Source organism: Sturnus vulgaris, chromosome 1, assembly GCF_052056855.1.
Source record: "Sturnus vulgaris isolate bStuVul1 chromosome 1, bStuVul1.hap1, whole genome shotgun sequence".
Classification (NCBI taxonomy): Eukaryota; Metazoa; Chordata; class Aves; order Passeriformes; family Sturnidae; genus Sturnus; species Sturnus vulgaris.
The window spans coordinates 43,671,177-43,810,676 of NC_142243.1; the positions used below are offsets into that span (position 1 = coordinate 43,671,177).

The 139,500-nt window shown below is 37.8% G+C and overlaps 3 protein-coding genes and 1 long non-coding RNA gene across 6 annotated transcripts in view; 2 read left to right on the forward strand and 2 right to left on the reverse strand.

Annotated features, from left to right (window-relative positions):
• Positions 1-3,108: 3,108 nt before the first annotated feature.
• On the reverse strand, positions 3,109-31,867 carry CAPN7 (calpain 7). Of its 3 annotated transcripts, none has more exons than XM_014878378.2 (21): positions 31,662-31,864; positions 27,610-27,718; positions 26,789-26,946; positions 24,512-24,579; positions 23,239-23,439; positions 22,749-22,835; positions 21,961-22,087; positions 21,547-21,632; positions 19,784-19,877; positions 18,063-18,209; positions 16,320-16,426; positions 14,730-14,850; positions 14,330-14,474; positions 12,760-12,859; positions 11,025-11,160; positions 10,520-10,595; positions 8,179-8,324; positions 7,409-7,471; positions 4,970-5,100; positions 3,722-3,814; positions 3,109-3,640 (listed from the first exon to the last, which is right to left on the reverse strand). In XM_014878378.2, exons 1-21 carry the CDS (start codon positions 31,761-31,763, stop codon positions 3,496-3,498), a joined length of 2,442 nt encoding a protein of 813 aa, XP_014733864.1. In that variant the 5' UTR covers positions 31,764-31,864; the 3' UTR covers positions 3,109-3,495. The 3 variants fall into 3 exon arrangements, with proteins under 3 accessions (XP_014733864.1, XP_014733865.1, XP_088021004.1); XM_014878379.2 differs by having other exon boundaries at positions 26,748-26,946; positions 31,662-31,844; XM_088164878.1 differs by lacking the exons at positions 8,179-8,324; positions 11,025-11,160 and having other exon boundaries at positions 31,662-31,867.
• Positions 31,868-31,934: 67 nt separating this feature from the next.
• Positions 31,935-97,459, forward strand: COL6A6 (collagen type VI alpha 6 chain). The gene is made up of 30 exons (XM_088160693.1): positions 31,935-32,130; positions 54,903-54,995; positions 60,081-60,424; positions 63,309-63,387; positions 63,891-64,036; positions 64,126-64,218; positions 65,560-65,613; positions 66,101-66,172; positions 66,629-66,655; positions 69,094-69,138; positions 69,372-69,425; positions 69,656-69,718; positions 70,843-70,908; positions 71,997-72,050; positions 72,975-73,010; positions 77,400-77,462; positions 78,165-78,227; positions 78,903-78,965; positions 80,566-80,628; positions 81,070-81,120; positions 82,635-82,670; positions 82,798-82,860; positions 83,129-83,191; positions 86,357-86,393; positions 87,076-87,563; positions 89,458-89,548; positions 92,549-93,220; positions 94,037-94,130; positions 94,337-94,608; positions 96,193-97,459. Exons 1-30 carry the CDS (start codon positions 31,935-31,937, stop codon positions 96,363-96,365), a joined length of 3,714 nt encoding a protein of 1,237 aa, XP_088016819.1. The 3' UTR covers positions 96,366-97,459.
• An 11,423-nt stretch (positions 97,460-108,882) lies between these two features.
• On the forward strand, positions 108,883-116,227 carry LOC148225173 (uncharacterized). Its single transcript, XR_015804127.1, has 5 exons — positions 108,883-109,036; positions 109,676-109,794; positions 110,635-110,756; positions 113,829-113,898; positions 115,325-116,227. It is a non-coding gene; the product is annotated as an uncharacterized LOC148225173 (long non-coding RNA).
• A 7,813-nt stretch (positions 116,228-124,040) lies between these two features.
• PIK3R4 (phosphoinositide-3-kinase regulatory subunit 4) overlaps positions 124,041-139,500 on the reverse strand; it is a 21,739-nt gene continuing 6,279 nt past the window's right edge. The window contains exons 5-19 of the mRNA XM_014878437.2: positions 139,371-139,500; positions 137,842-138,015; positions 136,548-136,693; positions 135,243-135,446; positions 134,234-134,435; positions 132,530-132,729; positions 131,358-131,568; positions 130,847-131,012; positions 130,232-130,396; positions 128,983-129,194; positions 128,568-128,699; positions 127,278-127,378; positions 126,196-126,284; positions 125,633-125,741; positions 124,041-124,657 (exon numbers count right to left, since the gene is read on the reverse strand). The exon at positions 139,371-139,500 is cut by the window's right edge and continues 92 nt beyond it. Coding sequence (XP_014733923.1) covers positions 124,487-124,657; positions 125,633-125,741; positions 126,196-126,284; positions 127,278-127,378; positions 128,568-128,699; positions 128,983-129,194; positions 130,232-130,396; positions 130,847-131,012; positions 131,358-131,568; positions 132,530-132,729; positions 134,234-134,435; positions 135,243-135,446; positions 136,548-136,693; positions 137,842-138,015; positions 139,371-139,500 — 2,412 coding nt within the window. The 3' untranslated portion in view covers positions 124,041-124,486. The remainder of the gene's footprint in view (positions 124,658-125,632; positions 125,742-126,195; positions 126,285-127,277; positions 127,379-128,567; positions 128,700-128,982; positions 129,195-130,231; positions 130,397-130,846; positions 131,013-131,357; positions 131,569-132,529; positions 132,730-134,233; positions 134,436-135,242; positions 135,447-136,547; positions 136,694-137,841; positions 138,016-139,370) is intronic.

Here is a 139,500-nt window from a genome sequence, read left to right on the forward strand (position 1 = left end):
AATCGCCATTCAAATGTGCAAGCAAACAGGCAGAACTGTGTGTCTAATAAATTAATGGAAAACTCATTTTATTTTAAACTTCATAAAAGCCGTAATTATAAATATGACAGACTTTAATGAACATACAGTGCTGTGGAGTACAAGCAAATGAACAAGCTTTCTCCAGTTACATTTTACTTAAGCTCTTCATGGATTCCGAAGTGTAACATGATGGTAGCTGCCTTCATGGGTATAAAAATAAGCCTCTGGTGTATCAAAGTATACATGATTGCTTCAGCTGCCCTGATGTGAGAATGTATAAAGCAAATGTTAACCTAGGAGTTCTACTTCTCTTTGGTATTATCAAACAATTTCAGTAGCCTTTTAGATGAAGTGATGAAAACCTCTACTGTATGTACACAAACTCAGTTCTAAATAGTTGGCTGTTCAAAGGCTGCAGAGATAGTGTGGTTAAGTGCATAATTACTGTACAAAATAGTTACATGAAGCTTGCAGCAGGAGACTAGGACTGAACTCAGACTAACAGTCTGGGGCAGTTGGGATAGAAGCTGTTGATACCATTTATCCATGCTACTGTGTCTCACTGGATCTTTGAGAACTGAGGGATAGGATCAGCTTAGGGCTAACCTGTGTCTTCCTAACGAACCATGTTCTCTGTCATATGGCTCAAAAAATGCTAAACAGTACAGGGAAAAAAAAAGCTTAACTTAGTGGCCTGAGGTCATGTTAAAATCTAAGGATCAGTTCACTTTGCAATAATTTTTCCAGACTTAACTTGTGGAAAAAATATAAAAGTATGTATTTGACAGGAAATATTAAAGCAAATCCTAAGTGCTTACATCAATGTTTTTTCTTAAGAAAAAAGGGCAAGAAAACTTTGTTGTAAAATTAATCTGCCATAACCAGAATCCCTAGGCTACAATTTATATGGATATTTTGTAGTACCTCTTAAATACTTCACCTGAGTGTTCTGTCCTGTATCTGAAGGGAAATGCACAGTAATTGTAGTAGCCTATGCAGGTGCAATATTTGAATAGAATTTGCTTTATATATATAAGATTGACACTAAGCTTAAGTCCTGTGCATTAATGAGGCTCATCCTAATCCACTGACTGGACCGAATGTCTAAGAAATATTGGTGTATCCTGGTGGGGACAGGATCCTTTGGCCTTAATGCCTTTGCCTGGCATTAGGAAATTGAGCACATTTCTTACTTTTTAGTTCAGTTCAGTTTAAGTTCAGCACAGTACGGAAGCTGAGCCTTATGCTCGTTTCATGCAGCATAAGCTTTGGTGCTAACTTGTGCTCAGGGGGAAAGAGAAAGAAAACTTCCTGCTGAGTCGAAACCAACTACCAAAGAACAACAACAGATTTTCCTGTAGGCAAGTCTACCAGCTTGATCTCAAACAGCAGAGAATGTGCAAGAACTCGGTGCTGAAAGCTGGCACTTCTGGCATTTGCCTTTTGTACTGCCAAAAAGTGACTCAGTTGAGACTTCCTCACTACCTCCGACTTCAGAGGTGATAATATACGTGGAGGACTCCACTGCCACTCTGATTTAGCCTCAGCTAAAAACTTTACAGAAGCCTGTAGGGAAAATGGGAGTTGAATGAAATTTTCCTATTTTAGGGATGAAGCAGTCCTTGGCACATAGTCCAAAAGCCAAGCATAACCACAAAGAACCTAATTGTTTTTTTCTCAGCTTGCACCCATGCTGTTCCTTCTGCTGTTTTATGGCAATAATCATTAGAAACTTCCCTGCAAAAGAAGGTAAGTCACTCTGTGACAAACTTGTCGCGAATTCCCTAGCCCAGATTGTTTCTGAGAGAACTGCAGTCAGCAAGGCATGTTTTCCAAGGCAGGAGCTATTGGTGCCCTTTCAGTGCCAGACACTTGCTAAGCAGCTGTGTGATGAAGGAAATGAAACAAAAGGTTCTTCTACTTTCTGGAGAGGAGTAATAGCAGATTTCAGTGGGAATAATTTTAGCCCACCACCATTTCTGGTGCTGCTGTAGAACGTGTGTTCAGCTTCCCAATATGGCCAAATGACACCTGTGATCTAAAGCAAGATTTAAATGCTACCTTTTTGCTTGGAAAATTGCCAAACCAGTGTGATGGCAGCAAAATTCCCATGGCTCTCTTAAAAATACCCTCTCCTCCAACTGTGAAATATTGTAAATTTTGTAAAAATGACCAAATTTAATCCATTTCAGGACCTGTGAGGTAGTCAGTATTAAATAAAAACTTCTCATCTTGAATCCTCTTCAGCTACAATGTTTACAGATCTAGAAGAAGAGTGCATAAAGGAGGCTTCTAAAAAAGTAACTTGTTCTGCATTAATCCCACCTCCACTATTTTCTTAAGAACTCTGACCCTGCTTCTATTGATGACACTGGCCATGTACTCAATTCCTTCACTGGCTTCAACTTACAAAGAAGAAAAGTATCTTTTCAAAGATGTCTTGCATAATGGAATCAGCAAGTGCGTTCCTTGCAGCTGTGGTATATTGGGGGAGAGGTTTAAATGCTCCTTCCCTACATGATACATACTTATAAAAGTGATGAAAAGAAAACGTTTCTTTGCTGAGTTGCTGATGGTGGGCAGTTCCCCATCTCTCTGCACCAACAACTGAGACTACCCTCAGTAGATACAGTGAATCTTATAGGGGATCTTCAGATGAAAATCTTTCATAGTTCCTCGAGGAAGGCTGTGCTGCACTGCCTGGACACTACTGCTGGATAACCTCCTCTCCTTCCTGCTCATTGGGATCAGCCTAGGTCTGGCAGATGGCAGGAAGAGAGCCATAGAACCTCATGCTGTATTATGTACTAAAATCATACAGAGATGAAGTAACAGTTCTCAAAGCACATGTAACGTGAGCAAAGCCTTTGCTTTTAGAAACAGCTAAAGCTGGAACCTTCCTTTTCCTTTACTCCTATATACATATTCCAGATAAGATGATACATGGAATACTATTGGCTCAGCAATAGTACACTTACATTTAGACGCGAGAACCAGTTCAGTGCTGAAAACATTATAGATAGCAGCACAAATATGTAATAAAAGCTGTTTGATCCTGAGACTGAATAAGCAGAATACACAAGAATATTTTTTTCTTACATGTTTACTTTTAAGAATAGAATCTTCAGCCCATATACCCTATATGTTGAGAAGAGGGAATGTCAAGGTTAGTTTTTCTCATAACCCACTAGACTTTGATTCAAAGTGTGGAAAAACTGCAATAAATTGAGTTCTGCTGGTTCATTTGAATATATGCATTTTAGTCTATTCCCAAGCCTATTGAACAGTGTTCACTCCTTGACCATAGCAGCAAACCCACAGCTAACTGCCTGCCACAATTAACTGGCAATCTGTGATTCCATGCTTTTGGCTATAACTCAGGATGTAATTTTCTTTTGTGCATATGTAGTAAGGGTTCTTCACCTGTTTGTTGGACAGATCAAAACCATCTCAGTACTGCACAGTTCTGTCTCCTCACTGCAGCTGTGACACCTTAAGAGGAGTAGTACTGTTAAAATCTAAGAAAAAAGGGCCCTCTTGTTGAGGCAGGAATGTGGTGGGGATAATATTGTAAACTCCAGCAAATATGTTCTCCACCTCCAAGTAGCAAAATCCACACCTATGATAAAGAAAACTACCTGTTAGAAATGGGATCTAAAGTATATTTCAAACCTCTTACACAGACTTCATTAAGTGTTACCTGTAGTCACCACTGCTTTTCTTATGAAAGCCATAGGAACCAGGATCTCCCACTGTTGAGACAGTGACAAGTTCAAAACCAACGCTGTATTGCCTGCAAGTGACATGACAGACTTGCTTTAGATATTTGGCTCATCAGGATTCCCATGAAGAGGGCTAATTATCAGAAACTATACAGTATAAACTGAAAGGACATCTAAAAGTTTTGTCACATTTGTGACAAAAATATTAAGTCAAATTTACCATGACATGAATGCAGAATTTAGAAGAAGACAGAACTTAATTCCGGTTTAGAACTAGACTGTAGGGAAAATGCCTACTAGAAACCTGCCTATGCAGAATTCAAGCAGTTAAGCTTGTGACACACTCCTGTTCCACATGGCAGAGATCCTGGGGTGTGATCAGATTGCTATCAGAGGACTCGGTGTCAGTGATCTCAGCAGAATTTCTCATGTTGCAATACAACTTGGGACACTTTGTCTGCTCCTGTTAATGCATGTGACAGGCACCACTGCCCCTGTCCTTCAAACTACCCAAATTTGATGTACTAATGCAGGAAAAAATGCATACAAAGAACTGCTCAATTCACTGAACTGTGCAACCACACCTCTCCCTTCAATTAATGAGAGAAGGAGTGTCCTCCTCACAGAGGGGAGGAGAGAAGAAAGTTCTGCCATTTTGTGGGACCCACTGTACAGCTTTGCAAAGGATAAACACTTGACTGCAGGTCAGGAGAGGTTGCTGTTCCAAAGTTCTGAATGCTGGTATTTTGAGGTAATCATTAATTGTGTCAAAGGAATTTGGCCTGCATAAGTCTACTTATAGGACATCCAGCACTTCTCCTGGCCAGCTAGGGGCAAAGAAAATACACTTTCAGAGGTGTAAGGGTTTAATATCTTGCATATTAGCTCTACTACAAAATAAAAATAATTATGATCGTAATTAGTATTAAGAAGAAGTCCTTTATACCTTCTTCCCTAGCTCTGCTCAGACACCAAAACTAAAGAGAAAGGAAGGCTGCTGCTTTCCTCATAGGTCAAGGATTTCCCTCAGTAGTGGATGTGTAGATTTAAAACACTATTGATGGTAAAGATAGACACATAAATAGTACTAAATCTTAGTCAACTCCCACACCTTGTCTTCTGGATTTTCCATGAGTTTCCTACTCTCCCCAAGGGGATACTGACAAAGTTTTATCTTTGGCATGCAATGCCTTCACTATATTGATGCACAATTATTTTCTACAAACCTCGGCCCCCGTAGTTCAATTAGCAATGGTCCATTCTTGTCTAGCTGGAATTGATAAATGGGATTATTTTTGTAGGTGTCTCTGAAGTTTCCACATCCTCCAGCACTGTGACCTTTCCATTGTCCATTAACCTAAAAGAAGTCAAAAGTACAGAGGACTTGTATTGCTTATATATACACACAAACAAGACTAGAGTGTCCTCTCACTTTAAAGGTTACTGACTTTAGTGACCTCTCCTAATTCTTAAAGTGAAGTGAAAGATGGGGTTAAGCCTTCACAAAGTCTCATGCAGTTCCCCATCCCCCTGATACATGTACTGTATTTTTCCAGCTTACATTAAACAAGCACTGACTGTTTCTGACTGTGACAAACTGCAGCTAACAGAAGACCCACATTCCCATCTATCCCACACCTACAAGACTATACAGGTTATTTTTTTGTCCTCAGACACTCCTCTGTTGGGTTAAATGAGAAACAAGATCTCTTCCTCCAGCCCTGTCCATCACCTCTACGCACTCTGAGAACCAGCACTGCAGTGACAAGATAACTACAAGGACAGATTCTGCAAGGATAAAGACACATAAGAGGAAAAATGCTGCTCAGACTGTGAGAAGCAGGCCATCTGTTTCCAAGTTCCTCTTGCTAGTCATTAAACTGAAAGGTTAGACTTGTAAGACATGCCAGGCATTCCCAAAGATTTATAGCTGAGATCCATCTCTCCTGTTTCTTCTCTCCTGACTCTGTCAAATCAGCAAGGGGCAGCATTTTCCCATGTGATTTAATTTCTTCACTCAGTGCAGTGAACTCCTCAAACATGGTAAGTATGGAAGCAAGGGAAATTTCTCCCCCTACCATGCTGCCACCCAGGAACCTAAAACTGCTGTGTGCTGTGGAGCTTTCTAGCCCTGTTCCACTTCTGCTACACTTAATTCCAAGAATCACATCAGGGCTTGGTGAGCTCCAGAGGTGACCACTTGAGTTCAGTATAGGACATCTAGCAGAACTTTTTACTGCTGAACTGTGAATTAGTTCCCTGCTTGTTTTTGTGTGTGATGACTGCTAAGTAATCACCAAATAGGCATTAAATATAAATTGCTAACTTTTTGTATTCAATTCTAAAGACAGAACTGGCCTTAGATAGATAAAACTTACCTTTTTTGGGTTTTTTTGAATCCTAGACAGACATGTTCAAATAATCAACAGGAGTTTTCTATGTACTTAATTCTCTTTTCAAACATATTACAACATAAAATGGTCGTCCCTCCTCAAACAGGCTTTTCACCTTGAATGTGCTTTTGACCTCTTAAAGGACTTCCTCAAAGTAAGCCCAGTTTTTAATAGCTATATAGGACAACGGGTTCTGGAAGAACCAAACAAACCATCTTGCTGTTCCCAGGAATCTCTCTATTCACTCACCATTCTCTAGAACAGGCTTCAAGGGATTGTTCCAGAAATAATAGCTGGTATGGAACAATTGTCTGAACTCGAGAGCCAAGCTGTAAGCCAGCATGTTCCCCTGACCACACAAAGTAATGCAATCCTGGGCTTCAGGCATGAGTGTCCTAGAAAATGGACTGACCCACTGTGGCTCAAACTCCCTTGCTTCTCTCTTCCTGAACAAATTACTGTTTGGACAGAAGATTTCTGACTAGAATAGGATTTGCCAGGGTATGCATGGTAGGTACAGAGCTAAAGTTAACAGCTGCTGGTTTATTCTTTCCTGAGGATTAAACTGCTAAAACATGAAAATACATGCAAGTTACTTTATCCTGTGAGCTCTTGGCTATATTTATACTTCAGTTGAAGGTGTAACTGCAGCTCATGTTGACAGATGAAATACGAACAACAGCTGGCTCCAAAACAGCCTGAGCTTCTGCCTTAGTTTCAGCCAAGTTTTTCACTCTTCCCCCTGCTCCTATCATCTCAGGGAGCATTTCTACAGGAAATGTACAATGGATATACTTCTTGGTCCTATGTGGGAGTGCTTATTCCAATTGTTACAGACCCTTGATGTATCTTCGCAAAATTTAGGAACAGTAACGTGTTGCACTATTGCCATCCTACATTTGTTTCTTATGGTCTTGCTACTGGTGCCTTTGGTTTGGCATTGCTGATTTTGTCCCATCCTGCCAGGAATTCTTCCAAGAAAATCATTCTCCCAAGGGGAAATGAGCAACACTTCTGGGGGGGGGTTTCACTCTGCACCATTACTAGCACAACCTGATTTCTGCAGAGTGATGACTTATCAGGGTATAGGTTGTTGTTCCAAAGGCCAGTCTATTCTACAAAGACTTTGCAGCACGTCTGCAATGGCACAGCTGCAACAATACACTCTCTGGTGGAGGTGGGGCAGTAGTATCAAAATATATTTGAAAACCCTGTACATCTCTGATATGGAAAAGCCAAACCAGTGACCCATAAAAGAAAATATTTCTTTACCCGTTTGGAAATGGTGTAAGGTGTAGGAATCTTGGAAAAGGTGAACTTGCACAAGGAATATACCTGTGTTGTAAAAGAAGTAGCAGGTCACATCACACATCCATCTTGCACATTTCAAATGAAATTGTGACAATTTTAAAAAAAGCAGAATTGCCTACACAATATTTTTAGATATTTGTTCACCACATGCTTGTACTACCCATCAGATGACCTTGTGTTAAACTCAAAATTAAGAATAGTGCTGGGACTAAGACTTAGTTCTATTTAATTTTTCTTAACAACCTCACCCCCCCAAAAAAACAAAAACCCAACCAAACAAGACCCAACAAAAAAGCAAAATGGAAATAATCTGCATTTTACTCTTTTTTTAGTGAAAAAAAAATCTAGCATTGATCATTATGTGACTCAGCAGTTAAGAGAAAAATGCAAATCCCAAGTCAAGACCTAGAGAAGTCAAAAATCTTTAAATCTTAATCAGGATCTAAAATAGGTTTATTTTAGATACATAGAGAGCCTTTACACAGATACTTTTTTATTCTAGGAAATAAGAGTATTTTTCAGCTGATTTTGTTACTAAAACCATACTAATATCTTAACTGGAAGTGGAAAACATTATCAAACACTTCGTCCAGTGGTTCTGCTCCATCATTCATAGCTTCCCTCCCCAAAATAGCAGTATTGATTCAGAAATACCCTTTTCATCAAATTTTAAAACAAAGGACACTTTACAGTTTAATTGCTTACACTCATTATGAAAAAACAGCACATACCCTGATGGTGTAATGGATGGTGTTTTGCTTCTCATACTGAGAAACCACTAAGGTGAATGTATGGGAGCCTGGAGAGGTCAGCTTTATCTTGGTCAGATAATGAGGACTGTTGATCCGAATACCATCAATATAAGGAGGAGGATCAGCTGAAAAAGAAGATGAACATTTTTCCCTGACCAAAAATCCCCCAGCTTGGTAAACTTCTAAGATTAGACTAAACAGACCTAAGCGCTCTGAACAGATGACAGCCTCAAGATTTACCCACAAAAAGGAGTCTTAACATCAACTACTGTTTTCAGGAGAGGTACATCATACATGACAAGACACAAATTCTGTGCTTCAAAGTACAGCTTAAATCCCAAGACTTGCAAGGCCTGCTTATCCATCTCCCACCAATGTCACTACTCAAAGAAGACTACTGTAATTATGTTGAAATTTCAAGAGAAAGATAATGAATGTTTAAGCATTCTTTGAAAATCTCTGAAGTATCTGCTCTTTCTTCATTGGCTGGATGGTTCCAGAATGCCAGCTGCCAAAATCTTTGGCCACCTTGTAAACAATACTTCAAAACATGTTAATTCCTTTAACTAAATCACACATGCTTTCTCTCCCTCTCCCTTCAAATCCCTGTGATCACTACACAGATGTAGCTGCATCCCAATACCAATGCACATGTGGTACTTAAAAAGATCCCAAATGTTTGCTTTTACAATTAGACAGTGTAATTTGTTATTTGCCCTCTAATTGGTTCTTTGCAGGCTTCTTTTAATTTCAGTGAAGCAGGACCAACTCTAGCCAATTACTTCAATAGGCCCTGGATCAGGTTCTTTTGTTTTCTTCCACAAAGCAACATGAGAGGGGAAAGGATTAATATAAAACAATAGGAAGCTTAGGAATGGGAAATCTCGGCCTTGCTGCCAAAGGATTAAGGTGCTTTGTTCTCATCTCATTTTAACAGATGGTTAAAAATAATACTGCAGCTTGACCAATCTATTTCCATGGAAAAAGGTTTTAAACAAGTTTGGGCTCGTGAGATCAGAAGTTTTTAAAAGAGTTTGTGTAGCAAGACAAAACATATGAATCATTCAGTTTTTGCTACTGGTCTTGCTAGGCTGTCTCTTTCAAGCACAATTGAACAATTCTCTCTAGTATGCAATTGTGCTTGGGTTTGCTCACTTAAGAACCTTTTCACCAGGAACACCAGAAGCAACTTGGGCATTTGCTTCTCCTCATAGAGAAGCTCTTGCAAAAACAGATGATGATTTGGTCAGGTGTCAACAGATCTCTCCACAGAAAGACTTGGGTTCTAGGGGAAGCTTGGATTCTGGGGGAATTGGTCAGCAGAGTTAACTGAACAAGATCAGATGTAAACAATGCAATGCATATTAGCCATTCCAATAGAAAAAGTCCCACAAATTCCACTCTTTGGTGAAAAAAGCTTTAAAAACTACTAAGGGAGTTGTTGCATGAGCAGCTATCCAAATGCAAACCTGGTTCCTATCTGTAAAAGCAGCAGGCCACATCCCACTTGTTTTAGGATGCACCTTCACTGCATAGTTCCAAGGAATATTTTTAGCAATCTCTAACTTAATGGAAAGAATAAATAAAAACATGATCTTATTAGCTCTACCTTAAAGTTTCAGTCTATCCATTCAACCTGGGCATTACCTTTACACCCTCTGTCTCAGTCTGTGCTTCAGATCTGCTATTTCTCTTGAAATAAAGCATATTTGGCTACTTCACAGCTACAGCAAACCTCTTCTCCTCAAGATGAAAAGAATCTGACATATAATGACCAAGAGTGAGATCTTGATAAAATTTAAACATTTTAAACATCCCATACCTGATACTTGGAAATATGCTGCAGTGTTCACCTGTATTTCATAAGCTTTCTTAGGTACTTTACTAAGCCAAGTTCATGGGACAATTAACCCTGATTATTTTCATTTTGTGGAAGCTGTAGACCTTTAAATAATTTCACAAATGTAGGAAATAATTATGCTATCAGAGCAATTAACATACAACATTTGTTCCCTCTAAGCATTAACTACTGACACTGAAAAATAAACGGAAAAAATGAAGAAAACGTTGCATCAAAATAAGTGTCAGCAGGACTATGTAGACCTCTTAAGAGTGTCTACAGCATGTGCAGAATGGCCTATTCCTTCAATGTAGACTTTTAAGTAAGATCAAACAGAGCAAAACAATGATTTCAGAAGACTGACCTCTTAATGAGGCATCTAGTTTTAAAAACCAAAAAGTGCCTTTCCTCTCCACAAAATTCTGTGTGCTATTTCATTCATTTATAACATCAGCTACTTGACAATTAAGGTACACTAACCTGGATAGTAAACTTTTTTTCCATCAGTCTTGTATACAACCATTGTAATGAATTCCCGATTGTGTGCAAAGTCATCCTGTAAAAACAAAACCCACAAAAAACCACAAATCAGAGTTGTGCAATTCTGTGAAACATAATGAATGCTTAATCAGAGTCAAGTATACCTTCTACCATCCCTTTTGATCACCACACAATACGATCTGATATTTGTATTTATTGGGATACCCAACAGAATTATTTTTCAAATGCCTGAAGTAAACAAAAATCCACAGATTCAGCTTATTCAGGCCCCAGGATCCAAATTTACTTCAGAACCTTTACGGTGGAATAGAATCACTTAGCTCAAATTTTACTCTGTTTCAATTGGAGGTACCTGCTGAATTAAAAAATTCTACGTGTACACCGACATACACACCTGAACACAGACAGTAATATAGTAATAAGAGAAAGCCATACAGAACGATTTACGGAAGCTGAGGCAGAGCTCTCAGTGCAGAACCAGCACCTTGTCAGTGATGTGCCTGCTGAGCAGGACCCAGACGGCAGCACCACCCTGTGGACACTGCACCTCCAGCTTGTACTGAGGGTTGTTGGCCAGGCTGTAGGCATCCTTCACTGGGCCCTGCTTTGCATCCCACGTACTGAAAATGATAGACACGACTGATTAGAAACTAATTTTGCTCTGAAGCAAACTTCAGATCCTACACATATGCAGAGCGTCATATTATCAGTAACAAATTATCAAAGCCTCGTTTTCTACTGGAATCTATGGCAGTGGTTACATAACACAGTCACATCAGAAACATTATCTAAGAACCTTGTTTTATAAATGAGTTCATCATAATATAAGTATGATAATAAAAAAATGCTGAATACAAACAGCCTGGTTAGTGACTGCAACCACAGTAAAAAAAAAGCACAGAAAAAGCTGAACCATTTAAGCAGTCTGGGCTACATAACCATAGCCATGATTGCACACATCAATATTAAATAAAAAAAAAACACCTATACTTTTGTAACGGTAGAAATCTATCTATCTATCTGCTATGGTTGGTTTCAAAAGCTTGCCTAACTTCTTCCTTCTTTTTTTGCATGCTTGGAAGGGTGCCCTGCAGGAAGTGTTAAAGATCTTTGAGGTGCCCTACTGCAGAAACTGCCTGCTGCCTCGTGAAGTGTCTAGACAAGAAAAATACTGTGAGAAAAAACAGAAAGTGCTGATGACTGAACACAAAGTGTGGCACACTGGAAACAGAAGTGTATACAGCTATTCCTAAGTCTCCTTGCCCCTCTCACACTTGTAAAACTGAACAGCATGTGTGGAAGGTTGCATTAAAAAGCTTCAGATTATCACCGTCGTTACTCTGCATTTTATGGCAACTGCCACTGTGCTAAGGCTTTTCCCTACACAGAGGGAAGACAAATAAGGTAAGGACAGACAGACAGACCAGAAGGTGAGCTCTGATATTAGGATACACATTATCTCATCTTGCTACACCACCACAGTATATTTAGGAAATAACTGGTGCGCAACGATGGAAGGAGCCTGTACAGATGAACTCAGCAGTCACACTGTGGATGAAGGAGCTTGTGCAGAGCTAACACATGCAGTGTGCAAGCAGTGGCAAAGTGCAATCTAGTGGAGTGGAAAAGTATGGAAACCCTTGCTTTCCAAAACCAAGACACAGATACACATACTTATTCTCAAACTGGGAGACAAAACCCCTGAATGTAATGGATATCACATTCAGAAAAAAAAATGATCAAGCAAGGAAGATTATTTATGATAATTACAACTGCTAAAACACAGAACTGGTTAAACTACCCTGATGTCAGTGAACACACCCTATGAAGATAACACAAGTTGCACAGCTCACTTGCAAGTGGCCAGAAAAATTAATTCAAAATATTAACTAGGTTACTTAAGCACTGTCTGGGCACTGCTTAGAGATGGACTGCACCAAAATCTGATTTTTATTCTGATAGGGAGGTGTGGGACTGAGGTCAGAATCTGGTTACACAACCGTAGTTCCACAGCAACACCACATGGGTCACTGAGCTCCACTGATGTTACAGAAATAGTCAAAAACAGAGCCTGGGCTGAGAGAGTGTAAAGTGAGGCTCAAAAGTACAGGGCTGGAATTCAAGCCCCTAGCTGTAGTCTGGAAGAATGGAATGAAGGAAACGTCACATCAGAACACTAACTCAGATTTTGAAACAAAAAGTTTATCTTTTGGACCAACCTGTGAATACATGTAGATTCTTTAAAAAGACTTGGGTTCCAACTCAAATAAATAACATCATAGTACTGGCACAGGTCCTCCCAGGAAATCCAGAAAATGCCTGAAAAGGAAATGCTGTTTTTATTTTCTTACCAGATATCTTGATTTTACTTGATTCTCAAAAGTCTCTTTCTGAGCAAATGATACAGCTTATATAAGCCAACATTTCTGCAAAATGTAGTAGTAATGTCTGCACTGCCTAAATTGCTAAATTTAAACTTGCCCCCCAAACCAAGTTAAAGCAAGAAAAAACAAGTTAGTCTCTGCTTATTATCAGGGACTTTCTGAAGCTGTCAGAATGCTTTTCCATTCTCAAGCACTAAGCAGAAAGTCTGAGAAAATCTGCTATTTTGAAAGAGACATCATTAGGTGGTTCTGACTTGATTTCCCCTTTCCTACATTTCTAAAAACAAAAAAAATAAAATACACAGTCAAACAGGTTTCTGCAACTCAATAACCAACTTCACACAATTGAGTATTCAATCAACAAGTGAGTAAGTATGTTTAAATGTACTTCCAAGATACTTCATCCAACACCTATGTCACTTGTTTTTGCACCCTAAATTTGCTTTATCTTTGCAACATTCTCATGCATTTATTCGAGTTCTCCATAGCTCCCTTAATTGCAACTCCAGCCAACAACAGTGCCTGCAAGCCAACAAATTCCTAGTGGAATTAACTTTTAAAATGATAGCAGCCTTATAAATCATCTCTGACATAGGCAGTTGCAGATCTTGCAGCACTAAAAAACAGTTATAATAACTAACAAAAACAAGAAGACCAAAGTGTAAATCCAATTAGACGGAATAACTCCATTACTAATGTAATTTCATACAGAATTTTAACAAGGCACTACAAATCACCTACTAAATGAATTGATAAATAAAAAACAAGCTATTATCTCATTAACTGTCACATATCCAGGGCTGCTATTTTTATGTTTTAATCAAAAGTCTTCATCAGGCATTTGCACGAGGCTTATCAATAAATGCTATAATCTAAAGGATTGGAGGCATAGTGTTGTAAAAACAGTGGCACTGAACAAAAGAGATTTATAGACAGCAACTAGGACACATTAAAAAGCAGAAATATCTTCCTGAAAGTAAAATAGAGCTGATGCAGCAGAAAGACTGATTAAATACTGATTACAGTAAGCATGTTGATACATATTTGAAAATGTTGGAGAGGAAAAAACCCACAAAAAGTCCATTCACGTATTAAAAAGCAGAATTACACAGCTTATTATCAGAATGTTCTCTTAGCACTGAACTCCCACATACTGAGACAGCATACTTAACCAAGGAGGTACTGTCTTGTCAATGAATTTGAGATACATATTTAACAGTCTAGATTACTTAAACCCCAGACAAACCTGAAATGACAGATTTAAATACAAAACTTTTTGCCTATTTACTTTCTACTATTTGTTTTGCTCTCCTTGTGCTTAAATATTTCTTTCCACCTTCCTGCAGGGATACACCACAAAGATCTATACTATTTGAAAACATAATGACTTTTAAAACCTTATTACCATTGTCTATTTTCTGAGCTGTTCTGGGATCAAAGTTCAAGTATTTTTGTAAATCTGGGGTCCAGTTTCTTGTGTCATTTTCACTGTATCGTCCCTTCCAACGTAAGTGGCTCCAGGGATTTTTTAGCTGAAGAAATCGAAGTCCCTAAAAAAAACACAAATTAAAATTGCCTATTCATCTTGTCATGATAATTTTTACATATTGAAAGTAGCTTTTATACGGATCATGAAAACTCAGAATCATTAAGTTTTCTGAAACTTCCCAACGGAGTCCAAGACAAAATAAAATATATTAGCCATTAGAGCAAAAAAATTCAGTAGCAACCCATCTAGGGTAAACCTAGAAACACATGTAGGTTTCAAACAGGAGTTTGAAAACACCTTCAGTTTCACTTAATACCTTATATTCTCTTATATCCAAGACTGCATATGCATGGGTTGGAACTAAACCCCACTTTTCTCCTTCCTCTTCAGACATCACCCCTGTTGCTGTTGTGATAAGGACATCTCCCTTGTGAAATCTGTTCAAAAAGAGGTGAAAAAATAGCTTAATTAAATCTCACAAGTTGCAATCTAACACTTGCCAGACACTGCAACAGCATGTTTGTACACTGCTTTATAAAACTGGTACACAGGGGCTTTTGTCAGCAGAAATCACTCCAGAAAACATCTGGGAAAGTGGAACTATTTTTCTTTCAGAATTAAGTATACAGCTTAAATTAAAAATTACTATTTTAATATAATTTCATATTTTCATGAACAAAATTCAGCATTTATCAACTTCAAGCTCAGCCTGTGTCACTTTTAAGATACTTTTCACAGATCCACAGCTGAGCACAAATGTGGTTTCATCACCACTTAGTCAATGACTGCATATAGCAAATTGTCAAGTTTGTCACACCCCCAGGATTCTGAAGAATGAGTAGTTCATGCTTCTATATTTTTCAGGTGTTTATACTCAAGTTTAGTGTTCTGAATAGTAATTGTTAATTTTGGCATACTTAGAGTTGTGAAAACATATTAACATGCTTCCAGCCTATGCTAAAAATCCAAGTACATACTCAGTGTCCCTAGACAGATTACAGGATCACTGGACTATATGGATTAACACATTTTCACTCTAGGACAGTGAACAACAGCAATGTTCCAATGGCTAGATCCCATCCTAACTTCAGTCACACCTTCAGATTGCAACAGCAGAACATCTTAAGAACTGCTGAACAGCTCTGAGAGCTCCTAAGCAATTGAAAAAACACTCTTATGGATGCAGATGTTTCAATCAACAGAATGCACTGAAATACACAAGACTCTGGCTGCACAAAATCATTTTGAAAGAAATCAAAGTACTTAGTATAACTGGCATTTATAATTTACAGCTATATCTTTCAACAAAAGCAAAATAATAAAGCTCCAAAGTAAATGATTCTAAGACCATCAAATTCAACTGTTATGGTAGGTCAGAAAACCAGCACTGGACTTTTGACAGACTTTTGCTGCTCCTCCAGGAGATTTACTGATGAGGCATAATCTTGTGATATGATTAAGAATATTGTACTATATCTGCTTGCTAAGGACAGCAGATAAAATATAGTTCTGGGGTACACATATTCTTCTTCTTTTTAAACACTTAACTGGTGTATATATATATATATAACTGCTACCAGTTATAACTGGTATATTGGTTCCAAACTTCTCTGACTCTATATTCTGGGTCTTTTAATTAAGGAAACTGTTATTTTTTTTAAATTCATACATAAAGAAGAATTCCATCACACAAAAGTTCCCCAGTATTTTAATCTTCTGTTCTATCAAAGCCACCAATACCTCAATGTTTCTTCTTCCAGAAAGCACATGGAGGTTTTATAAAGTACAATTTGTAGCAGTACCAAAATGCTGTTGAAGTATCTGTGGTGATGTACTGCTTTTACAGTGGTAACACAGCTACTACACAGCAAGTATTTTAATTACTTAGGAAAGAACAAATGTATACCTCTGATAAAGCATTCTGAAAGTGCTATCTTTATTGAAGGCTTGATTGTCAGAGTGCATAGCAATTCTTTCAGGTATCCAACCTGTCAGTGCATGGAGATCAATATTCTGAAATGCAAGTATTCAAAAGAAATCAGAACAGATAAGCCATATGTAAACATATGATGTCTGTACACAACATAAAACACCTTGAAAGAAATCAAATATACATAATTTACAATACAGCTCTACGCATAAAAGGGTCAAGATTAAGACTAACAAACAAAAAATTCTTTGATTAGACAAGGACAATATTTCTGAGTACCTTAAAAAATAAAAAAAAACTGGAAAATGAACTGATGAAATAAACTGGAATTCTAGAGCAATGGAAGCATATCAGAATCATCAGTCATGCTCAATTGTGTGATGTGTTCTATTTATTTCATTGATTTACAGATTTTTAAAGCATTTCTCAGAAGCACTATTTGGTACCTTGCTATTAGATATGCATTTTAAATAATTTATGTTTTATTTCTAAAGCTCAGGGTTTGGGTTTTTTATTCTTTTTGGTAAAGCTGACACTGACATGCATTTCCATAAAAAGATGCTTTAATCTCCCAACTCCTTGAAATATTGCTTAATTCCTATTCTTTTGCTTTGTACTCCTCAAAGCAAAAGTAGAGACCATAAATGCTTGAAGTGTCAATAACAAGCACTGGGGGTGGGAACTTGAGGAATTACAAGTACAAGACTGACTGTAAGTAACCCTAACTACAGAAGGAAGCTGGAATATAGTGGCAAGTGGAGGGGGCAGGAAGGGTGGAGATTAAATGTCACCAGTCAAGCTGTTTTTCCAGATAGCAAGTTAGAGGATGACAATGGGAATAAAACACAGTTATTCTCAGCAGCTTTTGTCCTTCAAAACAAAGCCACCTGACACATAAAAATGTGTGCTGCATTTACCCCTTACACAAAGCCACATTTGTCTCCATAACAATTTTTCAAGAGGTGATGATTACCAAGTATACCCACCAAGAATGAGACTGTCAAGACATCAATTAGCACCAAGAATTAAAAAAAAAAAATTCTTTAAAATTTTAATAGTATGAAGTTAAAATCAGAAGGGCTTCCAAAGTAACATTATGTGGGCTACTCATTTCAGCAAACTGTCCCTCTTTAAAGAATAACTTGTATGTCATTTGTATGATGTAGGTTGACTGTTTCTTTAGTAACCACATCATAGAAACCCAATGCATATTTATGGAGATGAGTGGAACAATCTGATAAACAAACTTGCACAGATCAAAGAACTTGCTCCCTCTATATAGACCTTCTAAATGACTAGACTGTTCCTTTCCTAGCTGACTCCATTACCTAATAAGGGAGAACTGTCCTATTTATTGAAAGAGTTAGAAACCAAAATCAGCAGTATTGATATGGGCAAAGAGGATTTATGACTTCAACCAACATCTATATCTAGACTCTATATAAACACTTCCTTCCCACAAGCATCAATACTGAAGCCTGAGAACTAAGATTAACTTTAACCATCAAGATGTCTTGTTCATTCTATTTTGATGGAATAATTGTATTAAGTACAGCTAAAAATATTTGTGAAAGAAAGAAAAAGAAAAAAAATTAAGAAAATGTCAAACCAAATAGTTGTTTCCCCAAGCAGTTAACTTTGATTTCAATAGAAGGAAATTATTTTACACAGTGTTATTTAAGTGGAGTTTTTTCCTCTTAGAAATAATCTCACACTTACAGAATTTGATCCAGGAAAATCATATCCTCCCATGACCTTCATGTAAGCCTTTTCTATTAGTGACACCCACAATTCATTCTTATTGTTGGAATAAGAGCAGAGAAGTTCCCCACTATGATCAACAGGTAACTGGTCGTCTATGATTACCTGTGTGAAATGAATGAAAAATTATCATAAATCTAATAAAGTATTTTGAAAGTAATCAGAAAATAAAACAAAACCCTCATTAATAAAAAGCTTTTCAGACACGGCCAGACCTGACCATTATTCTCACATATGGACACCTCTATCACTCCTGCAGTGGCTTGCCCAAGTGAACAAGAAATTCTACTGCCAGCTCTTGATTGTACTGGTCTAACTGGGTGACGTGTGAGTGGCTGCCTTGACTGATGGTGACAGTACACTCTTACTGCAAAAAGGTACTTGCAGAAAGGTCCCGTGCAATTACAAGCATAAAAAGTAAAGAAAAGCCTAACACTATTCCTCATCTAATTAGGAATCAGAGCATGGACAGAGGTGGCTTGGTAACCAGCAGAGAAATAAATATTTATTTGTCTTTAAGGAAACAAATTGCGTACTATCACTTTCGCAGCTTCTAGTTCTAGATTTAAGTTTCTTCTCTCTGAAAAGGAAAAACACCTCAAAGCAGCAGCTCTGACAGTATTAATACTTCTTCTTTAAGTTAGGTACTATATATTCATCATCATTACAGATTCTTACTGCATATTTGCAGTAATCTGAAACAGTTTCCATGAATAGATGCTTCAGTTTCCTGTTGGCACTGGTCCATTACAACTACAGGCTACCAACGCAGCACATTCTCTGGTCAAATCCTATCTGTGCAGGAATGAATAGACCTTTTCATAGGTTAACAAATGGCCATTCATCCTCACAAAAGGCAGCCATTTGGAGATATTTTGGAAAGAATATTAAGAGCAAGGCAGACACAAAAATGATACTTTCGTGAAACACTCAGATTCCAGAATTTTGGAGCTCATGGTCTTCCTGATCCAGAGGTTATATCTTAACAATTAAGAACCTTTGAGGAGTTTCCCCCTACTTCCCCACCCCACGAATATGACCACTCAACTTCTGAACTCTCATAAACATTCATCAGTCACTATGACCTGTGCTACAGTTAAGTATTATATGGAGAAATACATTCTATTATGTTCTTATTTATTGCACTGAAAAGAAAATGAAGTTGTTTGTAAGCTTGTGAAGTTTTATCCTCAGCCATTTTCTCTTCTTACTAAAAATCTGTAGTCGAGCAAGGCCTTGCTTGAGTTATCAGTCAAGTTATTCCTCTATGGTCATTTCATATCTATACTGTTCCTGATATCCCCCTCCATATTTTTTAATTCTTTCTAAGGTGGAGTGGAAGACTGCACATCTAATTTATAAATAGGGGATAAATAGCTTTGTTCCTGTTTGTTTTTCACAATTCTGTTAAGTAATATAAAGGTTTTTTTTACATGAATTTAATGTAAGGCTATTTTTATGAATGTCTGTAGAAGTACAGAAGTACAGCTAGAAGAAGTATGTGGTTGCATACTTCAAAACCAAAAATGAATCTCAAAAAGGTTTAAAAATTAAAAACTACTTTCCAAAAACACCTGCCTGAAGTTTTTGCTATGCAAGCACTTCATAGTGAAGCTGATCAAGCCTTTAAAACACATGACTTATGCAGTAACAGTACTAAGTTCCCCAAAAACATTTACCTTCCTAGGAACACCATTGATATGAAGCTTCACCATGTATTTACCACATGGATTATATTCTGGTTCTCCTTTCTTATTCTGAGGGTAAATGATACTGTTAACAGAAAAAAATAAAAGAAAAAGAGGAAATTATGACATGGCTGTACCTACATTTATAATGATAAAAGTGGGATTAACACAGTCTGCTTATGGACTTTACACTGAACAGAAATACGGAATTTTTAATGAAGAGCAACTCAAATTCAGTAAAAAAATCAAGTTTAAATAGGTTTTATTTTTTCAGATCCTGCCTTTGCTGCAGCTTACTACTTAATATAGGAGCAAAAAGAACATAAATAACCTAATTGTTTCTCAAACAGAAGCAAGGCAAACAAATTTATCTTACAATTAAACAAGCAGTATTTACAAATCTATAATATACAGTATTTGCCTGAATGAAAAGGCAAACTTTTGAAGGAGAAGGCAGTGCAGATCTTGCTGCTCTTGAAAAGAATACAATTTCATTCTAAAATAATAGGTTAAAATAAAACAATCCAAAGACATTCACACACTGATCTGGCAAGAGCCTCCCAGCAAAGTCCAGAAAACCAATGGCAAATTTATCATAGGATGCCAATTGAGTGGAGTTGACATAGGGTTGTTAACATTAATTCTAGAATGAGTTGTAAAATGGACCACCTGTTGCACAGCAGCTAACAAAGTAGCAAAATGAAACTAGAGGGCATTATAAATAAATTTTATATTTAAAAAATCCCAAACAAATGCAAAATCCTTCCAAACTATTTTTCACTCCTCAAAGCACATCTGAATTTAGACCCCAGTGTCTGTATACATACGTACATTGACAGCAAGTTATATCTTAGTTAGCCAGGAGTTTTGTGATTTTAAAAAAATTTTGCAATGAACTATGCTTAATTAGTTAAGGAATGCTTGACTTTAGCTGCTTTGATTGAGATCTGTGTTGGCTGAGTGTCAGTAGAAAACCCTGAGAAATTATCTAACAGCACCTGCAGAAAGGAACTCCATGAACCCATACCCCTTAGAGAACTTAATCAACAGCTGAAGAACAAAACTCAATAAAGAATTGTTCAGTGGTTATCATATAACTAGAGATTAATAAGATGTCATAGAAAAAGAAAGCTATCTTGAGCAAGTTAAGGAGTCAAAGGCCTATACACCCCATAAAACCTGATTAATACACTGCAGGTACATCAAGGGAGCCACGTCACAGGCCTGTTACACCCCAGAAAACTTAATCAATGGCAATTGGCTAACCAGGACAGCAAATTTAATAAAGTGCTGCTTGGCTGGATAAAACTTGAGTTATCCATTATACAAAGATAGATGAGATGTTCTAGTAGTAATAAAAGAAACAGAACACCAATACCATGATGCAATAAATTGGGCAGACTTTTGGAAGTGTCTGTAAAACAATCTTGTATATTAGAGCATATATATAAATGTCTGAAAATTGTTGTTTCTTTGAACATGTCTATAGTGAATAAATTCATAATTTGTTCCCAATTTTGACTCAAAATTTTTATTAGTAATGTTTGCCTAACAGCTTCTTACTGTTAGACTTAAAACCCTTTGTTTCAATATAAAGTTGGCTTCCATCTTAGAAGTGCTGAAACCACACGAGTCCAAGGGAGATGAAGGTGAAACAAATGCTGCTTTTTATTGTGTACAGCTGTCACAGAACATACTGCAAAAGCTTGGCAGTATTAAGTCTGAAAAGATCGTACAAAACAACAGCTACTTACCTTGTGATCAATTTTTTGTTATATCTTCTTTCATATGCTGCACTGATAGCTAGTGATGCCACGAAAGAACAATCTGACACTATTGTCTATAAAGAAATGAAAGCCAGTGAGGATTATTTACTAATAACTTGGATACTGAGAGATGAATGCAGTGTGTGGAGGGAAGGAAAACAGTCAGTTAGTAATTCCCTTCAAAAGGGAAAGATTTAAACGAAAAGAAGCAAAGCCACTATTAAAGAGGCAGAAAATGTATGCTTGCTCAACCTGAGACCCCTATAGAGCAGAATTTTTCTATTTATTTAACCTTGTAAGAGCCAAGCAAAGCACTCTCATATTTGGGGATTCCTTTTTGAACAACAAAGTCCCCCATGATAAACCACTAGCAGCAGACATTTTTCCTTGGGAACAATTTACCTGCTTTATGCTGAAACTTGATACAGTATAGATCATCGTAGGGTTATTGGTTATGTCATCTGGTCGCACCCACTTGGCAAACATTGCTTTCTGTTTGGGGGATAATGGTAGCTTCCCACACTTATCACTAGATTTAAGAGAGAAAAAAAGTAGAAATAAATCAATAGCAGCTTAGAAGAGCTTTTTATGGTATATGCAATCTTAAATATGTCTGATAGATGGTGCAAAATATACACAGAACAATTACAAAGCTGTAAAACAATTTCAAGGAACGCTGCTTCTAAGTTTGTGATTTTTAAGGGGGAGAAAAGGCAAAAATGTTTTAAAAATTTGACCAAACCCAAATGTCTTTGTCTATTACGGCTGTGTAATCTTATTATTATTATTGCTTATGAATGAAAGTATAGCTTTTATATATCACTCTTGCTTGGAATAGTCCTTTACAGAGGAAACAGCTATCACTTGCATTTTACAGGCAACAGAGCTAAACTCATCAGCATGGAGCAGCATCAGAAAACAGACTTAAACTGCCAGCCTAGCCCAATAATCCAAAAACCCAAATATAATATTATCCTCATAGGCTTGAAGACATAAGACTGTAGGATCAGCTTACAATACAGTTTTAAATTCAGAGTGGAAGAAGGAAGTGGTGGTATTTGAATATCTCTGCCTGAATTATGCTTAAAAGCCTATGTCAACAATTTTAAACCCTGAAAAATAAATACCAAATATGGAAAAATTTTGAAAATAAAAACAAAAATGAAGTTCCGTAACTGAAGCATACTTACGAAAAAGGCATAGGGAAGGCAAAACGTTCCCTCAGATCAACACTCATGAAAGGTACATATTCAATGCCATTAATCTTTGAAGTCTTCCTGCAAGTCAGAAGAAAAACAACAAAAAAGCAGAGTTACAAACCTATCAATCATCTTCTGAAGATTAACTTGCAGAAGGCAACAATAAAATAACTTTTTAAAAATTAGTAATACACAGTGCTTCTGAAAACAAGACAATTACGTCTTGAAGATTATATATTTGATAGTTTTCAAAAGTCACAATTTAAGTTAATGTTTTTATTGATTATTTGTAGCTTATTTAATCTATAATAAAAATCAAAGGAAAAGATCTGGATGTAATAGAAGGCAGAGTCATATAAAATATTATGTTCCCTCGATTTCCAGTGAAGTAGAAGATGTATAATCTATAAAAACAACTTTGCACTTTGCCTTCTCAGAGGCAGACCTTTCCTGAACTCATTTTGGAAAATCTTAGACTTACCTGAGTACTTCAATCTCCTCTGCAGTATATCTCTGACCTTGAGATTCACTAGCTTGTACTGCTCTTATTGTCTGTGGTTTATCATTTAAAGAAAAATCAGGTCCCAATGGAAAGAATGTTCTGACTGGCTGATTTGGTTTGGCTGCAGTTGACTTTTCTTTCTGAGATGGCTTTGACATGGATTCCTTCAGTGCTTCTGCTCTAAAGCAAATAAAGAATGCATTTTCTTTACAACAGTGATGCAAATATTACAGTTCAATTATTAATTTTCTTGGTTCATGTTCCCACATATGTTAAATGGAACAAGTAAATGGCCAAGTTGACCAACACTACTTTTTCTAAAAAACAAAAATCGACTTCTGATGCTGATACTTCTTTATTTTTCTGTTCTTGAACCAATTAAAATATAGCATTTCCAACTCATACAAGCTACTTTTGACAGAACTCATTAGATTTTTATTGCCTCTAAATTATGCTAATAGGAGAATTTGTTTAAGTGTTCATTATGTGGAATCTCAGAACAAGATCAGTGGAACACAGAGAGAAAACTGATCCGCATCTTCTCATGCCTTCCAGATATATTTTGTCTAGCAGGTATGCAATAGTAGTAAAACCCAGACCTTCAATTGCTTGAACACTGTGTATGCAGGAGCCATATTTAGTAATTGCTGCCTTAAGCTGCTGGATAGTCATACACATGGAAAATATTGGGATTTTTTTCTGAACACAGACAAGAAGTGCTAAAACCCAGTTTATACTGAAACTTAGCCCAACACAGCCTGGGATTCACCATTATAGAGCTGATTTAAAAAGAGGTACAATGAAGATATACTTGTGTAAATTGTTTCAGACAGAGATTTCACTACACATATACCATGTAATTAGATTGCTATTGTAAAGAAAAGAGTTTCCCAGTTTCTAAGCTGTCTTCCTTATGGAAGGACACTGACACCTTGACTTCGTGCTAGCCTGAATTCAGCATCTTTTATAGAGGCCAATAATTATAGTACTCTGGATTATATCTCTGAAGTAGTGCATTTGTTCTAACAAACACCCAGCCCTTTCCTAATTCTGCATGTCTCAAGATTCCCAGAGGGTTGGCATAACAGCTGCTACATTCAGCAGTGAAGCAGCTGGCAACTAGCTCCAAGGTGAACTCTCTGGGAGCTTAGTCTACACAGAATCAACACACACGTGTTAGACTGAGAATCCAACACAGAGGCTGCATTTAGACCTGACAGCAAGTGTGTTTACTAACATTAGCAGTACTCACCTATCCAGTGCTTGTCGAGCCAGCTGTTTCAGTTTGGACTGGAGGCCTGCTTCTGAGGTTTCAGTTGCCTAAAGTGCAAAATAAAAGAAAAAGCTACACATCCAAAAACCACCAACATGTTTTATAAGCTCAGTTGTCATACTTCTAGGTTACAGCAAAGAGTAACTAGCTATTTATTCTAATTCGTTTTTTGAAATGAGAAAATATTTTTCTTTTTTGTTTGTTGTTTCTCTTTTAAACTCAGCATTAAACAATACTATGTAAGCAAACATAATTTTGCTCTTCTAGTGAAATTTTGATAGAATGGAAGTTATGTCTAAAATTCTTCAGCATGGAAAACAGTGCATACAGAAAAAAAATTACAAGAAGAATTAATTGTATTAAAACACTATTGGCAGAAAGAAGACAAAACAAAATGTTGCATATACTGCTGAGCTTGGATGTGTTCCAATTCTTTTCCCCACATGTGTTTAAATTATCATGGTAACTTAGAAAAAATATTTTAAATGTCTACTTTCATAAAATAAGTTTGTTTTCAAACAAACAAGATAGAGGGGCAAGAACAACATTTTAAACTTGCAATCAAAAGCATAAAATAACGTAGCACAGGGTGACCAAGATGTGAAGAGTGTTATCTTCTGTTCCCATTTGGGAGGTCATCTATGACAGTTTATACTTTTGTCTTCCTTACAGATGAAGCATGGCTTCTGCAGCCCAACAGTCTGCAGAATTGAGGCGTGTCTTCTCCTGTGGCATCCACGAGCAGGTTTCAGGTTCTAGCTTTGTGCCTTGACCAATTATTCCAGGTAAGGGACATCAAGTGAGGATACAAAAAGCAAGCTACTTCACCCCAAGAAACAAAACTAGAAACACTCTCTGTAAGCAAATAATTTAATTTGTAAATAAATAACACTCTGGTGTTCCTAGCTGGAAAAGACTTAAAGATTTATGAAGGTAAGTAGTGGAGATGGAACACCAGCACACTCATCAAGGAATCAGCCACAGAAGTGGAGTGATGGCTGCACTCTGAGTACTTCAAGGGTAAGGAAGAAACAAATCTCTCCCCCTGAATATACTGAAGAGAAGGACAGGAATAAAGCTTCAAGATAGCAGAGTTCCTTAAATCTCCTTTCATCTTGGGAAGAAGAAGGTACTTTTGGGTCACCCCGAGGGACAGACTTTACCATCATGTCAACAAAAGAATATGCTAGTCAAGATTAAAAGAAACTTCAGCAGTATCTTGCACCTAATGAAATACCCAAGAAATGCAGTTGTTAATATGAGATATTTTCAGACTAACTTCAGTAATATTTGTACGCACTGACATAACAGAAGGAGGAATACAGCAGAGGAAACGTAGCATGCTGCCTTAGTAAATGTTACATAATAGACTGAAAATGTTCTGCTCCAACAGCTCAAGTGGAAAAACTAGAGCAGCTCTACTAACTCTTGATCTGGTTACACTGTATCACCAGGGGTTTTAGCCTAGGTAAAACCTGTTAACATAATTCAGGGGAAAGGATTTACTCAAGCTTGTAGAACAGTAATATAACACCCTCAACAACCCATAAATATTTTTACATTATAATATTGAAAAGAAGAGAAAAAGAAAAACAGACTTGGTGGAGTTACAATATGATGGTGAGCTCTTCTTGTAATGAGTTAGTTAAGGCAACTGGACTTAAGGGAGAAAAGCAGTACCTGTAATTATATTCTGGATTGTTTATGTAATGGCCAATTCATCCTTATTAATTTCAGTGTGAACTGAATTCACTCACAAAAGCTTTAATGTTGAACACTTGAGCAATCAAGTAGTATTTTTAATAGTTTTGGCATCAGTAGACTTATGTCTTCAGAAAATGTTACACACACAAATTTCCTTTAATGTAGTCAGAAATTAATACAGCTGACACATTAGCAAGTTATCTTCATTTTTAACATGACTTTTAATTTCTGGTTTTGTCGTATTTGCTCCAGGGCAAAAATCAATATGAAAAATATTCCAGAATATTTCTAGCTTTTAGTATAATCCAGTTCAGAAAAAACCCACATAAATGACAAGTCCCCATAAATTTACAGTGTTGTTGTATAGCAACATAACAAAGACTGGAAGAAACACTTTAAAAAAAACAGTGAAACAAAAAAAATTAACAGGTAATTTTTACAAATACAGGTACTCCATTTTCAAGCCAGCTTTTAATGGTCAGTCATTTGTGAGAGTGGAAGAATTTCTTACCATCACATAATTCCACCAAGTTAACCTGTAGCTTAACATACTGTTTTCAAACAGAGTTCCACCGCTTCTGTGTACAACTCTATAGCTTCTTCTGCGTTGCCTTTATCATCTTCATCAAAAGCCTGTGTAACCAGGAAGTGAGCACGCTCCAAGTCCAACTGTTGCTTTGACTTCAGAGGATCTGTCTTCTGTGATTGAACTAAATAAAGAAAAGCACAAGTATTTAGCTTTCTACAGCAGTAGACATGTAAAAACGTCCTGAACATGTCACCAAAACACTAGCAGCTCTAATCAGATGGGTAACGTCTATTTCTTGTCTGGAAACAAAATCTTTCTAAAGTTTGCTATAAACATCTGCATAAACATATGCAAGGAAAAGGAAACACCATCACACTTCCCTGGAGCACAGGTTAGCTCTCTGGATATTTCAGATGTGAAATAATATAAATAAAATCTCTTCCATACTACGCTGAGAACAAGGATGTTTAATTACATAAATTATTGCATTATTTGTGAAAATACATCACCTATGACAATATACAAGTTCCTTAGGTGTCCGTGTCACCTAATACCTTTATTAATGAACTTTCTTGCATTTTCTCTGCAGATGTGGTTCCTCAGAATATTTAAAAGCAAAGAATACCCATACCCAAGTCCTTAGAAAGTCAGTCTCCACTTAATTTATGATGTATCAGAATTCAAAGCCCTGATGTGTTCATTGTATTTGTGGTTCTTCACAAAGGACAAGAAAATCAGAATAATAAAAACAGAGCAAACACCATTGATATGTATTTCACAGCAGCAAACAACTTTCCACTCAATTAATTTAAGCAGAGGTTTAATTAGAAAGCTCCTTACCCACCTGCTGAATGGAGAGCTTGAACTCTCTCCAAGTACTCATTTATTTTTTCTTGAATATTTTCCAAGTTGGACCCAGCCATCCCAGCATAAATCAAGGCTTGGGCAGCTTCCTGCAGGGAGAAGAATTGGAGACAAAGTTAATGTTTGCTGCCTAGAAAATTACTTACCATAAACAGAGGGCCTACAGCAGCCATGAGTTGCATGAAAGCAAGCCCTTACATCTGCAAAAAGACTCAGTGGCTGCAGGGAAATTCTGCTCAAAAAGAAAAAGTTTCAAGTTATAAGATAGATTATGTTTAATTTCTCACATCTGGGGCAACCTATAAGACTATAAAAACATTCAGAAATTCTGTAAGACCAGATCTTAGGTCTGCTTATAAAGTAATGTATGAAATTAGGAGATTTTAAGTAAAACTCTTTAAGCATGCACTGAAATCAGTTTGGTTTTAAAGGTGAGGATTTAAGGTTAGGAAAAAAAGTAGCTATTCCAGTTATTTGCATTTAATCTGGTAATACTGAAAGTAAACAAGTATAAAAGCTTTTTAAAATCAAATGCCAAGAATTTTTGTTTATTCATTATTATTACTCAGAAAAAACTATCCAATCTGAAACGTCTACAAATGTGAGGTTTCCTAGTTTCTCAGGCTTGTTTTTTTAAATGTTTGTATGTAAACAAAATACTGTATGGAAGTCTCCTTTCAGGAGGGAGCGTAGGCCTTTGGCTCAGAAGCACAGTACATTACCCACATGAAGGCTTGTTCCATACTGTACAAATCTATTAAGGAAAAATGCCTTCAGTTGCATAAGCTGTCTATCCCTTCACTGAATTAATGAAAAACACATAAGGTTTGGCAGGGTTGCAATAAATAGCCAGAGCTGACACAGTCTCTGAACCATATGGAGAATCAACATTTGTCACCCCACAAAAATGAAGACAAAAACCTTATTCTATCCTCATTATTGATATGGCAAAACCCCCCACTTTTGCTCGCCTTCCCACCAGCAGCAGAGGAGAGGAGGTGGCCGTGCAGCAGGCAGGCTGGGAAGGCAGAAAGCAGAAGAGTAACTAGAGAGCTGCTTCACAGAGATGGTGCTCAGAGAGGCTGCCCTGCATAGGGCAAGCACAGATCCACAGTCAGGGCTCCCTTGTGTGTTTTATGGCCATTATTTTGGACAACTTTAGCAGTTTGCTCCCATATCAATCTGTTTAGTTTGCCCACACTTAAAACTGATCCTGATAGAGCCTGCATTTGTTATCAGGATAAATTTTCACTGAGAAACATCAAAGAATCAAGTACTGCATGCTCCCTGCCAGCATCCATCTCCCTATTACATCACATAAAACATCCACAGGCACTGAAGGGTAAGCAGAAGTACCATCTATATGTAGCAATTAACTACCATTAAGCACACAACTATTTTTTGCAAGGGAAGAATGTGCACTACAACTACGTGCTCAAGGGATGGGTATATTTGTCTGTGACATACTAAAAGTACAGACTGACAAAACAGGTGCTGTATAACAAAGGTATGTGGTCTACATACGATGGAAAGAACAAATGTGGATTTTCAAACCAGTGCTATAAAACCAGCATATAACTGATGTTGCTTCTGTGATTTCAAGCAGAATTGGTTTGGCCTGGTTTTAAGATGTAAAAATAATGGAAACAAATATTTTATCAACCAAACCTGCTAAGGACTGAAGCAGTTGACAGAATGCTTGTGGAGACAGCCTGCCAGCTGTTTCCAGTGATCAGATGGATGTGCAATTCAGACTTTGCATTTATGATCTCTCCAATGTCACTACTGTTTGTTATGAGTCATGTGCCACAGTCACACTAAGCTAACAACTGATCATCAGTCTGCAAGATGCTAACGGCTGGTCAACAGCCAGACTTAGCAACAGCCTTCAGCAGTTTTGGCTGAAGTCATTGGTGTCCAAATATGATCCTGACATTTCTGCAGAGCACCACTAATTAGCAAGCTGCCCGAAGCTGGTTCACATGCAGCACTCCTCTAGGCATCTATCAAAGTTACACGGTAGCAGGAAGTCAAGCATACTTCCTAACTATAAGAATTCCATTCACACAGGTCTGTTTGGTCTATGGCAACAACTGTAGCATTTTCCATACTGCTTCCTTAAGGTTCCTGCAGAAGCCAGTTCAGTACCCAAGCTTTCTCACATGCTTAGTAATTGCACCAGTGGGCTCTGAAGTTTTTAGAGCAGTTGATAAGAACCTGGTGACAGGTCAGAATTTACTTCCACTGTGCTGGAATAAATAATAAAATAAATAAATAAATAAAGTATCCCTGAAATAACAAGTGACATTTTATAACTATTTTGTATAATTAAACATGGCAGTGATTCTTCAGAGAACATCAGGAAAGCTAAACATATCTAGGTTACACCCTTGTCTCATGTAGCTTCAAGTGCACCAAGACTGCCAGGGGTACATTTTTCCACTCAGCAAGAATATCACCTGTATACAGTATGTGAAAAAGATTTTCCACACACATATATGTTCAAAAGCATACAAGAGTGGCTATTTGCACAAAAAGATATTTTCATTCTGAATAGCACTGAGTAATTTTTTCCAGATAAAAGGAGAAATACACAGTACTAAAGCAGTACTGCACATGGTTATCAGACCGTGCACACACTGCTGCTGATGAACAGAGCTTACTGCTGTTATTATTGGCAACTATAACTTTTGCATATGTAAGGCTTACATGCATAAATTTAGCCCCCACAAAATTAACAACTGGGTTAAAAAAAAAAAAAAGAAAAAAAAGACTCTTCTTCCTATTATTTCACACTTACATGCATAGGCCAACATGATGTTAACACAATGCTTTTTAAACATTTCACAGACACCTTGTACTCATGAAATAAAAGGCCAACTACAGATCCTTTAACAATTTATTGGAAGAGGATGACTTTGTCAGGATAATGGAATTTATGGAATTATTACTGAGATAAGAATAAACAGAGGCTTCAAAGAGATCACTTCTTGCAGTCAATGGGATACAGAACTTTAATGTAACTTTATGACACATAAAACAACAAAATGACGCAATTTACATAGGTGAAAAATGCCTAATGATTGCACAAAAACTACTAAATACTAGCAAGAAGCCTACAGATATTAAGCAAGACACTGAATCAACCTCATTATATCCTTAGCTATGCCAACCTGAAATGGTATTGAAACAATAAAATCTAGTCCCTCGTAGAAAGAATATTCACACAAGGTTAAAAACCTGTCACTGACAGCTTGTGATCTGAACCTGTCTTACTGCTGAGAATCTTGTATTTCACCACAGACCTCTCTATTTACTTGATGACCGTACAACAGAGCTGCTCCCAGCTGCGCACGCAGGAGGGGCAGTATGCCCGCTTGTGGTTTCCAAAATGCCCAGTTTTTACATCGCCAGGATAAAACCGATCAGTCTTTCTGGCCTGGCAGGGCTTGGGGAGGGCCAGGAATGAAGTGTAGAACCAGCGGGGCAGAGACGTTTTTAGGTTACGATGAATCCTCCCAGAAGCACTCAAGGGGCTGTGTCTGCAGCAGCTGCAAGAAGCGCCCATTCCCGTTTTTTAAGCAGAGTACCTGCAGTGCTACCCCTAAGCCTGTCGGTAAACATCAGCGCACGGGCAGCGCTCGTTCCCACCTAAAAACAGGACGCAGGGAAAACGCGTTTCGCAACCCGCCCTGAAGGACGCGGCTCCTCCAGAGACTGACAAACTTTCGACGCTCACGCACGGCCTTCCACTCTCGTCTCGGCCGGCACCGCCTCGTCTTCCCCGGGCCGAGCAGCTCGTTCCCGGGGCACACCCGCCGGGGGAGGGCGGGGGCGGCGGCGCTGACCCGGCGCGTCTCTCTCCGCCTGCAGGGCCGTGCCGGGCCGCGGGAGTGCTGAACACTCCTCTCCGGCCCTCAGGGGGCCGAGGGGGGAGCGCGAACCCTTTGGCAGCTCAAGAGCATCGCGCGGCCCGCGGCGAGGGGAAGGAGACACCGGCACCCCGAGGGAACCGGCGCGTCCCCGCCGTACCTTGTAGTAGAAGACCGCTTCCTGGTAGCGCCCGCTCTGGTCCCGCTGCACCGCCAGCTGCGCGAACTTCACCGCGTCCAGCTCCAGCGTGGTGGCATCCATGGCCAACGCCTTCCGGGTGCCGGCGGCAGCAGCAGCGACAGCTCCTGTCGAAGCCCACTCTATCCCTGTCCCCACGCCCGCCCGGCCGCTTCCCCCTCCTCCCTGACCCCGCCGCGCCCGTAGGCCGCGCCCCCATGTCTGGTCACGCCCCCGAGCCCGTCCCCCGTGCCTATGGCCACGCCCACTGGCTCTGCAGCCGCCGGCCCTCACCGTTTAGCCACGCCCACCTCACGTCCATGCGCCCCGGCAGAGGCCGCCCCGCCCGGGGCTGCACTGCGCGTGCTCGGGCGCGAGGGGGCGGTGCGGTGGTGGGCGGGAACAGCGCGCGCCTGCCTGAGGCGCTTGAGGGGCGAGCGCGTGCGGGGAGGTTACGGAATTACAGAGTCACAGAATCACAGGTTCATTCAGGTTGGAAAAGACCTCGAGATTATCGAATGCAACCCATGACCGAACACCATCGTGTCAACCAGACTGTGACACTAAGTGCCACGTCCAGCCTTAAACATCTCTAGGGACGGTGGCTCCACCACCTCCCTGGGCAGCCCATTCCAGTGTCTAATCATTCCTTCGGTGAAGAAATCTCCTAATGTCCAACCTGAACTTCTCCTGGCACAGGTTGAGACTACGTTCTCTTGTCCTCTCACTGACAGACCCCGCCTGGATAGAGCCTCCTTTCAGGGAGCTGTAGAGAGCCCTAAGGTCTATCCTCGGAGGGAGGAGAGGCTCCCCTCCTTTTCACCAGCAGCTCCCTCAGCTGCTCCTCATAGGACTTGTGTTCCAGACCCTTCACCAGATCCATCGCTTCATTGTCTGTCTGGACTCACTCCAGCACCTCAGTGTCCGTCCTGAACTACGGGACCCAGCACTGGGCACAGCACTCAAGGTGTGGCCTCACCAGTGCTGAGTACAGGTGAAGTATAACTTCCCTGGATTCTCTTCCATCCCTTCTCTCCCATGGTTGTCAGTCGGGGTGAAGGAAGCAGGTGCAGCCCAGGGGTTGCAGAGTGGGGTTGTTCTTTATTTCCCATTTCTCAATTTTTAATAGAGGTAGACATGGTTAATCCCCTTGAGGCTGGGGTTTCTAGCCTTTAAAGGAGAGCATTTTCAGTGTGCACTTGATTGTCATATAGGTGTAAAGTGGAAAGCAAACAAAAAGCCTGAGTTTGCTGTACTGATTCTCATTAAAACAAAAAAATCAGACTAGCAATTTTGTAACCTGTATTACTTACCTAGGATGTTCAGGATTTTCTTTTGTGTTCTACCATAAGAGGCAGCTAGGGGAAATCTGAGGGGTGGGATTCCTGAGGAGTGGGGTCCCTCCAGAAGGAGCCATATGGCAAGGGGAAATGGGAACAGGTTGCACTGGGAGAGGTTTCATCTTGACATAAGAAAGAAAAATTTTAGAAAAGCATGGACCGTTCATTGGAACAGCCTCCCTGGGGACATTGCTGGAGGTTTTCAAGAGGGTATAGACAGGGTGCTAGTCTCATCTATGCTCCTCTTCCCACAGAAGGTTGGGGTTCCTTCTCACCTGGGCAATTCTGTGATCCTACAGGCTTTTATTTCTGCCGGAAAATACAGCTTATTGCACGGCATTGTTTTCATGAGATACAAAAATACTGTCTGGCAAGTTATTCTGCAGCTCTCCTTTATGTGTGTCTTTTCAGCCTGTTTTCTGATTATTAATTTAGTTAGCGGTGCAGCTAAATGCAGGAGTACTAGGTACTGAAATACTGAAATCTATTTTCCCTATAATTTTCTTAAGTACAGAGTTAAGTGTTCCCATTCCATCTTCTTCCCTTCCTTATCCCTTTTGTGCTTTACGATTGCATTTATATAAATACAGTAATGTTTAGTGCAAAAAGGAACTTGGTTTTTGTGATCTGCTATTTAGGGGAAGTTCTTGTATTCTTCATAGCTTTCCTTTTTGACTGTGCTCCTTATAAAGTTAGTTGGTTTGAGTTTTCTTTTTCTTTCATAAGTATATTTTATGGGTTTCATCTGAGCACAGGAAAAATTCACATTACACTAAGGGGTTTTTCTGAATAAAGCTCTATTTGTTCCATATTTCCCTAATGATACCATGAAAATGGAATTTCAGTCAGGGTCTGCTTCAAGTTGATGTTGAGACATAGTGGTGTAACTTGCATAGTCTAAAATTAATTTGTGTATCGTGGCTTCAGACTAAACCATTTATGGATCAAATGCAACTCTGAAGTATTCAGAGTGACATGCATGATGAAAAGGAGGCTGAAATGGGCAGAACCACAGATAATGCTGTTCCTTACTTAAATCTACATGCCAAAGCCACTTATGCTGCAACATAAACTCAGACCTCTTCCAGCTAATTTCGATTCAAAATTGTCACTTTGAAGAATTATTTTCCCACTATTTGATGGCCACTGTGATTGGCCCTTTTCAGATAATAAATGGCTTGTGTGTTTCTGTTTCTTACTAATCCTTTGTAAAATTCTACAGGAGGCTTTTAAATGTACAAAAAGTACAGTAAGTTATTAAGGTCATGACTGCAGCTAAGACTTCACACATACCATTTTTTTGCCTTTTGCTTGTAGTGGTATTTTAGTTTTGGAGCTAGATATTAGAATTTGCCTGTTTTCTTTTTAGATGAGGAAGAATAATTTCTTTCAATTGATGCTGATATATCACTAACATTTAAATTTTGTATGGTTAACTTTTGCCTCCCAAGATACCGTGCAGAAAACCCCTTCCACTAACTAAGATTGTTAAATCCCTTTTTCCACTGTCACAAATCCCAATTCTATATCCAGGTCCTCTGCCTCAGTTTTTCTTCCCTTTGGTGATATTTGCTCTGAGTATCCTTTACTTCCCACCTTTTACTTATCCTATGTGTCTTCCTTCCTAATCTCATCTAATGCTTGCTTGCTTTCCTTCCTGCCTGCCTTTTGCAGTCAATATTCTCTGGGAAGATCATACCTCTACCTGTTTTCTTAATATTATTCCCTCCAGCCCATGCTTTTTTTGAAGAGGCAGTATCAGATGAAGAAATTCAGGTCTGTGTTTCTGTGTCATAGTTTTTCATTGCTAACAAGACAGAATCAGTTCATTCTGATTAGCCCGTCCTCTGAAGATACTTTCATCCCTCTTTTCTTTTTGTCTCAAAAGGAATCTCATGTAATGCTACAATTTACTGTCTCCCAGCTCCTTTTCCTGCCTTTTGATTTTGATTCTTGCTTCTCTGCGTCTTCTTTTCCTCATTTTTTCAAACATATGTTGTAGGGATAGACGTTTGCATATTGGTGATGCTTCTTACCTAAATTTTGCTTATTGCCATACCTATTTTCATTTGACTGCAGCCGAAGCTTTTTAATGCTTTATAATGCTTTTAGTGCTTCCCCCACCACCTTCCCCTAGGCACTGAAAACCCCAAAGATACAAACCTTTGATATAATCTCGTTTATGAATTCCTCCACAGTTACTTTCACTCTGTTGAGGCAATACAGAGTCAGAACAGGAGTTGCTCTGGTCTTTTATTCCTCTGACTGGAGTGTGTACTTGATGCCTGTTGAAGGATTACAGGAATAGGATAAAGTCAAAGTAGTGTTTTGTCTCAGCTTCCTGTAGGCTGTGGGTTGAGCTCACATTATTGCCTCTGATACTACTTGCTGGGCTTATTTTCAATTAATTAGTCTAATTGTTGCTTTAGCACAATTTGATTTTGGTATTCAAAATGTTTTGTGGGAATATTTAAATTTGTTGTATAACATTCCATTAAAAAACAAAACAAAACCAAAACAAACTAATTGCCATGCTGTTTCTCAGTGCATTTTTTCACCCTTTCTCCTCTTATAAAAAATTATGATCCTATCACTCACATTTTTTATTTTGCCCATAAATTTGTATTCTTTACTATCTCTTTCTACCATTATTTCTTTTGTCACAGATGTTTCCTTTGACATGAAGTGACCAGAATGGTGTGCAGTATTAGAGCTGTCTTATTAATTTTGTATCCTTGTGCATCGTTTTCTTCTGTTTCATAATGATTCCTAACACTCTATTTGCACTTTTAACCACTGCTTAGCCTTGACCGAAGTTCTGAGCATTCTCCAGAATGACTCAGCTGTTCTGAGAAAGGATTGATGGTTTAGCATCTGTCATTATGTACCTAATGTGGTGTTTTTCCCCCTGTGATTTAACAGCATTTAGTTTCACAGGCTGTTTACTACATACACAGGAGAGATCCTTGCACAACTTTCTTTAGCAGGCTTTCACAAACCAGGCTATTTGTATCACTGTGGTTGCCAGGCTTGCTGCAGAGAATTGTCAAGGCTGGTTGAGCCAAAATGATCTGAGACGCTTGTCTTGCACCCGGCTAGAGCAAGGCTTCACTCAACGTGTGGGCTGAAGTAGAGGCCTCCCAGCCCAGTGTTGTCTCAGCGAAGCACAGAAGAGCACTGACACCTCTGTGCAGGGGTGTTGACCCTGAGATGTGAATCCCCCTTACCTAGATGTAAGAGGCCTTGTTGGAAGTGTGAATCCTGGTGCTTGGAGGAGACACTGATGGATGATTCTAACATGCTGATGGAAGCAGACTACTGGGCAGAAATCAGACAGCCTTTATTGCTGCTTTGACTTTTTTGGAGAGGGAGCAAGGCTGAGGTGTCACGGTTCTATTCTGCCTTTGATTCATCTGTGAGTCCTATAGCTCAGCTTGACCAAAGGTCAAAAAGCCCCTCATTATCCTTCCTTTGCATGTGAAAAAATACATCCATCAATATGAAAATGAGAAAGGGGCTGCCCCCCACCTATAACAGCAGCAACATTTGACCAATTGTATTTAACTACAGTCCCATCCCCATTTACCCAAAAATATAACACTGACATTTGGAATCCTCCATGTAGAAGGTGAAAATATGACACAAACAAGTTGCTGGGCTTGCTCTTCTCTCCCCCCCAAAACAGATAGGCCTTTTTTTGGTAAGATTTGTGATTCTGACTGTGCCAGGGCGTGCTCTGGTGAAACCAAGCTAATTAACAGTGAAGTTAAGCTTAGTGAAAAGCTGAATTTGTTACTTTAGCTTGAATTGTTAATTCAGCTTAATCAATCGCCAGCTAGCCTTGATATATTTATCACTAATGCAATAAGTGTATTTGTCAATGGCTATTGCAAATCTTTATTTCTGTTGCTCCAGTAACCTGCTCCAGTCATGAATTTGTGATTGTGAAAGTTCTTATTGAATGTGACTGGACTTACAGGGCCAAATTGGTTATAATCAGAAATTCAGTGTAGCTGCACCAGCCCCTCTGATCTCTGAGGACTAGCTATGTTCTCTCATTGCTTCCATGGCCTGTGCTGTTTCATGTCTAGTCAGACTAGAGGTAATCTCTTCCTTTTTTAGTTCCAAGTACAGCGAGAATACGGTAGTTGTCACTACTATAAAATAAATAAAGCTAATCACTCTCTTGGCCCCTTCCCTCTTAATGTAATTTGTCTTATTTTAGTCATTGAAGTATATTGAATAATCTCTTCATCCTATATTAGAAGATTGTAGGTTTGTGCTTTCCAGTTTGATTCAATACAGTAAATATCAGGTTAATTTATTTTAGACATGTTGTTTAATATTTTAAAGACTTGGGGAGATCTAGGACTTGGAGGCATGGAGTGAAGTGACAAGAAGCTAAGGAATGTAAAACAGCTCACTAAAGAATGGCTACTGTTTGTTCAGAACATCTTTAAATGTCAATACCTGTTTCATCAATAACTTGTTAAACATTTATACACAAGTGTTAAATGGATTCTGAAATAATTTAGGACAATGGTGCCCATATTTTTCAGCTAGGTAGGAGCAACTCCTTATATCTATATTTATGGGCCTGGTTTGCTTGGGTGTTCCAGAGCAAATCTGCATATATTCTCCAGTGCATAAAATGCTTCCCTAAACAGACTAACTGATCTTGGTTTATTTTTGTGCAAAGTAGCACAGGTTTATTGTTACATAGGCTATCTAAGTATTCTATATTCAGGACTGAACCCTGACCTATTGATTATATTAAAGTCTTTTTGCTACAAAATTGCGTTTTCCTTAATTGAAGGCTTCTGAATGTGAACCCAGACCTCTGATTGCTGTAGATGGTACTTTTATGAAAATAAGAAGGCAGGCAAAGCATAGGTGAAAATAAAGCCTTTAAGTTTGTATATGATATTTTAATTCTTAATATGCTAGAAATCCCTTCTATTCACAGGGCTTTGGATTTATGAAACTATTTGAATAAAGGAATCAATTATATTATACCACTAGGTGTCCATCTACGATTAGATGGAAGCTAGATTTTTTGCATGCTTGAAGGAACAGAAATTGAAAAAATACAGTTTTAGTTTGGCTCTGATTTACCTATGAGTATGGTTAAAGTTACTTGAGTTAATTTTGATTTTGAAATTTTCTTGACTCACTCACAGAGAATTAGATTTTTTTTTACAGTCAAACATCCAGTATTCAGACTGATCAGAAATTTTGGCTCCCCCTGTCCCCCAAACACTAGAGAAATAGCAGTATGAAATATCAAATCATGTTACTATAGATTCTGTAGATTTTGTTTTAGTAAGTAACAGTGTTTCAGCAGAGATTATTGCAGTCCTCCAAAATTTCTTAGTATATTGCAAAAAGTAATACAACTTTCTAAAAGGAAAATGTACCTCCTTACACTTTTAAAATACTGGTTTCTCAGCTTTCTGGGCTGTAATTTGTGGCATCTGTTTCAAAACAGTCATAGTGACGGGGGCTGTGATCCTTATTAGAGAAAGAGGGAAGAAAAGAGAGAAATATATCTTGATAACAATATATCAAAATATTTAACATGGCCCTAGTTAATTTTCTCAATTTCAACGACAGAAAAGTTATAAAATAGATGCTCAAATGTGTCTCTGTCATCTGTTGAAAAAAATGTCTGTAAAGAAAGCCTAATTCTTTATAGGATATCAAATTTTTACCAGAAGCGGATCCAAAAGGGTTAGTATTGGCTGATATTTTATTTCCTTCTTGAAGAAAAATTAAAATTCAGACTCTATGCATTGGGCTAGGTGGCCCTTTTTTAAAAGTGTTCCTTTGGTGCTATTTATTTTCTCATTTCCAATGAAAGCATTTTAATTATCATGAATAATGTTATTTGCAAGAAACTTGAATTTAATCATGTCCTTTACTGAAACAGCTTGTTATCCTGTCAAATTTGTACTCCCAGGTAATTAAAAATTTAAAACTCTAGACACATTCCTCATCGTGATGGGTTGGCTTCAGCTGGCAGCCAAGCTCTCCCACTTCTGCCTCCACAACAGGACAGGGCTTGGGGAGGAACAGAGAAAACAGAAGAACAGGAATGAGAAAACTCATGAGTCAAGATAAAGACAGGGAAATCATTCACCAGTTACTGTTGACAAAACAGACTCCAGCTGGGGATAAAATTAATTTGTTGCTTATTAACATAAACATTTATTGATTTGGCCGTTGGGAAAAAAAGATAACAAACATTTAAACACTTAGTGAAAACACTTTTCCTTCCCCTTTTCCGGGCTTAACTCCCCTCCCCTCTTGTTACTGGTGCAAGTTAAGAGGGTGATGTATGGTGTAGGAGTTAGGGGTGAGTATGTAAGTTTTTCTTTGCTCCTCCTTGTTTCTCTGTTCTTCTGCTGCTCTCTGTGTTTACTTGTTTGCTGTGCTCTGGTGAGGGTCCTCCATTGCCTGAAGTCCTATCAGGAGTGTATCTGCCCCAGCCTGGGCTTCTGTCCCTTTGGGGTTGTACCTGCTCCCGTATGGAGCGCCTCCTACTGTGACCCTGTTGCTCTGTTGGTACCATACACTGGTCCTCTTAGTCTTAGCTCTTTCTGCCCTTTCTTAAAATATTTTTCAGAGAGGTGTGACAAACTTTGGCTGGGTCAGCTGAATTTGACACAGGGCAGCACCTTACCTCTTTTCACTTAGGCCGCTTCTGCAACACCACCACCGCTACCAAAACCCTGTTAATATAAGTATATAAGTATTTATACTCATAAAGAAATCAACTTGAGGAGAAATGAGAGGCTGTTACAAATAAGGATTTTTCTTCCTCAGATTTGTTAACAGGCAACTTGTTAAAACTAAGGCAGTCAGTTGGACTGGATTAGTTACTACTTCATATTATATACGTACGGCACAACTGAAAACTTGTTGGAGGGTAACGAGACCCATATAGTGGATACATGCATTTTAAGTTCCCTTTCTAAGATTACCCTCTTCTATTTGTAGAGGGTGTACCCTGGAGTGCAGTTTATGAGCTGAACTAAATCCATAGGTGCAGAAGGAAACAACCTCTGCTGCCTGAATATTGCTGGATCTGGCAGGGAAAACCCTTGTTGAATATCCTTGTTGGTGATCAAGGGGACATAGGTCAGAAACCACTGATGCCTCCTGTAGGTTGTCCTTCATGTACAGGTTGTATGTTCCTGTAGCCACTGCTCTCATGAAGTTTTGGGTATTAAGACTGTTGTCTTCTCCTATTGAAAGGAGGTTCATGTAAGAACGCATTTTTGCCATTTTGCCAGCAAAATTAAGTTTCTGAACTTGATGTGTATCAGCTGTACTGTGCCAAGTACTGTGTGAGAGCAATACTAGTGAGATCAGTGAGAAGGTAAAGCTGCTTTGTGCATATTGTCTTTTAGAGGGTAAAGTACATGGGGCAACTGTTTGTCGAGTGTGCACTTGACCTTCCCAAATTGTAATTTTGTTTGCATATCATACTCTTAATAGAGGCTCTGTCTTTCAGGTGCGTGACTGGTCTGTCTTGACTACATTCTTCATACCCCTCCCACCCTCCCCAAGTCTCACGCTGTACTCAGGTTCTGATTGCTCTCTCTGATTTGTTAGCAAGTTTAACAGTTGTAATAAATACAGATATATCAAAATGGGTTAAATTTCAACTTTCATTAAGTATGGAAATGCCCTACAATGGGGAAAGTTTGAAGAACATTCACATCAGTTGGACTCGATTAAAAAGGTCAGCTCAGTGGACTGTGGGGAGGCTGATTTTTTGGGGATCACAGTAATTGTTTCTGTGGATTATAAGTAAGATGGTTTGATACAGGGCTGGGTAGTTTATCCTCCTGGCAATACTGCTAATGAAGTTGGTCTGTCAACATTCTGATTATTTTGCTTGATGTGCTTACTCTAATTAAAAACTAAAATTTTGCTTTAATTAAAATAACGCTTCTCCATTAAAGTACATTCTTGCAGGATTTGGTCAAATAACCATACTCTTTTTTCTTTAATGTCTTCCAGGGTGAGAAAGATATTGAATGCTTGAAGAACCTTTTCCTTCATGAATGAACTTCATTACAGAACTAATGACATCTGACTGAATTTTGGAGATAGCTTTGTGGTATAAAATCTAGGTAAAAAGAAAAAATGTGTATGAAGGAATGGGGAAATGTATATGAAGGAATGAGGAAAACTGCTCAGAATAATTGTAAGTACAATTGCTCCAAGATAGTTTTGACCCATCTCAGTAATTGTGACTTCTCTGAGAAAGTTTTTCCTCATGAATTGATGCAGAGAACTAATCTGATAGCATTTGGAGTAGATACTAAGTGTACATCTTCAGCTATCCCCAATCTTTCCCTGTATGCATAAATACACTTGTGCTCAGTCAAGCTGTTTTTTGCTACAGATTTTTTCTATTTTTAAGTCAAATGACATGATTTCATCAATCATCAAATTACACAATTTGTTTGAGTTTGTATTTTTGAAGGATGCCATACACATTGTTGTAAGCAGTAAGCAGGCAGGCAGCAGGCAAATTCTATGATGAGTGCTAAAATAATGCCATTTATATTGCATAGGAAGGCAGCAGAAAAAAATAATGACATTGAAATCCTGAGGACACCAATCTGTGTCCTCCCTTTGTCTACCGTGTGTAATGGTGGACCTCATTCAGTTATTGCATATCCTAAACTTTTACTTTACTCTTGAAAATTTCACTAGGATTAAGTTGTTCATGGGCATAAGTGTACAGCTGGAACAAGAGAAATTGTAGGTACACTACATTTAAATCCCTTTACCTAACCATAAATCTCCAGCTATTAATAAAAAATAGCATGCCAAAAATATCTAGTCTGTTTTTCAAAGAAAACCCAACTAATATTTTTTTCCTTCTGCAAATAACCAGTCTCCCTTTAGTCCTGTGGGACCATTATGCAGTATTTAACTGTGTGATAAAACAACAGTATAGTCTAGTATATAATGGGCTTTATAATCTGCATTGTTGCAGCATGTCTGCTCTGAGCTACCAAAATAAAATGGCCAAGTACAATCAGAAGGAATTAAGGACAGAAAATCATGACCTGGAAATGTCACTTCCGATCTGGATGTCATATCCTATAATCTTTCCACTTGGTAGTGCCTTTGCTTGTGACTGTCTCACTTTTATTATGTTTTTACTTACACATTGAATGTTTTAAAGTTAAACGGCAATAAGGTATTTGGTTTCCAACAAAATTGTGTCCGCCTCAGACAAGTGAACAGCATGATGATATGAAAATGCCCCTCAGAACTGAGACAATTCCTGTGCTTTGTTTATTTTTTAAAGTACTGCAGGCAAGGAAGTTGGCAGTGAACATGGTCTGGAAAACAGAACTGGGACCTCCAATGGTATTGGTGGATGAGCATTTCTTTGACTGTTTTGCTGCCTAGAAACAAAAAAGTAGTTTAGAACTGGAAGTGGAGCAGCCTGGATGTTATAACTGTTCTGGGCAAAAATCCCCAGTGTATCTTGCAGGAAATTGTCTTTCTGCTGTGTTTTACAAGTGATGTGTGCATATACTTTTTTCTAAGTGAATCCTGTTGTTAGAGCTTAAATTCAGATTCTTTACAATGATCTTTAACTTAAGTCCCAAGAGGAATCCTTGTGTTCTGTATGATGATAAATTTTTCAGATCCTTGGTTCATCAAAATTTTTTCAAATAATTTTTCCACCCTCCCTGGAAGTCTGTGTGAGAGAAGAGTAAAAGGACACAGCAGAAATGTAGTGATGCTCTAGGATCAGAGACTTCTAGACCTAAAAGGTGGATTTTTAATGACCTCAGATTTGTTTATTTTCAATTCATTGGTTCTTTATACTTATCTGATGTCTTAGCAATCCCAACGCCCTGCTGCAATACATTCCACACTTAAGCACCCAATACTTGAACCTCCATTTTGCTTGCTGTGGATCTGCCAGCATCTATCTTCAGTTGATATCCTGTCCTTTTGTTGAAGAGCCATTGTCTCCAAGTTGCTCATGGCTTTGTAAACATCTGCTGTATTTTTACTCAGTCAGCTGTTTTTTTCCACCGGTCTGAATAGTCACTTTATGCTTGGATGTCTTTCCATACTTTTCATTTATCCTTTTTACCCTGCTTTGTGCTTGGATGAGTCTGCAGAGTTATTGCTGATCTCTGAAATCACTGTTACTTTACTTTAATGGAGGCATGGGTATTTGATCACATGAGAGAAAAAAAGAGCAGGAAAAGGAATACATGGGCTTGAAGGGTCTGCATTGTCCAGTCAAATGCAAACATTGCTGCTTCTTTCTGTGTCTCATATGACACCCTGCAACGAAGTTAGGCTCTTCAATAAATCAAAATCTTCCAACAGTATGTCACAAGAACAGAAGTAAAACCCAAACAAAACCAATATTGAGAGTGATATGTATTATGAAGTAATAAAGGGAAATCAAGCAAAGTCGTAAAGGTGTGCAATTGTGTGCATTTTATCAACCTGATCTCATATCATCTTTATGTACCAGCCAAGTGGGAAGTATTCCAGTTTATAATAGAGGTCAATGAACTCTTAATTCTTAGGAACATAGCAGAGTTCACTTTGCCAGATGTTCTAATTTCCTTTCTTTTGTATGAAAACTGGTGATTGCCAGAGGAGGAAAACATATTTCCGTAGTAGGTGGGTATATCTTTGAGGGTTTTCTTCATGTGTCCTCTGGTTGAAATGCAAGTAATTTTCACTAAATACCAAAATTGCCACATTAAGGTTTGACTTCAGTAATGACCTGTGTCCAAAGCCAGGAGTGTAGAGATCATGCAGAATCTATGGCCTTAAAATTTCTACTATTTCTTTTGTCTATTAAAGCTTTAGAGGTTTTACTTTTTGCATTTCCTGTTTTGACATACTCAGACTTTTCAATATCTGTAGTAGGTCACAAAATTAATGAAATAGAAATAGAGCCAATTTAGAACTACTGTATGTTCTAGGCAGTGCACACTGTCTAGATCAAATAATTAGCATGTATTCAGATCAAGGCCCTGAAGACATGATGAAGATTTAAGCCCATTGGAGTAAAAAACTAATAATACAAGGGTGGCATGCTGGGACAGCGGAGTTTTCACCATAAGCCTGAGTCGGATCCCTTTAAAAATAATCACAGAAAAACTATACTCAAAAAATATTCTCAGCTACAATGAGGTAAGCCTGCCTATTGCTCTCCCTCCATCTCCCCAGTTTGCTTCCATTTATGAAGTACCTGAATATTCCCAGCAATGCAAAAAAAGAAAAATCCAAAAACAGGTTCCCAAGAGACCTAGTTAAAAGCTTTGCTATTCACCATGACAGAATAAATTATCTAGTAGTTTTCTTTTGACCTGGAAAATGATACTGTGCTTTGAATTTATTAAGGAATGAAGATTGATCTTGCATTAAATTCTGAAAAGGTATACAGATGCAGTGATTGGTTAAACTGGAATGGGTTTAGTCCTCAGTTTTGACTGAGTATTTTAATAACTTTTCTTTGTAAGAAAATTTCACCTATTTCAACTTCATTAATACATGGAACTAATTCACCTCTTGCTGGCTTCTGCAATGCAGGTATGCAGTGCAGCTCCCTGTAATGATATTCATGTGATGGCTCTAGGCTTCTTAAACTAAGAGACTGTCTTTTTTTTAATTTTTTTTTTCTTGCAACAGGTGGCTACCTAAGGCATTGACCTCTTGGCATGGTAGCTTGTCTGTTAGGGTAGGAATCAATTTTTCCAGCTACTGCTGCTCCTCTGACCCTGCTCCTTAACTTCACTCACCCCTGCCTACACAGGCATCCTCCACATCCATTCTATCCTTTTATTTAAAACTGGCATCCTTGACAAGGGATGCAAGCCTGACTACAAACAGACATAAGTACCCTGTAACAGGCAGCATTTTTTATTAGGTTTATTTGGGAGGATAAATGAGTCTGGTATTACCAAATAATAGGGTTAGATCATCCCATAGCAATGTCAGCTAGGTTGTAGATGTACATGTAGATATTTGTACATGTTCTGTAAATGTAGATATTTGTGTTCCTCAGTTTTGTCTGTGTTCTTTGACAGCATGCGTTTGCTGCTGGAACTATTATGGACCCATGAGATGTCACTGCAGGGTTGTAAACTGAGCCTGAAATATTTGTAAGAAGTTTTAAAAGTCAGGTTTTTAAAATGTATTTTTATGTAGAATTCTCACTTTCCTAGGGAGTGAGGATTTTATTACCGGTCCAGGATTAAGTACACTACCTGTGTGCTGTCATCATGTGAATGTGTTACAGGATCAGGAAGATCCAGAAACTTTTTCTGGTATTCTGCAAATAAGTTTAGTTTGAATGCTGGATCAGGCAAGCATTCAGCAGTGTCCACCTCATATTCTGACCAGTGGGCTCACTACCCCCAAATGCAGGAGAGACTAGCAAAATATTACAGTATTTAATGCCTGAAATCAGTTTTTCAGTAAAAGGTTCAACAAAGTAGAATTAAAGCCACTACATCCCTAAAAACACCCCAAATGGTGCAATTGCCCCATTAGCTGGGGTGATGTAGTCCATACTGTGTAGAGCTCCTTGTAATTGGAGCAGGGATAAATTTGCAGGAATCATTACTCACGTGATCTCTGTTCCAGCATTAGCCTTGCTTATTCGTGGCATTATAAGCTCATCCTTCTTTTAGCTTTTACACATTTCCCAGTTACTGTGTTCAGAAGGGATGGACTTTCCTACTAAATCTCTCTTTCACTGGAAATAAAGCAAAAGATCTCTCTCGTATCTTGAAGCAGTGTGAGCTGTAGAGTCACTCTTACAATAGCTGGTCATTGCCTGTGAGCTTTTCCTTCTAAGGAAAGACATTACTGGACAGGTTGGAATGAAAGCCCCATCTGTACACCAGATCCTTATCTACTGTAAACTGTGCTATTGAAGTCCATGGTTCTTTGCTGATCTGTATCCCAAGGGATATGTTGAATAGGAAATAAATGGGTAAAAAAAGCGAAGTTGCTGCCTGCCTTTCCTGAGACACCTGATTTCAATAAAACAGAACAAAAATTGTGTGGGTTTTGAGACTGTATGGTACATAGAAGATGTTTCCTAGGGAAACAACAACAACAAAAATGGATGACACAGCTGAAGCTAAAAGCTAATTGAAAATAAAATGAAATACTAAGAGAAAAAGTCAGGGTGCATGGAGGGATTCAGGGAAGCCAAGACTCATCTGAAACTGAACCTGGCTAGGGAAATAAAAAATAAGTTTTTCTTCAGGTACTTAGAACGGAAAAGGAAGAGAAGGAGACTGCACCCTGTCTGATCACTGGGAAACAGGGGACCTGCCTACAACTGACACATACAAAACTGAGATACTCAACAACTTTTTTAGCTTTGATCTTCACCAGCAAGTGTTCTAGTCATGTCACTCAATTACAGAGTCCAAAGGTAGAGACTGGGAAAATGCCCAGTTAAATGTCCCTTAAGAGAAGATCAGGTTTAAGACCAGCTAAGGAACCTGAATGTGGACAAATCCCATCTTTTCCAGGTGCCTTGGCTTCTGTACCCCCCCTTTCCAGATGCCTTTGCACAATAGGTGTGAGGCTCTACAAGTGGAAGCGAACAATTACAAAGATAATGATTCATCTTGCATAGGGGTGTCTTTGAGGTTAAGTTGCTCTCGTTCCTGCAGCGAAACTGTTTCCATAAAGAAAAAAAGATGTGTGAGACTCCCTTCTGAAGGGACAGAAAACCCAGTGTCTCTGATGTGGGCAATTGAGCTTTCAGCATTTTTTCCCCATTTAAGTTTGAGACATCTCAAACATTTCTGTAGCATGAAGAAGCATTTTTCTTACCTACAACGACTCCAGATAAATTTGGTAACATAGTGGTTGCTGTCTCCCTTTCATTGAAGGGAATTTTACTGTCTGTTGAGGCCAGTGTCTCTGGGTGGTATTTCAACCCACTGCCCCATTTTCAGAGGATCCCAAGAGCTGTGGTTGCAGTGTTTGGAAGTAATTAGCATGCTTTAAAAAAGGGACTGAACTGAAGTCAAATTATCTGTATGCCGCTATGTTTTGCAGAACAGTGTGCAAGATTCCACTTCTTTTTAGCTTTTCTGACACCAGACAAAGTAAAGGAACTTGTTTAATAGCTCTTTTACATCTGAACTGAACCTACAACCTACCAAAGCAAAATTAGAATGCAGAAATAGAAATAATGGCTCATGCAAGAATTCTAATCAGCAAATAATTAGAGGCATATGGTAGTCTTGAACTGAAACATTGTCCAGGAAATGTTAGTAGCGCTCAGGGAAAAAACATTGTTGCTATACTTGTTTTCTTTTGTGTGGTCCTAGGGAAACAGAGGGTTCTTTTTGTAGATGATGCTATAGAGGCCAATTTCCATGACTGTTATTAATTGTGTATTATCTCAAAATGCATTTTCCACATAGGTTATTCAGTGTGCATTAGTGAATTTCAGGTGTTGTCAATATAAAAAATGTGGTGAAAGAATTTATATGCACAATTCTTGCTGGATTGGAGCATCAGGGACAAGGCTTTGAAGGAAGAGAACCCAACACCTTCAGCAGTAGTCTGGAGATTCAAGCGATATTCTTTCATCTGCAAAGATAGTCCTATGTAGTACTGACTAATCATGTATGACAAACCCTCATTTGGCAAGTGTGATGTAGCTCCTTTCAGCATTTAAAAACTTAGTATTATAGCATTTTAAAAAAAATCAGAGAACAATGAGTTTTGAGTAGATGCAACACTTGAGAGGTGCCAAATTGTATTCAAATTAATTTAGCTTCAGGGGGAAATTGGAATTTTGGGCTTATTTTGGTTTTGTACGAAGCTACATTTTAAAGTTTATAAGCTCCTCACAAAACAGTTTTTCAAGATCTGCTATAATGAGATGCCATTTCTGAGGATTATTAATGAATGTTTGCATATGGATGAGCTTACATTTTATCTGGTACATTGTGACTTTAGTGCACAGTGAGTGTTGCAAAACACATTTTTCTAAGTTACCTGCATAGGCACACAGACACCTGAGAAAGTGTCAGATTTCCACACTTTCTTTCCAGAATTTATTATGGATTCTTCTCATGACATGGCAACATATAAAACATGCTGTTTAATTTTCACTGGTTTCACAACAGCTGCAGTTGTAAAGATGATTGCCACAAAGTTACTCAGCTCTAATTTGCCTGCATGCAATTATTTACATAATTCTTCCACACATTCAAATCCAAATACAGTATCATTCAGTCAAACAAATCTCCTTCATGTCAATGAATAAGAAAAAAGCCTTTGGATAAACAAAACTTATTCCAAATAATTCAAAGTAAAATTGCACCTAGTAATAATATCAGGATGCTTCAGAAATGCGTATGTCTCTTTGCTTTGTTCATTTTACAATGATGTTTCATTTGACAAGACAGCATATGCCTTGAGCTAATTATGGGTGATACAGTCTTGTGAAGATATTCACAAGCAAAAGTCTTGATTCTTCCTAGCTTCATATTTTCCTGCCATCAAAAGTGATAGATTTTGTGATAGTAAAAATGCATGATTTTCAGCACTAGAAGTTAGAGAATAATTAGGTAGGGTTTTTTAAGCAAGTATGTTGGCAGAAGTTTTCCTTCTATTGACTATTGCAAGGTAAGTTTTTTTAACATTAAGATTTTATGAAGCAAGAATCTGCATCTTGCCACCTCCAGTAAGCTCATATTTTTAGAATCCTATTTCAAAGGTACATCTAGCATATGTTAGTGAATAATTGATGGTTTAAAAATTGTGTAACGCTGCATACAAACTGTTGTCCTCAGTTTTAAATTCCGCACTTTGTGGTAGTTCAACATGAGGTGACTTACACTATTTTTATTCTAAAACAAGACTTCTTATAAAATTAATTTGTTCCAGATGAGTTTGAGTACTTACTCCTGTGGATAGGATGCTTACCCACTCAATATTCCTGGAAGTAGGAGAGTCACATCTGCTGATTTTCTTAAGAACTTTGGCTTTGAGAAGCTGCTTTCATGAATGAAATGTTTGTGTTTAGTTCACTTAATATCCTTTACTAAATGAGTCAGTGAAGCACATGTGGGTAAGGTTTAGCCTTTATGCTGTTGACATTTGTCTACTTTCCAGCCAAAGGGACTGGCAAGGATATGAAAAATTACTTGTATCATCCTCCAGGTTTAGCTGGCCCATTTTACAAGGTCTGTGAAATGGTTTTGGTTTCCTGATTTAATGCTTTTTATTGATAGCTTTTATACTCTTTTCTGTATGTAAACAAACTTGATCTGTGGCACTGCCATGATACTTCTTTGATACTGACATGATACTACAGCAAAATAAGTCTAAGGCCAGAACAGATAGGAAAGAGAGAGAGGAACAATAACAAATGCATCTCTAGTTCCATAAGAGTTTTCTGATGTGGAAAAACTACTCCTCCATATGAAGGAGCTCTTTTGGCCTCCTTTACTCCTTTTAACATGTCCCTTAGTAGGAGAAACATTCACCTTGCTGTGAAATACGCATATACAGGTTATTTGTTACAGTCCCAAATTGTCGTATGAGGTCCCCTTCTGCTCTTCTTTTCTTGAGGCCAAAGAACAGAGTGTTTAGGAGTTTGAAAGTGAACTAGTTCTGGGTCAAAATAAGTCATTGCTAGGTAAGAACTCATTCAACAAGGTTTAAAAACTCTTAAGTTTCACAGCTCCCTTTAGGATTTGGTTTTAAAATTCTTTACCCCATCTGTGATGAAAGGTGAAATGTAACCTTCAGTTTGACTTCTTTCTTGAGGAAGCTAAAACAAGAGTATAGTCTAAAGCCATAGTAATGTGCATAGTTATGTTCATATTTTAATGACAACCTGGGATAGTCTAGTTGAATTCATACACTTAGAGGCAAGCTTTAATTAATTTCAACTGAGTAGAGTGAGTTTAAATAAGGGTGTGATTAGTAAACAGCAAATTACCGAGTGTGCAAAGAAGAAGTGAAAGCTTATCAGGCTCTCAGAATAGCTAACTGTGGTCTTAGGTGGATGTTGTAAGTATTCTGGTTAGATTTAATTTTCATCTAACGAGATTTTCAGCCATTTGTTTTATTTTATTCTGTGTTAGCTTTATGAGGAAAAAACACAGGCTTTTTAGTGAGGATTTTTTTTTAGTGAAGATTTCCCTAAAGCAAAGTATTGGGAGTTGGGGCAGGCAACATAACAGTGTCAGAAAATTTGTTATGTGAGTCTTACAGAATTTTTACTTCTGACACCTGGCGGGCAGCAAGGACAGGTCTGCTTGTCTCACCGTCATGCATTATGGGAGTTGCGGATTGCTCATGCTGAGCTAAGGGAAGCTGTGTAAAATAGAGTTTTTTTAGAGGATGCTCAGGACTTCTGAGAGAATTGTCCTGATCCTAAGGGAATATACATATGTACTTGATACATTCAACACATTTGACTTCAGGGGACACTAAAAGAGTACTTCAGATATGGAGATGTCATAAATAGTTGGGCTCTCTGACATAAGATTTGTTTTTGAGGGATCTTCTGGACTGAAGAGAGAAACTGTAATTTTATTTTTAATTTCATGGTAGGTTAAGAACTGTTTGAGGCTGCCAGGTTACCAGGGTCTATTTACAAAATTTTATTAATGTGTACTTATTGCAATTTTTTCTGTTGAAACCATCAGGAAGATAGAAGTATGAATGATAAGGAGTGTTTACTAACAGGATCCTAACGTGCTAATTACTAAACTTTACGCAGAAATGGAAAATTAGGCAATAGGCTTATAAAAGGTGCACCAAATACGGGAAAGGAAAGCTATTATGTCTCTTCATTCTTTAAGTAAGCAAGTAAACATCTGTCCCATTTGCTCACAGAGAGGCGGACACTGATTTTAACAGTAAATTAAACTGATTTTTTGTGTCAGTCAGTTTTTCCTTTTAAGACTGGGTGTAGACTCCTCATGGGCTGGTTGTGTGCTTGTCTGTACTTACATCTGTCTGTGGGGGTGTTCCTATCCTGGTGGCCACGTCCTTTCCAGCTGTGTCTGCATGCCATTCTAAACAAAACCACCCCTCGAAACATATTGAGCCTCATGTTGTTCACACTGACTTCTTAAGTCGGGTAAGTCACTCAGGGTCTCCTTGCTTGAATCAGTGCCTGGCCCTGTGATTATACCTGGAATCATTAGAAAACTCCTTTTTCTCTGGGAAACCTGCAGTGAGTTAAAGAACAACTTTCTTCCTGAGATATTTCAGCTAACAAGGAGATAATATACTTGTAGGAAGAAAAAACGTGCCTGTAGAGAGGAGATAACTAAAAAAAATTTCTTCTTTTACATAAAGAGCTGACACCTAGAAAGTATTTTGCTTTATTTTTACAGCAACATTTATCTTTCTTCTGGTACTATGATTTCTCAGTGTTTAAAGTTCAATATGTGACTATATGAGGAGAGTGGTGAGGTGGGAGGGTGGGATGGATTCCTCCTGTTTTACTGTTTGGTGAAACTAGGAAATTCCACAGTTGAAAACCAGGCATTAAATTTGTTTTAGTGAGAGAAAAGGGGATGGTGGAGGAAAGGAATAACTAAGTGGGGCATGTAAGTTGAAGGTTTCTCTCTGCTGTATTCCAGGACTTGATCTCATCTCAAAGACTTCAGAGGGAATGAAATCAGCATGTAGAAGTTGAAGTAATCTAACTGGGAGTACTTCAGTAGGTAGGAGAAAACTACATGATCGCAATTATTTGCACTGGTAGAGATGGGGTTTTAAGTTGAGACAAGAAAGGTTGTGTTCCTTCTGTTAGTATATACCAACACAAGAAGGAAATTATCCCCAGTCAGGTGTGCAGGGAGATCCTGTATGCAGGATGCTTATAAGTCATAGGTAAAAAAGAGATGTTGCTTCAAGATCTCCATGCTTTTGATAGTGTGCTTAAGAAGTATATTATCATTTAAGAGTGCATTTTACTCTGGCAGCAAAAATCTACAGAATGGCTTTTTCACCTGCCTAAAACATTGAAGCAGCTGAAGATAAGATTGGGATGTTTGTTGCTTAAAAAGAAAAAGAAAATATATTGGTAAGCAATCTTTGCGAAGCATTTAAGGGATTCAGGAGTAGTGTTGATCTTTTTCTTCCTTTGAGATTTATATACATATTGGTGTATCTCTGGGAACAAATAAATAAAAATGCTGCAGTAAAATGAGCTTTAAAATACATATTATTTTATGCTGTTTTCTAAGGACTTTCAATAATTTTTCAACTCTTGTCTCCTAAAATAGAATTAAAGTGGAAAGATGTCTTAGATTTTGGAGAATTGCTGCCTTAGCATCTTGCATAATTATGCTTATATATATATTTATATAAGCAACTGCAGATATGCATATATAAGTACTTTATGCTAAGTATTGTATATACTATTTTACATTCAAATAAATTTCAGAATTAAGATATTGCTAGTGTAATCTTCTGTTGCACTGCGTGTTTCTGAGTGAGTTTATTTAGGCTTTAATCCATAGTATCTATGAGCAGTATGATGTGAATTTTCCATTAAATTACATATTTTGCATTAGTAAATAATGAAGAATACACATAGAAGGCCTAAAGCACTTCTATCTATGCAGCTTGTAGTGCATGACTGGAATTTTGCATGTGAAGATAGGGCAAAATAAATAGTATAAGTAGGAAAATTAGTCTGCACATGTTTCTAAATTGGAGTGCTTCTGTGTATTTAAAGAAGCTGCCTAATGTCAAGGGACTAATTAAAGGAAAACCAGAGCAAGTGGTAAATAGGTTCCCATCCGCACTCACTATTTAGGAAGAGTGGAAGAGATTTTTCAGGTCTAGCGTATCTGACTCAAAGAACAGAGAACATTCTTAGGGAACACTCTTGAGTCATGGGGCTGAAAGAAGCCAAAGGAGGCAAACAGAGACCACAGCTGTTAGGAGGCATGGAAACGGTTGCATAGCTAAATGGTCACAGATTATTTTGTATATTATAACAGTAAGAGCTTGATATGAAAGTAAGATTTTGGTATGAAATCAGAATATTTACATAATTGAGGAAAGTCTAGCCCCTTGCTAAAACACCAACTGTATTTTACTCGTCTGAATGTGAGCAGCCACATATACCTTGGAAGCTTGATGTTATTGGTGCTCTTGAATTTTTCATATACTCCTTGTCTTGGAAATTTCTAGAGAAAAACACTAATTGGAGGCTTTGGAAATACTGGCAGCACTTGACTGTCCTTGAATATGTAAATGTCTAGCTGGGTTTATAGATCTGTGTGCAATTGATTCAAACAAGAGAGTTTAAGATGTTCATGCTGCTCTGGCATAACTGTGCTGTCAAAGCAGGAACTGTGTAACACAGTAATGAAAATTAGTAATCATTATTATTTTGGGGGATACCATTAAAATATTTAATTGTCTCTCACTATAAAGTTCGAGCTTATTAACATCTGAAAAAGAGGCTCATATAATGAGGTGTAGTAGTGAAAATCAGTAACAGGATTAAATCTGTCAAAGTGATCAAGGGCAGCTCTTAAGAGATTCATTAACTCTCAAGAACATACGCAGAAAAATTAATTAAATCCAAGACAAAATTTGATTGTGAGGATGGCATGTAAAATGGTTGCAAAACAGTTACCTTTATGTTAGTAGTGCTTATTAAAGAAAATTGTGATGTGCAGAGGCATGTAGGAGGTTTCCTTAATGCACCAACCCCAGCATTGCTTTCTGTTCTTGTTGAGGACTACATAATACCTGGAACCTCTTTGGTTGCACAGGAATCTCAGTTGCATATGGAATTTCTGTGTTACTGCAGTTCTAATAAAAGTGGAAAGTGCCTGTATCTGATAAATGTCTTGAAATACAGGAAATGTGGTGCTTTTTCCCTCAAAGGTTCTAGAGAACTCTTCGAGAGCTTCAGTGCAGCTTGGTGTGGCAATACTTGGAAATGAAGTTTTGCTCTTGCCTGAGGTTAGAATATAGATTCAATCAGATAATTTCTATTCATTGCCTTTTGTTATTTACAAGAGCTAGGGTAATATTACATGCTGTTATCCTAAGAACCTGGACTGAACCCTGTGCTATAACGTTAGACCAGCTGTAACTTTTCTACCAAGTTGTCTTTGCAGATCCAAGATACAGAATAAAGTGTAATGAGTTGTTAAAGGTAGAATCAAGTGTGCTTGTGTCCTAGAATAGAAAGTTATTCAAAACTTTTTTGTTTGCATTTGTTTAGTGTGCTTAAGCTCAATTTGCCTTAATTTTGTACTTTCTGAGAGATTTTCTTTCCCCTTATCCAGAGTACTGAGTTTTGGCTTTGGGGAAAGTTTTATACTGTATTTCCATTTTTCTATGACAAATATCTTTATTAGTGGCCCACTGGTGTATTTCATTTGTAAATGAATGCTTGTTCTTATCTATGTGTATCATATATAGATAACACCACCAAGCTTTCCTTTAAATTGATGTGGGGGTGGGAAATTTCAAGGCTAAAAGGGAATCTTAAAGGCATAACTCCCATTAATCTTACACTGTGAATAGCTTGCTTTTAGTTGAATTTTAGATCATGATAAATATAGCTGTGTGAATCAGAACAAAGCATGACAGTGAGAGCAAAGCATTGAACAGTTCATTTGGTTATATGCTGTGTACATCAGTGTCAAGCTTTGTGTTCAAAGCCTATATGTTAAAAGCAAAGGAGAAAAATTATGAATTTAAAGTGCTACTTTAAATTGCATACAGCTAGAAAGCCTGCATGTTGTTAATAAAATGCACTTCATTCCTCCACAATTAAAAACATCTTTTTTAGGGAATTATGCTCTGTATGTCTTTTATCTTTGGCTTTGATTTTTTTTTTTCCCTAGGAAGGTTCTCAAAATGGATGCCTGGAAACCACTTCTTCTTCTCTACATTTTCACCTTTTCTACAGAGGCAGAGGAGTCTGGTAATACACTAAAGAAATGGATCTTCAAGTTGATAGCAAAATTGTTTTTTTACATTTATACCAAATGTGAGAGAGAGATTAAGAATTGATGAAATTTTTTTCTAACTATGAATTATACTTAGGGATAATGTGGTCTGTTCTTATGAAACTTATAACTGCAATATGAGAGTTTTTCTTTAAAAATGCAAAAATTTATGAGCAACAGCTCATTAAATCTTGGGTTTGTTCATGCATGCTGAGGTTTCATATTTGCAAAAGCAACAAAAAGCTCTTACAATTGTAAGACTGCCAGATATGTCACAGTATTTAGCAGTTCCATTTTGGTAGTCAGGTCTTCTGGAAGATATGTTTGAGAAGTGTTCTGCCCAGTTGCAGGATATTTTCTGCATGGCTATCAAATTTGAGGAAATAATAACTGTTCCATCTATGGTCTGCTAGTGTTATATGCTTCTGGAATTTGTGGAAACACATGAGCTTAATACCTACTATAAAGAAATGTGCTTAGTACTCTTTAAGTTGGTGTGAACTAATTTTTTTTTCCATCAGAAAGTAAATATTAATTAGTAATATATGCATGCAGAGTGGAGCTCAAAGTGCATGACTAACTTTTCCTTTGCTCTCTTGAGAGCAGGCCAACACATTCCAGTGGCTGTGTTTCACATACAGAAGTGTTTAATATGCACTGCATTTACTACTATATTCTGAGCAGATTGTGAATGAAAACTGTGGTGTGGATTTCAGCATCTCTCCTTTTCCTATGAATGGTGTTGCAGAAGGATGTGTCTTCTGACCCTCCGAATGATAAACGGGAATCATTAGTGGGTGATGACAGTTTAGCAAATAGATGGAAGGGTTTTTTTGCAAAAGTCCAATAAGTCTTGGATTCTGAAAAGTAATTAGGATTCAAAATTACTTTTCTATTAGGTTATGCGACTTTTAGGGAAAGACGAAAGTTACAATATATTTCTTCAGTCAGTAGGAAAGCTTCCATGACAGACATATTTTTCCTGGTAGATGGATCCTGGAGTATAGGGACAAGGAACTTCAAGATCATGCACAATGATCAATGACAAGATAAAATCTGTGTTCGTGTGATTCAGCACAGTGATGTGACATACACTGAATTCTTGTTGAACACTTTTTATAATGATTCCTTATAGAAGATAAAAAAATTACATTACAAAGAAGGAGGCACCAAAACAGGGCAGAGCCTCCAGTTGCTAGAGAATCACTTCATAACAAGGGCTGGTAGCCAAAAGAGGCTTGTCCAGAGCCTTTTTCAGTGAGTACTCTGCTGACAGGGTAGTGGATGCAGTAATGGCTTTGAGGAGCAATGGGACCTAGGTGTCTGAGGCTGACATAGGGATGATAAAATCCCCCTTGAGAGTTGTTTATAATAGCTGGTGATGCAAGGAGAGTTCACAATGGAAAATCCTGATGCACTGAATGCCATCAAAAATAATGTCAATCAGGTCTGTTAATGCAAACATCTCCCTGGTCAGGGTAAGGAATAAGTCTTTCGTTGGGTGTATAATGACAAATATCTACATGGCTTTTTGCAGTCCCTGATAAAAGTGCCTGAGCTAGCTGCACAGCAATGCAATTGTTTTAACAAAAAATACTGCCCATGTTTGCAACTCACAACTTGTACTTTGCTTCAGTCAAGAACCACTACACTCCTTGCTATGGTAAATACTTATGAAGTAAGACAGTGCTTCACATTAAGCTTCATATTATGCTTCATGTTATGCTTCATATTCATAGTTCCTCAGTGTCTGAAAGGAGCCAGAGCAGGTACCCCTAGCAAGTATCTTATTAAAAAGAGGGAAACACAATTCAGTTATATTTTTAAAAGAACCTCCTAGAAATATAGTTTTGCCATTTCCAGCTGACCATACTGCTTCAGTGGGACTGTCAGCAGCCACTGTCTGTCAACAAAACTGAAGTCTCACAGAGGCAGAGAGTGTGCAGTGCAGAGGGGGTGTGAGAAAATCCATCCTTGGATCTGTGGGAGGTATTGGCAAGATGTGAACAGCAAATCCATGATAATTCTGAGGTGCTACCCAAAAGCTTTTCCTAGATGAGAAACAGAAAAATGGTATCTCTTACTACATCTTTTAGATGGCAACAGTGGCTTGGATGCCACACAGCCTGAGAGGTTGCCAACCCCAAAGAAAGTAAAGGTTCAGTAGTTCCTTTAGTTAACATAGTGACTTTTATCACATGTCACATGCTGGTTTTGGGTCTGACTTTATTCTTGCTTGGTGCTGTGTTACCAGTTGCCTTATCATGTGGGAAGACTGAAGTACAGAACATACAGTTGCTCTTTAACATCACATATTCATGCTAGCTATGTAGTTTGATAATACTGTAGATGTGTTTGTTAAATTGCAAAAAAAGAAAAATTAAGTGCAGGACATCAAAAAGCTGCTCTCTTCTGACTGCGGTCAAGTGCATGGCATTGATTTGGTATGACAAAAAGAGAGTTCTGGAGCATTTCTTCTCTCTTTGCTCATCTTTATAGGGACTGTGACAGTCCTTTAAAGCTCCTTGTTATCTTCCTGTGTGTTATGTTCACATAGAGGTGATATTTTACATGTGTTGGATGTATGCTTTTTGTTCTCATTGTTATACCATAAAATTGATCCAACCCAGTTCTCCAGGTTTCACTCCCTTTGTGATCAGAAACTTACTGAGAAAGGAACACTGGGATGACCACACTTCTTGTTTAAGGCATTTTGTAACAACAGCTGAGCCTCTCATGCATCCTAAGCTAGTGAGATCTTGAACACCCCAAAACTGGCTGGCGTTTGCCAGAGTGTTGGGGGCCAAAATGAAGAGCTCAACCTTTCTTCCTAAAGACAGAAGAAACTCTATGTGAATTATATCTGCTCAGGTGGTTTGCAGAGAGAACAGCTGGGCATGATTCAGTATAAGCTCTGCATTCCCACCCACTCTCTTTTCTATCAAGAGCTGAGCAGACTCCCAGATGAGAAAGCATTCCCTGGCTCTTGCAAGCAGAGAAGGAGGAATGCTGTGGAAGTGGAATGCACTGCCATGGAGCAGTGTGACCGTGGCTGACACAGTAGCACTTCCTGGTGTTTCATGGCAGGGAACAGGGAGATTTAATGGGAGATACAGCAGTAAACTTAATTTATATACAGGCCCATTTGTTTAGAGAGAGAAGTTAAGGAAAGCATATTGGGTTTCATCTCAGTGATACGTGTATTTATTGCTAAACTCTGCATAAATTTGTCTCATAAAACAAAGATCAACTTTCTGTGAATCCTCTTTTATCTTGTCCTATCATCTGTTTTAATATATTCACTGACCTTCTTTCTTGTAATAAATCAATTAATTCCCTTTTCTCCAGTCACCTTCTCTTAAACTGACAAATTTTTCAATTTAAAGAATTGCATTTCAGGGACAGCATGTTGACAGAAGAAAAAAGATTCCTTTTCAGCAGTAAGATAGGGCAGTTTAGCAATGTGGATGTTTGTAGGAGAACAGGTGGTGAGAAAAAGAGTTTGGCAACACAGAGGTGTTTACTCCTGCCAATAAATAGCGATTATCAACAAGGTATAGAATACCTACCAGCAGGTGTTTTTCACATTCTTATGCACAGCACAGTAGCACTAAAAATGAACTATTTACTGCTGTTTTGTTATTCTTGCTGGTACACTGAGGACTTGGCAGAGAACATTTTAAGAGAGGAGTGGATGACCAACTGTTAGGGCAAAAATGCTGAGTTCATGCTTACCCTTCACACTGCCTCCAAATTATGTGACTAAAAAGACCCAGGTCTTAGAAGAATTTCATTGTGAACACATATTCTGTGTGCTGTACAAGAACACATACTGGAAGAAATATCCATTAGATTTTGTGTTCATATGTATGTGTAGACATGTATGCATGTGTAGGCATATTTAGCTGATTGTTTTGTTGTGAGCTTAAAAGATAAGAGGCATCGATTTCTGATGTTGCCCGGAGGTCTGAATGTCAGATTTTTTTTAGCTATCAAATCTCGTTCAGTGTGACCTTTTACATTCAAAGATTTTCACACTGCTTTCTGGCAGATCATACCCTCTAGGGGGCAGTTTGTACCACAAGTGAAAATATTGAAACATAATGATGTAATTATTTCTAGAAGTATTTGGTTAAAGAACTGAACACATTTATCTCTTTCATGGGAGAAGGAAAACTCAGAAAACTTATGTGTAATAATAGGAACAAGCCCAAACTAGCAAACACAGAAAGCAATCTTGTGATTGCTAAGTGTTTCAGAGTTAATGAGTGAAAAGAGAATAAAATTAGGTAGAGTGCTGTTTTACAGCTAAAATGGCATGCCTCTGACTTCCTTGCAGAGATATAACAATGAACAATAATTCATCTAGGATCACAGAATGAAATTCAACATGAGAAATGAATAATCAAGGTAGAGAAGAAAAACCATGTGGTTTGCCTGAGGTTTAATGAGGGCAAGACGATTGGGGCAGGGAGAGGAATTAACCACATCACACTATTGATTGTTATTATAAGGAGCAAGGCACGCAATTCCATAACTGAGCCATCATCTTACAGCAGCTGTTTTTCACAATGGTTATGACATTTCATGTAGGCAATGCTGCCTCTCTCTCTCATGTTTGTTTCTTTGGCCTGTTGTTCTACATTTGCATGTATCACCTAGTCTTGTGACAAAATGACAGAGCACAGTCAGTCATCAAGGTTCCCTTCCCAGTTGGAATTTGTGTTGCATATTCTCAGTAGGTAGGGAAGCTCATGGAGACATTTTCAAGATTAGGCCCTTTGAGGACACTGGGCAGCTGTAGAACAGACATGTTTTGCAGTTTGGGTATGTGCAGGTGTCAAGTAATTTAGTTCCTAGTATTTGCAAGTTCACATGCCTACACTGAAACCTGTGGACTGGTGGTGTTTTATGTTTATGGAAAACCTATCTCACTGATTCTTACTTCTGGCTTTAAATCTACCGTGTTGAATTTTGTTCCATGATTCTGGCAGAAAACAAGATCACAAAGAGTGTATGTTTATAGTTCCCTGCTTCCTATATATATTTTTTTTTTTCAGAATGCAACATTGATCTTTCTATAGCAATTGATATTTCAAGGAGCATGCAGCCAGCACCCACAATGCTCGTGAAGCAGAGACTGCAAGCATTCCTCCCAAGACTTCTACTCCAGATGAAATCATTGCCAAATACCAGCTGTAATGCTCCAGTCAACGTTGGGTTCAAGTTCCAAGTATTGGCAAAGAACAAACAATTAATCTTTGACTCTGGTTTTGAAGACTATAATGAAGAGATCATCCAGAAGTTCTTAGATGCACAGACCACTGTGGACACCGACATTAATGCAGACTTTTTGCAGGCACTTGAGGAGAACTTCTTTAATGTGACCTCTGCTAAAGTTAAGGTAACTTAATGGTATGAACATACATCTTGGACAAATTAGGCATTTTGATATTTACTCTGATGCTGAATACTCCAGGAAGACAAAAAATAGTTCAGGAATAGATGACGCTAATATGCAGAATCCCAGAATGGTAGACATTAGAAGGAATCCCTGGAAGTCACCTTCTTCAATCTCTATGCTCAAGGAGGATCAACTAGAGTGGGCTGTCCAGGGCCATATCCTGATGGCTTTTGTGTATCTCCAAGAATGAAGATACTTAACATCTCCAGGCAACCTGTGACAATGCTCAGTCACCCTCATGTTTTCTTAAGTTTATATAGAACCTCTTGTTTTTTCATTGACCTGATATAACCTGATATATCAATTCCAATTTCCTAGACAGTCCTGTAGTGAGATGGTACCCAGAACATTTGGCTTAATACATGTGGTGATGAATATTTATACAGACAACCTTCTTATATCTACCATGGTTTTCTTTCAGGAGCTCTTATTCCTAAAAGGAAACTGTTTTCTTATTCCTGATTCTGTATCTTTGTCCAGAATAGTGACAGCTCGAAGCAGAAGTCACGAGAAAAGGTCATCTGAGAAATTTGTTTACTGAAGTTTATTCATGTCATTAACTTGTCAAATAATTTCAAATAACAAAGCTGGATTCTACTTACAGATAACTGATAATCAGGAAAATTTGCCTAGATGCTGCAGTTAATTCATCCGTCTTGAAGTCAGGTGAAGGGAGAAGCATAAAACTTCATCTAAACTCTTCTGAAATGAATGAGAATTCTTTCAACTTGGGTTCAAGAAATTCAGATCTCATTGGAGTCTTTCAGGGTCAATGCCTTTATTCTTGATAAGGCACTGACTCTGTGAAGCATTGAGCATGTCTTATAGTAGCTGTTTGAATATTAGCACTTCCTAAGTGCTTCCTCCATGCAGAAAGACCTTCCTACTAAGGAAGGACTGCTTAGTTCTTGCCAAGTACATAAGGGGTTTCCTCTTCCAACTTTATTTTTGCTTTTATGAAACACCACTTTTAATCTGACATGGAGTGAGGAAGCCATATTAAGAATTCCTCTGCTTTCAGATGAAAGTTGGCATTCTATTTTTACAGCATTTGCATAGGTGTTTGTGACTTACCAATTTAAGTTGTCACTTGGTGCATATTTAATGGTTTTTTTTCCCAAAAATTTCTTAAAATGTCTGAATGGGGAACATGACCACATAAGATTTTGCTTGTTTTGACTCTCAGAGAAAGAACTTGTTCAACATAAAAGTAAAAGCACTGCTTTTTTCTTCCTAATTGTCAGTTCTGGAGATCAGCATGAAACAAGGCTTCTTTCTGCTTAGGATTATTATTATTATAAATAAATATGCTGCATATCTCAGCACTTTATCAGTGGATTAATATTCTTCTCTGATACTGTTTATGTACAAATTGAAAGTACAAGATTTTAGAATGCACATGGAATCACAATTTAATCTGCCTAGGATCCTGAGAAATAACATGCTTGTTCTGTAAAGATTATTAGTTATAAAATTCATCAGGGACCATGATTCTCTGTTGGTTGAATTTCTTCTTTGTTATTTGTTTGCTTAGCAGTGAAAAATGTGGACCTAATTCCAGCATTTTCAAGAATGGATGTGTTCCAAAAGCGCTTTATATAAACAAATGCTTTTAAAACATATCAACATATCTTTACATATATTTACATACAATGCTCACAGCAACTACCTACATTCCCTGTTCCCTATCTTTTTAAAATTGAAAGATCGTAGAAAAAAACAGACCCGGGCCTACAGCATTGTCTTTAACAATCTGTGATGAGTTTACCCACCCACCACGCCTCCATGTTGTATGCTTTATAACTTATCAGTTAACTCTAGCTTAAACTGGTATGGCAGTCACTTCATTTGCTTCATCTGTGGAAAAATTTACCTTAACAGAAGTAACAGGGTTTACACTGGTCTAAGCTGTGCCTTGCATAGGGAATGTAAAATATGAAGGGTAGGAGGAAAGAAGCTCTAGCTGTGCTTGTACACTTATTGGTTAAAGAGTTTAGGAGTATTTGAAGTCATTACCACTGGGGATAAGACACAATTTACTTGTGCAGCTTCTTTCTGGGCAAACAAATGCACTCAGTGAGTGGAACCTGATCTTCTGTTGGTTTGAAGAGGTAATTGGAGGAGAAAAATGGGAAGAGACTGGTAGCTTGAGAGGAAGCTGTAAGAAACTGTGCTTTCCTCCATTCTGGAAGAGACTTGAACTATAGATCTTTGGCCTGCAAAGATGGAAATATTGCCAATACAAATTATTAGTATCCTGAGGTGAGCTAAACCTGATGTCATTAAGAAAGAAACATAGGGCAGAGAACAGAGCAGGGTGATGACCTGCCTGTGTGGAAAGGGCAAAAAGATACAAATATCTGCATGGAGGGAGGACTAGACCCAGAGAGGATGCACTTCCTGGTGTGACTTAGTTGACAGCCAACGGGATCTGCTCTTGCAGAAATGGGAAAATTTGTTTGCCCTAAATTCTTCTCCACATTCACATATAAGAGAACCCTTCAGACATTAGAGGAAGTTTTTCAGTGAGTAAGTTAAAAAATAATTTATCTTCTACCTCACATGCTAAGATGGCAGATATAACATCCATGGTATATTCAGCAAGAAAAATCCCTCAGATGGAAATGCTATCAGGGAAGAGAGGCTTTTGTGTCCTGTTCTCATTGTTCCTCACTACCATTTTCCAGCACACATTTCAGATCTACCGCAGTGTAGTGCAATTTGACCATCTCATAGCCATTTCTCAATATGAACTGTAACTCTTACGAAGACGGAACTTTCAGTTCCTTGGCAATTGACTTGTCATTACTTTCTTTTCTGACAGGTTCTATTAGTATTTTCAGATGGGCTGGATGATTCACTGGAAGACCTGAAGAAAGCAGCAGACTCACTTCGCTTTAAAGGTATTGCAGTACCACATTGATGCTCCAGCTTCCTACTACCACAGGCCCTGATGTGCAGCTCCCCCATTGCAACTTTTCCACTTAACACTGCCTCTCCATGCTCATGTGGCATAGCCCAGGAGTCCCTAGGAGAATATTTGCTTTGCCATGTGAAGCAGTGTACATGATGACTTGTCACTATACAGCCGATGATGCCAGAGATATGCCTAGGGGTGCAGAAGTTCTAGCTTCTGGAGTCCAGCTCCAACAGCTGGAGCAATTCAGGATGGACCCTTCTCACTGATGAGAACAGCACTAGAGGTTAGATACAGCTCTGACCTCTCTAGGAAATAGAGGGTTTGAACTTGTGTTTGAGCAATAAGTAGCAGTGATTTCTTTTAACATACTGTATTGAAGCCATGAAATGTAAGTCTTTCAGGGAGTTGCTGTTACTCAAGTTGATATTGTTGGCTAAATTGTATGTTTCAGATATTCACTAACTTATATCTGTGCTTATGTTGAAGGTCTTGATGCACTTCTATTAGTTGGTCTGGACAATACACAGAACTTGACTGAATTTTGGGAAATAGAGTTTGGCAGAGGGTTTGGATACAATGAGCCTCTGAGTGTTGGGTTTGCAGATATTGCAAATATCTTGCTGAGAAACCTTGTAAGTCCTCCTGTGATATAAACAAAAGCGGGGGGAATCAGTCTTTATGATAAGTAGATGTAAATTAAATGTTTCTTATAATTTTTCAGGATACTGTTGCAGAAAGAAAATGTTGTAAGGTTATTTGTAAGTGTCTTGGAGAAAATGGTGATCATGGTGTCCGGGGAAATCCTGGAAGGAAGGTAGGAGGTCTATGACAGACATTGCATAAGAACTGCTTCACTTTTCAAAGTGTTTCTGGTTTTTGTAGTATTTCAGAGCATGCATGCATGTCCCTATAACATTTAATGTTAGGACAGATGAAGGAGAAACATGCAATGTGATCCTTTCTCTGCTGCATGCTCCTATGCAAAAGTATTTTTGTAATGAAAATAATTTGTACATATAAAAATCATTAAGCACTCGATTGCACCAATTCAGCAGAAAATGGAGAGGAATTTAAAAGATTAAGTCTGATTAATCAAGAGGCTTATCTATTGGGAAAGAGAAACTTCCAAATGACAAGCAGAGTGTAGAAAATAATCATTTTTCACTAGGTATATGCCTTATCCTTTTGTCACTGGTTATTCCAAATGTCCTCTTCTATAAGTCTGTTTTGATCCAAAAGGATTACTTCTTTTAAGATTTTTAATTGTTTGTTTTAGGCCTTTTTGAATATTAAAGATATCATTACTTCTACAGCATACTAGTAGTATTAATTATTAAAGTTTTTAATATATGCAGTCTCCATTTGACTACTATTCATTCCATTATTTCTTCTTATTCCAGTAACATGGGAGATAAATTATATCTGCAGTTCAAATTCTTCAGTTATGTGATTGCAGTTAAATGAAGTTTTGGTTATCTCTTAACGGAAATATAGTCTTCTAATACTTCTTCATAAACGAATTTACTGTTTTTTTTCCATTTATCTTGGTGCTTTTCTTATACCTTTCTGTTTTGCTAAAAGGCTAGATTAAGGTGCTTAGACAGCGTTCAGAATGTAAACATAGTTGTTTTACAACTAGAAATTCCCTTTCTTCAGTTTCTCTCTCCTCAGATTTTGCCCTAAGGATATGATATTTGTATGACTTCCAATACAAAGTTGAAACATTCCAAAGTGTTTGCAAGGCATTGCAATAACTTTGTCCTAACAAGTTTCCAACTCCTTACATTTTTCATTTCACCTTACTATTTCATTACTGTGTAATGCTTCCTTTTCCAAATCACTAGAAAGATGTTTATTTTGACCAGGTATCCCAATGAACTTAGTTAAGCCATCAGAGAATTTCCTGAAATAATAACTGAAACTATATATTAACCATTGTTCTTTTCTTGGGTTTGTGTTTGGGGTTTTTTTTCCCAGCCATGTCAAATACATAGGACTGTACAGTGTCTGTGTAAATGCAGGGAGTCTGCCCTCCTCAGCATAACCAGATCTAATTTTTAGGGAATGTTTTCTATCTCTGTGTGCAAAATAATCTGATAGAGATGAGCTCAGTGCTCTTGGAGAACAGCATTACTTTTAAATTCTCTTTTTTCAGGGAAGTACTGGTTACAGAGGATCTCCTGGCCATCCTGGTGAGGAAGGTGGGATTGTAAGTAAACATTTATCTTCCTGCTACGATGTTGTTAGTTGATGCTTGAACCTGTCTGCACTTATTCACTGAGTACCTATCAATGTTAACCCAAAATGTGTCAAAAGAACAGGTAAATATGCAGATCTGTTCCTCTGTGCCTCTGCACCTCACCATAGATAGTTACTCACTTAAAAAAGCAACTCACCAAAAGTGGGTTAGTTATTCAGTTAAAAAAACCAACCCACCTTCAAGTACAGACATTTCAGTTGGAGACTGGTAATGCACTATAAACATGGTATGATAGTGAGAGCAAAGAAACTGATGCAACTCAAATTAGTAATTGAAGTTCTCTTATGGCTCATATGAAAATTTCCAGTTGACTTGCATTTGTGTCCTTAGTGCAATGAATGGTGATACAGCTCTGTCTTGCTTCAGTCTTATGTGATTGATTAAATGGTAATCACCATTGTATGGTTGAGATTGAACATTTTCTTTTGTTTCTTAGGGGGAGAGAGGCCCAGCTGGTTTCAGTGGGACACAAGGAGACAAGGGATGTCCAGGTGTCAGAGGCCATAAGGCAAGTATGTAACTTTGAAATATTTCCTAATCTTGTTTCCCACAAACCTGTTATCTGGGAACAAATACCTGTGCTGTCTTCCCAGAGCATGGATGAATGACAAGATCCAGCTGTGGAGACAGTGTTTGCTGTCTCATTTTGAGAGGTATTTTCTGTAACTCAAGCATGGTTGAATAGCTCAGGATTTTGCTGACTAAGCAGCTTGATGGTGACCACCAACTCCAGATAGGCCTTAGTTAAAGCTATAAAACTTTATGGAATGGGAATGAAAATGAAGCCTGCACTGTCTTCTCAGAGGAAAGGAGTAAATCCCATACGTGGCAGTAGAGGGTTTAACAGTAGGAACTTCCAATACTGAGTCCAACATACCTCTGTACATCAAGCTATTGTGCCCTGATTTTCAAGCTCAACAAAAATACTTAACAAAATTTCATCTATGTTTATGTTCAATTTCAGGGTGCCAGAGGCTATAGAGGAAGTCAGGTATGTGTTTTAGTGTGTGATCTATTTTCTTTAAGAACAATGTTCTGCTTTCTTTTAAGTTCAAGTTACCCTGTAAAATGAAATTATCAACAATGAGGGAAATTGTGTGAAAACATCACAGCATTCATTGTACTTTTCCTGTGGTTCTATAAGGATGGATTTAAGATACCCATCACATTAATCAAAATCAGCAATCATAATGTATTTTTATATGATTGCAGTCATAATTTATTTAGTCTAACTGAGAGGAAAAGGATTTCTTTACTGGCTAGTTTAATAATCTGTTAAGGTGGTAATTCTGTCAGCTGAGTCTCATTCTGATTGTTGAGGAAGAGGAGCAGAGGGAAAAAAAGGTTGTGACTGATATTTAATGGGGGTTTGGACAGCATTTTTACTAGATGATTATTGACATGCTTTCAATATCCAAACTTCTCTTCAAGCTGTGTTTCTCATCTGCTAATATTTAAAGTCTGCTTGTTTAACCTTTCAAACACACCTGTTCATCAAGGAGATATGGTCACTAATAGGATAATAAAATGTGAAGCCTGAAAGACAATGATCTATAACAGTAATGGTTTCCAAGCTACAGTGATTAAAATGAAATTAACTTGTATATAACTTTGATATAAAAACACTTCAAAAAAAGACTTGTGAGCCTCAAAGTTTCAGAAGATGTTTGCCTCCATAACTGAGCAACTGTGAGAAAGTTCAGAGAGTGTTTCTGAAACCTCAGCTCTATTTAAAGTAGTGCCCTGTACTAACTTTTTAATCTTCTCGCATGGTTCTCTTTCCTTTTCCATTTTCTGCTCTGTTCTCTGAAGTAATTTGTCCTCTTTTAAATAGCCAAAACATCTGATTATAGAAGAGGGACAGTACTTGCTGGTGGTTTCAATTTGTCAGAGTTAAATAATACTGTAGGACTTACCAGTTGCATGGACTCTACTGAAATCCAGTGAATATGTGAATATCTTCGTTATGTTGTGTCATTATATCCACAAATTTTATTTTAAAGAAAAATATTAAACTTTCAGCAGGTAAAAATGTGATTCAGTTGTGCCAGCTTAGTAAGGTTGAAGTTTTTGAAGTCTGCGAGGCATTTTATTGTAGCTATTTGAATAAAAGGAAATACTGAATGTTTAATAGTATGAAGTTTGGTTCAGGTTTTCTGAGGTAGGAAATGACTGATGGAAAAAATAATACTGTAATAAGTCATGATTACTTAGTGCAGATAATTTTTCTGGAATGCTTATTTAAGAAATTCTTGTTTGTGACATATTAATCTAATCAAAACGTACAACCAGCTGTTTTTTCTTGTAGTAGATACAGAACTGTTTTAAATGAAAGAAGTTCTTCCTCAGGAATTTTAACTAGGTAGTTTTGCAAAGTCAATTTAGCATCAAAACCTACGAAGCAATTGTATCTGTGGTCTCTATCAGAGTGAGACTGCTGATGGTTTTAACTTGTTCTTGTGCCACTTTCAGTGTTTGTTAAATATCATTTCAGCTTTCTGGTTAGTTGTCTCTGCTAAATTAATTTCTTACTACAAATTAAACCAGCATGGTTAATTCCTTCATTCTTATCCAAGTAAAGAAGGATGGAGAAGTTTCAAAATTGAGTGTGTTATTTGGTTGAGTTTCAAACATTGTGGAGCATACATACATGAAATAAGAGTCTCACAGTTATTACTTTATCTAGATGCCTCACACAAGTTAACAGTGCAAACTCCTTAAGTCTGGGATTGGTATTTTGTGGGAAAATGACTTCCATAAATGTTTGCATGTGGTGTATCATTTTTGCAGGCAAAGGGAAGAGAAAACCCGGGTGAATTTGAAAGGGAAGGTGACCGATATTTATGTAGCACTGGTATTTATGTACTCTTGCTGAAACAGTTATGAATTTTCTTTTAAAATCCTAAAGTCTAAGATCAGTCTTCTGTAATTATTTTTTAATCATGGTTATTCTTTCTGGTTTTTCAATCCACTGTTCATGTTATAAAACTATGTAAAAAAGCAAAAAAAAAGCACAGTACAAACACATATGATGGTTGAAATCAGAATTACAAGGTTATCATCATGATAGATCAAATACTAGTATTTATTTTGGAATATATTTGGATTTTGAAGATGCTGCAGCTGGGAAAAGATTTGAAAGCTAAAAGAAGGAAAAGCGGAATTTAAATCCTGATGGAAATCTGTAATTTAAATAGCTGTTTTTCTTATTAAGTGTCCTTAACAGTTAGTTGTTTTAGACATTGTTAATTCCTTAAAAATATGAATTAGTAACTAAAATTTATAGTTATTATTCTTAATTATTCTTGCTAACCATTAAAACCACAGGTCTTATTCAAGGATCCAAATGCAGGGCAAACACTTCTTTCTTTGCTTAAAGAGACAAGTGGACTAATGTTAATTGTCTTTTTTTTTTTCTTATTGCTACAGGGTGAACATGGCGAGAGTGGATTTGATGGCACTGATGGAGAGCAGGTAAGCATTACTTTAAATGTGCAGGGCTATTAAAGACACCAATCTCAGCGTTGAAAGGTACAGATTTTGTGCCTTGAAGGGCTTTAATGCTGAACAGAAGTTCTGTTGTTGGGTGTTTAGAATTGTATATCCGATTGAAGCTGGATTCTTCCAGAAAAATCTTGAGAACCTGATTTAGCAGAAAGAACAAACATTATTTTTTTTAATTCTTTCTCTCCCCTTTCTGACTCTAGGGAGAGCGTGGATTTCCTGGACCTTCTGGAGAGAAAGGCAGCAGAGGAAAATGGGTGAAGTACCCCTTACAGTAATGTTTAGATTTTATAGAACATCTTTCCAAAGTGTAATGCTGTCTGTAATGCCTGTGAGGTTTTTTTAATAGCTGCCTGTTCTCTAATATGCTGTCACTCCTGTTCTAAATCAGTGTAGCTCCACTGACTTCAACAGATCTGACCCTCTGCTGCCACAGATGCTATTTATACTTGTACCTGAATTGTTTGTATTCTTTTTATGAATTCAGGGCAGAAAAGGCCCCAGAGGAGAACCAGGTGAACGAGGAGAATCTGGTCTAAGAGGAGATCGTGTAAGTTCATTCTTTTATTGTATTTATATTTCACTGATTTGCACAGCAGTTTTGTGATGGAGATGTCTGAAATATATGTAATTTGAAGAGCTTTTCACAGTCCTAAAAATTGCAGTTCTCTGCAAGAAGAATGACATATTCTAGGAGTCCTGAACTCTTTAGATGTAGATGGAACTGATGTGCTTGGATATGTTGCTTGGAAGCAGGTGTAGAAGCCTCAGATCTGCTTGCTTATGATTTTGTTTGTTTGCTTTTCACCATATTAAGCATAACTCATTTTGGAGTTCTTATCATAGAATCATAGAGTGCCTTGGCTGACAGGGACCTTAAAGATCAACTAGTTAGTTCCACACCCCCTGCCATAGGCAGGGACACCTCACACCAGACTGGACTGGTCTGGTGGAAAGACCAGGTGGACTAGGTCAATCTTCCCTGTTGGTTCCCACCCTACAGAGGAATTCTGGATCACTTGAAAACCCTGTGCACTGACTCTTGGTTAGCAATTTATAATGTTGCAAAGGCAAGTTACTTCTTCATGTTCACATTTTTTCCTTTCATGCTCCAGAGACCTACATAAATGCACTCCCTTAGGCTAAAATTCCAGCGCAGACACCACAATTCTTGTCTTGAAAAGATACAACTTTGTCACATATATTACGAAGACTTTGTTCCAAACAGTCACATATTTTGCTGACTCCTGTCTTTAAAGCTTATATTAAAAAAAAAAGCTCAGATGTCATGGTAATTTGCCTCTTATAAAGATCAGGATTTCACCTGATCTAGCATTAAGTGGCAAAATGGAACTCCCCTCTAGTGTAACCCTCATGAGTTATGATCTTAACTCAATTAACTGTATCAAATCAACCAGAACAGTTTCACATTTTCAGTTTAATTTGTTGCCCATTAGTAATTTTGGCTTTAATCTCTGTGGAAAAGAACTTCCTGGACTTTTCAGAACTTCCTATATAGGGTTCTGACAAGTGTCTTAATTTAAAATAGTCTTTTTATTTCTTGCTGTCTGCAGTTACAAATCTAATTAATTCTGTTGCTGTATCCTGCCTCTGTAGTCAAAGTAATGAAAGTGTGTAACTGAAAATGCTGAGCTTTCCATTGATCTTTTTTAGGGAGATCCTGGGACTAACAATAATGTTACTGGTCCTAAGGGTGAAAAGGGAAACCTAGCACCACAGGTAAGCAAGCTGGTCTATTTTGTGGAGAGAGGATTTGTGTAATTGCTAACTCCCATTGGCCATCCAGTGACCAAGGGGGTTTTTGTTTGTTTGCATTTTGCCTTTAGTGTTTGTCTGCAATACTGAAAGCTTTAGGAAGTGCTTCATAAATTACAAAAAAAAAAAAAAAAAAAAAAAAAGGTTAAAATATGTTTACAAACACAATGGATAATAGAGAGCTAAGGGAAAATATGGATTTAGTATAAATACATTATTCTACCATAAATTTGCATCAGCAACCTGAGAGGCTTCTAGTAATGGGTTGTAAGGGTACTGTTAAAAATCATGCTGGGAAAAATTCACAGGGTATCAACAGGAGGTACTCATTTTGCTATGGAACTGCTATTGCCTTAGGGTGGTGGGTGAACTCCATTTTGATCTGTAAATAGAATATAAGAGTTGTGATATATGCTTATATAGTGATGTTTGAGTTTTAACAGGCATTTTAGCAGAACTGCAAGGCAAGAAGCATAACAGAAAAGCATGGTTTGCATTACAATTACATTTTGTTTGGAAAAAATAAACAAAGCTGAGAAGTATTTGGACAGTAGCATAAAAATGACGATGAATGAAAGCTTAAGAGGATGGCAAACGTGAGAAGTATCCACTGATTTGGAAGTCTGTTTCTCTCTGAACAAGCAGGATTGTATGCATACATGTATGTCTATGTAGAGTGTACTGAAAGCAGTAGAAAAACTCTGAAGGTTGCTTTTTGAAGAATACTTGGATTTTGATGACTCTTTGGTAGCAAATATCATCTTAAGTAGTCCAATTGAAAGGCTGAAGTCAACAAAAATGATTTCACAGAAACCTTGATTTAGTATTGGCTGTTAGTAATTGGAAATCTAAAGCAGACATGATCTGTCTGGTTTATAATTTTTGAGTATAAATGATTTGTAAAAAGCAAGAATCAATATTAGTATGACACAACTGATTGCAATGTAAATGCTTAGAAGAAGAAACAAAGAAGGAGTGTATAAAGAAGAATATGCATGTACAAGAAAAAGGAAAAAGTGTTTCAAGAGTTTGGTCATTACTTTGTTTTGCAGGGAGACTCAGGCCCACAAGGACTCCAAGGAGAGCAGGGTGATGCTGGCCTAGATGTAAGAATAGCAATCAGTATGGGGTGGGGTTCCCACCAAGAAAACCCATTTTTGTCTTCTTCCTTTTATCCCATCCTTCAAACTCCTGCAAGGAGAGGGAAGAAAAATCTTCTAAAACTTTCAAAGAGAAACATATTTGACTTCAAATTTAGTAGCTTATATATACTGCAATGTGTTTTCTTTTCTTTAAAATCAGGAATTTGCATTCCTCTTAATTCCAGGTCTGATTCATGTGGAGTCACAAGCCTTAAACTCAATTTCTTTTTCAATGAGGCTTAAATACTTCACAATTCCACCTTAGATGAATCTATCTCTTCTTTCTGCCCATGACTACAAGTTTTCTATGTCTGTTCAAGCATACAGATAAGCTCACTGGGAGCTGAGCTGCTCTATTTTAGTTCAGTGGAGACTGGAAATTGTGAAAGCCATCTTCTAATCTGTCAGAATGGTGCCTAATGCCAAAGTCTGGCATGAGCACTCCTCAGTCAGGCTGCAAAAACATCCTGAAGGCCTCCGGTGATGTGAGGTTTAGCAGTAACATTCACTAGAGCCCCTGAGCAGTGTGCAGCAGGAAGTGGTGCAAACCTCTGGGTCACAGGCAAAGAGGGCTTTTGTTCCCTTTATTTTAGCCAAAGGGCAGCTGACTGGGAAGATGTTTTCCAAAATTTTGTTGAAATGTCTTCTCTCTGCACTCATTGAGGATCTAAAATCAGTTTTCTTTTTGGAAAGGCTTACTTGTGTAAGAATTTCTGTCCTAAATCCACCTGTTTCTCTTTTTTACCTTAAATCTTTCTGTGGAAGTAATCTCTGCTTTCTTTAAGCTACAGTTGGTTTTATTGTATGTATAATGTGTTTTATGATGAACTGCTGTTTCACATATTGCTCTTTGTTCTGGATGTAATCTCTCATGCCACTCCTTCCTAGGGTGCAGCAGGCCGAAGAGGCCCTCCAGGTATAAAGGTGAGTAGCTGACACTGCTGCTACCTATGCAGGTACATGTCAAGCCTAAGTGTTTGCTCCTCTCAAGGGAAAAATTTCATTGTGAGCCAAGACACAAGTGTTTAACAATCAAAAGTCTATTTCAAGCCAAGGCAGCCTTTGAATCTCAGGTGCATGTAGTAGGGACCCTCCTGACTTGAAGGATTTAGATAGGAAGGGAATTTTCATCAAAATAAAAGAACTGTTACTTTTACTATTAGGGCAAGTATGGGAACGTAGCTAGAGAAAAGACTGTCACTAAAGATGACAGGAGTGAGTAGTCAGGCTGCAAAGTCTGACAGTTGTTTGCTTCATGCACACAGATATGTGTGACACACACATGTGGCAGAGATAAAATCAGGGCAGGTTCTACACGATGCTTTGCTCAAAATAAACAGTGTTAACTGCAGCTCTGACAATTGGCTCAAACATATAACATAATCAAGACTTTGGAAATAATTTCCCAAGTCAGAAGAATATAGGATGTACAGAATAAGTCAAACCCACTGAATGCTGACTGATCATTCCAGGAAGCTTGTCTGGTAGAAAAATCTCTCACGTTATTGAGAGATGACAAAATCTCTCTCATTGTTAGGTTGTAGCCCTGGTTTTCCTAGATTTATAGCCCCTAGAGTCACAATGAAAGAAAACTTTCCTGAGATGTACTTAGTAAAGACATCACTGCAATTCTCTTGAATGATGATTGAGATAATATTCTTGGAAAAAAACACTTGTTTGTCCCAGAATGTGAATTTCAAAATACAGTTATCAAAGCAAATCTAAAAGCAGCTGTATTCAAAGGTGGGTTTGAGCAAGTAAAAATTAAATTCTAGGTATTCTCAAGTATAGGTTACATGATCATTCTAGAAAATCTTGCTTTAGCACAAGTGGTTCACATTTGACCCAATCTCTCTGCCAAGTTGGTAACACAGGTAAGGAAGATGGTATATGCCATGATACAGCATTTCCCCCTTTTATCTAGTGCATATAAACCCAAGGAAAGATTACAATTTTGTGTACAACATTGTCAATACCAACAGGGTGGAATATATCTTGAAGTCCTGCTATGTATTGGAGTCTGGGGAATGGATAGAGTTGTAGCTTCTGAATAAAAGTGCCAACCAGCTTTTTGAGTAGGCCAAGTGTAAAATGTTAATAAATAATAGCAAGGATAACCATAGTGATGCAACATAGAACATAAATTTCAGTGAAGGAAAAAGACTGTCTTTTATGACAGTCTCATTTTTCTAATTTTTCTAATTTTCCTGATTTCTAGTATTTCTTCAGCAGCACAGTGTTTGATTTGTCTGATTTCTGGGCTTCCTATCTCTTCTATTGAGAGGTTTTGCTATACCTTTATTACTTTTTTCCTCTGTGTGGCAGCCAGGTAACACAGATTTTTTATATTTAGAATGATTCAAATTAATATTTCACTGGGAAATGTCAATCAGAAGTGAGAGTCCTGCAAGTTCCCTAAACGACAGTCTGGTCACTTCCCAGGTTTTTGCAATACACTTGCATGGCGTATGCCAAAACCCCAGTCCCCACCTGGTTTCTGAAAGCCCCAATTTGGATTTCACTTTGAGAATCCAAAATTTTCACTGAGGCATTGCAGGTAGGAATATACTGGAAGATTTTGATACTATCTGCCAGCAGGGAGAAAGCACCATGTTTTGGCTATTGCCAAGATCACCATAACTTGAAAGAATATGAGCATTTTGCAGTTGTTTCCTATTTCTATCTCAGAAATTCTTTATAGGGTTTATAAAAATATTTTAGATTAAAAATATTGGAGAATATTCATCAAGTCTGCCTCTTAATTATTCCAATCCTTGCTTGATCACTCAGAAATTCATTTCTTAGATAATTAGGAAACTTTGTGCTTTTTTTTTTTCTCTGTTGGATTGCAGCTGATATCTCATGGATGTTTGCATTATTCTCTCTCCAACAAAAAGAAATAATCCAACTAAACTGTGGTGGTTACAGGACCAAAACTGAAGCCAGTGGAAATGGATCTGTACCATGTCTTGGTTGTACTAACAAGCACAAGGACTCTCATCTGGTTAGAAAATAAGAATGCTCAACTTGTTTAGTAAATTCACTGAGTACAGAGTTAGTTGAACCTTTTCAACTAATTGAACAATTGAAAGTTGAAATTAGTTGAAATTAATTAGTTGAGACAACCCTCTTCATCTCCACAGAAGCCCCCTCACCCACTGATGAGGCCACCCTTTTGTAAAATGGCAGGGAATAAGAGAAATTCATGAAACTCACAGCAACAGATAACTTTCAAACTGTTTTCATTCAAGTACTGGATGATCAGCTTTGACTTCTAAAAGCATATAAAAAAACATTTGTCAGGGTCAGTGAGCATTGAAAGGTAGGTACCAATCAATGATCAAACATAGGTAATGTAGATATCCTTTACTGAAAAGGTGTAAAAAATGAATGGCAAAGAGAATTGCACGCTTCTGTCTTCCACATTCCCTGGAGAAGCAATATGGAGCACTAAACCCTGCAGTACAACAGTGGCATCCATTCTTGGGTGAGATTCTGGGTGTTGTGTCCTTCCACTGAGATCTCTTGCGTGACAGGATATTACAAAACTGCCACAGGGCATAGCTGTATCAGCAGAAGTTATGAGAGCTTCACTTTGAAGCTCTCCTGGTATCCCTGGGCCAGGAAGCAGATCTATTTAGTCTTGATGTTTGTGGGGTCTTCAAGGGCTCTCCTGCGGACCACAGTATCCTGCTTTGTAAGGAAGTAGGATATGGCCAGTCCCTCTGAAGGAAGAAGGTTTTGTGCTGAAATGAGGTAAAGAAGAATCCCTCTCTCAGGTAGATAAGAGAGATATTGGTGGTGACATACTCAGAGATGAAGAATCAAATTAGAGACAGCGAGCCAGAATTAACCCACCTAACACATAAGGACTTATTTTAGGTTTAGCTATTAATAAAAGGTACTGAAATAACAGCTTCATCAACAAAGTCATTAAATTCCCTTGCAGTCAGCATGAACACACTGCTATTCACCATATCCTAAAAAGGGCTCCTCCCAGGACTTGCAGTTCCAAGTGTTTGTGCCTTTCTATGATAAAAGGAGATTAATTTTTTCAAATAGTTAAAACAACATAAGAAGCACAGCTAGTCATTCTTAACAGGGGTAGTGGGCAGAAGGAATAGAAGGTGTGGTGTGGTATCAGAGAGATGTTTATCACAGACAGAACAATACTGCAATCTGTGAGCTGGAAATAAAGCAAAATAGTAAAGTGGGAAAGGAGATTAACTTAAAGGAAGGCAAGAGAGAGAGGAAAAGGCAGGGGAGAAAAAAGGACAACCACTTTTCTGGACTTTGGTTAAAAGTAAATTTAAGTAACTGAAAACTTTAAATTGGTTTTGGATTTTAGTAGATTGCACCTAAGAAATGTATCCATTTTTTGTGGAAATACATTTCTACTTGTTTTTTTTACATCTGGCAATATCATAAACTTACTGATGTTCCATTTTACAGTGTTCTTACTCTGGCTATAAATTAACATTATTTTTTGCTTTTGGCTTTTTTTTTCCTGTTATCTTTTGTTTCATTCATATGATGCAGAATGAAAGCTCAGTCTTTTAAATTAATTTTCCTTCAGAAGAATCTTTCCAGAACCATCTGTTTCCCAAGAATTTTCAGACGTATATTTATGATTTCTCCAATGAAAGAGGGTCTGCAAGGCCTGTAATATCTTGATGCTAATTGTTATCATTTTACTCAATCCAGAAGACAGTGAGTATTTCTTATGGACATCAGCTAAACTGACCCACCCTCAGATAGGTTTATGGAGTTGGGAGCTGGAAACTTTTTTTCCTATCATCAAGATCATCAAGATTCCTATCATCCTATCATCAAGATTTCATTTGCCTCACTGAATAACCAGAGTGAAAGATGGGGAGTAAAAAGGGGTCTAATTCTAGTGTGATTGTGAAGTCATTATTCTCCCTCAGAGCCATTACATATGGAAAAGGGGAAAGAGGATCTTCCCTTGCAGCCTGGCTTTATGACTTCTGGTCTTAGAAGTGGAAAAGGGTAATGCACAAGTATTGCTGAGACATGGTGTAAAAAGTATTCAGCAGAATAAAACTGACCTCTTCTGCAGCAGCTTTTAGATTCATCACACCCCCAAGAAAACCAAAGAAAATCTAATCTTCTTTTTATTTGAGTTTTCTTTAACAGGAATTTGAAGCTGTTTGAAAACTGTTTGAGTGCATTGAAAAGCATTCTATCAACTGATACTCTGTACAGATACAAAATTAATATATTTTGATGTACAAATAAGAGATACTAATTTGTCTGTGCTTGTTGTTATATTCTTGGGTTTTGTTCTGGCAGGGTGAGCAAGGAGATCTGGGAGAAACAGGTCACTCAGGAGAAACTGGTCTTCCAGGCCCACGGGTAACTAATAGAACTTCTGTTTCTGTTATGTTCTTGAGTTTATGTTATTTATGGTGAGCCTTGATGTTTTGTTTGTGTTTTGGAAAGCTTTGTTAACTTCAACTAATGAAGTTGGAAGACCTTTTCTGTAACCCTGAGGAATTAAATGTGACAAGTTACATGGGTGCAGCTTCTAGTGAAATTAAAAGAGGAACGTGAGTAGCAAAAATAAGTAATTTAGCCAACACACCTCCAACTTACATATTTTCAAGCTGCTATCTTCAAGATGATTTAATTATAAATTGCTAGCAATAAATATGTAAAATCTACTCCATTGACAAAACCAATGAGAAAAGTTTTGTGTTTAAAAAAAATTGCTGGGTGGAGTAATTTTGAAGAGTTTAAAGATGCACTTAGATACTCTAATGATGTTTTAACTTTACATTTTAGGGCAGAGGCAGCGTGCCTAGTTTATAGTAGGTGGCTTATGGCTCTCTTGGTATCTTAGACACCTCAGTGGCCTCCGAATCAGGCTGGCAGGCAGTGACCATGTCAGGTGCTTCACACAGGCAAATCCGTATAACAGAACAGACAGAAGGTTCACCTGTAAGATAAGGCTTGTGAAACAGGCGCTGGGATTCTGGTCATTGCAGCAACATGGTTGTCATTGAAAAGCCGTCAACATTGAACTGACTTTTTGTTTAAATGGTTTCTTTACATCAGGGCCCAAGAGGACCACAAGGGATCAGAGGACCTCCAGGAGCACAAGGCGTGCCAGGCCCTCTGGTTAGTGTTAAATAATTCCAGCAGAACCCATTAGGGCTTTTCATTCTGAATGTTGATGTTGTTCTTATTTAAAAAAGCTTTAAAAAGAAGAAATCGAGGGCTTTTTGGTGTAATACTTCAGAAAACTGATTTGCAGTCTTGTGTGATAAAATAGCAACCTTGAAAATAAATTTAGGTGCATGAATAACAAGTGCTAGGGTGTGATGAGATTGTAACTATTGAGCATTAACTGCTGAACTTCTCACTTTTCTGATGCTGTTGATTTTGGGGATTCTTGCTCTAGATTTACACCATTGTAACGCAGGACTGGAATGTCCTATGCTGTCAGCCTTGGTCACCTGTTTCAGTGAAGTAATCAGTGCTCATGCTTAGATAACCAATTATATGTGTACATTAATATTTTTGCGCACATATGCAAGTATTCACTAGATATCTATGTAGATAGAAAATAACATTTGTGTGATACTTGATAACATTTTGAGAATTCTATGGCAGTTGTACAGATGGCGGGAAATAAGTAGAATGATAGCTTGACCAGTAACTCTTACTTGTGGTCCTCAAAAGCCAAATATTTTTACTGATTCTGTAGTAATTTCAAGTGGCAATGAATCCTTGAGTGCAGTGAGCCCTTGATTTTTTCACTGTGCACCTTTTAACTGATACTTCTTATTACAGGGTAGTCTGGGGATGCCTGGTTCACCTGGCTCTGTTGGAAAGCTAGGTGCAAGAGGACCAAAGGTAAAGATTTTCGAAGTATCTAATTGCAGCAATCTGACGGTGTCATTCATTCAAGACTCTGACCAAAGAAGCATGGACTAACAGCTAGCTCCATGCTGTGAAACACGTGCAGAATGTTACGTTTTAAAGATATTTTTGGCTTGTATGGCAAGACAAGTTATGTGCTTAGGGTAATCTTACGTGTATCAGAACTATGCTATAAGAAGTTTTTAGTGTTGCCATGACCACTGTTGTAATTGCTCTTGTGATGATGGTTCTGAATAGGACCTTTTCTCACAAAATGGTGCAGAAATAAGGCAATGCTGACACTTGAGTTTGTTTTATGATTCCTAGAGTCTGTCCAGTACATTGAAAATACTCACCAGTGAATCATAGAATGTCTCATCTTGAAAGGGATCCACGAGGATCATCAAATCCAACTCTCTGCTTCTTTCAGCACTACCTAAAACTAAACCAAAATGAGTATCAATCAGATGCTGCTTGAAGTCTGACAGGCTTTCTGCTGTGTCCACTTTTCTGGGGAGCCTGTTCCAGTGACCAACACTGGATCAGGTGACTTCACCCCTAGGTGAAAAACTTTTTCCTAACGTCCAATGTGACCTTCTCAGTTCAAAGAAGCACAGCTGCTGATTTTAACCTTGTTTTTCTAAAGATGCCAAACCAGTCCAAGGAACCTTGACTGTTATGATGTCTATTTTGGAGGAATGCACATGCTGAGAAGAACTGAATAAACATGAAGTCAAACAGAAAGGCTTATGCTAAAAGGTTGTTCACATTAGAGTTCTCTTATTTATAATAAATTTTATCCTTACTTCCCTTTCATTTATGTGTGTTGATATGCGAGATTTTATTTAATAAAAATAACTTAATTTAGGTGCTGTTGCATCTTTGAATCTAAAAATGACAAATAATACCACCCAGCTAAGCCTTTCTGTGTCTTTGAACGGTTGTAACCTTTAGTGACAGAGAGGTATCAGAAGGTCAAAGTGCTGTCATGAAAAAAGTCACTGTGTGAAAACATGTATTAAAACTGTGACAAAGATTGGGAAAATATATGGGAATTTCCATCATATGTTCCATTTGGGCAGTCTGATTTTGTGCTGTTTAATATTAGGGGGATTTTTAAGAAGAATATTCAGTTAGAAAGTGAAAACAAAAATGGAACTAAAGAAAAGAAACACTGCAAGATGGCTAAGAGCACAGAGCAGACAGCCTGCATGAGAAATATAATTTGCTATCAATAGGTGCTTCAGGCTGGTAAAATTCCAGAATATGTTCTGCTACCATTAATATAATTTTTTCCAAACCCCACCTTCTTTTTTCACTTGTAATTCTTTATTACAGTGGGAGTTTTATTGAACAACACCTTTGGGGTTTAGCTGCATGAGTGCTCAGCGTATTCTGATTTGCTAAGTCCTTTCCAGTTCTACCACCAGGAACAGTCCATGAAACATGATCTGTAATGGAATGCTTTTGCCCAGCATCAAGTAGTCTATAAAATGTATAGTCAGACTTCAGTTTAGCAGACAGGTTTGCCTTTCAGAAAGAAGAATTCTCCTGAATGAGGCAAACTAATGGTTTTGTGTTTCAATTATAACAGGGGGAACCTGGTGACCCTGGAGAAAAGGGCTTAGCTGGACTACCTGGACAGAGAGGCATTCCTGTGAGTCTTTCTGCCCGAATTCTGGACCCCTATATTTTAGTACCTATCCATCTGAATGAGTAATTTCCATTCCCTTCTATTTTCTGTATTTGATACAATTAAAATTATTTCACCTTTGGTTCTCAGTTTCCTTATGGACACCAGATTTCTTGTGGGCTAGAGAGAATATCTTTCCCCTCAAATTCTCTAGAAGAGAGAAAGTATAATAAAGGTTGGGCACACAGTGGAAAGGAAATGTGACCTCTATCCTTGTTTTCCCTCTACAGTTTTTGCCATCGTTTGCTAGTGTTTTTAGATTGTATTTTGATAGCTTGTCCAAATTCATCAGTCTTAACAGCTTGGGCACTTCATTGTAATGGGACGTCTTTATGCCAAAATGAAATTGGGTATAAACCTAATCTTCTGTTAAAAGCTAAGTCATAGTTTATTTAACCTACACAGGGCACGGATGGCAGAGATGCCTATGGTCCTGAAGGAAGCAAAGGAGCAAAGGTATGTGCTTCAAGTCCGAGAGTGTCTCAGTCTCCATTATACTGTGTTATCAAACATGACCATCCATATTTGATTAAAAAGAAATGTAAGACAAGCAAAGTACATTTTCAGTGAGAGGCTCAGGATTACCACAATCCTTGTGAGATGTTCTTCCATAGGATATTCTTTTGAGGACCACTCACTCTTACTCTTTCCCTGATGTGTGTATATGTATGTGGAGGATTGTACTTCCAGTACACAGTGCTTTCTTGCCACTTCAGCCTGCCTGACTGAACATTGTTATTGGCAAGTATTGGTGAGACAGTCACTGTGGGCTCTTTTAATTTTTCTTGTTTCAGAGGAGGGATTCCTTAACTACCAAGGTGGGGGTGATACTCTCCAAACATCTTCACTATTTTCATGTGAAATGTTTTTCCTTGTGCTCCTACAGTCAGCAGTAAGATCTGAGGATTAACCTCTGGATTGCTAAGAAATTCTTATCATACCCTACACAGTGCTGAAAAAAAAAGTAATGAAATTACTTCTTCTCTAAAATTGTACAATAATTCAGCTAAAATAAAAAGTATACAGAAAGTATGAGGTCAAAATCATGGCACCAGTGGATCAGTCCATGAGCAAAGTGGTCAGGATGTTGGAAACAGCTGCAGTTCTCCTTTCAAAGAGTTTGTGCAGTTTTGCAACACCAGTCCTTTCTTGCTGCTTGTGAAACAGAAAGGATCCAGTGAATCTCACTGGTAGCCCCATCTGTTTCACTCTCCCTTTCTGTGGGAGAACCAGAGTGATGCAGAAAATATATTAAAGGCTTTCTAAGAGCCTCTCCAAATAGATGAACTCCTTTTTCTTAAATGGCTTTTTGGTAAAATGGCTCTTGATACTTCTTTTCCAATCTTTTTCTTACCTTCTTAGCTCTAACCAATTTTTTTGATGGCAGGGTTTCATAGGTTACTCATATGTTATATGGAAAAGGACAAGGACATATATATGAGTGATGTGAATTCTGTTGTTCAGGGAAGATACACTTCACTTCTGATTGGATTTTGTGAGAGTTCTTGTATTTCTTATGAGTGAACAAAGAATACACTAGAAACTGAAGTAATTGAAAGCAGTTGATTAATTGACTTCTAGTAAGCCAAGAAAATATTGTTTAGTTTGGGTGGTATACAATTTTAAACTACACTCAAACACTGAGTTCTGAATCTGAATTCACATACTACATGGGAATTCCTCTGCATGTTATTAGGAGGCATGGATAAGTTTTGATAAAATACTTACTTGAGAAGTGGAATGTTCTTGAAAATTTAGAAACTGGTGGAAATTCTTAAAATGCTCTTCCTTTAGATGAGCAAGGTATTAATCTAAAATGGTGTCATTTGAGACCAGAGTAGTAGCCATTATTGCTCAGATGAGTTGTAAAGCTGAGAATAATTTTGGAATTGTTTTGGTTTAAATACATCAAACACTAAGCAGATTACAGTTCTAGATTCTTATGAAGTCTTTGTCCTTTCTTTTCATAGGGAGAATCTGGATTCACAGGATATCCTGGTCCAGAGGTATGAATAGATGGGCATGTTTGCTTTGTTTTTTTCTTGTTTTGCATTATTCTTATTTGGAAGAGGTTACCTGTGTTTCTGTCTGTCTTCTCCTTTCCAATAAATTCTGGGTTTCATTTATTTTCAGGGAGAAGAAGGAGATCAGGGCATTCCAGGAGCTGAAGGACCCAAAGGAATTAGGGGTAGAAGAGTAAGAATGATAAATCTGCTCTGTGAGAGTTCTAAAAGTAAAACCCTTACACCCAAAGTGTTTCTTATCAAAAGTTTAAAATAGGTTACCACTCACATCTTTTATAGCCATAATTTGGGCAAGAAATCTTAAGAAAGTGCAGGTATAAATCTTCAGAAGTGTTAGTTGGTAAGGATCCAGCTCAAAGTATCATTACAGTATTTTGTTTTTTTTCTTGATGAAATTTGCATGCAATTATAAAGAATAAAACTTGTATTTCTATTTTTAGGGTAATTCTGGCACACCAGGTTCCTTGGGAGATCCAGGTGACCAAGGGCCATCAGGACCTATGGTAATTTTTTTCTTTAAATAAAAATTTTATTTAAAAAAAATCTCCCTTACATTGCTCTTAAAATTACTGTTAGATTAGTGGAATATCTAATAGTGTTTCACATGGTAAACTATGCTTAATCAGTCTGGCAGCTGCACAGGATTATGTCTTGCCTATGTGTGTGATGTGTGTGCACAGGAGCAGCTGCTGCTGGAAATGGAACTGTAACAATACAATGCTGGCCAGAATGTCTTCCGCTATATTTGGTATTGTCTTTAGGCTGCATGCATATCTAATTAAAAGAACAGAGAATATTAAAATATAGAACTGAATAGATCTGCTGAAAGCCAATGCATTTTTTTTAATTTAAAAAGAAAAGCCATGTAAAATCAAACTTGCAGTTACAGGCACTTATTTAGAGCTTACATTGACTATAACCTGTTAATCCATAATACAAGTAGATGTCTTGATGTACTTTTCCAGTGTCTGTGCTCTGCATTTTATACAACAAAATGTTTTATTATCTAGCTAAGCAAGTGAAAGGATTGTGGATATCAATAGGATTTAGGACTAACCCTTAAGGTAGTTAGGAAAATCCCTGTATGTGTCTATCTTTATCCTGAGACAATTCTGAAAATCAGCTCCATAGTGACCAGAAACAATCCCTACTGTTAATGATTTTCTTGTTAAACTTTCTTAAGCTTACTCTTTCAGTTTAAATGTGGAACATTATTGGTAACATTATCTTTACCTGTATGACACGGCCCAGAGGATGTGTGCAACATCTAACATAAAAATGTTAGAAAACATTTTTTCTCCTTCTCGTTACACTGTGTTGGTTAATGAATGTACCTGTCCAATTTATTCTATGATGCTGGGCACAAGAATGGTTAAGAGTGCCAGCTGGAGTACATTGCCCTCTCTGCTGCTTGGCCACTCATGAAATTTGCAGATAGATCTTGTGAGTTGATGAACCAGAGCTGTAGGCCTTGCCATTCCATGGTCCAAGAAGTATTCAGAGATATTTCAAGTTCAAGATCTCCTCTTCAAGTGAGAGTAGAGTTTGGGATGTGTGGGCTTGGTGGGATTATTGCTGTAGCAGTGCATCAGTGAAATGAAGAAGTGGGAACCCTGTAAGAAGTAGAATAGACAGGAATAAAGGAAGAAGTACAGGTAGTAGGCAGGGCCAGCCAAACCAGGCTTGTTTTACCCATCCTTGGTGATTTGATTGTCTGTATGTGTCAAGTCTGCACTGCTCAGTCGCCACCACTGAGCTGCTGCAAGTAGCATTCTTTAGGACCCAAGCGATTCACAATTAACTCTTGCTGAACAGTCCAAAGAAGAACATGGACCTTCTGGGAAACATAAGAAGAAAAAGCATGGAATGGCAGTAATGGTGCTAGCAGCAAGACAGCAGAGGAGGTGAGGAAGGTAGCTCAGGCAGATGGAGAAATGGAAGCTTAATTGAAAGGGGAAAGAACTAAAATAACAGGGCTGTATTTTGGAGACATAAGGAAGTATATAATTTTGGTAAACTGTATTGTTATGGTAGACAGAGAGTGAGGAAAAGAAGTAGGATGTGGAGTTCAAATTTTTCTGGTGTATCTCACTGCAGCTCTCTGTGAGTAAGGGAAATTTTTCAGTAGTCTTCTTACGCATCTGAAATGCACACATGGTGAATACTAAAGTTCCCGTGAAAATTAGTTATTTTCCCTGTATTTTATTCCTGTTATGAAGATTAAACAATACTTTTATTTTGAGAAAAAATATGCTTGGAGTGCTGTCATTTTTCCACAGCTCCCAAGGAGAAAGTTGAAGAGTAGGCAAAGGTGTCATGATGTGTGTATGGTCTGCAGGATCTTTCAAGGTAGAATTGTGGGGATTGTACTGTGCAAGAGAGGGACAGCTTGTCACACACCAGATGTTGGAAAGTATGTGAAGTGCAAATAACAGAACAATAGCACAGAAACTGCTGTTTTTACAGGAGTCCAATTCTGAATTATACTGTTCCTCAAGGGAACAAGTATTGAACATTTAAAAACCATTAAGGAAAATGGACTGAGAAATAAATCTGACAAGTAGCCTGAAACTCTGAGCAGGTCCATAAAAATCTATTCTGTGAACTTCTGTCTCCTCACAAATTCAAAAATTATTGCTGGGAAACACCGTTTGCCTGCATTTTCTTTGGGCTACAGAGTAATACATGGAAATACATTATCAGGGTCTGATTTTTTGGACCTGTGTTTAATTTGTTTCAGGGTGCCAAGGGGCCAGTGGGCACCATTTTAATGGAAGTAAGTAATCACCTTACAGCTAACTGTACTGCATGGAATTATCTGGTTTTATTTCTATTGATAATCACTGACAGCAATGAGCACAATTAGCTGTTATAAAATAGTATCTTTTCCATGTGCTTGTTAGAGTGTGCAGTGGGTTCTTCCATTCTGCAAGCAAATAAGGAATGAGAAACATTTATGCATGTGGATTAGCACCATGTCCAAACTTTTACAAACTGTTGACAATTAATATTCATTTATCTGTTTCTTCACTCATATCAGTTTACATACCAGCTCATGTTAGGGTTACTTTTTCCACTCTTGTAAAGGAAGGCATTTCTTCAGCAACAGTTATTTTCACTGGGAATGGAAGTGAAGGATTTCTTCAGATTTTACTCCATGTAAAATTAACACTTCTGAGTAAAGGCTTCACTAATCCTTGCATGGATGACTGCCTGCAGGCAGTACTATTGCAGGTGTGTTCTGTGTCCAGAGGGCATCCTCTCCTCTTTCATGGACCTCTCTTTTCCTATGTGAGTCACTATCGGAATGCCCATTGTTTATGGATGTGCCATTGACTAGTGACATCTTAGATCAGTTTATTACACAGAATAAAGAATGGATAGCACTCATTCATAAAGAATGGAATGACTGTATTAATGCTTCAGAACATCATTAAATGTCAACAGAGCATGTCTAAAACAATGTGCCTAGTTTCTGCAGCAAGGGAGGAGAGTCCCTGTACTATCTGTTATAAAAAGGAGCTGGACTGTGTGATTCTGGAATTACTGTAATGAAAGTTATTTTAGGAGCTGGGATACAACCTTCAGCTCAAACCAACAGTAAGATTCCCAGTCTGGAGTGATCTGGGATTTGCCATTAATTCCTTTTTTTTATTTTGAACCTGCAGCCATGTGAACTTGTGAATTTTACCCGAAAAAACTGCCGTAAGTGGGGAACATCTTCTTTTACCTCTGATTTCACCTAGTAACTCTTCATAAATGGAATAGCCTTCACTGGAAACCCTATAAACTGGTAGTTTGTATCTGTGTTCAGTTTGACTGGTAGTTGTTAATTGTGAGGGGGTTTCAGCAGGTGTATGAAACAGACTTATGCTTTTTGCCTTTTTTTCCTATTTATTACAAAATGATAACAAATATCTCTTCCTCATTAAAGATTAAATGAATCTTTGGCATTGTGCCAACACACTTTGGGGCGTTCTCTGAGAAGAGACAGTATTTGTATGCCAGCTGTCCCCCAGATTAGGTATGTTCATTCTCAGATATGTGTGCTCAGCAGAATCCAGGACAATTTTTTAAATTCTTATCCAGTAAGATTGCACTGTTTTGAGTATTTGATTGTAAAAGGAAAATGTGGTCTTGCACTGACAGACTCTGTCAGCTGTCTGAACTTTGAGCTAGGCTCTTCACTGAGAGTGAATATGTCATTATTTTCATGCATATGAGTCCAAAATAATTTAATTGCTCTCCCTCTCTTCCTTCCAGCGTGCTCATCAGGTAAGCCCATTTGATCTCTGTACTTCCATTCTTTGATAGACTTGAAAGAAGAAACTAGCAATGTTTGAGTTGTGGAAAGGTTCTCACATAACTTTTCTGCTTCAATATACAGACACATGTCCAGCTTATCCAACTGAAGTGGTTTTTGCCTTGGATATGTCTGATGACGTTACACCAGCTGCATTTGAAAGAATGAGGAACATTGTTATGTTATTGCTGAAGACCATTAAGATCAGTGAAAGCAATTGCCCAACAGGCGCTCGTGTCTCTATTGTTTCTTTCAATACCAACATGCACTACCTCATTCGATTCTCTGAATTCCAAAAAACCAACTTGCTGCTACAAGCAGTCCAGAGAATTCCACTAGAGAGATCCAGTGGAAAACGAAATATTGGGGCGGCCATGAGATTTGTTGCAAGAAATGTCTTCAAACGTGTTCGTCAGGGTATCCTCACAAGAAAAGTTGCCCTGTTTTTTGCCAATGGTCCATCACAGGATGATGTTGCCATCAGCACAGCTGTGCTTGAGTTGAGTGCCTTGGATATCACTCCAGTGGTTATTGCCTTCAGTGAAGTGCCAAATGTCAGACGTGCCTTCTCTGTAAGTAGACAGCATATTAAAAACTGAGTCAGACACACACTTGATGAGTATCTGCTAGGATTTGAGTGAATCCTGTTCTCAAGCCTAAATTTTACAGGAACTGTCCAATCCCTTATTAGAAAGGGTACATTAAAGGGTACTATTTTAACAAAGTAGCTGTGATTCACTTGACCATAGTGATCACCACCTGACCTTTTTCTGAACATGAATTATTAATTATTTGTGCTTTTAGGGCAAAGCAGAGAATTTGCATAATATGCAATTTTACTTATTTACCTATGCCATTATACTTCTGAAGTTGTGACATATAATACCTATTTAAATAAGAGACTCTGGTCCTAGTTTCTAGAAAAATTAGTAGAAGCCTTCAAGCACATCAGTTTTTTCCAAAAGAAAATTAGATTAGCAAAGCCCCTTTTGAAATCTTTATTGCCATTTGTGCATGAGATAATTATGAAATTTTGGTTTAAAATATGACTTCATCTAAAAAGATAGTAAACAAAAATAAACAGTCCATTTTATAAGGTACAAAAGGAAAGCAATTCTATATTTATTTAAGGTTTCATTATATAGAATGCATGTTCCCTGTCTTTTCAATTTGTTTTAATATCATCTGTGCTCAGTTTTAAGTTTTTCAAAATAAAATTCTTTCCTTTGCTGTTTCCTCAAAATTGTCCTTTTAAAAGGAAATATGTTTACTTGTACATGATAAAAAGTGCAAAACTTGGAGTCTGAGTTCTGATCTAGCAACATCTAAGTCAATCCTTTATTATTTTTACTATATTTATTCTCATGCAGCCTCATATTTATTATTTGATTAATGTATTTTTCTGGCTGAATGATAATGTAGCAGAATAAAAAATTTCTGCTGACATATGAGAAGGAAACTTATGTTTTATTGCCTGGGTTGTTCCACAGGATGAGCAGGAGCAAGAATCAGTATATTCTTTACTTAGTATAAGCAGATTACAACTGTGACTGCATATGATGACATCTGATGACTTTGCATAAATCAGTCTTCAGAGTAGAAAAGTTTAAAAAAACTGCTTGTCAGGGGGAAACGCAAAAAATTCACTGCCCAGCACTCCTTCAAGTTTACAGTGATGGCAAGGCAACCAGCCTCACCACCACCTACAAGTAAATACAAATGCCCTTTCCCTTTCAGATGAACTTCTGCCCTTGCAGTTGAAAGATGGTGTAATCTTTATGATCCTTCAAGTCTGTAGCAACAGATACTTACTGGCTTTGCTTTAGGAGCTTCAGTTTAGAGACCACACACAGTCATTGCCAGTCTAATTCCTTTGAAGAGTTCTATCTGTAACATGCTTTACAGATGTTAATCAAAAATTAATTGTGTGGTGTATAACCCACAAAGCCAAAGTTTAATGCAAAGAAGTAATTATTTCTTTGCTTACCATTATAGCTTATTAATATATGTTCATTTCCTGTAATACTGGGATATTTTAGAGCCGTTTTTATTTATCCTAGTCCACAAGGAAATGCTCTTCTATTGGATCACATCTGGATGGGGTTGGGTGATGGTCAGTGAAATTGTAGAATGTTGGAGTATCTTCAGAGTCCCTCAAGCATTTCTGTGGTCAAATCTTCCAATGTGAAAGATAGTCTTTCTTCAGATGATCTCAGGAAACACATAGGTTGCTCTCATGCTAAAACTTTCTAATGTTAGAATTTTCCCTCCAAGAAATTATCTTCGCTCTTTGACCCAGAAAAAGCTGAGATATCCTACCCTTTTCTCTGTAGAAAAATATCACTCTATTAAGAAAAGAAAAAAGTGATACTCCTTTCCTTGCAGAAAAAAAAATAGAAAAGAGAATGTCTTTATATATTTTGCCTGTCTTCTTAATGTTGCTTTTGTATCTGCTTTAAAACACAGATTGATGACACAAGAAGATTTCAAGTATTTGTTTGGGAAACACAACAAGATGAAAATTTGGAGGCCATCACATATTGTACACTTTGCTTTGGTAAGACATTTTACAAATTGTCTGTTGTATTGGTCTATTTACCATTTCAATAACAAATTCTTATGGCTTTCTTTTTGCAATGTGGTGGTGGGGAATTTTTATGGTACCCTTTAAACACATCTGCTTAAATATAAAAAAAAATATTAATGAAAAATGCACTGGTCAGAATCCTACTGCCATAAATGGTACTAGAAGGAGTTAGCAGAGATGTGTTAAGAACTGTATGAGTGGTTGCACGGAGCAGCTCAGCCCAGCTCTGTGGCCCACAGGGATGTCTGTGTGTTCCCATTCCAGGATGGCTACAAGACAGTGCTGTGCCTCTTTCTTATCATCTCCACCAGAAACTTCACTCCTTTACAGTGGAAACTTTACTCCTTTTCCTGTGTCTAACATTCCAGCTAGTTGAACCCTTCTGCTACTGGGCCTTCTTGCCCTCTGTGACAGATCATTTTGTGGTTACAGAATACCACTGCTGAGGAGTTACAATTTTAACTTCCTCTTCAGTGGATGTTAAGAATTAGAATCTCAAAATCACAAAAGCTGTTTAATTAATTTCTGTCTCAGTCATGTGAAATGAGTTATTGTGTTTAGCATTTCCTTTTTAACAGAAATGCACCAAAATTAGCGATATGATTTTGGGAAACCAGGCTCATTTGCTGTAAGCTCTACACTGTGAGAGGAGGAGAAGCAACTAAATGATAATATGTCAAAATGTTGAACAATGATCTGAGATCAAAAAATAGAGTTTGATTCTGTGTCCTTTACAATGTTTAGATTTCAACAGAAGAAAATTTCTCCAGGGGACTGTTACCTATGAAATTTTACCTTATGAATGCTTTTCTGCTCTCATGCATGAATAATTTCCCATGGTATCTCAAAATCTTCTTCAGCAAGACGCATCTGTTGTTCCTTACTAGAACAAAAACATTTCAAGCTCCTGTTACAAATGGAAGTAGGGGTTTAGAAAAATCCATGCCTTTTGCCCAGGCCTCTGGCAACAGGCAGTAGCTTTATTGGCCAGCACCCCAAAACCCACTCTCATTCATGAGTTCTTTAATAATGGCTGACTTGGTCTATTATAGAATGAATTATATATTTAATAGACAGAAAACTAACAGACATAAGACTTAAACTAATACTACACAGGAATAAGGACAAAAAGAAACTACTAGTAGATATATACAGTGCGAGGTTAAAGGTACCTATTAATGTTAGAGCTAGTGAAGAAATAATATGACTTAGGACTCAATGTATCTTACAATCCAATTGTTGGTGGGACACACACATCGAAATCCTTTCCTTCAATCCCCAGAGAAGTAAACACAGAACCTGCATTCAGGCTCCAGGGAGAAGTCTCCCATACTTTCAGGTGTATGTGTAGAAGGCTTCTGCCTCTGTGATAACTTGTGTGTCTTTTATAGTTTGTAAAACAGTGTCTCTCAGTTAAGAATATTTCCTTTGTCTCTTCCCACATCTGCTCTCCAGACTAATATGTTGATTCTTAGCTGAGGCCTGAGCTTTTTTGGTGCCAGAGATAACCCCTTGCTGAGCCTTTCATCCCCTAGGTTATCTTTATGTACCAACTATCTGTGGTAGAGAGGAGGGGGAAGTAGACATCCTGCCACAGCTCCCAAATTGATTGCGTTTTTCTTTTTGTTTTTTGTTTGTTTGTTGGGTTTTTTGGTTTTTGTTTTGGGGGGGTTTTTGTTTGTTTTTTTGGGGGGGGTTGTTTTCTTTTGTTTTTTGTTGTTTGTGGGGTTTTTTTAGATCAACGTTTAGGAAAAATTTTAAAATATTTTGTAGTTGGTTGATCCTGTCTGGATGCTAGACACCCATCAAAGCCTCTCTATCACTCCCCTGCACTGTTAGACCGGGGATAGAAAATACAATGAAGGATTGATGAGTTGAGATAAGGACAGAGAAAGATCACTCATCAAATACTGCCATGGGCAAAACAAACTCGAATTAGAAATATTAATTGAATTTATTACTAACCAAATCAGAGCAGGATGACAAAAAGTAGAATTAGACCTTAAAACCACCTTCACCCCACCACTCTCTCCTTCTCAGCTCTAGCTTCCTACCAGTGGCACACAGAGGTGGGGAATGGAGGTTATGGTCATTTCATCACATCATTGTTTCTCCCACTGCTCAGGGAGAGCATGGGGTCCCTCCCATGGGAGATAGCTCTTCGTGAACTTCTCCAGTGGGAGTCCATCCCACAAGTAACAGTTCTCTGCAAACTGGTGCAATGTGAGTTCATCCCATGGGCAACAGTCCTCTCCAAAATGCTGCATCATGGGTCACTCTTCCATGGGGTATGGTCCTTCATTCACAGGGTCACAAGTCTTACCAGAAAACCTGCTCCAGCATGGGCTCCTCTCCCCATGGGTCTGTAGATCCCTGCCAGGAGCCTACTCCAGCATGGGCCTCCCACAGGTTCACAGCCTCCTCTCAGGTGTCCACCTGCTCTAGCACTGGGCTCATCCACAAGCTGCAAGTAGATCACTGCATCCCCATGGATCTCTAAGGGCTGCAGGGACACAGCTGCCTCACCATGGTCTTCACCACAGGCCACAGGGGTATCTCTGCTCCAGTACTTGGAGCACCTCCTCCCCTCCTTCTCCACTAACCTTAGTGTCTGCATAGCTGTTTCTCTCACATATTTTCACTCTGCTTTTCTCTGATCACAGCTAAATATGCACAATAACTTTTTTTTTCTTCTTCTTCTTAAATATGTTATCACAGAGGCATGTCCTCCATTTGTAAATGGCTTGGCCAGTGGCATGTCTCTCTTGGAGCCATCTGACATTGGCTCTGCTGGACATGGAGGAAGCTTCCATCAGCTTTTTACAAAAGCCACCCCTGTAGTGCTCCCTGCTACCAAAACCTGGCCATGCAAACCTAATACAGATCTACAGGACTATGTGAATTTTTTATAAATCATCGCTTTTGTTGTATTAATAAATAGTTCACTGCCTATTGGCTCTTCCCCTCTAGATAAATGCAATCCAAGAACCAACTGTGAAGTGCCTTCTTCTCCCCTGGTTCAGATGGATATGGATATAACTTACATCATGGAGAGCTCTCGCAGCATTAGTAGTGAAGAGTTCCAGAGAGCCAAAGACTTTGTGACCAACATGTTGGATCAGTTTGTCATTTCCTCACAGCCAAATGAATCATATGGAGGCATCAGAGTGGCACTGGTGCAGCAGGCTCCCAGGGGCTTCCTGCCTGACAGAAACCAGACACCTGTGGCCTTGGAGTTTGACCTAGTCACATACAGCAATAAAGATTTGATGAAGAAACACATCCAAGAGTCTGTTCACCAGCTGGAAGGGCCATCAGCCATTGCTTCTGCTCTACAGTGGACAGTCGAAAATGTATTCTTTAAAGCTCCCAGACAAAGAAAACACAGGGTCATATTTACAATACTCGGAAGCAAAACAAGCACGTGGGACAGAGAAAGGCTGAGAGAGATTTCACTCGGAGCCAAGTGCCAAGGATTCACCTTGTTCACTCTGGCACTTGGCAGCGATGTGAGTGACAATGAGCTGATGGAGCTTTCCAGCTCCCCCACAGACCAGCACTCACTGACACTGGGCAGGATTTCCACACCGGAGATGGAGTATGCTCAGAGGTTTAGCCGGGCATTCCTAAATCTTCTACAACGTAAGTATCACACAGCTGCATTTGTTTCAGTTATGGAAAGAAAAACAAAATGCTGTGTAGAAAAGCGTAATCAGTATATATGTGCTATCATTCAGTCCTGGTCATAACTTTGCTGCTAATCTTTCAGATGCAGGACATCAATAAAAGTGCCTGTAATGACAGAACAGCATTCTATTCTAAAGTAGTCTTTTTCCCTTAAGCTTTTATTTAATGTGTGGCTTTGTGTACTGCACTTTCACTAAAGATAGACCATTCTTCAGCTAAGAGAACACCATCATATTCCTGATTTAGGCCCACATTTCTCCTCAGATCGTTGGTAAGTCCAGATCTACTGATCAGCTGCTTATGCCTGTTTAGGCTTTGGGGCAGGTGCAAGATAAATATTTTGCACATTTGATCTTAACCTCTCTACAAAAAAGAGAGAGGACATACTTTTCAAGACACATTCATGCAGCCTAGCTGGTCTTAGATGTTTTGACATGGAAACAAGAGAATATCAAAAAGGAAATTGCCACTTATTTAAAATCCTCACCAGAAGCATATGCTTGGAGTGGTCAAAGTTTCTATAGGAGAAATAGTGTATTAAAGAGCAAGACAAAAGTATAAAAGATTGGTTCAGGAGTTAGTCTCATCTATCTGATCTCTATAATAGTTTTCAGTTTTCTGGGCATAGTGTCAGTCACTCTGGACATAGAATGTTACTTACTGAAAGATGCAAACTCCAGTTCACAAAAACAGCCATGTAGTGTTTTTAATTAACCATACTGGGGTTTCAAGGACTTTAAAACTCACCCTGCTACCTGTGCTTTCTCACAGAAGAAATGAACAATTATCCTTCACCTGAACTTCAAGAAGAGTGTGAAAACTTAGACAGGGGAGACATACAACAGGAAGCATCCATGACTGAAAGGTTGGATGTTGCCTATTTAACTTTTTGAATGCATACCTCTGAATGTAAGCTTTATCCCTTTGAGTTAGTTGTTACATTCAAAGTAGTTATAACAGAAACGGGATTGGGGTGAAAAGATCTTTTCATGTTTTTCAGAAGGAATGAAACAGATGCATTTTCTAAGGTCATATTGGTGCTTAAATATTTTTCCCCCCTCTCTCTGGAAGGATACCTTTTCCTGGAATGCCTAAAAGGGGTTCCCGTCAAGTTTTAGAAGACATGGAAAAAAATGAAAGTAGAGTCATGAAGAGTATGAAAGAGACTGCCAAAGAACCTGTCTACACAATGCCAGAAATGAGAGATGATTATGGGGAGAATGAGTATTTCACAGAGGAAAATGATAAAAGCGAAATGCCTCAAGAGTGTGGAAAAGCTCAGGAGAAGAACAAGAAAAACTTAGAGACAACAGCAGAAACTAGAGGTGCCTGTAATAATTATGGTATGATTCTAGAATATGAAAATCTTTTTTAATTCAGTAAAAAGACTAAACTGTGAAGGACTCAATCGAATATTTTTACAAGATGAAGAATTTCCATTTGCATTTTTCCAAAGCTTTTAGTCACCATATGTTAGTATTCAGTCCAAACCTATATAGTAAAGACTGAACTACAGGTGTCATTATAACTTCGCTTTTGATTTATAACTTATTGTAATAATATCATATAAAGTTCTAATCTTCTTTACTAAAATATTTGATCATTTTAAAATCCCCAAGTTGCACTCTAATTAGTGAGTTACTCCTGCTGCTAATTTAGCTCAACATGGAAGAACTAAATATATCTGCTACAGTCTGTTCCTGTAGGAAGAACAGGATCCATCAGCAGGGGCATCAAAAGATATATTCTTCATATATTCTTTTTAAGTGCTTCCTAATGATACATTTTGCACTGCAGATTTGCCACTAGATATAGGTATGAGAAGGTGATTATGAAATTATTTGTCACCAATGTTCTTGTAAACTACAAAGTATTTTTATTGGTTAAACTACAGTTAGAGAGAAAATATGTGAAAATAAATTTAAAAGTGTCTGCATAGTTTTGGGTGTGGTAGCTCATTTCTAGAGCTGTTATCCCTTTGTTTTTCATCCCTCTCCACTCAAGAATGGTTCTGGAAATATCTGGTAGCCTCATTCAGGATGAGAGAGTATCAGTAACAGCAAGATATGTTACTGTTTATACTTTATAAATAAAATCCTGTGCTGTAATTAGTGACCCATCAGTTTACCTCTAAAAACATGTAGCCCAGTTCCAGAGCTTGCCTTTTGAGAGATGTGTTTTGTGCTCATCTCTTGCTTGATATTTTTGCTTTTCAGTTGATAAGGAGAAGGTTATGTAATTTTAAATCTTTAAGCTGTATCATTATATTTCTTTATTTCTCAGGTCTTCCTCTTTAATATTGTACTGACACCAAAGTGTAGAGCTCCCTTTCTGTCTTCTTTTGAGTAACTCTGAAATTACATTGGTGAAAGATGGTTAGATCTGTTCTTACCAAATACCAGATTGCTACTAAGTATGCTTCTCTCACCTACTTTGCTAATTTATGCAATTTAAATCTGTAATACTCTTGGATTTGGCTAAAAGACTACCATGGATAGTTTAACAACCTATGTATATTAATTTATGAAACTTTGTTGATGGATACCAGTATAAGAAGTTGGAATAAAGAAGAGGGGAATTATTAGAAAGTTTATTCTCCTAATCCCTATGGACCAGGTATAGTTATTTTACAATCATTTTAATAAAAATTTAATCCTGGACAATTAAACAACTTTTAGCAGTCCTTCTGTTTAGGGCAGTGAAAATCTAGTTGTTTCAGACATTCTTTCTGGGTAAAGCAATCATAAAAAGAGGGTTTTCGCACTGGCACTGTGGGGTTTGAGATGAATACTTAGTGTAAGACCTTGAACACTGGCTACTCCTTTTGTCTGACAGTTTGCACTGAATGTTATTTTTCCCTGAATTTATCATTCTGAGAAGGGTGGATTTTTCTTTCATTAAATCTGTCTCTTATTTCCCTTTTCCAGATGCATGTGACCTTGTTCAAGATAGTGGAGAATGTCAGAATTACATTTTGAAGTGGTACTACGACAAAGAGCAGAAAATATGTGGTCAGTTCTGGTATGGGGGCTGTGGAGGCAATAAAAATAGATTTGAAACACAAGAAGAATGTGGATTCTTGTGTATAGAGTCCTCCTAGTGCAGAGACACTTAAATTGCTTTACCTCTTCAGTTAGACTATTGGGTTGATGTGGAAAAGCATTCAAAGAGGAAGCTTTACATACCCACTTGGCTCCCATATTTCAGTTGAAAGAAATATTTAATTATAAAGTTATTATCTGGTGATGTAATTGAAAAAATAAAATCTAGGTTATTTCTCCATTGATCTAACATGTTGAGTATTGAGAAACTCTCATTAGCTAACGGTGCATTGTTTAAAAGGCATAAAAGTATTGAAACTTGACTTCCTTCCATAGATACCAAAATGTGCACTTTCTGAATATACTGCATAAAACAAAGCAGTGTCTCAGAGATTTACATGAAATAATATCAGATGCAAGACACTGACATCAAAATGTTTTGATGTGTTTGCTTACATTTATCCCATTTATCCTGCTTATAGAAAATACCAGAAAGCATTTAGATCTCAAATGACAGAATTCCAATAACTTAATACACTTAAAGGATTTAAAAAAATTATTGCCATAGCATCATTCTTGGCTTCTTTTTTTTTTCCTGAATAATCCATCATGTGAATAAAATCAATCATTCTCAAATGTTTTACTTCTGCTGTTCATTCTTGAAACAGGTGGAAATGTATTCTCATGGTGTGGCTTCCCATTGGTAAATAAGCATTGGCCCCCCTTCCTTGCTACCAGATGTTAGGCAAGTGCTTTTATTTTAGAACATTAGATTTTCATGGTTGCTCTTGAGTGAAAGAAAAAATCCTGAGGACATCTGATTGAAGATAGTAAATGCAGTGCCCTGCAGAAGGGTAGGATTTACCTGAACTTTCATACTCTGATGACTTACCCAAATTCTGTTGTTGCCTATTTTATGGCTGTAGAAGTCACAGTGCATTTAACTTTGTCACCACAGGCCATTTTGCAGAGGTGGCTGTACTTACCTGGCCTTTTGTTCTTCTCTGGATTCACTTACAAGGTACAAGACTAGATCTAGCAGCATCTTTCTATATGCTCCCTTGGGAAAAAAAAAAAGAAAAAAGATTAAACTGGAAGAAAAGCTGTAAAAATTATGCAGAAAATGTTTCTTACTGAAGAAATAAAGTGAAATAATGACATATATTCTATGCATGAAGATGCATGCCACTGGATATGAAACAATATGTGCCAGCTTTCCTTAAATAAAATTTTAAATTTCCATTTGAAAATACAGGCTTTGCTCTGATTCAGAGGAATCACATGCACAACATTGAGGCCTTCCTAGCAGAATGGAAGGGCTGGTTAAAATACTGACTCTATGGTAAAAAGTTCTTGTCCACTTGTAGAAGAAATTAGCAAGGAATTCTATGAATGAAGTAATTCTGGTGCTACTGCTTAGTGCCGCTGGACCAGACATGCTGAACTTCCATATGAACTGCAGTCAAAAGCAGCCAAGTACTCTGCCACAATTGACCCTGCTATTGTTTTCTCTCAGTCCCTTTGGTGGCAGAGTGCAGGGCACACTTTGCTTCCATTTGGAGGGATGACTGTATACTTGAAATCAACTGCTCCAGGTGTGGAAACAAAGCCCTACTGCCATGGATCTATCCAGACTGCACTGGAATAGGGTGAAGCTCCAGAACACCTACAGTAGTACATAGATGATACCATTGTGTAGGGCAATACAGCAAAAAGAGTTTTTGAGAAAGGAAAGGAAATAGTCCAAATCCTTTTGAAAGCCAGTTTTGCCATAAAACAAAATAGAGTGAAGGGACCTGCACAGGAGATCCAGATTTTTAGGTTCTTCTCCTGGCATCCTGATTACCCATGTTGTATTGGATGTTCTAAGGGAGGCTTTCCTCTGCACATCATGCAACTAATGCTACATGGAGTAAGTGGGTCACACTGATCACATAATGAGTTCAAATAAGAAACCCCAGTCATCCAGGAATCTTGGAAGTCATCATGGGCTGGCCGGAAGGCAAAGATTTCGTAGCATCACCTGAGGAGGAATTAGCACATGCTGATAATGCCCCACTATATAATAAATTAGCAGAATGCAAGAAGCAATAGGCCTTGTTTACTGCTGGATCCTACCACCCTGTGGGAAGGCATCAGATATGGAAAGCCATTGTATGGAGTCCCCTACTACAAGCCACAGAAACTACTGAAGGAGATGGTGAATTGAGTCAATTTACAGAGCTCAAAGCCATCCAGCTGGCTTTAGATGCTTTTGAATAGGAAAAGTGCTCAATGCTTTATACTGATTTCTGGATGCTAGCAAGTGCCCTGTCGGCCTGGCTGCAGAAATGGAAGCAGAATAACTGGCACCATAGGGCCAAGCCCATCTGGGTTGCCACACTGTGGTAAAATATTGCAGCCTGTGGAGAATCTGATTATGCAGGTGCGTCATGTAGATGCTCATGTACCTAAAAGTCAGGCCAGTGAAGTATATAAGAATAACCAGCAGCTGCCAAGCTGAAATGGCTCAGGTGGATTTGGATTGACAACGTAAATGTGAATTATTACTATGTCAGTGGGTCCATGACACCTCAGGACACCAAGGAAAAGATGCAGCATATAGCTGGGCTCATGACTGAGGAGTGGACTTAACCATAGACATTATCCACGGATGTGAAAAATGCACTGCAATTAAGCAAGCCTGGCTTTTAAAACCTCTCTAGTACAGAGGACAATGACTGAAATAGAAGTATGAGGACATGTGGCAGATTGACTGTATTACACTCCTGCAAACCTGTGACAGCAAGAGTCATATCCTTAAAATGGTGGCAGCAACCATCAGATGGCTGGAAACACCCTGTGCCCTACACCACTGCCCCTCCTGGGCCTTGAAAAGCAAGTCTTATGGGACAGAGTACTCCAGAAAGAAATTAATCATTGGAACTCATTTCCTAAACAATCTTGTAGACATTTGAGCCAAAGAACATGGCATTTGAGTGGGTGTATCACATTCCCTATCATGCACCAGCCTCTGGAAAAATAAAACAATGTAATGGACTGTTAAAGACTGCACTGAGAGCAATGGGTGATGGGATCTTCAAATACTGGAATTTAGCATTTAGTGAAGGCCACCTGGCAAGAGAACATTAGGGAATCTGCCAACTAGACTGGCCCTGACCAGTCAAAAATTTACATACTGTAGAAGGGGATAGAATTCCTGTAGTGCAAATAAAAATGTGCTGAGGAAAACTGTCTGGGTTATTCTTATCTCAGGCAGAGACAAACCCATTCTACACTAGTCCCAGCAGCTAAAAAGGATTGCCATGGTTTAACCCCAGCCAGCAACTAAGCCCTACACAGCCAAGAAGAGAATTGGGAATGTAAAAGGGAGAAAACTCAAGGGTTGGGACAAAGATTAATAGATAAAGTAAAAGCCATGCATGTGAGGAAAGCAAAACAAGGAATTCATTCACCATTTCCCATGGGCAGACAGTTCAGCCATCCTAAGGAAGACAGAGCTACCTCATGTGTAATAGTTACTTGGGAAGATAAATGACATCATTGTGAACACCTCCCATTTTGTTCTTCCCCAGCTTTAGATGCTGAGCATATTGCCATGTGGTGTAGAATATCCCTTCAATCAGCAGGGGTTGGCTGTCGCAGCTGGGTCCCCTCCCAGCTTGTTGTGCATCTCCAGCTTTCTCGATGGCACGGCAGGGTGAGAGGCCTTGACTCTGTGCAAGCACTGCTCTGCAACACTATTTTCATCACAAACACCAAACTGCTATTGTGAAGAAACATCAAAGCAACAAATATCAGAACATTTTCCACCCCTAGAGGTGGTGGGTTGACCATATCTGGATACCAGGTGACCACCAAACCACTCTTCATACTCTTTCCCTGTTCTGGTATGGGGTCCTCCCACAGAGTGCAGTCCTTTGGGAAGAGGCTACGCCAGCATAGAACCCGAACAGAGTCACCAGTCCTGCCAGCAAATCTACTCCAACATCTTCTCTCCAAGGAACCAGCTTTATAGACATTCATATTTTTGGTCTATTTCTAGACCAAATAGATTCTCTGTGCCCTTCTGCCCCTCTGTGCCCTATATAAAACTGTACTTCTGTAGATAGATTATGTTATAGTTGTCATCAGCCATTCTTGCCTGTCTCACCTCTTCCTGTCAACTAGGACAAAGCTCTGAGCAAATCTTGAGTTATTGTGGAAATCTGGTAGCAGTCTTTGATAGAGTTTTGTAAAGGCTGATCATTTCATGCCTGGATAGTCACAGTCCAGATCTCTATCAGGTCTGTCAGGAAGGAATAGGTCTGAAGGAACTGTCCAAGTGCCTGAAAGGGTTTTTAATGTTGTATCAGGCTGTCCATCAATGACAAATCTGAGAGTTTTTGTGAGCTGAGAAACTGATTTGACAGAGTAACACTGCTCTGGGGTCCTTAGTCAAAGGAGGTTTCTCTGCAGATGCAAGTTCATCTAGGTGACACCTTCTGCTCACTGGTATCACCTTTGCTTTGTCAAGGTTAATGTTCCCTGACTGTTTTACCTTCACAGAGTACTCTTTGTGCTCTTTCCTGCATGGAATGTCTTCTGTTCTTGGGACCTTACCCTTCCCAGGAGATGAAAGAAGAGAGAAGAAAGTGTCCAAAAAGTCTCCAAACCTCTGGGGCAAGTTTTTTGCCAGCCTCATAGCAGTGCTGCTCCAACAATTCCATAGGACAGCCTGTTAGTAGGTGTACATCACTGTGTCTCTCACAGGAAGAAAAAAAAGATCCCAGTGATTTCAGAGGCAGCTGGCATAGTCCAGCTCACATCAAACCTGAATGCACCTTCTGGACAATAGACACCTTTGCCATGTACATCCACTGTTTTCTGAGTCAAGTAGTGTATTGAAGCATTTTGTACGATCCTTTTCTGCCTAGATTGCTTTCTTTCTGGGTGAGTGCATGTTTCATGTTCCAGGGATGTCTGTCAGCAGTTTTTAAGATCTTAGGGAACATCTTTTTACTTCCAAATCCCATTCCTACTTTTTGAAAAATAAAAAAAAAAATTAAAATAAAAAATAAAAAAGAAGTAAATTAATACGAAAAACAAAAGCCTTAGCTGTTAAGTGTGTCTAATGGAAGATTATATCAGTTTCATCTGAGAAATATGGTATTTGATTGTGAAAACCAGGGACTGCTTGATGCCTTCTTCAAATTAAAACACTTTTTAGAAGGAAGCTGTGTATTACACCTTTCCAGATATTTATTGCTAACCTGCAGAAATAGCTGAGAACACAGGAAAAACCAATTAACTACAATCTTCAGCAAGGGAGGTCAAGGGTTTACTGTAACAGACATGTGAAGGACAATGTTCTCTAGCAGGATCTAAGGGGGAAATACCATATAATTCCTCTTCTTTAATTAGTTTTCTTACCTAATTGAATCCACAGCTTTAAGTTCTGAGATTCTCTTATCTTTACACTTTCTTTGACAAGAAATCTCTGAGCTGCCAGAGAATTCCCAAGGCAAGGCAGTGCTAGCAGCCGCAGACCCAAGAAAGGACATGTCTAAAGTACCATCAAGAGCCAACTCTATAATTACTAAAATTGAAGTTGAAAGTCAACTGCCAGGACTGGGAAAAAAGAAGATATTCTTGTAGTTAAAGACCATGTTGCAATTGTCTTATGCCTGTTCTTATCCTGCCTCCCTCTCTCAGCTGAGCCTAGATTACCCAGTACCTGTAATGGAGTGCAGGAGACTTTTCCAGAGTCCTTAGGTCAGCAGAGTCTGAGCTCATGAGGAAGTTAGGTGCTTGGCTGTAGCCTTGCTGAAGTTTTAAAAGAGCTATCAGCTTTATGTCCAGAAATATTGCATTGCAGTAGTTTGCACTGACAATTGCTTCCTAATGACTTGAATACATGTATATGTGTTTTATTTACTTTAGTAAATAGTATACTAATAATCCTGCAAAATAAATGTTTTCTTGCAACAAGTGTTTTGTCATCAGTAAATTCATAGGGATGGATTCTTCTCAACTAAAATAAGTTCACATAAATCAAACATCAGAGCACGGACTTGCTTCCACCAAAATTGGAACTAAAATCACCACTCAATATTCCGTAAAAAGATTTTCATCACATATTACTTTAAAAAACAAGATTAAAAATTTTTTTGGAAAGTAGTGATATAGCAATATAAGATATCCAGCCTTCCTGAAATCACAAACATGCCATTTATTAAGGGTTAATAACTGTTCAAAACACATTTTTAAAAATAGCTCCCATTTGATTAATAGGTGGCTAGTTAAGTGTTTTCCACTTCCCTTCAAATTAGAAAAAAAAACCCAGAATGCATCTGAACTTCAATAGAGCTGGCTCTTCCTGGTACATATGCATGGTTAAAAAACCAGCTTCTTCAGCTTACTGACTGTAGCCATTCTTTTCACCTCCCTTAGGCAGGATGCACAGAGAGAGCCACCAGGGCCAAAAGGAAGACCAGGTAACATTGCATATTCAGATAAAGGAGGTCTAAAGATTAAACAAAAATTATGAAAATACTTTCTATTTGTGTTTTAGAATAATTCTTCAATGTTTTTACTACATGTTTTTCTAACTTTTGCCATAATTTTTCTTTTCATGGATGCAAGGATTTGTTTGGAAAAGGGTACAATATTACTCTAGACAATCTGAATATGTGAATGCAGTGTTCTTTAGGGTTCTCTCTTGCAATAATTGAATATTTTGAGAGTTTTGCAGAGATGTCAGTGAGTGTTAAATAAATGTTACTTTTTTTTTTTTAAAGCTGTGTGCAGATTGCTGCAGTGCCCAGTTTGTGGTTTTGCCTAGGAAAAATATGGGAAATCTAACTGCAAGCATTCATTCCTGTGTTTAGGATTTTTTTTTCCTTTTTTTTTCCTGTTTGGTTGATTGGCTATTTATGTGAAAAATTCATGCACATTTTTATTATTTCAGGAACAATGGGGAAGATGGGAGCGATGGAATTAGTAGAGAAGAGATACATTATTTCCTTTCTTTTGCCTTCTTGACCTCCAAGTTACCGAGTGGTAAAAATGAAATAATATACCATATTTTGTCTCTAAGAGATCTCTTGGGGTTCCTGGAAATAAAGGAGAAAAGGGTGACTTTGTGTATCAGTAACACTTAGTCATCTTTTATTGATCAGGGTTTGGATTTGAAAACAATAGTATAGCTATTTCATGAAACTGTCCCTGTGAAAAATATCTTTAATAAACTCCAAGCACAAGGCACAACTGTGTTCCACAAAGTTATCTGCATGTCTTTTTGTTTGAATTTCTATCGGAAGAGATACTATAGGACTTAAAATACTTTTTGCTTCTCTGAAAAAGAGCAAACTACTGATGAATAGCCAATGAGTAGTTTTGAAAACAGGGTATACATTCATTAGAAGAGGCCAGTGTAGGACAGGGAGAAAAGAGAGAAGATTGTTGTCATAGTCTTTATCAGAAGGTGGTTTTTAACACATGTGCAATGCTTTAAAATAACTGCTTGCTACCTCACTTCCAGATAAAACTTTCTTACCCTTTCTGTCCTTGTAGAGCTGCTGAAGGATATGCAGAGCTATATGTGCTCCAAATATTGCACAGATAAAACTGCAAGTTTTAGGTATTTATAGCTTGCTTGTATTGTTAGATATATAAAATTTCTTTTTCATTTAGTTGTGTCAGCTTCCAGCACCAGGCCTAGTGCTCAGCAAATCTTTCCTGGTAGCTGTAGTATTATATGATTTTTTTAATGTCAAGATTTTATTTCAAGAACATTACGACTGCATCATTTCAGGAGTCCTGTCTTTGAATTATTTTTGCCATGTGGATTGCTAGTTCTTTCTGTGTCTGCAGTGTTCAGTGCTGAAATGAGACTGAATAGATAGATCTTCTGGAATCTTCATTGACATCTGTAAATGCCAGGAAGTATGTTACACATAGGAGGAAGATGTAAAGAAAAAGTTAAACCTTTTCAATGCAATTAGTCCCAACATATTACTGTCTGTTAGGTCACAAAAAAAAAAGCCTTAACAAGACAAAGATGTGTTGTCATTTAGAAACAGATCAGTTGTCAGCAGCCTGGTTACAATGGCTTGCAATGAAAACAAGGATACAAAGAACCTCAGGTGAGCATTTTTAAAATTCACTAGTGGAAAAACCCCAGCATTAATGATTTGTGTGTGTTAGCTGAACTTTTTTGTACACGTTGATTTTTAGGGTCAAAAAGGACAGAAAAACCAGGAAGTAAGAGTCTTGCAGTAATGAATATACTGCAAGTATGCTATGTTGTTTCATTATAAGGTACTGGATATTTAACTAGCTGAGGATTGAAGGCAGAATATTTTTCATAACTAATTTTTCAAAATTCTTATAAGCACATGATTTTAACCAGAGATACATATTGCTAAGAGACAAAAGCAAATTTTAAAAATTTATAAAACTTCATTATTACCAAAAAAATATCAAATTTATAATAATGCCACCTTCCTAGAAATAATGCAGAAAAAAAGTGGTAGTGTAAGGCACTTCTCCTGCACCAGTACTTTTTTCAAGCTGTGATAAATTCTACAATTATACCTAATAAATTTCTGTAGTTATCTGTAACAAGCTGTTAACAGAACCTTGACAGTTTTATTACAGTAAGCTAGGACAGAAAACAAGACGAAAGGTCACAGATTTGGTCATGCAGAAACTATCAAGTATGAATTGATGCTATTAATCTAATAATTATCATAATTTTTGTTCCTAAGAATAGTGGTTATTTCATTAGTGAAAACCCTTCCTAAAAAGGTTTTCTACCTTTTCTCCTTGAACTCCTTTCTGTGTCTCTTGTTCCGAGTGCCGTGGCACAGGGGCTTTTGTAAGGACTTGCTTTCAAGAGCAGTTGGAATTTTTGTAGAGGTGTATTTACCTTTTTGTTGTTGCTCACACTTCCTACGACCTCCATGGCATTCTCAAATATTCTATATAATTGTGGTTTAGTGTTTAATTAAAAAACAGAGTAAATATACTAACTTTCACAATCCAATGGAATAATTTAGCCAGATAAAACCCTGAATTTTTTTTCAGGCTGAATATGAAGTATGAAACCCCAATCAGTTCTCAAAACAATGAAAATTGCATAAATAGGACTGATCTGTGAAATTGGTACTACACTTTAGGCTTCAAATAATAAGGCTGCTTAATATCTATACTCTCTGGATGCAGAGCTATCCCCACAGAAAAAGCAGGCTCGCTCACTGAACACCATGGTTTGGTGACATTGTAGAAAATCTGACAGAGGCTTGTTCTTGTTGGTATCACTGGACATTTTCAATGTTCTCTGCACAGAAATTGCCTGTTAATATTTTCTCCAATATTTGTGCTTACACAGCAATTAGGGAGCAATTAGAAGTTTTGTTAAATAAATTGAACTGACAGCTCTTCACTGTTCTCATGGGAAATCAGTGTGTGCTTCAGTAAACAAGTAGATAAATCACACTTTGGAAGCATCCTACTTCTGCCACAAACAGTATTATTTGGAGAAAACACACCAGTCAACAGGATAGTTGTGGGAGATTAAAAGGAGGAGTACTTTCAGTTCTGTGAAACAAGATGTTGCAAGTCTTTTGTTATCTTATGATACTGCAGTAAAGTAACAGCTGCATCTCATTTTCCTTTTCTCCAGTAAAAAATTGACCGGTCATTGCGCAAATTTGGTCTGAGTCTTTTACACGAATCTATTACTAATTTTTTTAATTCCATATCCTTGTGTTTCAGGGGGAAAATACTGTCATAATTTCTTGAGAAGCTTGCATTTTTATCAGAACTTCTTGTCTAATTTTAATTGCATTCTTTCCAACTAACTAAGGTAAAACTGGAGACAAGAGACTTGCAGAACATGGACTAAAAATATATAGAGACAGAATGACGAGTACATCATCATTGATGTTCTTTAATGGATTTTTTTAATAGGTTCCTCCTTTATGTATGCTGATTTCACACTTGTATTGATTTTTACATGTTTCTCATTTGCAAAAGCTGTTAATACTCTGTCCCTGTATAAGTCACACTAAACAGAAGCGATGACCATCGCTATGTGTGTTCTGCTCATCTTCTTTTTTTTTTTTTTTTGCCTTTTAGGTAAAAAACTGCTGTAGAAGAAATAAGCTGGTTTAAGAGCAGTGAGATGATCACTTTTATTCCCCATTACATTCTTTGTCCTGGCTTTCTTTTTTATTTTCTGGCTTCTTATGTGCTTCTTTCTCCGTTGTCTTCACAAGCTTTTCCATGGCTGAGTAGTAACTTCAGATGTTCTCTGCTATGACAGGGACTGACAAGGGCTGGCTGCTCCCTGCTGAAGCATGTGCTAATTTTATTTTAAGGACTGTATTTTTAAATGGACTTTGAACATATTGGATGAATAACTCAGTTTAAAAAATGAGCTGAACTACTAGAAGAAAATTGGTGCTGTGATGTTCTCCACCCAGGCTGTTCATCTCTTATAAGTGAAAATGGTGCCAGATCTGATGTTCTTCTTTCTTATTTCTCATTTACCATTATTTCAGTGGAATTTAAGCATGTAACAAATAAGGGAAGAAGGAGAGAAATCTGCTCATTTCCAATAGAAAATAAAAATTTTATATTGCCTCTGTATGTTGTTTGAATACCACAAATGTAAAATGCTACTATTCATAGAACTATTCAAGGACCTGCTGGTCTGGAAGACAGTTGAAGTAACAGACGATCTCCAGGGTGTAGGGTAAGACCTAGACTCCAAATATTTTGCCATTACTGGAAACTATGTTTGTTCTTTTTCATCTTTAAGGGCAAATAAGGAATAAAACAGAATATTTTCTTCCTCTTGTGGAGGTCTGGAGTAGCTATATGTTCAGTGTTCTGATTAATTCCATTGAAGTGTTGCCCATATGTTGTAAATTGCATGACTGTATTACTCTGTGAACTTCAATACTTTATTAAATAAAGAAGACAGGGAATCCATCTGTATGCAAGCACAAATCAGGTACTTCTGAATGCAAGTAGCTGATTGTATACCTATAAATGTAACTTCCAGAAGTCATCATCTAAATGCATGATTTGTGCATGTTTGAAAAGTGTACCTGACTCATACTTTAAACCTCTCCTTTTAACTAATGCAGAAGAGAATGATTACTGTAATTTTTGGTTGTCAGTAGCACTGTAAATTTTGCAATTATGTGTTTCTAACAAACTCTAGAAGTGCCATTGTGGGAATTCAGCAGTATGTATCGTTAGTCTCAAATGAAAGAGGCTCACTTAGAAATATTTATTTCCTGTTTGACTTTTGACTTTTTTGACTTTTTGACTTCCTGTTTGAGCTTTGCAAGTTCAACATGGTATAAAAAACGGATTGGGTTCATTTTCCCTCATTAATTGTTATCATTGCTAAGTCTGCAGCTCTTGCTAAGGTGGTATTTTCCCCGTGTCTTTCTACAGATGATATACTGTGAATTTTTTACAGCTTCAAAATAGGATTAAAGGTAAAATGAATTGCAACAGTCATGTTCAAATTCCGTAAGCACTAGAGGTCGGTCCTTGCAAACAAAAAACCCCATGTGTTCTCAACCTAAATGGAATAAAGATAATATATATACATACATATATGTACAGACATATAGACGTATATGTGTATATGTGTGTGTGTGTATATACTTATATATAAAAATATATAATTGAAATAACAGATCACAGGTAGTAAAACCTTCAGTTCTACTGTGGAATTTCAATATCCCCAAATCATAGCAGACATTATAAAAACATATAAAAACGTGTAATGCAAATAATCCTTGGCTTTGATTTCCTCCCCCATGACTAGTAAAATATTTGAGCAATAAAGTGAGATGAAGAGAACGTAACTTGAAATTTTTGCTTTTTCTTTTTTTATTAGGAGAGAAAATGACTGAAAGGACAAGCCTGATTTTCTGTACATATCTCAGGCAAAGTCTGTGTTACAAACACATGCAATGAACAACCTCACTGAGTACTCATGTACTCACGTATGGCTTTTTGTTCTTGTCCACAGCCATGTGAACTCATTACCTACATCTACTAAGACAGCTATAAGCATTCAATTGTATTTTGATATTGTAAAGCTAAGTAATCAATTTCTTCCCTCATTTATTAATATCACATTGGTTCTGTGTTCAGCCCTCCTGTGAATGTATGGTCTTGCAGGCAGGTGCTTGAAAAATGATGTTAGGGCTGAGAATGCAGAAGGTTTTTTTTCCTTGCTTAGATTACCTTATTTTACTGAAGTTACTATAGCATCATTTGTTGGAAATGTTAAGTGTCTTGGTATCCAGTGGTTCCAGTTACCATGAGGTAAGTTTGCATTGCTTTTCCTAGTCTATCTATCCTATTTCCTTAGGAGGTGACTGTGCCAAATAGTGTGAGTTTCTACAAGAAGTATACTTATGTCTGTAAACTCTCAGAGAGACCTCTCAATGAAAATGTTTGGTGTGGAGCAGGCCCAGGTCCTGCTTGTCCTTTTACTCTGTTCTCCAATAAAACCAAAAGGAGTTTAGCAAGCATACACAGCAGTGGAAGACAGCAATGCATCTTAAGTCACTCAGAGATTTAAAATCTGTAGAAATACAGAAAATAAATTCAGTGTGTGTTCCAACAGTGATTTCAGCTTTTGTTTCCAAAACGCTTCAGATGCAATGTTTTTCAACTAAACTTTCTTTTTGTTTTTCTTTAGCTTTCTGGGAAGGTGAGTACATCTTGCTCCTATGTTACTGATACTAATGATACTGTTTATTTGTCAAATTGACCTAGCAGAGATCTAATAAGCTGTGAACTACTTTGCCTATGTAATGGTAGGCTCCACTCAACCAAACATTCTGAGCTGTGTGTTTCCTTCACAGGGGTTAAATCCTTCATTGAATCAGGTGTTTACTTATTTGCAGCTTCAAATTTCTATTTACAATAGAGGTCACTGGTCTTCTTAAAGGCTTGCATCCTTTTGTTTCAGTGATATATTATTTAACATATTAGTAAGGGTATTGTTGGCAATAATGAAGTAGTCATTCTTCTTCCTTTGTCATTTCTCCTTTTTCTCTATGTCCCTGTGTGTCTTATTTTTTATTCTTTCTGCTTTTCCCTGGGAGATACAGCTTGCATTATCCTTCTCTGACCTTTCATAATTCTAATTGTCTTGCAGCTTCAGCACTGTGGATTGTCTCCCTTGTCCCTTTTCTGACCTTCTTTTCTGTTTAACTTCACTCCCACCAGTTCCTCCACTGCTTCACACTGAGCTGACAAAAAATTTTACTATACCCATTATTTAAAACTTTCTCCCCCTTATTTGTTCGGATTTCAATATTGTTCTCCTTTGTTTTGCTTTGTGCAGTTTTTTCCCCCCAGCTATACTCCGTTCTTGGTGTGTTCCATGTGCAAATGTGTCTGATACCAGTTATGTACAGGAAATTATAATGGAACCCCTGTCCTACACTGAATTTGGCTAGAATGGTGAGTCAGTAATCTCCTCCCTTCATGAGTGCTAGATAAATGATCTTATTGTTACTGTAGTTTTTCTGCCTGCTGTAGCCTGTGATTTTTTAAATTACTTTTTTCTTCATGATGCAGCAGATTATTTTCTTCAGCACAGCTCTGCTTTTAGATGTAATATAATGGCTGCAGTAATTACAAGGTGAAATGTGTTTTACTACAGAAATGTCACATACATTATAAAACCTGAACAGTTCTCTTAGTAATAATGCAGTAATAATAGCATCAAATCAGTATCTGAGCCCCACAGCAGTACTTGAATTAGTGTAGGCCCTCACTGTACCACAGAGAATCTTTAAAAGAGAAGATTGTGTGCTGTAATTACAGGATACAGCTATATACCCCAATGTTGACTGTTGCAGGCACATTCAGCAAGGGGGCTCAGGCTGCAGCAGATTTGCAGAGATTCAGACTGCAGGTGAATGTGGACCTGCCAGAACTTGGACAAAACCCAAGATAATTTCTGCCCCTGTTGTTGTCCTGTGTTTAGGTGGTGCTGGAAAAGCAACTTCTTTTGTCTGCTGCAGCTTATCCATCTGTAAATAGTGCTAATACAATTTAGCACTATTTGTCAAATAACTTTGTAAGACCTTTTCACAAAAACAAACAATCTGTACTCTTCTGTGCTTCACTTCACTATTCATTGAGCAGATTTTTGTCTAGCTCCCCATTTTTCTTTGAGCTTCAATCAAGTGTGGGATGCAGTTCATCATTGTGTTACATAGCTTTTAAGTGTATTACTCTCTGTGTCTGAGATGCAAGAGAACAAAATAATTTGGGGGTGTTTTTTGTTTCCTGCAGCTCTGTTACCACCACCTCATCTACTTCTCAGAGTTTCACAACAAGAATATGCTACTCAAATCACTAAAAAATATTTCTCACCAGAGATGCTCCAGTAAACAGGACACTGGATATGTGTTGAGGTTTGTTGCCATGAATGTTTCAGAAGAACTGTACAAATTGCTAAAAGTGAACAAAATAGCTCTAATTTACAGCCATGGACCAGCTTCTTCAATTAAACAAGCTGTTATGGAGATGAGTGCAATAGAAGTAATTCTAGTAGTTATTATGAAGTTTCTTGTTTTGAGGGACTGCATGAAGAACAAATGGGTGTGGAGCTTCTGCTTCATGAGAAAAACTGCAGAATGCCTCTACTTGTCTGTTTTGGTGCAGCACCATCTTCTCATATGTAGATGTGCCTGACCTACTTCTACCTATGAATAAATGTAAATTCACTGTACAAAATGAGTTCTCAGAAATGAGTAGCACTCTGCCACTTGTTGTGCTTTCCTCTTGTGATCTTATTTCTCATTGTCTGTCATTTATTTTAAAGAAAATTAATGAAAGGCTGATAACTGAGCTTTTTCCATCTTGCTTTATGAGCAGAGAGCAGGGAAGCTACACCTGGAAAAGGCACCCTATGAGGGAGTGAGACTGACACAGTTAATGCACCGTTTTCACAAAAGAGAAACAGTGAAACTGCATGAGTGTAGGAAGACATTGGAACTGGAAGACAAGGGCCAGCCTGGCTACTTAGTTGGATGTTGTTATCCAAACTGACAATCTCTCCTATTCATTGTTGCAAAAACACCATTTGTTACGTTGTCATGGTAGGCTTTCCTTATCAGTGATGACTTCAAGATCCTCAAACCAACGAACTGTTTCTCTTATAAAGGTTGAGGTGAAATCAACAGTGCCCATAGTGCAGCTAATGAAAACATAAAACCTCTTTTTGAGGTGTTTTCTACTTTTTTTTCTTATATTTTAAGTAATAAAGCTCAAAATTATTAGTAGTCACGTTCCTCATAATAAGATATTTTATAGAATTACTATAGGTACACTCTACTTCTAAAATAAATTGCTGCATGCTATAAGTTCACTAAAGTATGGATTATTTTTTATTATTTTGCTGTTTAGTTTCTGAAAGGATTTTATACTCTTGTCACATACTGTAAAAAAATGTTAGAAAGGAGTTCTTAACTGTAGTGGTTCATTTAGTACTGCCAAGTGGTCCTACAGGGAAATGTGATCTGTCCATAATAAATGTCCTAGGAAATAATGTAATTTCATTTTAGATGAAGAAGACCAAATACAATAACATATAGTTGGCATTAAAGAACATGATGTGAAATGAGGGTGCATTTCTATGAAAAAAAATGCAAAAAAGAATGTATAATAACTATAAGTTTGGTGTTGAGAGTATATTATTATTCTGTCTGATTAGGAATGAGTAAAAGGATATATGAAAAAGTAATTGTAAGAAGGACACAGAAGATTTTTACATTTAGAAAATTGAGTTATTGATTTAGATTCTGTTAATGTTCACCAAAAATACTATATGATCTTCCAGAAGTTATAATAATACCACTACATAGGAAGAATGTCATGAATTTTAAGTCTGTATTCTTCCTTTTGACCTATTTTATAAAGAAAAACCTCTTTTAAAAAGATTTATTAGGTGGTGTTTCTCTAGCATGTAGTTGAAACTCGTGGAGCAATGTCCAAGATTATTTTAAGCAATTAGTTTTTCATTCTGTCTGGCATAATTAAATAATGTTAACTGGAAAAAAGGCTTCCCTGTCACGCATAGTCTATGAAAAGACTGTATTAGGTACAGTGTAACTCATGTGAAAAACTCCCAAAGGGAACTGTGTTTCTCATTAAGACTGAATTATTTAGTCCCATTCTGGTGGTTTATATTGCAGATGAGTTATTTGAAATGGAAACCTCTTCCTTTTCCTCAAGTGTCATGCTTAGCTTAGAGGTTAACAGATGAGAGACTGAAGCTTACTGAAAATCTCTCTTCTTGTTCATATGCCTCAGGCCTCCTCATGAGACTGAGTCCAGCAGGATCTGACCTGCCACTTCTTTCACATTCAGTGGATTTAACTTATTTCCTAAAGCACTTTTTGTCTTCATCCAAAGAGGTGTGACTTTTTTCTAAAACCAATGAATTAAAAAAAAAAACTTTAAAATGTCACAATAGAAGATTATATAATTTGGTAAAGTTTTGTGTACTCTGGCATCTAGCACAATTCTAAACTTTGTTCACCTTGCAAAATCACCACAAGTTGCCAGTGATCTCTGCTGCTGCTTCCTCTGTGCCACATCGTGGGGAGATAGGGAGTTTACTGTCTTTCTTGTAAAATATGAGGAAGTTCATTTCAAGCTGCATCTGTTAGAGCAGAGTGGTGTGAGGGCAAACACAGGGCACTGCATAGCTAGTTTTGTTGTTTCAGATCTTCTATAAGGATAAACAGTTGTCTGGAGACAAAGTTCATATGCAAGAACATAAGTGATCCAAAAAGCTACCACTGAATGACCTGGAAGCCTCACAGGGGTTCTGCCCCTCAGAGATGATATTCTGATCATTACATTCCCTGAATATGCAATAGTGAACTCAAAAACGTTGCCTTTGTTTATTCTGAAGAGTTGTTGGAGTAACTCCTGAAAGTTGTTATGTCAAATATTGGGCATCATATATTGTAGATTCGTCCTATAGCTAGAGAGGGGATTCAGCCATCATCGTTGCTGTTTAAATACAGAGAATACAAATGGGACTGAGTTCAGAATTCATTCTAACACCTGATTTTCTTGCTACTGTCAAAATAATCTCTGCCTGTCAAATGGGAGTGAGAACAGTCGTGATTGTCTGTATCCTGTGTGTGTTAAATTGTGAATATAAACCATATAAAAAGATATTGAGTGAAAAGTCAGAACACCTTACTAAGAAAATAAATAAGGTATAAATATAATCCTCACATTCATTGAAATTTAAGTTTATTTAGGTCCTTCATTTTTTTCGTTCAAATTTTCCTATTCATAAATGCAGAATCAGACCACCACAGCATTCATATACATATAGTGTTTGCTATAAGTGTATAAAATCAGTGAAGTCACTTAATTTGCAGCTATTTTTGGATAAAGGGCAAAACTTTGCCAAAATCTTCTAAATTCCATAAAACTAATGAATTTTATTACTGTTTTCTGAACAGGAGAGGACAACTACACACCAGAAGAGCCCAAGGAAACGTGCAGACTCCACTTTCAGAATAAATGAACTGTGTAAGTCCATTAATAATTATTCGGACATTAGAGGTTTTCAGAGCACTGTCCTTCATGGGTATTTTCAACAGTTTTTTGTTTTATTGGTAAAATTCTGCTTGATTTGCATTTGCATTGATTTTGCAAAAGAAAGAGCGGAACTGGACTGTAAAAGACACATTAGAAATTGACATCGTACCATGCTGGAAAAAGTTTAAAATTGTTGTGCTTAATTAATGACATCCTTTGTGTTACTTCCGTGTTTTAAATACACCTTTACAGTCACATGAAACTAGTAATTGGGTCCTTCTGAAAATTTCTCTGTGCCCTATCATGTTAATATTACCATGCTATTTTGTTGTTGTTGTTACACGAAGGCATAAACACAATGGAAAAAGAGAAGTCAAAACTCGGGAAAACAGCCACTGGTGGCAGCCAGTTTTGTGATTTCCCCTGCCAAAGACATTGGTTAATTCTGAAACGGAATCAAAGTGCAAAGGGCTCACTTTGAATGCAGAGATTCACTAGAGAACTGCCCGCTAGGACACACACTGGGAACTGCAGCTAAAGGACTCCAGAGACAGTTCTGAACAGCAAGAAAAAGATTAAGACATTATGAAACATTAAGTTTTCGAGTCATTGTCTTCGGGATTATTTCCCTGAAGCAAAACTAAGAAGTGTGTGAAAGTTCCTAACATTTTCCTGGTTCCCATTACTACTGTATAGAAGGATCTCTGTTATGTAGGCAGGCACATTGTCTTCTAACAGCTACTTATTAAGGCAGCTTGAGCATGAACCTGGAGAAGAATTCGAATTCTTGCATTAGAAAAAGTGGTGATAATAATGTGCAAAACCAAAGATTTTGAAAGCCTACTCTTGGAGGAAAAAAACAGAGCAGCTTGTTGAGAGTTCTTGTTCCGATTTTCTTATGTTTAGAAACACCATCTCTTATTTGCAGTTACCCTGTTTTAAGTTTTCTCTAGCAGCAGTTCTCGTATCATGGCTGATAATAGCACTATTATTGACTTGTAACAATCAACTTGGGTTTTGCCCCTGCTTCAAGCTGTTCTTTTCATTACTTTCTCCTTCTCTATTTGCAAGTGAATGATTCACATAAGCTTCCATCCACTTTCTGAGTGAATCCTCTCTAAGTGGGACACGAAGCCTGATGCTTTTACATTCACCTGCTGAGAGCCACCCTTTTAAAGTACAAGGTTGTGTTTTGGTTTCTCTCAGCTCCATGCTGTTTCCACCAAGATTTAGGTGAATAAAAACTGAACTGCAGAGTAGGTATCAGAATAGTCAATAGCTGCTTAGCTAAAAGGAATAGATCTTCAAGAAGAAGTCCTACAAATAATTTTTAGCCTTTTCCTGAATTGCATTTCCCGAGAATGGGTTTTGGGGTTTGCAGTCAAATGTTAAAACTTTTATTCTAAATTCTTTCCAGCTTTCATGCCTTTCCCAAGATGTGAATTCCAACCACTGATACGATGTTATAGGAAGAAAATTGCCTGCACCATAAAGAGATGAAATATCTTTTCCTTGCAATTTTCTGCTATTTGTTGTCCCTTCCCAATGCATCAGCAATGCTTGCTGAAATCATGATCTGATGACGCTCTTTTAAAAACTTGCAGATGAGAAGTAATTTTCAGCAGTTCTCTATGAAAAAGGAGACCAGAAGGCAGGGATTTCAGTTCCTTCAGATAGAGTTAGAGTCTATCAAATTAATTGCAAGTGGAGTACATGGATTCTCCAGTTTCCATATCTTCATATCTTTAGCTTTCCATTTTCTCATCTCTCTTCTCATTAAACTTTAAGAGGAGAAAGGGGGTTATGTTTTGCTGTTAGAGTCTGCAGTCCTCCACAGTGATGAGAAATGTTTAATTTCCATCTATTTCCATCACAAGCTCCTACAGAAGCACTGTTTGTATCTACAAGCTCATTCAAGCACATGAATTGGGAAGAGATTCCCTCAACAAAATATTCGGTATTTTGAAAACAAAAAGGATGCAGAAGACGGGGGGAAATAACCAAAGAAATAAATTTCTGTCTTCATAAGCAGATGTTTGTGTTTGTTTTGTCAGATGTCTGGGAAGGGGAGAAGGAATGCACTTAAAATGCACACAGTAACCTGAAGACAGGCAGAAGCTGTTCATTATTTTACTCTGAAAGTACACTGCATTCCAGAGAGATATCTGCTTCTTTTCAAGGTTTCCAAGAGTTACAAAGACCAAGGTCACTAGAAAGATACTTTACGTACAGTGCAGTTTTGAAATTACAGTACCTATTCCTCATGCCTCAGAGAAATAAAATATCTCCATTGCTTTCAGAAACCTGAAAGTATACTTGAGCTCCGATGTTAATATGTAGCCTCTGTACTGCACAGGTAAGACTATTGAGAAGCTGCATCCTACTACAGTGTTTATCTATTTGGGTTCTTTACTGAGTTAGTTGATTTGCAAAGTGCTGTGAAATTTGCTTTTTACTTTATGTTTAGTTGTCATTGTTGTTAATAAACGACATTACAGGATTGCCATTTATCCTGATGGCTCTGCTATAACAAGTATATCCTTCCTTATTAAAATCTTCTGCACAAAAATCATCCATAGGACAATTGCTTTCAGATGAAAGACAATTGTGAAATAAAAATTAAATTTGGCATATTTGTGAGACAGCATGTGTGTATCCCCTTTGCAATTTACAGCCTCATCTATATTCACAGTATGGAATTGTCCCCCACAGGTATAGGAATCTAGGAAATGTGAGGATAGAGTGCAAGGAAAAAAGAGTTTTCTTTATCTTCCAAGAAACTTTGTGAAGAGCTGGGCTGCAATGGAGTTCTGATACAGAAAAACAGAAGAGATTTGTAGGAGACAACTGTAATTTCATTTCAGTTATGTAATTTCAAGTCATCATAAAATTGGAAAACATATTGACTGCTCAAAGGTTGCACTTTTCATGAAGCTTCAAATAATTATTTTAATAAATTAACAGCAAGAAATGAGCATGTACTATAACTCTTTAGAGCCTATTAATTATAACACATTCAACACAGAATATCAGCTTCTTTTTACGGGTTAGTCAGTTCTGATATCATTAAAATTACCAACCACTTCACATATTAATTATGATTCAACTTTTTAATGTGCAACTTTATTGTACCCAATATGACACGGAAGAATTATACTACAAAACAAAAACATATTGTAACTATCAGAATTGCCAGTAAAAATACTTCAGATATGTCATATATACTGGGTTTCTTGCTGATCTAAATTTCTCTTAAATACAAGCTAGTGAACCTATTTTACAGAAGGAGACTAGCATTAACTTTATAAAAGAGATTAATTTTCATATAATTACTGTAAAAGAAGAATTGCATCTGGATATTCATAAAAGACTGGCTACTGTTTCCTTCATTAAGCTATGAGTATGAGGGAATAAGGAAACTGCATATTCTAGAGTTCAATAGGTATTTTCTAAAGCATTTTTTTATTTGTTATTCAAACGGGGGAAAAAAGGTTAATACTCTTATTGGAACAGTTGTGTCCTTAGCCATGCTGGGCAAGTAAGGAGGAAAAAGATTGAAAGTGGGGCTCACTCACTCTGTTCTCTGCCATCACCCCAGCTGTCCTGATTCTGTTTATAATTATATTCTCAGCATCCTTCCCTCTTGTCTCTCCTTGCTCTTTCACAGCACAGTTAAACATTGAAATCCATTCAGTTCTATCAGTTCTTATTCTTTCAAACCCTTCTCTTTTCTTTTCCAGTCAAAGTATTAAAAAAAGAGATAATTTATAGTAAGAAATTTACATCTATTTTAACCATTTCACAAAATTTAATACCAAATAAAAAAATCATTAACCTACTTGGAGACATCTTAATTCTGTGACACAGGTGAATTTGTTTGATCCCTCTGCCCTTTTCTTTGTGAAGTTTACCTTTGATTTTTCACATCTTAGCATGTCTAGCACAGAAGTACTTGGGCTTTCTTGGTAATGATTGTACTATAAAATATAAGGAAGCTCAAAAAAGGCATGGATGCATAGAATTATCCATTGTCATGGCTGGGTATATGTGATGTGTCTCCTGGACAGCACAGGTTGTATCTGAGCTCACACCCTGCTTTTTCTCTTCATAGACCATTAAATTTGTCTCTAAGCTCTGTACTGCTGTCATCTCTCTAAAGACTGCAAGAACTTCAAAACTTTGGGACCTCTACCTTTCTGCCACATTTAGTTGAAATTGGCCAGCATGTTCACAATTCTACTGTGGCAAGAATAAACAGATATCAATACAATATCAAGCTCATTTTCATTGGAAAGAAGGCTAGAAAAGAACTGTAGAAAAACAGGATTGGTACACTCCACCCTTCCTCCTCAAAATGGCCAGATTTTCATTGTGCACATGGAGAATTGCTTTTAAAACCTTTCTTCTTAAAACTAGCCCTGGTTATGAAATTGTGAAGAATTTTACAGGATGCTGTATTTTTAAACTGAAAATGAACCAAGAAGTAGATTTCCAGCTAATCTTCTCTGACTAAACTGTTGAATAAAAGCTGTCCCAGAAATTAATTTCATAATTTATGCTATACATGATTAAACTTGTGGTTCTGGATCCTGAGCCCTTTGTGAGCTTGCTGTGAAGGTAACCACAGTGCTACTTGTGACTGTACATTCCCTGTGGCTGGTCAGTACCCTCTGGTACTGACTAACTCTGGCTTTTTGATTCTTTTTTTTCCTCTTTTGAGCAGACATTCGCAAAACACAATACAGCATAAAATGCTAATTTTCTCCAAGCAAATAAAAAAACCCAATAGGTGTTCCAACATAGTCTGTCTTGTAGTATGATACACTGAGAGGCATGGACTTCCAAAGCACGTGTTACTTTTCAGTACGAGGAATGAACTGGGCTTGTGTATGATGGAAAAGTGTCATTGAATGCCAGGGGCTTTTTCTTTCACTCAGACTTTTTATGGCCTAGAATATAATGGCCTTTTCCTGCCTCAGTCTGAGATTAAAATTTTGGCTTGTGCTAGTTAATACAAAGCTATACGTTTATGCATGTTACATTTTTATTGCAAGATGAGGATTTATGAATTTTAAAAGTCAAGTGTTCTGTCTCCCTTGGCAATATCTTTTTCATTCTGCCCTGCATAGTTAACTCAGCTGGCATTTAGAAATAGATTATTTTCAAAATTTTCTTTGCATTCAGGAGAATTTCCTGACTTTACACATTATTTCTGTTTTCACTTTTGCTACTCTTTTTCTTGTTTTTTTTTTCCCTTTTCAGATGCTAAGGCACTCTTGCAATTTTTGTTTGAGAAGTCATTCTTTTAAAACCATGCATAAGTGAGATATAAAAAAAAAAAAGAATTTAAAATGTTGTTTGAAATAGCTGCCTTTACTCACACACGCCAAAATTGCAAGAAGTGATAATAAAAATGGGAATGTCCAAAACTGATTAGTAATATACTCAGGAGATGAAGAAGAGAAGAATAAACTGTATTCTGGTGGCTGCTGCTGGCAGATGGTTATGGCTCAATTTTCATTTCCAACCTTTTCGTAAGCATTCTGCCTTCTTTGGCTCAAGCACAGATTCCGTTAAAATCATGTAAAACTGTGCCAGAAATGGACCCTCTAAACTGCATCTCACAGGCAGATGTGATATTTCCACAGAACTGCCAAGGTAAATCTCATCGTGCAGAGATTACTGGGAAGCCCAAGCTCCTATGTTTTGATGAAAGTTTTGACATTCTGAAAACAATAGAAGATGATTTTGTCCTTGCCATCACCACTCCTGAATATTTACTGTAACTCATGTTGATTCATGTATTTATTAATTAATTTCAGATTCACTGGTGATTATTTTAATGAGATAAATAACAAAAAGGTTTTTTCTTCTTGCAATGTCACCTTTTTGTACAGCCTGTACATGGATGAAGTCAATTTTATTTGCAGATTAGCCCATTTGACCCAGTTATCTTCAAAGATGTAATATTCTCCTTCTGATCACCTGCAACAGTAACATCTACCATCCTTGATTTGGGATTTGAGAGCAAGTTGTTCCTGTTACTCAGCTTGCTTGCATAATTCTCAGGTCTTTGTCTCCCTTGTGATTTTGAGACAAACTCTTCTTGTCCTTGCTTTCCATTAATCCTTGAGAGATGACTTTCTTTGGCAGTGCCTTTCTTTTCTGTGTATCTAAGAATATTAACTTCTTTCTCCTTAATTATGCTTGCAAGGTCTCTTGTGATATAGTCTCTTCTCAAGAGACTGTACTTGGTATCTCTTATCCAATCACTTCTATGTAATACCAATGTAATGTACTGTAATAATATTCTACTTCAGTTTTTTCCAGTCTCTGATTCACTCGTTCAAAACCCAGTTTTTACAGATGTATGTAGATGATGATTTAATGTGTAATTATCTCCTTTGAAGCTAACACTTTGAAGAAATCAATGAGCTATGGAAATAATAAGGTGAGAAAACAGGATTCATTTCAGTCGTTATCCCTACTGCACACCAGAGGATGCCTGCCAGAGTGGTGTCAGCTGGAATAGCAGAGTCTCTTGGAGGCTCCAACCAGCACAGCACAAACTCATTACAGTGCAGGATGAAAACCAGTGATTTTTAACACTTTGCTTTTCCCTCTCCTTGTTGAAAAAGAAAATCTGGACTGTTATCTTCACAGGTAAAAATAGAACTTTTCTTTCTGCTTTCAGAGCTGTTGCCACCTTTACTGGTAGTGCTAATGGTTTTCTGCCACCCAGAATCCATGGCACTTTTATGCCAGCTTGTCTAATTTTGACAAGAAGTAAATTATCTGAGTAAAGCTAAGTTTTTGCTTTTCCTGTAGTCAGGATATACTACTCCATGAGTGTTTAAATTTGGAAGAAAATAGGATTTGTGATTCGGCTGGAATTTTAAAATCTCAGAATAGTCAGGTAATTCATAACAGTCTTGCTAACATCAAGCCATTTCTGTTTTCATGGAAACTGAATTCCATTCAGGAAGTTATTTTAATAAAAATACAATTTCCTCTCCCATTTTACAGTAACCTGTGTGCACACAAATAAAATTTTATTATTGTTTTACAGGCCACTCCAGTCAGAAAATTCATGCCAGAGCTATTGCAAAATCACAACTTTAATTTTCAATATGGTATTTTTGTATATAGCAGTTTTGTTATCAGTAGCCCTTAATGGATTCTTTTTTGCTCTGACTGTACTTAAGTATTATTTGAACACAGGCAAACATTGGTGTTCACAACAGCCCTAAACAATGAGTTTCATGACTTAAGTACATGCTTTATGAAATAGTACCTTCTTTTGTACATGTTTATCTCATCTTTTGTGTGATACTTCTTGAATTAAATGCATGAGCAAACAGTTACTGCCCATTCAGTGTTTCATACCATTGCTTATTTACAGATCTGTTATCTCTTTCTTCAGGCTTCTGTTTTCCAGATGCTGATTCCGAGTCTGGTTAATGGTTCTTTATGTGGAAACCATTCTTCACCCACGATAGGCCTCTCTGTGCCTCCCACAGTTGTATTATATATATCTTCATTATTAAGGGGAAGTGCTACACACATTATTCACAGTAAGAGGGCACCATGGATTGTATTATCACATTCTTTCCCTTGTAGTGTCTAACATTTGTTTTAACTTCTGCATCAATACCTAGTACTGAGTTAATCTTTTTATATGACTGTCTGTTATAATTCCAACTTTTTTTCCCTGAATAGGACTATTTATTCAGGATTCATTCAGAACTCTTCATTATAAACACAAAGTTCAGGGTGGGCTCTGTTTACCATGTACACCATTTTTACCTACAAATAATTTAATTTTACATGGGATTGTTCAGCGATCCACCATAATGAAATCCTTATGTAAAATTTTTGCAGCCACCTTTTTGTCCCTATTGCCCCAAGTAACTTACTATCTTTAGCCACTTTGGGCATATTGTTGTTCCTTTCTCTTTTTAACTCATTGATAAACATTATGCAAACAGAGACCATCTATCTCTACTGATAGCTTTACTCCACTGTGAAAACAGATCTATTTGTGGTATCACATATCGTGTCTTAACTAGTATTAAATATTATTTAATTTGACAACCATTTTTAACAGTATTAATGTGTGGGAATATTTTGTATCAGATGATATTAATTATTTTTGGAAGGCTTTCATTGGGGAATTTGTCCAAAGCCTTCTTGAAAATCAAGACAATCAGCCAGACATGTACTGTTCACATGGTAGCAATTCTTTCAAAGATGAGCTTATGATAAGACTCCATCGTATATATTGCCTCTCCCTTGATAGAGGACATTTATTGATATCTTCACCAACTCTGCTTTTTTTTATCATTCATAATAGTTTGCCTACTACATACACTATGCTGGCCTCAAAACTCCGCAGCATTTTTCTAAAAGATCTGGTGTGAATTCTGCCAGTTTCAACCTTTTTAATACTAGAGCAGTTTTAAGCAAGAGGCTCCAAACCATAGTTAGCAGTTTGGCTGTTTCATTCCTGATGCCCTTTAAAATATATCATCTTTTAGATGAGAATTTTCTGCTCTTGGCAATTTACTACTGATTGAAATCTCTCCTACCAACCCGGCAGATGTTCCAGGCAAAGAGATCCTGGGGCACATCACATATATGTGCAGAAAAGGGACAGGATTCCAGCATAGGAACCCTATCGAATTCCTTCATGGTGAACACAGAGGCAAAGTACCCAATCTAATTATCGGCCATGGCCTTGTTTTGTTTGAAATCTTCTGTTACACCTTCCTCAATGATTGGCCAAACAGAAACTGTCAGATTCTCGTTCCCTATATATTTGGAGAGGAGTTTATTACTTGTTTTTATGTCTTGCAGAATGTTTTCCTGAGAATGTATTTTGCCTTTCTCTATTGTATTTTACATATGGTTTCCAAAGTTTATGTGTTTTCCATTGTAGTGTAACTTATGACTTTTGAAAGGTTTCCTTTACCTCATACTAGTCTTCAACATGTTACTGTGAATATTTTATCTGAAAACATTATCCTTGCCTAAATGTCACACAGCAGTAGGATGTCATCATCATCATGGGAGTTAAATGGAGTCTTTGATGATTGTGCTCTCCATCTTTGCAGCCTCGGTAATTTCCTTAAGCACAGATGGAATTGCCTTTCGGGAAGAAAATTCATGCCTTCTTTTGATGGGATTCTGCTGCTTCCGCCTCCCTTTAAAGTTTTGCCAGGCTCTGCTTCAGGCCTAATCTGAGGATATAAAGCTTCTATTGACACAAACCCAGATGAAACATCATTGCAAATATCATGCCCTTTCACATTGATTCTCCATCCCCCTCGTCTTTCCTTTAAATATTTCACCAAAACTTGTCTAATTGTAACTGTCAGCAATGCAGTATAATTTTACTTTAAGACCACCTTTCCTGAAGGAACTACAAATGATTCCCCTGTACTCACTGAATCTCAGTTCTGCCTCTGTATACAATGTCCTGTATCTTTGCACTTCAGGCTTTGGGACAGATTTAGGCAGCTGCTTGAAATGTGTTTTGAATTGTGGGTGAAACACCAAGCTCCTGAGTTCTAAGATGTTTTTCATTAAATATTGATGAAATCACTGAGTTTTATCTGCCATTTCTCTAGGTTTGTGAGGGAGAACAGGGATTGAACCAATATTGCTACACTGAGAAATATTAAAATAAAGACATGTCCCGAATTATTGGGTAAATCAGTACTTCCACTTAGCCAGAAGCTTTCCTTGTTAAAGGGAACAGTAAGTTTGTAGTTGAAAAATCCATGCTACTAATAGAATAGTATTCTATAAGATATAAGAGTTTTGATAAATATTATTGAATATAATTTTGTTTTCTTTCCCCTTTTGCATGTCTACAGTGCAGCGGTGCAGCTGCCCTTAGGTTCCCAGGACAGCAGAGCTTAGCCTTAGACTTAGCTTAGCCAAATTTAAAGCAAGCTGGATGCAAACCACAGTTGGGGATCAAGGACAAAACTGTCAAAGGACAGCTGAGGATTGACAAAACACTAAGCTGATCTCAAATGACAATGAACAGCCCAATGGCTCTGGCAGCTGAGACTGTGGAATCACTGCAGTGGAACCATGGATGTAAAGAAACCCAAGTACCAAACAGGGAAGCTCAAGTGGACTTTATTATAGTTATTAGAATGTACAGGGACATCAGTGCACTGGTTCTTATTTAATTTCTCAGATTCAACACAGGAGCAGTTAGACACCAGCTCTTTGCTTTGTGCACATTTAGAATGTGTCATGTGGGACATCCTTAAATAATTTTCTGAAAGATTCTTGAAGAACAATGTAGTCAAAACCAAGCTAAGTGACTTCACAGATTTCCTGATATTTCAAGAAAATGCTATGGATACCAAAAAAAAGCTTTAATATAAGAAGTGATTAGAAAGTGTGTCAACAGGGTGGTAGGATACAGGTAACTGATTTTATCATCACTTTTGTAATTTTTAAAGTCCATTCCATTCCATTAACTGGAAACAGTCCTTGAAAACTTCATTATAACACTATTTCTTTATTACAAATATTTACATACTATATATTAGTACAATTTTTATTTCCACACTTTAACAATCCCGTCTCTTGACGCAGTTACTATAAACCCTTGGGTGGTCTGGAAAGTCGCAATATCTGTGATAATATCATGATGCCCAACTGGGAGAGACTCTGGACCCTTCCGTGGGGTCTCATCAGTGGGCCCCAGCTTTTGCTTGTTCTGAATTTCCTGTATAAAAACAAAGTGAGAAATATTATTTAGAGAAGGGTGAGCATTTGCAAAGAGAGACTCTCATCTGTATTAGGTTGTCAGCGTAAGAAGACTACAAAACCTCTTCCACCAAAAAAACAATGAAACAAAAATGCCAACCATAAAACCTCACACCATTTGACAGTTTTCTCAGGATTACTCCTTGGTTCATTTCTTTCCATCACACACAGCCTAAGTCTTAATCTGAACTGACATTAGAGCTCTTTGATTAGGTAAATAATGGGGGTTTTTCTCATATTTATTTCAATGACACTAAGATTTGATATTCCAATAGGGGGAAAAGAGTTATAGGAACACATACATCTTGGATTCCCAAAGCTTTTATGACAACTGCTTCAATAGCATAAATGTAAATTACTAGTTTGAGAAGAAACACTAAAAAAATCAGTGCATTGGGTAGACCCCTATTGACTTGTTTCAGTCACCTTTGAAGTAGCACTCAATTTGTTGGACTGAAACAAAACGTTGTGCTATTTAACAACTAGCAACACTGCCAGTTTCCAAAGTCACTCTGAAGGACGTAACAAAAACCTCAGAATGCAGCTACTGAATTATCCTGGTGCCAGTACATCTCACATTGCCTTGCTAAGATCCTACTCAAAAGACATTCCAAACACTGATCAAAGCTAAAGTGTTACAAGTCTAAATTTCAATATCCCAAAAGAAACTCTGACTAAGTCTAAATTTCAATATCCCAAAAGAAAATATGACTCTGGGTTCTGCATGTAAGTAGTATTTGGTGAGTCTAATTCTGTCAAAAACAAATTATGTTTTTCTTTTAAAGTAACTTCTCCCCAACTGCCCAAAAATGCAGTGCTGACACCATCCACAAAGAATGAGCGAGTTGTAATTAAAGATACCATGCAATGAATAAAATTCATAGGGCCATCCAATGGCAAGCAGAATAGGTGTCTATCAAACAAAACAAAATACCTGAACCACCTCTGTGCCCTCAATTATCTTCCTGTAGTAGGAAACAGATGGGCAATTAGAACTTCCAGCAACAACATATGATCTCTCAGGATAGGCCAGATCCCAAAACCTAAGCATGAAGAAACAAAATCAAGGTGAGATGTTAAATTTTATTAGTTTAAAACAGCTGCTTAAAAGTGGTCTTGCTCTTATGATGAAAATGACTGGGCACAAATGCTATCTTGCTTTCTACAGTTAGTGGAAGGGAGTGATGCAGAGAAATCTACACTCATATCAAGCTCACACGAGTTATTTTTTGGTTTCTGTCATGAAGCCCGTGAAGAATTTTACAGAAGGATATACACTGTTTCAGAGTGCACATTGTGTTTCAGAGAAGCACCAGGTTCTGCAGTCCTTTTGCTGAGAACAATTTCCTCAGCTCACTGATGTTTACTAATGAACACATGCTCGGTACTATTGTTTTGGCTTCTTAGAGATTACTTAGGCAACACTTGGCAACATTTAGTACACCAGCAGGGGTGGAGGGGAGGGTGACAAACAAGAAAGTTGTTTAGTCTGATTACCTTATTTTCATGTCTGAGCCTGCTGTCAGTAATATGGGATTACCAGAAGCTGGACTACAGTATATTCCGTGGATGCTGTGAGGAGAAGGCTAGCAGAAAAAAGGGAATATAAAAATAACTTATCAGCAATAGCTCTCACCATGTTTCAGAAAGAGAATGCATTCCTTGCCACATTCATCCACCCAGTTTCCAAATCTTTCTGGGAAATGCCAAGTTACTTTATTGGGCCACATCTTAATATATGAATGTAAGTTGCTCCCTTACACTTTACAGAGCAATGCAACAGAGTTAACGCTCTGTAATACTCTTTTTTTTTTTTAATCTTGGAAATTATATTCTCAATGGCTAGAGATTATTTTTAAAATAATCAGGCAGGCAAATCCTACTGAAAAGTACATGGATGCTTACATTTTTAGGCTATGAAGGCATTACAGGACAGATATACAACAGAAAACTATCTTAGATCATGGAGCTCCCTGTGGACTGAAATGAACTCAACCTGCAATCTTTGTAGCACGTACAAACTTAGTTTTAAGTAGATTCCAGATATGTATTTACAACATTTATAGAAGCAGCTGTGGTAATTTTTGTCTATGCGTTTGTGAATGATATTCCAGATTGCTCCTTTCCCAATTAAGTCCTTGAAGAAGAGCAACTTCATGCTTTAAACAAGCAGTTCAGTGTAGTAGTGGTATTATAATACAGAAAGAATGTGTAAAAGAGCAGATGCTTACAGAAGAATGCACAGCCCCAGGAACAGCAAGTAAAAATAAGTACAAGATGCCACACCATGAATTTTGCCTCTCATAATCTTTATAAACTTGACCAGCTCACTGGTTTTCTAAGAACATGAGTGCGTGTAACAAGTGAGTGTTACAAGTACCTTCCATGGACAGTGGAAGGAACCAATGAAGATTCAGGTGACACTGCTGTTTTACAAAGGGGATTTAACTCTGACAAGTAAAACAGTTATGCTGCCAAAATGAATCTCAGGTCAAGTTCTGTACTGATGCACAGCATGGAGTGTAAGGTTCTTCTAACCCTGGCTACACAACAGAACCTGGAAAAGAAAGAGACCAGACCTGCAGTTCTGAAAGAGGTGGTGCACTGCTGGCCCACAGAGTGAAGCGTCGATCACCAGTTTCCATATCCCACATGGAGACTTCATTGTTGCCTTGAACAGCTATAGGAAAGATAAAGCCCGTGCAAAAAGTACAAAACAGGTTGGTTGGCTCTTGTTGTTTGCTCTACTGACATCACATAGAGGGTATGACATAGCGACATTCTCTGTTTGCTCCCTGCAGCGTTTGTGTTAGTCTTGCTTTAGTATTTTAATTTTACTGCTTGAAAGCAGCTTCATTATAATTAAAAGTGTCTGATCTAAGTTTAAAGGAAACCTGATTTAATTCCCAACCTTTTTAAAAATGTATAAAACCCTCAGTTTCCTCCCTTGATAATTTCTCAGCCTTCTTTGAGAAGGATAGACGGTTTGTTCAGCATAGTCATCAGGGACTTGGGAGAATATTCCTATGCAGGTAAGAAAACAATCCAAAGTTAGAGTGTTTAGTAGCTACAATGAAGCTCCAAGCTCACATGGATAGGTAAAGAATTCTGTTCAAGGGATTGCTTACAAGCCTGGCAGCAACCTAGCAGGCAAGGACTTCTTAATAATAATCCAAATTGTCCTTCACATGGAGGAAACAAAGTAGAAAGCACAGTGAAACTTGCTTTATTTGTATGTTTTTTCAAGTAATGTGTTTTATCTCCCAGGGTAATTAATAACTCAAAATAGGAAGTGAAGCCTAAGAAGCAAATAAAATATGAAACTCAAATTACTCTCATTTTACAGCAAGTTGATAAATTTTGTTATTGTAGGATTAGTTTAAGGTATTTGTCCATTTCAGAATGTCTCCCTGGCACAAGCATATAAAAGTCTATGACAGTGCCACATGCAGTGAGGATGAAGCAGCTGTATGCATATTGGATGAGGAATCTTGGAGATTTCCAAAAGTTCTAACCCATGACACAGCTGGCTTAGATTGAAGGGGGAATTGGAATTCAGTCTCTGCTCTACAGAAGGAGGTGGCAGATTTCCCATCAGCTTCAATATATGTCATGAGTTTGAATTTAATATTTTGTAACATTTTGTCCTTATAAAAAGGGACGGGGTAGACAGCACATAGGGAGAACCCCTCATGAGAGTTGCAATGCTCAAGATGAGAATTATAAAGGCTGTCTATCATTTTGACAATGGCTAAACCCTACTTTTTTTCTTTTCAACTTCCCACCAGGGCTTGAAACAGAAGCTGAAAGAAAATCTGCTTTAATCACAACCTCTGGCAATTGTGAGGTGAGTTTAAGACATCTCTTACCTGCTATTACCCAGGACTGATAGACAGGATGCATGAGCAGGCGTCTGATTCGGGCCTTGGAAGGATGAGAGTGGCTGGAGATAGGTAACTGAAACCTCATGTCCCAGCACGCCATGGTACCATTGCTCGTTCCTGGTGAGAAAAAGCTCCCCTTAGTCAGAGGAATAAATATATGAATTTTTGTCCCTATCTTTGTGCTCTCCTCCTAGGGAGATGGCCTTCAGCCTCATGTACTTAGCAGGCAGAATGCTTCCCAAAAATAGATGAGAAAATATTTCTCTGCTCTTGTTTGAGAAAAGCATATGCTAGTAAAATGAGATCAAGCAAAAGCCTGAGCTGTAGTTACTGTAAGAGAAAACCACAAGGAAGAAGGGAACAGGGAAGAGAGAGAAACTAACAAGAAATACAGGCTTACCAATACACAGCCAGCACTGGTGTATGTCCACAGCAAATGAAGTTATGAGGCCTAACTTCAAATCGTGTTTCAGTGTCCAAGCATTGCTGCTGGATCGCAAATCCCATCCAACGAGAGATCCATTTACTGTTCCATAAGCCAGTACTGACTGGGCTCCTGAATTGAAGTGATGCATATCTACCACACAGCCATCATCCTTTAGATCTAATGACCTGGGTTAAAAGAATAAACTAATTTAGACACAGGTATGACTCCCTCCAAGTTTAAGATTCCTTCTCACAGCTTATGTTGAGCAGCTTTTTCCTCTTTGTGTCACTTCTTAAGGCATCTGCCAGAAACAGCTTCCTGATTTTAGTACAAAAATGGATGCTTATGTTCTCGCAAGGTTGTCAACAGCCCTTTGCAAACATAAACACAGCTCCTCTGGGTCAGGGCAATCCCAAGCACAAACACAGGCTGGGTTGAGAATACACTGAGAGCAGCCCTGAGCAGAAAGACTTGAGGTGTTGGCTGATGAGAAGCTCATCATGATCCAGCAGTGTGCGCTCACAGCTAAAAAAGCCAGCCCCAACAGAAGAAACAAAAGTGTGGGCAACAGGCTGTGGGAGGTGAATCCCCCTCTCTGCTCCATACCTGCGAGACCTCACCAGCAGTACTGTGAGTACTTTCTGAGGCCTGGATATATCTCTGACTCAAACTGGAAGATCAAGCTGTAGCTTCAGTGAGAAATATTCAAACACTGCTCATATGGAGGTAAGAAAGAGCTAAACCAAGCCCAAAGACTCCCCTAAACAGTATCCCATTACCCATATCTCTACCACCTTATCACACTAAAAGCCTGGGAGGAAAAATTGCAGGTCTGAGGCCAGGTCACATGCTGTACATCTGCAAACATTTATCTAATGACCTGCAAAGGATCTTCAAAATCACTTTGTAACAAATAAACTAACCAATCACAGTACATAAACAAAACAACTGAGAACTATTCAGAATGGCTGTTGCAAGCTCATAAAGTGTTCAGTGACACAGGAAGTACAAATATCCTATAGCCAGCTAAGAACGGTCAGCTCTGCACAGTTGCCTTTCAACACTTCTTTATTAAGCAAGGTAAGAACATGGATTACAGCCTTCCAGTACAGCCTGGGCTCAGCCAGCAGGAAACCTAGAGCAAATGTAAGGGTCTATCTGAGGAATATACTAACAGCTTGACCTCTGTGTGTGGTGAAATTTAAGTGCTTTAAGTACATACCTGCTTTGTATTGGATGAATTTTAGGAGATTTAGGGAGCTTTGAGGCTTCAATACCAAGAAGCTGGATGGCACCATTATCTGAAGCTATAGCCAAGTAATGTGAACCTTGGCAAAATGTAAGTGTCTTTACATGTCCTCCAATCCGAGAGTATGTCAAAATTGATCTAAACAGTACAGAGAGAAATACGGGGAGAAAAAAAAAGAGGTTATTTTGGTGGCACTTATAAAACGAATTACTTCTCTTAAACACCTACTTAAAACCAATGGCTCTTGAGAGAACTCTGAAAATAACATTTTCTAGCTATTCCAAAATGAGAAAGCAAAAAAGCCAGTTGGCTTTAAACAACAACACCAGAATATATTTATAGATGTACAGAAATTAAATTTAAAAGCCTGCAATTATTATGGCTACAAAACAGTCCCTTTGCATTTTTTCTTTTATTAACTAATTGAAACAGCAATCTAATATTATAGATGCAAGCCAGGAGGAACACCAATCTATCACCTTATTGATATTTCCAGCACACCCAAAAGTGATTCCAATTTTGCTCCCTGCTCTACTTAATTTTTCACTCTAAAATTGCACCTCCAAATACCACAGATTTTTAAGCTACCTGGTTGTAGTGGTTTTTCCTTCCATTTTTTGGCTGTTCCAGACCTTCACTGTGCCATCATTTGAGCAAGTGGCAAAAATGGAGTGCTCATCAGAGACCCGAATGCGATTCACTGCAGACTTGTGTTCATGAAGGTGAGCGACCAACAACCCTTTGGGACGCCATCCTACAGGGAAAACAAAACCACAACCTAATTAGGAACATGCAAGTCCCCCTGGCTCCATCCACTAGCTGTATCAGGATACAGTCATTACAATTGCAAAGCACAGACAGCACTGAAAACAGTGTTAAGGCATTTTAAATACTGAAGGCAAGAGCCTACTTGCTCAGTTCTAAATTAGACACTAGGTCACGGCTGTTCTGCACAGTAAACACATTTCCTAAACTAAGAATTTCCTCTTTTCCTCATCCTTTGCACTTTTTCCATAAAAGGACGATATCTTGACTCAAATTGTACATATATATATATATGTAATTTTTTATCTAATAACCTCAGTGGCCTATGATGTACCTGGAGGTGGGGGCTTGCTCTCCCACTCAGCATTCTCCATCATCTGTTTGGCAAGTCTCTCTGCATTACACTGCTCTCTCTTCTGCTGGATCAGCTGCTGCAGCTCAGTTTTGCAGGTGGTGATGCGCAGCTGGTGTGCAGATGGGGACATTGTGCTGCTCAGGGCCTGCAGGGTCGGTTTCCTGGGCTGGACAACTGCTCCATCAGATGCCTGTAAGAAATCAGCCCTTAAAAATAGATGCCTTACATTCTACACACAGATAAATCCCCCTCATAAGATTTCTGGGTCACACACAGTGAATAAAAATGGAAAAAACCTTTTTTATTGAATCAATTAGCAATGCATTAGCATTTAAAAAAGTAATGCTTGCATGAAGACAATTAAAAACAGTGAATATTATTACTTATAAAAAAGATTAACCATTCGTTTATTCTACTCTTTTTGCCTACTCTGTTCTGTAGTCTATCTAAAGAAAATGTAATGTGCTGTACACACCTATTAATGTGATTACTACGGAGGCAGTTATTGCTCTCAAGACTGACAGAATTAAAGGCTAGCTCTCAAATTCGTTTATATTGGGCTTTAAAATCCGAAGTGTGAAGTGCTTCCCTTATAGTTCAGGGTAGACACACTCATATAAAGCTAGCAGAAGTTAATCTCCAACTAGAAGCCAAACAGAAAAGAGTGTTCAGTGTCAAGAGATGCCTCCACAGCCTGCAGAGCTCTCAGCCTATCCTTCTCTAGCCAGTAGTAAGTATTACAGGGACAGGATGTCTAAATGCTTTTGTGTGATTTCCAATTAAAAACCATGGTATCTCTTCCTCACAACATGTATCAGGACATGCAATTTGAGGAAAAGTCTTCCCTGCCAGAAAAGTTTACATAATAATTGTCTAATCCACAAAGCCCCATTTCTTTGTGCAAAGCATCTGTTAGTGAAGCTCTTCTGTTCAAGAGACTAAACTTACTTCAGTCCTCTCTCAGTTCCTATTTTAAAAATAAGAACTTGAAGGTCAGCAACTCTGCTGAAGAAGACACCAGCCAATAGCATGGGCAGTGTCAAATAATCTCCAAACAAAACAAGAACATCACATGCCCATAGTTCCACTTGACTTTAAAACATTTAAATCATTTCAGTTTAAGATGAGAACATAGTATTTTTCAGGTATACCTGTGGAGAGGAGGACAAAGTGGCACAAATGCCAGCTGAGGACTCTGAACGAAGCGGTTTCCCAGCTTGGATGGTTTCAGGATCAGTAGCTTGCCCATGTCCTTTGGATATTGGCTGGGAGATGCTTGCTGGTTCCAGGGACCCAAACATGCTTTTCCATTCTTCATTTACATTTGAATCTTGCTTTACATGCTTTCTAGCTATAAGTAGTTTGGAGGGAGGGAGGGAAGGAGGAGGTGGGAGAAGAAGTAAAAAAAAACCAAACCAACATTACCATGACAACATTCACTCAGGATCACTCATTACTTTGAGACTACATGGAAGTCCAATGTTTACATGCCAAATTGTTATTTATGCTATGTGGTGGAGATCAGCTGACAGGCATTTATGAGGGAAACCAAACAAAGAACCTGTCACATGTATTCACATCTTGATTCTACAGCTGACTCATGCAATAAATCGTTTCAGTGGAGGGAAAGCTTACATCTAGAAGGCTGCAGGATTAGACTCCAACATATGATGCATTTTTCTTATAGAATCATGGAAGGGTTTGGGTCACTTAGTCCAACCACCCCTCAATGAGCAGGGACATCAAGAATGAATTTGTAACAGCACAGTACACAAATCATTGTTAGTGTCAAATACAATCAATTTTCCATCATAATTGCAACATCACCTGTAGATTTAAGTATGTTAGAAAGTTATTTATTTTCAGCATTCCTTTAGAGTCATTTAGAACTGTAAAATATAGACAGAAAAATAAAGACATGGGACAAATTAAATTTGGACAAAGTCAATGAATAAAAGTTACAGGCATAAAGACTAAAGGTAACAGCTTTGGGTGAATCAAATTAGTTCAAGTATAGATTTCATATACACTAACTTTTAAATCATGTTGACTCCTGATTCAAAAAAAATGAAAAATCCTGTATTTCTGTACTTTCCATTACAGTTATATGCAAAACACCCTAATTGTGGAAATAAGATATTAATAGCTATAGGCTTTACAGCTATTTCTGTATTTTTATATGTAAAAACACAGCACCTACTACTGATGTAATAAAGGAAGGAATTAAAAGCTTGAGAGAGTAAAGAGGAAGTTCAAACTGTCTGGTAGAGAAGAATTTTGAGGATACAGAGAACTGGAATATAGTTAGCAGCAAGTGGATTTCAGATCTGAACAAGGAAATGTAAGAGGCTTTTTGAGCTGAAAGAAGAGCAAGTAAAAAAAAATAAAAAGGGAGTGGATGGGAAGCTGAATAACACTAGGGTGAAAAAGCATGTACTTAGATGAGCAACATTTGGCAAGTCCTCAGTGCCAGCCTGAGGAGTTTTCAGTTTTCTTCAGGCTACCTCAAGAAAACATCCAGATTTCCAGTTAAAGAGCTTAGCACTTGTTGAGAGGAAACAGAAACGTAGCCTTCAACATTTACACTGCTGCCATGAGTCACCAGAGTCCTGTTTGTCACAATCAGCTGAACAACTGCACACGCAGTTAAAATAATTAAAAATATTCTCAGGGGAAAAAATAATCCCCACTTTTCAATGATCAGAGAACATTCCGCCACTTCACATTTCAAAAAGAAGCAGTAATTTTCCTATTGCAAACTCTGTGAGGATGGTGATAGTCATGTAGGCTGACTTACTGAGAACACCCTGAAAGGAAGGCTAGACTCAACTATGTAGATTACAAAATATACTAACCACGTTTGTCATCAGAATCCTGCTTTGTTTTAACAAGATCCACTTGTCTCCCAGTTATTCCCAGAGCTGACAAGTCAATCACCCCTTTGTGACTGCTGTCATGCAGGTGGCTCTGATCCACAATATTGGCTTTAGCTTTATTAGATTTTAACATAAAGTCCTTCAGTGCTAACAGTTTGTCTTCTTCCTCCTCAGTCATCCCCTACAGAATAAAAGAAAAGGAAATATTACTCTTTCTTAACAATAACATGCATCAAGGCATGAAGATTTAAGAAGCAGTAGAATTAATGACTGGCTCAGAAGTGCAGAAGAGCACATCCCCAAAATTCAAAGCATTGGCCCATTGCTCATACAAAACAAGGTAAGCTACTGCAGTGTAAGAATATCTTTCCTCCTAAGGAATGGGGCAAGGAAAAGTGAAAGGGCAGAACAGAATTTAATGCTGGATCACTATCTATTGCAATCTGCTTAGCTGCCATCGAGACCATGCTTACAGCCCACAAGCCATAGGGGGAAAAAAACTCCACACAGTCTACAGTCCTTTTTCTCCCCAGTCCTCACTACTTTGGGTGGGTGATTCTTAACGTTCCCCTCTTCACACATAAGCCTCAAGACTTTCCAGCTCCATTTGCTTTTAGCACACATGTCTAACACTTTGACAAATACATACTCCTTTGTCCAGCACAATGCACTTAATCCAGCAATGCTCTGTAATGCTGCCACATCATGGATGCATCCATGCAGAAGTTTGAGACTTTTTTAGCCATTTTTTAAAGACTTAGGTGGTATTTGTGTGTCTCTGTATCTGGCAGATCTTTTAAAAATCTTTAAGTTATGAACAACTTGTCCCACAAGCATACACTGAAATCAGTGACGTTAACAGCTTGGAGGATCAGAGCCTCAGACTGGGAGTCCCTCATAGCAGCAACTGCAAGGTCAGGGTTTGTGGAGGTGTACAGAGTCCAAGAGTCTCAAGCCTGATTTTAAAGTACAAATAAAACGCAATTACTTGGGAGAGAAGCTTCTTCAAGAGTTGTGCAATGGCAGGGTCCTCTGGGGGTGGGCACTCAGAGAGAGCTCCAGTTCTCTTCTTTTGACGCAAGTGAAGGTGTCGGAAGAGGCTTGTGATATCCTTTGATCTTAGGACATAATCAAATATGGAACGGCTGACAGGCTCCTTAAGTACACTTAATAGGACTATTTCTTTGTCTACCTGCGATTCAAAATAACAGACCAGTAAACATGATGATATTCATATAACTTGTACAAATCATCTAGATTCAACTTGTCTCCTTTGTTGAAAATAAGATCTGTGTTGGTCATATCAGACTTTCTCCATTCTCTTTCCCTTTTTCCTATAAAGTGCTTCTCATAGCTTGCTGACTACATGAAAAACAACTTCAAAATTAGTCCAGAGTGAGGACTTAATATTACAATCCAACTTAATGTTACCCACTACTTGTTTGCTAAATATAGTGTTGCATAGCAAAGAAAAGATTTATATACTAAAATGAAGAAAAGATTTATATACTAATATGGTGTACGAAGTGAACAAGACAAATTTGGCAATCAATGCCTAAAACACAGCACAAAGAACATGTAAACAAGGAAAAATGTTATAATAGTGAAGTTCCCATCTGCAAGGTTTACAGCAAAATGTCAAACACAGGTTGCATTTCTCAATGTACATAACTACAATTATTTCTCATCTATCAAAACACCTGAGAGGTGTACTCTACAGGTCCTGAAGTTGTATGCAAAGATGCCTATATGATCACACTACAAGCATCATGCAGGTCATTCCAGGACATGCACTGACAGTAAATGACTTCATTCATGCTGAGCACTGTGCCCCAACCCTCGGCAAATCACTGAAACACAGGAGTGGTGCTGGTGAAATCACAAGCATGGTAATCACTACTTAACAGACTGGTCTTGTAGATCAAAGCACAGAACATAAACCCACTTGTTCCACGGCCAAGTTTTCATGCCTTTTACACTTCTTTAAACTAGCACAATATTGTGACAGTTTAACTACAAATAAGGCACAAAAGGCTTGAACCAAAAACATACCTGTTGATTTTAGGCTTTGTAAATGTTTTGCATTTTGCAACAAATTTGAGGCAACAGTCTTTAAAACATGGAAAGCAAAGGCCATTCTACAAATCTGCCAGCAGAGATCAAAAATCTGTAATTGCCTATAATCTTAATTGAAAAAAAAAATTATATGTGGTCCTTAGAGCCAGGACCATGGCCAAGACAAGAATCATGGCTAGTCCTGACATATTCCCATTAATATGATTGGAAGTATTACCTGTATTATTGGTTGTGTGATAAAAGGATGGAGGTATGGCATTAGCTTGCAGTAGACATCAGCAATATTCAAATACTGTGCCACCACAGTGATAAATCCAACTGCACCATAACATATCCAAAGATTAGGGTGACATAGGAATGGTGCTGAAAGAAAATTAGGCTGTTAAAATATATCATTCATATAGGAGAGAGGAGATCATCCTGTGTATGGCAGCCTGTGATGTAATTTCTTTCTAACAGAACTACTCCCAAACTGAGCCTTCTCTCCTCTAGAGAAGGTTAAAACATTCATACAGAGGAAATTATTTCATGGATTTCACTGTACTCATGCTGCCCAATTTCCTTGCTCTTGCCAAAAAGCATATTTTCCTTATTTGTTCATTTCAATCCCTAATTGTCAACTACAGATTTGCAATGGAGACTAATCCAAAAATAAATCTCAACCACATTCTAACAATTACAGTGAATCCTAAAACTGGTGACTTTTTTTTTTTCTTTTTAAGTAAATACTTTATTCCTTCCTGCTTTCCCTCTCTTCCTTTAAGAGTCACTACTTATATTCTAAGATTATGAGACTCAGAAGTCCCCCTAATTATGTGGGCTTTAAGGAGTTGTAGTCAAGGCACTGTATATAGTCATGAGACACAATCACAGACCATCTGCCCCAATTTCTGAGTGCATTTTAAAAACTATAACATTAAGAAGCAGACTACATCTCAAAAGATAATTTGGTTTTGGTTTTTTGGTTTTTTTCCCATAAATAGCTGTTAAATCTTGGGCACATCTAAATGTAATTGATAAGCCTGATCAGGAAGGAGACCAACTCTCCAACCAAGGGTGTATTGAGTTACTGGGTTTTTATGGTGTTAGAATAAGAAAAGATCACAATTGTCTGAATTCTCTCATCTTTAAAGGCTAATGTGTAAGTACTTGTAAATTATGTGCCTGATGGACTACCAGAAGCCATTAGTATTTTTTTTAGAGCAGGTTGCCATGTAGACCAAGGAAAGATCTTAAGGCAGAAAGTTTTTGGAGTGAATGTTTTTTGCTGCTGCCATATATAAAGTCCATGAAGATGCTTCCAATTTGTTCCACCAAAACTATTATTTTAGAGTCCTGAGCACTAACATGGTTCAACTACCAGTGGGTCCTTACCATAACTTTGTTTAGATTCTAAAACAGAACTACAGGTTTGTATTCTAGACAGCTAAGCTGACAGTGTAGCTTTATGTAGCACTGAGATTTCTTTTCTTTACTAGGAAAACAGGGTATTCTTCAGTATTCCAACTTACCGATATCACAAGCAAACTCATAAATGTGGGGCTTTTGCAAGAGCCCCAACTGACACATACAAGTAAGGGCATTGAGGGCTTTATAAATGACAAATTCTTCAGCATCACTGAGACCTTGCTGAAGCAGAGGTTTGAGTATTGATGAGCTTTGCCAGCCAACATAAGCAGCAACACCTGAAACATAAAAGTAACACATAAAAATCCAAAGCAAATTGATAAACACCAGAAACCTCTGTCTCCTTATCAGAACTGACAGTAAACATAAAATAACTTTATCACTTCTAATCTAATAAGGTAACAATCAGTATATTTTTCATGTCTTAATGCCTGACTTTGCAGCCCTTTGCTAAAAGGAAGGGGGGAAGAAGAGAGAAATGGCACAGATAAGAGAAATCTCCTCAGTGCCACTGCTACAGAAGGGCATCTGCTCACAGCCACAGGCAGCAGTGCTTGCACTTACCTATACACCAGTTAGAGAGCTCAGTTTTAAAGAGGTGAAGTAAAATAAAAACTTAACTCCAGAACTTAATCTGAATTCTTCTGCAGATCTTTTGAATGGATACTGGGAGAGGAGTTAAAAATATAGGTTACATGTCTTCACTTCTGCTCTTAATTGCCTCATATGTCTCTCTATGTCTTTTGCAAGAAGTCAGGACACTCTGACCTGTGCTTTGGCTGCTCCATTGCTCCTTCTAAACAATTTCTGATAAGTTATGAATATCATCTCTTGGCAGTTTGCCAGCACATCATTTTGTGGCTTTCAGTCACAATGGAATGTGTAGCTACCATAATGGCCCCACTGAAAGTTTGATCATGATTGTTTCTCTTGCCATGCACCCAAACCACCATTTTTACTCTCAGGATCTGCACTTGGGAAAGTTTTCTTGACCCACACATCCTGAGCACTGACTCTAAGCAATGTCATGTGGATTTCCAACATACATCAGATATACTTAACAGCTGATGTCATTACTGGCAAGACTTTTAAAATTGTTATGAAGTATTCTGAAGTGACAGGAATCTTTAGGTGAGGTTTTAAGCACTAAAAAACTTTCTCAGTTATAACTTTAGCATATACCACTGCCTAGTTTTCATCATATGAACAGATCTAGTGTAGTGAATGGGACCATGTGCACATGTGAAGTGATGCATCTACTATAGAGCTTGCAGAAATCCTAGTAATCACTTACCATAATTTAGCTTTTTTAGTTAGTGGCTGTAGCAGAGACTCAAAGAAGAAAAAAGCACTTAAATTCCAATTTTTAAATGTTAAACTACCCTAGACTTAAATGCCCCAGTCTTAATTGCATTGAATATTTGACTAAAAGAAGTATACATTTGTATTTACATTGTTTCATCTTCATTCCCTAAAGAAACATTTCCACCCAATAATTCATAAAACTATTTCCTTATAAATTCTAGAAATTTTTATAAGAAAAGACTTTCATATTACTTATTTTTTCATATCCTGGAAACTGTTAATTTATTTATTTTCTTTCCACTCTGTTTGACTGAAACCAAACACTTACCAACAATGCTGTCAAAGAAAGCTCCTCGAAGATGCCAGTCATTCTTGTCATTTAAGAAAGTGATCATATGAGACAGAAGAACATCATTGGCTTTTTGACGTCCAAAAAAGACACACAGACGTGTTATTCC

Coding starts and splice junctions, on each gene's coding strand:
- CAPN7 (XM_014878378.2), bottom strand. CDS start 31,763: ATGGATGCCACCACGCTGGAGCTGGACGCGGTGAAGTTCGCGCAGCTG. Junction 22,088..22,748: donor GCCTTCCCTATGCCTTTTTC/GTAAGTATGCTT, acceptor TCTTAAATCTAG/TGATAAGTGTGGGAAGCTAC. Junction 11,161..12,759: donor GAATCTACATGTATTCACAG/GTTGGTCCAAAA, acceptor TATCATTTTCAG/TACGTGGGATGCAAAGCAGG.
- COL6A6 (XM_088160693.1), top strand. CDS start 31,935: ATGGCCACGCCCACTGGCTCTGCAGCCGCCGGCCCTCACCGTTTAGCC. Junction 65,614..66,100: donor CTGGTGAGGAAGGTGGGATT/GTAAGTAAACAT, acceptor TTTGTTTCTTAG/GGGGAGAGAGGCCCAGCTGG. Junction 72,051..72,974: donor AGGGTGATGCTGGCCTAGAT/GTAAGAATAGCA, acceptor ACTCCTTCCTAG/GGTGCAGCAGGCCGAAGAGG.